The sequence below is a fragment of the Erigeron canadensis genome, chromosome 4 (assembly GCF_010389155.1).
Source record: "Erigeron canadensis isolate Cc75 chromosome 4, C_canadensis_v1, whole genome shotgun sequence".
Classification (NCBI taxonomy): Eukaryota; Viridiplantae; Streptophyta; class Magnoliopsida; order Asterales; family Asteraceae; genus Erigeron; species Erigeron canadensis.
Window position 1 is genome coordinate 29,510,635 of NC_057764.1, and position 144,179 is coordinate 29,654,813.

At 32.9% G+C, this 144,179-nt stretch overlaps 10 protein-coding genes, 2 long non-coding RNA genes and 2 pseudogenes across 17 annotated transcripts in view; 9 read left to right on the forward strand and 5 right to left on the reverse strand.

The window, feature by feature from the left end:
• The first annotated feature begins 6,057 nt into the window (after nt 1-6,057).
• On the forward strand, nt 6,058-8,042 carry LOC122597356 (putative F-box/FBD/LRR-repeat protein At5g56810). Its single transcript, XM_043769956.1, has 3 exons — nt 6,058-6,234; nt 7,086-7,202; nt 7,740-8,042. The coding sequence occupies exons 1-3, from the start codon at nt 6,058-6,060 to the stop codon at nt 8,040-8,042; spliced, it is 597 nt and encodes a 198-aa protein (XP_043625891.1).
• Nucleotides 8,043-13,127: 5,085 nt separating this feature from the next.
• LOC122597357 (protein ALP1-like) lies at nt 13,128-14,698 on the reverse strand. Its single transcript, XM_043769958.1, has 4 exons — nt 14,209-14,698; nt 13,875-14,060; nt 13,725-13,799; nt 13,128-13,660 (listed from the first exon to the last, which is right to left on the reverse strand). The coding sequence occupies exons 1-4, from the start codon at nt 14,696-14,698 to the stop codon at nt 13,128-13,130; spliced, it is 1,284 nt and encodes a 427-aa protein (XP_043625893.1).
• A 15,000-nt stretch (nt 14,699-29,698) lies between these two features.
• LOC122597358 (putative B3 domain-containing protein At3g24850) lies at nt 29,699-30,247 on the reverse strand. The gene has a single exon (XM_043769959.1). The coding sequence runs from the start codon at nt 30,245-30,247 to the stop codon at nt 29,699-29,701; it is 549 nt and encodes a 182-aa protein (XP_043625894.1).
• A 10,911-nt stretch (nt 30,248-41,158) lies between these two features.
• On the forward strand, nt 41,159-42,959 carry LOC122598320 (F-box/FBD/LRR-repeat protein At1g13570-like). Its single transcript, XM_043770914.1, has 4 exons — nt 41,159-41,464; nt 42,089-42,202; nt 42,290-42,445; nt 42,520-42,959. The coding sequence occupies exons 1-3, from the start codon at nt 41,228-41,230 to the stop codon at nt 42,377-42,379; spliced, it is 441 nt and encodes a 146-aa protein (XP_043626849.1). The 5' UTR covers nt 41,159-41,227; the 3' UTR covers nt 42,380-42,445; nt 42,520-42,959.
• A 10,361-nt stretch (nt 42,960-53,320) lies between these two features.
• Nucleotides 53,321-56,473, forward strand: LOC122597359 (annotated as a pseudogene).
• Nucleotides 56,474-63,130: 6,657 nt separating this feature from the next.
• Nucleotides 63,131-66,378, forward strand: LOC122596574 (annotated as a pseudogene).
• A 2,686-nt stretch (nt 66,379-69,064) lies between these two features.
• LOC122597816 lies at nt 69,065-71,188 on the forward strand. 5 transcript variants are annotated; one of them, XR_006323467.1, is made up of 4 exons: nt 69,065-69,493; nt 69,589-69,679; nt 69,770-70,318; nt 70,938-71,188. It is a non-coding gene; the product is annotated as an uncharacterized LOC122597816 (long non-coding RNA). The 5 variants fall into 5 exon arrangements; XR_006323465.1 differs by having other exon boundaries at nt 69,773-70,318; XR_006323466.1 differs by having other exon boundaries at nt 69,580-70,318.
• A 1,507-nt stretch (nt 71,189-72,695) lies between these two features.
• On the forward strand, nt 72,696-78,297 carry LOC122598318 (putative phospholipid-transporting ATPase 9). Its single transcript, XM_043770911.1, has 10 exons — nt 72,696-73,106; nt 73,619-74,952; nt 75,042-75,152; nt 75,354-75,630; nt 75,936-76,024; nt 76,205-76,517; nt 76,636-76,761; nt 76,863-76,961; nt 77,055-77,246; nt 77,446-78,297. The coding sequence occupies exons 1-10, from the start codon at nt 72,729-72,731 to the stop codon at nt 78,079-78,081; spliced, it is 3,555 nt and encodes a 1,184-aa protein (XP_043626846.1). The 5' UTR covers nt 72,696-72,728; the 3' UTR covers nt 78,082-78,297.
• A 713-nt stretch (nt 78,298-79,010) lies between these two features.
• On the forward strand, nt 79,011-80,115 carry LOC122594904. The gene is made up of 3 exons (XR_006323145.1): nt 79,011-79,129; nt 79,543-79,604; nt 79,981-80,115. It is a non-coding gene; the product is annotated as an uncharacterized LOC122594904 (long non-coding RNA).
• A 9,086-nt stretch (nt 80,116-89,201) lies between these two features.
• Nucleotides 89,202-93,922, forward strand: LOC122595550 (tRNA(adenine(34)) deaminase, chloroplastic). The gene is made up of 4 exons (XM_043767929.1): nt 89,202-92,483; nt 92,567-92,654; nt 92,787-92,914; nt 93,474-93,922. The coding sequence occupies exons 1-4, from the start codon at nt 89,230-89,232 to the stop codon at nt 93,751-93,753; spliced, it is 3,750 nt and encodes a 1,249-aa protein (XP_043623864.1). The 5' UTR covers nt 89,202-89,229; the 3' UTR covers nt 93,754-93,922.
• A 549-nt stretch (nt 93,923-94,471) lies between these two features.
• LOC122597909 lies at nt 94,472-97,078 on the reverse strand. 2 transcript variants are annotated; one of them, XM_043770498.1, is made up of 4 exons: nt 96,899-97,078; nt 96,703-96,811; nt 94,834-94,962; nt 94,472-94,677 (listed from the first exon to the last, which is right to left on the reverse strand). In XM_043770498.1, the coding sequence occupies exons 1-4, from the start codon at nt 97,015-97,017 to the stop codon at nt 94,633-94,635; spliced, it is 402 nt and encodes a 133-aa protein (XP_043626433.1). In that variant the 5' UTR covers nt 97,018-97,078; the 3' UTR covers nt 94,472-94,632. The 2 variants fall into 2 exon arrangements, with proteins under 2 accessions (XP_043626433.1, XP_043626432.1); XM_043770497.1 differs by having other exon boundaries at nt 94,472-94,684; nt 96,899-97,075.
• Nucleotides 97,079-108,315: 11,237 nt separating this feature from the next.
• LOC122596085 (phosphate transporter PHO1 homolog 1) lies at nt 108,316-113,989 on the forward strand. Its single transcript, XM_043768602.1, has 13 exons — nt 108,316-108,611; nt 108,745-109,048; nt 109,190-109,547; nt 109,829-109,877; nt 109,976-110,047; nt 110,350-110,479; nt 111,590-111,710; nt 111,810-112,059; nt 112,175-112,324; nt 112,530-112,682; nt 112,791-113,069; nt 113,225-113,361; nt 113,594-113,989. The coding sequence occupies exons 1-13, from the start codon at nt 108,387-108,389 to the stop codon at nt 113,682-113,684; spliced, it is 2,319 nt and encodes a 772-aa protein (XP_043624537.1). The 5' UTR covers nt 108,316-108,386; the 3' UTR covers nt 113,685-113,989.
• Nucleotides 113,990-114,929: 940 nt separating this feature from the next.
• On the reverse strand, nt 114,930-118,838 carry LOC122596084 (ABC transporter G family member 21-like). Its single transcript, XM_043768601.1, has 5 exons — nt 118,484-118,838; nt 117,007-117,805; nt 116,384-116,581; nt 115,969-116,147; nt 114,930-115,780 (listed from the first exon to the last, which is right to left on the reverse strand). Exons 1-5 carry the CDS (start codon nt 118,724-118,726, stop codon nt 115,130-115,132), a joined length of 2,070 nt encoding a protein of 689 aa, XP_043624536.1. The 5' UTR covers nt 118,727-118,838; the 3' UTR covers nt 114,930-115,129.
• Nucleotides 118,839-143,429: 24,591 nt separating this feature from the next.
• Nucleotides 143,430-144,179, reverse strand: part of LOC122597360 (RNA-binding protein squid-like) — a 1,040-nt gene continuing 290 nt past the window's right edge. The window contains exons 2-3 of the mRNA XM_043769960.1: nt 143,970-144,110; nt 143,430-143,642 (exon numbers count right to left, since the gene is read on the reverse strand). Of these exons, the coding sequence (XP_043625895.1) occupies nt 143,430-143,642; nt 143,970-144,110 (354 nt within the window). The remainder of the gene's footprint in view (nt 143,643-143,969; nt 144,111-144,179) is intronic.

Consider the following 144,179-nt stretch of genomic DNA (forward strand, 5'->3'; position numbering starts at 1 on the left):
ATTTTAAATTGCTATATATTTATATCTTGTTATGTATAATTTTATTCATCAATTCTAATCCTAATTATCAATCATATTCCTAATCACTAAATTTTATTTGTACTAGGTAATCAACCCAGATTTAACCCGGACATTTTAAATAACATTTTAAATAATATTTTAAACGAAAATAAAATGTAAAGAAAAATATATGCAATTTTTGTTATTTAATACATTATAAGTTTATAACTTAGTTTGGAGATATTAAACTGACTAATTAATATTTATATAAATACTTATTGCATTAATAAAACATAATAAGACATTCCAATCAAAAATAGAAATTTAAATATTTATATATAAATACTTATTGGAGTAAGACATTTCTAATCAAAGATAGAAATTTAAAATAAGTATTTAATGGGTTATTTATCTTTAAAAATGTTCAATACCAAACATGACATCATAAATAAAATAAAACCTTTTGAAAAGAAATATAGACATGTCACATTATACTTTTTCTAAAAATAACTTTAGAAGACAATTCTCTTTTATTATATATAGAGATATAGAGATATAAATATGTGAATACTAAGATGTTTATATACATTATACTATATTTTTATAATTAATTTAATAATAATTATCGTTTTTCCAAATGAGATTATTTATTATATTATGTGTATATTTTGAACAATAATAATTATATTATATTTAAAAATTTAACAAATATATATCATAAAATTTATTTTTATGATTTATAAATATTTATATTTCATAAGTAATGCTTTAATATATTTGAAATCTATCATATTTTCATAAATTATAATTTTATTGTTTGCATTAGTTATAAGTTAAGTTGACAAGTTTTTTATATTATCATAAATTATGATAATAATTTAACTATCAAGTTTTTGTATTTATGTTCTCGGTCAACATTGTACAACGTGCGGATTTAATCTACTATAAAATATTCAAAGTTTCAAACAATCACATGTATTTAAGAAGATTGAATTGAGATTTTAGATTGAAATAGTTAAAAAATTTGACATTAAAATTAAGAATGTAAATATAATATTTTTTTTCCATTATAATAGAAAGTTCAAATGCCACAAACTAAATTAGAATATTTAAATTATTATTTTACAAGTTAAATGCTTTATATGCAAATGGTATATACGTGAACAAACTCGTTCACATATGAACGAATTAAGTTATACGTAATTTTACTTGATTTTAATAATTTTTTTTTGTATATGAATCTTTATTATGTTTTCATATATGACTAAAGTTATTCACCTTTAATTTAAAGTGAAATATTTATTTAAAAATTAAAATTTGTGTGAAAATCATAAAAATTGGTTAAATATATTGCAATTTGAAACTTGACACAATATATTTAGAGTTGTCTAACACCATCGTCTCTCTGTGCCCTAACAACGATGACGCTGTCATGGCGGAGTCATGGCAGTAAGGGCAGCGCCCATACTATATCAAACCACCATGTTATCTCTTGAATTGTCGCCCATCAAATCCACACCATTCCAATATGCATCCTGCTTCCAATCCACTTATAAATGCCCCGAGGTAGGCTACCGAGAAAGGCAAAGCCCCCTAAACGACAGAACTGTGCGATTAAGGGTTTCACCCATACTGGGTCACAATTTCCAGCTATAATACTGGTGGTCGTGGTGGTGGTGAGTAGCTATAAACACATTATGTAAGTTTTAAATCACAGTACTTTTAACCAATTGTATGATTTTCACACAAATTTTAATTATCAAATGATTACAACCCTTAATTTAGTAGATAACTTTGACGTTCTCACTAAATAAAAATGTTCTCACAATCTTCCTCGTAATCTACCAATAAACTAGAGTTAATCAAATTACCTTTATGTTTTATTAATTAGAAGTGGCCGGAAAAAAGCATGCAAAAGAAGTTAATGTTTGGTCAGCTTCTTAATGTTGGGCATATATAGTGCTGGAGAGCTTCTAGTTTGTTGGTGCAAAAACCATGCATCCAGACTTAACCAACAAAAAAATAATATTAATGTGTCTCAAAACCCAATTAAAACATACAGATTTGGAACCACTAGAACACATGTATAAGTGTCAATTATTACTGATGATCATAAAAGTACTCCTTAATCATAAAGTCGATCAGTAGTCCTACAAAAAACACCCTAGCTAATTATTTGTAGTTATTTATATTGTCAACTAAAACAATATGAAAATCTAACGATTCAACAACGAAACGAAGATGAACCAGAATCTAAACTTCACTAGCACTAGCAGCAGTTTTCATCATCGTCATTTTCATCGTAGCCTTTCTCGACAAAGGTAACATCATCAACATGATCAGGACATACCTTGAATCAATGTACCTACCTTCAAAAGCTTGTGATGTTGTTTCACAAAGTTGCGCCAATTGCTTATCAACACATAGTTTTTGGTGCAAGCCATATTCCAAATCTTCAACTCCAACACCTTGTCGTACATTCGTAAATTTGGGCCCAACATTCCAACTTTAACACTCGATTTTGTTTTATCCTTTTCTTTAAGTGTCCTAATCTCATCCGCTGTCAAAAAATCATTCGCATTCGTCTCTAACTGATTAGCTGGCATGTTTAGCCTATTCTGGCCAGGACTTAAATCACTTGCAGTTAAGGTTTTTTGTATCACCAATTTTAAATCCGAACCATTCATCTTATTCTTGATGAACTCTTTTAACCCCTCGGTTACTTCATTTACCACCACCGGCCTGCGGTCCACCTTATTCGTCAGCGGCCCTACCTTCTTCTTCTTTTTCTTGTTCTTGGTCTCGATATCGATATCATCTTCTTCGAAATCACGCTGATCACGTTTCAACGAACTTTTATTCGACTTCTTTAATGACAACAAGTTTGTTACTAATTCTTTACGTTCTTCTTCTTTTTGCTGTGATTCCATCTGATAACGAGCAAATAATGCCAACTTTTCGTTTGCGAGATCTTGAATCAATCTCATGTAATAATCGTCTTCGCTTTCGCCATCAAGACGAGGTGGTTTAGTTCTTTCCGTCATGACTAAAAGTTTACGAATAATAATGCAGAAGAAATTCAATGGGTTTTAGAGGTCGTATTGGATGTTTAAGTTGATCAGGGTTTATACGCATAAATATAGTTTAGGGTTAGTTTATAATAGGTCGGTTAAAAGATATATTTATGGTATACTTGTTTGTGTGTATATATAATTATAATTATGTAGGATATACATGGAATATATATATGATATGATATGATAGTTTAGGGTTAATAATAGGTCGGCTAAAAGATTATGGAAATATGATTTTTCATAGAATAAACGAGTTAATTTTGTACGGGGTGTTGCCGTGAAGATTACAATATCTAAAAATTTGCAATTATGGTCATACATACATAAATAAATGTATTTTTGATTTTTTATTCTTTGAATGGTGTGTTTATTGGTTAGTAGCTGGAACTTTAATTAGCATGACATCCAAACAGAAATTTGTTAGAGGTAGAAACCCAAAAGCACCCCTGGAGACTGAGGATACAATAATAACGACCCACACGGGTCTAAAAAATTAAATACCCCAAACAATGAGAAATTGAGATTCGATCCCAAGTTTACGACCCAACCTCTAAATGTATATTACAAAAGCTTATTGTTAAGCTAAAAAAAATTAAAACATGAGGTATACAAGTAATGCAAAATACTACTATTTAAAAGCAAATTTTCATTGTGATTTTCGATCCGCCTCTATAAAATACCTATTACTTGTAAATTTACTTTATGAAGTTATTATTATTTTTATTTAACTTTATCAAGTTTTGTACATATTTATATAGTGTTTTTTGTAACTTAATTAGAAAGATAAAGTTAAAAAGACATATTTAAATATATATATATATATATTAGAGGCAACATGTTATACAAGCCTTAAACCGTGTTTTGATGCACACCAAGTCTTTGTCACAAGTTCCGAGTGCAGTTGTGCTCGTTCTTGTATTTTAAATTAAAAAAGAAAAACTATAAGATATTACATTTGATTTAAATAAGTAAACTCAAAATATATCAGAGTCAAACTCATGACATAACTGTAGTGGTTTGGGGTTCTATTGGTTACCTTTAGGTCAACTTTGAGATATAAGGTAGTCTTTTTATTAGGCTTGACTTGGCTATACGCAGATTCAAGTCTGAAAGGGCAGAGTTTGCCCCTGCTAATCGTTGTACCCGATTAAGATAACGTATGTTAGCCCTCGCTATTGAATCGTGACTCGAATCTTCATGGGAAATTCACCATTAAAAAAAAACATAACAGTTGATTTTTCATTATAAAAATAGAAAAAATGAAAAAGAAAAGAAAGAGAAGGCTTCCGGTTAGCGTCCCCTTGAAAACCCAAACAAAAAGAACACTAGCAGCAGCTTCAAAGAAATCGACTCAATATCTTTAATTAGTTAATTAGAGAGACCTACGGGCGAATCAGTCATGACAAAAAGATGTAAAACTGACCAACTTAACTACCGTCCTTCGGCTTGCTCGCGTCTGATTTACTGTATTTCAATTTTCAACACTGCCCTAAACCTTTAGAGGTAAATTATATTCATTTTACTTTTTTATTTACTAATACACCTTATTCAGATTTTACTGATATGTCATCATGAATAGTGTTATAAACCTCATTTCAACTTTAGTTTTTGATTGTTTGGTTTGTTAGCTTATTGGCTTATTTACATTAGGCTTATTTTTGGACTTGTAAGTCATGATAAGATCATAAATTTCAAAATAAGCGACATTAATGGGGCTTAATTATCAACGATAAACTTAATACCAGTAAGCCAGAAAATAAGCTAACTTAAACATTCCCTGAAATATAATTAAAAGAGTAGTTTCAACATGTCATAAGGGATTTAGCATTCCATTACTTAATTAGAGCATATATATCGTCATACGTGAGCTTATGTTTGAAGCTTAATTGTTTTGGCTTTAAAGTTATAAGTTTATTTTTTCATTAAAAAAGTAGCCACGGGCTTTTAAGTTAAACAAATAGGCTTTATCCCCTGTCTCTTTTATATATAATGGATCAGTAGATTCTTGCTTGATTGATAGGGGTCAACTACCAAAATTATTTGTCACTGTAGATTATGGATGAAAAATTTACGTACAACGGTAGGCTCATTCTACTCGCCGTTACTAGCTCCACCTTTGCTTACCCAGATGTCTTATTAGCTTTTAGTACTTTATAATGTTAATCATTTAGCTTCAAAAATAAGTCCGCCTGAACACCCGGTTAGTAGAAATTTCCAATGGGTGCTATAAATGGCTTCCCTATCTCTAAATATAGATGTAGAGGAGTCCTCAATAGTTAGAGAAATTTTTAAAGGAAGCCGACTTCGTTCTATACACAAAGGAATAATTGTCTTAAACTACTTTTTCATTTCTATCTATTGGTTTACTGCAAAAAGGTGAATTAGTACAACATAAAGTTAATTATGAGTATGGCTGTTAGAGTACCCGTCGGAGATCCAATTTTTGTAGAGGATGAAGATGTTAGAAATGTTCTCATTTTTTTGGAGATAACCTTGGTTATTCCTTATGAAGTGACTAATTAGTCAAAGCGGATTTTCTTATCTATTGTGAAACAAGCAATAAGCAAATAAAAAGTTCACTTTCTTTGTTGTTCCCTAAATGTGAGAAAATTGCTTAACTTGTTTGATTTTTGTTGGTTTATGTTTTCTTTTTTTCGTCATTAATTTGGTTTATGCTTTAGATTGTGTACTAGGCTGCTCAGCTCATATGTTTGAACTTTGTTCACTGAAGGTCTTTTGTCCTAGGTGTTGGTTTAAAACTTTAAGTCCATGTCAATTAAGAGGCTGTAGGCGTGAGTCTTTGCATTTCAAAAATAAGAAGCATATATGTTAAGCAAAATTCCTTATTTCTCATCTTTATTAGAGATATATATGTGTGACTCATACTATGCAAATAAGTATCTATTTATTTATTATAGTTTTTTTGTTCTACATTGCAGCCTAGCTTGTAGAAGTATTAAACCCGCAAGGAATACATTATAAGATGAAAATTCAACGCCTAACTTCCGATATAATTAACACCCTTCCAAAAAACATAGTTGAGAATATTTTAACACTTATGCCAATCCAAGATGCATTGAAAACAAGCATTTTGTCTAAGAAATGGAGGCATCGTTGGAAAAGCATGCCCAAACTTGCATTTGATGACAACCATGTTGAGGTACCATGTTTTGGCAAGTCAGAGATTTACCAACTTGTCAATGTGATCTTACATGTTTTGTTATTACACAAGGGACCTTTAGTTGAATTTGAATTTTCTGTCAGAGGGCTTTCTATCACTTCCGAGTTTGACCCGATAATACTTTATCTTTCAAGGATCAATAATGTGAAAAGATTGATCTTAGTGTTTGTACTCGAGTACAACTTGAAAATTGTCATTTTGACCCCCCACTAACGTTTAATGGACTTGGTAAGCTGCGGAGAGTGTTCTTTTGGAATGTTGAGATTAAAGCTAAAATGCTTCTACATTTCCTCACCAATTGCCCATTACTTGAGGAAGTCATTCTGGTAAAGTCAATATTAGGGTGTTCATCAATCCATTGAGACCAACCAAACCACCCAAACCGAGGTAGCGGAGTGGTTTGATTGGTCTGAAAATTCTGAAATCAATCTGGTGGTTTGAAAAGTCAAAACCAAATTGAGTGGCTTGTTTAACGGTTTGCCTCTATAATTGAACCGTAAACCAAACCAACCCAAGGTTATAATAAATACATTTTCTGAAATATTATATATCTTTTCCAATACCTTGTACCAAGTATATAAGGGCTCAAATTTGAACTTCTCGTGTCAAATACACTCATTAATGATATTATCTATTTTTGATATTTGTTAATACTGGTTTACGATCACTAATAAAGTAAATTTCAAAACCATCAAACCAATACAAACCCAACCAGTTTTGGACAGTTTGGTTGGTCTAATACACTCATTAAAGATGGTTTGGACTGAACTGTTTCAAATCCGAGATTTTCAGTGTGGTCCAATAAGTGATTTAAAGGTATTGTAATGCAGAATGGGTTTTTTCAAGAGAACTTTGAATCTGAAGGAGGAAATGAGTTTACATTTGTTGAGCTTTTACCATGTGTGCCTTTGGTTAGAACCTTGGATCTCTCGAGGTTTTATATGATGGTAACATTTACTTTAGTTAAACATTATATCTCATTTAAGATTATCACGTTTGTTAATTTCAAGGTATAAGGTGTTTGGTTTATGTGTATGGGAATAATGGTATGGCTTTTTATTCCCGATGAAAATGTTTGTATGACGGGGTGGGATTTTATAACTAGAATCAATTTATCGACTTAGCCATGTTTGTACCCCATAAAGTGTGAAAGGTTTAGAAATTCATCTTATTCCCATCTTTAAACCAAAACGTGACCTAAGATGTCTGATATGAAGTATTGCCTAGTCTAATACGAGTATAAATTTTGGATGTAGTACTTTGCTGCAGGTGGTGTGCCACAAATGCTCCAAAATCCATTAATTCACCTCCATTCTCTTTCTTTGTGTGTGTGCTTCGTAAGTCAAGATGAGCTTTCCTCTATCCTTTGTTTGATCAGGAGCTCTCCAAATTTAGCGATAATTTGTCTTAAGGTAAATGATGTTTTGTTGTTGTACGAGTTTTTGTTTCAACTTATAGACAATTATGACATATTTTCCACATAGATGTATGGCAGAAAGTTACGTGTTCAACAATCTTCCATAGACTTTCATAATCTGTCAAGTTTTGACTTGGATCATCTCAAGGAACTACGGATACTAAAGTTCTGTAACTTACTTCCTGAGATGGAATTTTTGGAGCTCATTATGGCCAAGTCACGTGTGTTAGAGAAAGCAAGATTAGCGCTTAGTGCCAAACTCTCTGCCGATGATGAACTGACGATGTTAAGAGACTTGGTACGGGTGCCATTTCCACGTGCATCGCCAACAGCAAAGCTTATCATCGAACGCCCTAAATCTTTGTCGTGACAGGTGTTCTTTTGGTGATGCCCATGGTTAATTTTGGGTAAGATTAGTGATTGGCAAAGCACAACGTTGTTATGGGCAGTTTTGGGCATGGTTACATACTTACATCTGTATTTTTGTTTTCTTTTTTTGGTGTGATTATGAATTGCTACTTTCTGAATTTTAACTAGTTCAAAACTACTTTTGCCCAGTGTTTCCCAAAAGGCCAAAACCATTATATGTGAGAAGACTAGTATCAGAGGATAACACAATGCCTGCAATTATTATAATTCAATATACGTTGGATGCACGTTTTGCAACCAAAATCTACTCAAAAAAAGATGAAGAATGTGATTATCGAAAGGTGACTACAATTTCAATTCAGCTTCATGAAAAGATTATATATACCTCCTTCGAGTGGGCAATGACTCTGCAACCAAACAATATTCATTAATGCACGTTTGCAGGCTTTAATAGGTTGTTCTTTGGGTTTTTCCTCTTTGTAATCCTTGTATCCAGAAAACAAACGACATGAATCACATTACACAATTCATCAAGCCGTTATGGAAGAAAGAAGCGACAACATGTAGAGGATAACCATCTCTTAGCTCTTCGATCTAGACAACATATATGGACATGAGCACAATTCCATAGACTCTCTATATATGTCACGAATAAAAGTTCAAATAACATTCGCCACGAGGGAAATAATTGCTTTAAACAACCTCACAACGTCTGTATCGCATCAAATGAGAAGTACAAATTATCAACGAATTAAGTTCAAGTAACATTACATAATTAAGCTCACAGATGATCAGATCAGATCAGGTAATAGTTGTGCTAGGAAAATCTAGTTTAGTTCGGCTCCTTGGTTTTGCGGGTGACTATTAAAAATATTAATCTCACATAATGAGTTTTGATCACATATCCAAACATCACTAGCAGTTAGAAAGAACCAATTTTTTTGGATATAACGATGACAGATGAAACGATGAACCGTTTTTGAGAATGATCTTGTGCAGTTTCCATCAATAAGCTCGATATCATCGGGGACCCGGAATAGCTGTTTGAAACTCTTGTCTCGAATATTGTACCTTTTAATATTGTCTGTTCATCTAGTATCTTCCATCTCCCTGTTTTCGACGAATATATCTGAATGATGTACAATCTCTCTCCCTCCTCACTAAACCCTTCCCAACCCACGGTATCTCCTGCACGAAGCATACATACAAGTTTGTAATGAACGCACTCCGTTGGATGATGGGCTAGCGAGGCCCATTAAACGGATCGATTGACATAAAATGATCCTGTGGATCACCAATAACAGGTGGGATGGCTACAGCTTGCTTTGTGGTGGGATTAAAAACGTAGTAGGTACCACTACATTCACCGTATTTATCGCAACAGCAAAGTAATTCACCGATCGATGAGTAGTTCTGTTGATTGACGGCTGCAGTCTGCGACGGAGGCAGCATGATCAGCCTACAGCAGCAGGCATGGGGAGCATGATGAAGTTTTGAGTGGCTTGAATTTGTCGTTTTTCATTGTTTCGATGAGTTTGATTGATCGAACAAAAAGATTGATCGTAATTACGTACGTAACGTATGTAGTACGTGTATCGGTGTATGTGTGGATATATAGGATTTGGGTTTATTATTATACTAGTTAATTAGCCCGGCTTCAACCCGGACATTTTTAATAAAATTTTAAAAGCAATAAAAATCTAAAAAAATGGATATAATTTTTGTTATCCTCTATTATACTAAAGCACAGTTGCTCTAATAACTAATCGACCAATCCCAACTCTCGATTTCTTAATGTTGACTTTTGTTTTCAATTTTGACTTTACTTTATAATTTTTTGTTTTCCATTACAAATTTACACTTTTTACCCAATAACTTTAATATAATATATAAATAATAATAGTTAATATATATCTGATAAAATATTAATTATTATTTAACCAATAAAATAATAACTAATATATATCAAATAATATGTTCTATCATATATATATATATATATTAATTAAAAATATATTTTAATAGTAATTGTACTATTTTAATTTCAATCTAAATATCTATATCTATATCTATATATATATATATACACTAAAATACAGTTGAACTAATGACTTATTGACCAATGTTATCGCTCAATTTCATCAAAGTGACTCTCTCTGGTGTCATCATTTAGTTTTTTACATAATTTTAAATAATTAATAAATAACAAAAATAATTATTTTTACAATGTTATTAAAATTGGTTTCTATCTACAAAGTCCGATTTTCACACACGAACAATTGTACATTGCGGTATCTTGAGTTAAGTCGATAGGGGGCTTTAAGGTGTTAATATGCGACAAAGACAAGAAGATAAAAAACACTACAACAAATTTCGTCTATAAGAAGTCTTTCAAATGATGAAAGAGGGTATATGCTTCAAATGTTCTTTTATTACATTAGTTTTCTTTTATTAGCTTAGCATTCTTGACATTTGAATTGAACATTTAGTATTTACTTATATCTTCAACTTTGAACTTATAAGTTTTTATGAGTTACATGTATTAATATCTAATTTTAATAATGTCATAAGTCTCGTGTACAGTGTTGGACACGGGTCTAAAATCTAGTTGATATATTATAACTCAGCTTGAAGATATTAAATTGATTAACACAATAATTATATATATATTAGTACCTATTGCATTAATAAAACATAAAAAGACATTTATGATATTATGTAAAAAAGTATTTATTTTGTTTTCTAATAAAGGAATAAATTTGTAAACATCATAAATAAAATAAAACATTTTGAAAATATTTAATGGGCTATTTATCTTTAAAATTGTATTAATTAGATATGACATCATAAATAAAATAAAAACATTTTGAAAAAATTTGTATACATGCCACATCATAATTGTTTCTAAAAATAGTTTAAAAAACAATCCTTCTTTATAACATTTTGAAAATATTTAATGGGCTATTTATCTTTAAAATTTTATTAATTAGATATAACATCATAAATAAAATAAAAACATTTTGAAAAAATTTGTATACATACCCCATCATAATTTTTTATATATATAGTTTAAAAAACAATCCTTCTTTATTATATATAAAGATAAGGTTTAAAACTGGGCTCGCATTGTAGCCCAATTGTGGTCCATTAGTGTTTTGGGACTTATTTCATAACTCATTAATTTTTTTAGGCAAAATAAAATAGAATGAAAGAAAAAAAATATATACATAAACTTTTTTAATTTTTATAACGACAATATATCCTATTCTTAAGTGTTAGACGTACCTGAAATACCGGCGGTGCAATAATTAAACAAGTGCAAAGATCATGCCACCAAAAGCCCAAGCGATACCGGCCTTGAATACCAACAGTATCACATTTGGTAGGAGACTTGACTACTCCTATAACGGTCAAAACAGTTACATACAAAAACAAAAAGGTAGCAATAAACTTGGCGAAAGATAGGTACGTTATGTATGTATTATGTATGTATGTATGGTTATATAGAGAGATTTGTACTAGTCTATATGTAAGCCTGGGTAAAAAAAGAAAAAAAACAAAGCCAGCCATCATTTTACTCTTTTCTTTTGTGGCATAAAGCCCAATACTCTCAAAAGCCCAACGACTATTCTCTTACAAAATAGGGTATCTTCATTTCTGGACGTAACAAGAGAGACCACAGCTGTTCAACCTCTTTTGTACCTACAGGTTGATATCATTTCAACCGTTATCTATTTTATTAATAAAAAGCTGTTAAAAAAAAAAAAAAAAAAGAGACCACAGCTTTAACACTTCTTCCATTTATTTTTTTATCTTATTTTTCACATTATCATCTATCAATAATCATATCTAGAAAATCCATATTATCTATCATCCATCTAAACCATCATCTCTATCTTAAATTTTAAACCATCAATTTTTTTTTTTTTATCTTAAGAGGTTTTCTTTCAATTAGCTTTAAATATATGTTTTTTCTTTTTCTTTTTCAAATGTAGGTATCTGCTCAATTCCATGCATCAAGAATTCAACATCACTCAATATGATTAAGGGTTGTCTTTTACTTGATCAAGATGTTTTTTTTTTTTTTTTTAATTCTCACTGCACCATGATCTTATTGGGGCTTTTTCGGTTATCATTATCGTATTATTAGTTTGTTGTTGTATTCAAGGAGTAATAACAATCATCTTAATATCTTATTATTATTTTCAACTTCCTCTATGACGGGCTTATATGGTCATGTTACAAACCAAACATAAATCTCGTTTATAATATATTGAGTTGTATAGTGCAGGGGTTCTAACTTAGGGCCCGTTCTTTTTTCTAAAAAATAAGTAAAAAATAATAAATGTTGAATATATTAAGTGATTGAATATATATATAATGTCTGTATTTAATATATGAAGTAAAAAATAAGTAATTAACATTTATTTTTGTTTATTAAGTAAAAAAACATAAAATCTGATTGAATATATTAATTTCTTAATTATTAAGTAAAAAAAAAACTTAATAAAGAACAAGACGTGTTCAACTACCTTTTTAATTCAATATTAAAAAAAATAAAATAATAAGAAAGGATAATGATAAATCAATCTAATTTGTGTGCCTAAACATATGATGATATTTGGAAAAATCAAGGACAAGATTAGAAAAGAGAATTAGTGAAATCCACATGTTAAATTCTTAAAATTTTAGATTAATTTTTAGAAATATAAATTAAGTTTATTAATCATTTTCAATAAGAAAAGATCATTAAAAAAAATAATAAATTTGGAGGTCGGTGAATTCATTTAACCGACTCTATGTCACCTTGTTTTCTCCACTTAGACTAGTAGGAGCAAGGGGTTCTCAAGAACCCCATAGCTTGCACTTTTTGTGCCACATAGGATGACACCCAAAAGGAGGGGTTCTTGATTTTTTTTTTTTTAGTTTGACTTTCACTCTTTTACCATTTTTTTTTGTTTTACTACTTTGATAAAAAAAAAATAACTTAAAACATAAATAAAGTTCTTAATTAATACAAACATAATAACTTAAGTTCTTAAAAATCACATATTACAACATTATTTAAAAAAAAAAGAGAAACAAGCTACTCATCGTCCGAACTAACATACTCGTTGAGATCCGGGAGGTCCTCGTTATCGGGATCAAAGTCATGTGCTTGGGTCGACCAAAGATGATCAACCAAGTCCGCCGTAAGCATATTGTGTGTTTCTCGACTTTTAATAACATGACGGTTTTGAATTCGTTGTTCCAATGGAGTCATTTGCTCCCAATAGCCCGGTACTAGAGAAGGTTCATCCGGATTGTAGTCTTGACATATGGTCTTGTCCTCGTCCTCCAATATCATGTTATGCAAGATGATACAAGAATAAATCACGTCTTGCATGAGTTCCTTGTCCCAATACTGAGCCGGATGATTAAGGATCTTCCATCTTTTTTTCAACACACCAAAAGCCCTTTCTATACCTTTACGTGTCGACTCTTGCTTTTTCTTAAAAAGCTTTCTCTTCTCGTCAATTGGATCGGTAAAAGTCTTGACGAATGTAGCATACTCGGGGTATATCCCGTCCCCTAGGTAGTACCCTCTCTTATAGAAGTTACCATTTGCAAAAAATGAAGCTACAAATAAAACTTATTAGTAAATAACTATATAAATTAAACTTATTATTAAATAAACATATACCTGAGGGCACCAAACCGGATACAAGATCTTCAAGCACAGGAGATGACTCGAATACGTTGATGTCATTATAAGACCCTTATGGCCCAAAGAAAGCATTCCAAATCCATAGATCATACGATGCAACCGCTTGAAGAATCAACGAAGGTCTACCTATGTCACCCCGTGTGTGAGTGCCTCTCCATGCTGTGGGACACATCTCCCATGGCCAATGCATACAGTCAATACTACCAATCATACCGGGAAAACCATGAACTCTTTCATGCACATCATATATACGCTGAAGATCAGTCCATGTTGGTCTACGTAGGTATGTATGGCCATACAATTGAATTACGCCTACATATATAAAACGTAAACTAATAAATATAACATATGTATAAAACGTAAACTAATAATTTATAACATATATATAAAACGTAAACTAAAAATATATAACATATATATAAAGCGTAAACTAATAATATATAACATATATAAAATGTACCACTACAAAAATGGCCAAGCGCCTCCCGTGAGGTCCTCTCCGCCATTTGCAAATACTCGTCAAGCAAATCACTCGTCACGCCGTACGCTAGTTGTCGAATTGCGACTGTACACTTTTGAAGTGCGGTAAAACCAAACTTTCCCGCGGCGTTCACCCTTTGTTGAAAATATCTATATTCTCGTTCCATGTCGCCAACAATCTTTAAAAACAAACCTTTATGCATTCTAAACCGCCGTCTAAATTGTCTCGTGGTGTAAGTTGGTTGATCCGCGAAGTAGTCTCGCATCAAGTTTTCTTGTGCCTCTGCGCGACGACGTACAAGAACCACCCTTCTAGTAAAACGCGGCCTCTCTTCTTCTTCCTCTTCCTCCTCCTCTTGCGCGACCCTCATGGCCAAAGTAACGGCGCCAACAACGGCACTTTCAATAGCATCATCGTAATCCTCGGAACCGAACGAATCAAAAGAGGTCGACGATGATGAAGACGACATTTTAGTGTTGGAGATGATAATATTGTTGTGTGAATTTTAGTATATATGTTGTATGTTGTGTGTGAATTTTATAAATTATAAAGGAGATATAGTGTGTGTATATATATAGAGAAATTAGGGAAAAAAAAAGAAAAAAGAAGAAAACCTGGTCAAAGTAACGTTCGAAAATAGAGCCGTTGGCTCCCTTCCACATACAAAATTGGAGCGTTTCTTCGCGAACGGGGTGGGGTTTTTTTTGGCCAGGAATGCCGCCCGGAGCGGTGTACACGGCGTCTTCGCAGCGTTCCACGGTATTCTCGAGCATTTTGGGGGAACGCACGCCTTGCTCCTACCAGTCTTGCCCTCTTTCCTTCAATTCTTGCCCTCTTTCCTTCAATAAAACCCATTCACCTATTTTACAGTGTCATTTCACCTACTTTCATATTCCTTTACTAAGATACTGTTACGAGAAAAAAGATGTAAACGTCCAAAATCAGACCAAATACTATCACATTCCTTTACTTACTACTCTCCATTTCCTTGCTTGCTTCCTTCTGATTCATTCTCTTTCACAAACCCTAGAGGTAAATCATCTTTCCATTTTTTTCAATATTATCTGTTGTTTTTCAGATGTTATCGATTATATCATAAAATAACTGTTATCAACTTCATTTCAATTGTCCTTATTTGCAAACTTACTCTGCTTATTTACATTTGGCTTTTTTTTATGGACTGTAAATAAGCCACAAAAATAGGGCTTACTTATCAACAATAAGCCAAATTCATATTCGATTTAGCGTTCCGCTACTTAATTAAAAATTATCATCAACATTTGATTTCATAATGGATTTAGCGTTGCGTTACTTAATTAGTGAGGTTAGTTTTGATGCTTATATATGATTTAATAATGTTAAGGGAGGGTAGGCTTTTTTGATATGATGTTTGATTGCTTCCAATCTCTCTTTTTTCTTTTTTTCTTAATATTAAAATGAGGTTAATTAAAGGACTAAAACTGAGACTTGAAGTTGGAGTCTAAGATCCGAATTTTACTACTAAAATGACATCTTTGATTCCTTGAAAAAGTGATGGTTTAATGATTGTGATGATTTATTAACAAAATCAATTGTGTTAATGTCTTTCTCGTTTGATTTCAAATTTCGTGAAAGAATGTTGAAAGAATTGTGCAAATAATTATTTTCGAATATGTTCATCATTACAAGTTTTACATGTGTTTATGAAAGTTTATTAAGGTGACATCTGTTAGTGATAGACTCATAGTTTTAAACAAGGGATAAATATCCTGGTAACAAACTTTGGACGAATGTCTATAGTAGGAAATAACTAAAGTTATGTGTATTGTATGTAAACAACTTTAAAAAATGTTTATTGTATGTAAGAAAACAGACGTGGCAACCATATAGAGGTGCCACTTGCCTGATTTTAATTGGTTGAATACATACGGGTTATTGTATGTAAACAACTCGAAAATAATGTTTATTGTATGTAAAGTATGTATTTTGTAGATTCATTCAATCCGGAATTTGGGAGAGGATAATCCCGACACTGGCGGTACTGCGGTGGCGGTGGACGGTGGCGGCGGCGGCTGGCGGTACTGCCCGGTGGTGGCTGGCGGTACTGCCCGGTGGTGGCTGGCGGGGGTGATGATCCCGACACTACGTGATACCCGGATTGTTATACTAAAGGGACTGAATTGTTAGTAGCCGGAGGTGTTTTGGTGGATGGATTTGTTAAATTTTGTTAAACAAAATCGGAAGAAAAAGTGTAAGAAAATGATGGAATGGATGGGTGGAGGAAGGAAAATGATGGAATAGATGGGTGGATCGGTTTTTAAATGAAGGTGCTCCGGTTTAACTTATTGCAGCGACCCTCGCTGCAATAAGTCGAGTAACAGTCGGTCAAACATTTAAAGCGGCTTAGTGGAATGCTGACGTGGCATGGGTTTTTGCAGCGAGGGTCGCTGCAAAATCTGCCTGGTCAAAATACTAAAAATGTTGGTCGAAATATTGGGCGCGTTTTTTTAACTTTCAACTTTTTGTACACCTATTAATGTATAAGATACAATACATCTATATACATCTCAACCACTTATTTTTCTCTCTCCTTCATAAATCATTTTATTTATCTAATGCATTTAAAATCTTTTATCTTCAAACCCGTACATCGATAAATTATAAAAATTATATGGGTGTTCTTAAAATTTCATGCCTTTTCATTAGAGATGTCATTCGATATACTTTCGACGAATTTTTAAATCCAAGAGCGGGGCCTGTATGGCTAAGGCATTTGACTATCACACTTTATGACATATCACCTCTTATGACCTATCACCCTTACCATCTTACCGCCACAACGCGTGAAAATTTCTCTCGTTTATAGTAAAGTGAGTTCCTTAGATCCACTTATTCTAGAAAGGAGCATATATAACCCAATGTTGAATATGCTCAACATTTACTTTAATCTATTGAAACAAATGTGTTAACATACTTAATCTAAACTTTGTTTGTTATTATCTTAGTATGTAATAATAGCTAAAGCTTATTTAGATTATTAATATGTTATCGGTTATAATATCTCCAAATATATAATGGAAAATGCTAAAAAGTAAAAACATACATGAAAATATGGTATTTTACCGCGCGTCTCAAAAGCTCATTTTTCAAATTTCATAGTGACAGAACAACTATTTCAAGCACGTTAATTATGTAATTAGGACCTTCCTATTTTCACTAGCTCGGTTTACTAGTTTATATACCAGCTGACAATTAAGCTTCATATCATAGGGGAAAGATAATTTGAGACCACCTCTTATTTTAGGACCAACTATGACCATTGATTTTTGTACACCATCATGATCTACTACGATATACAAGACTTTTTTGTAAAAACACTAAGACTTTCCGGCGATGGATCCATAGAAAAATCATGTGTAAGTTACTTACACATGTGTAACTTACACATGTGTAAGTGTGTAAGTTAACTTACACATGATTTTTCTGTGGGCCCGTCGCTTGAAAGTCTTAGTGTTTTTACAAAAAAGTCTTGTATATCATAGTAGATCATGATGGTGGTGTGTAACTTACGAAAATCAATGGTCCTTTTTTGGACTTTTTTTAGTTGGTCTCAAATTATCTTTCTCCTCATATCATATATCTATATCTATATCTATATCTATATCTATATATAATATAAAAGTTGAGTCTTGCAATCAATTTTAAATCTATATCGTCTCTCTTCTTAATCACTCTTTTTAATGATTCTTTTGTGACACTAACTGTATATGATGGACTATCATGAAAGTGGAAGTAAAAAATTAATTAAGTTTGGCTTAATTTGTTAATAAGGAGTGGAAGTGGAAAAGTTCTTTATTGATGAAATGGTCACTCAATAATAATGATACAAATTCATAGTGATACAAATGGTGCTTCCACGCAACAATGAATATACGGTGATATTATACTGATTGACACTTATATTTCCACATATTTCATTTTTTCTTTCTTTTTATATAATTATATATACTAAATATTCCTTCTTTGCAGTAATCCCTTACATTTTATTATTATTTATATTAATCAAAAACTTACTACTTTACTCCATAAATTCGATTTAGTTTGATTTTTTGTGCAAGAAACTGAAAATTCGTTGTAAATACAAAAGGAACATTACAAATGGTTTTAGAAAGGATGTTTACACAAGACATGGTATGTAATTAAACAAAATTTATACATTTGTTATCTTTGAGTATATAAAAGTATAAACGATTGACTTCAAATATGAAGGTCCAAGTCTCCCCTTTTTTTAGGGAGGATGTTTACATAAGACATGATAATATGGTATGTAATTAAAGAAAATTTATACCTTTGTAATTTTTGAGTATATAAAAGTATAAATGATTGACTTCAAATATGAAGGTCCAAGTCCTTTTTTAGATGAGACAACAAAATCAATATTTGGGAGATCAAGTCACTTATGGGTAGAAGGAGAAGACAATATTATTTCGGTTGGCGATCTTTTAGAGGATATAATGCTGTTAGATATGCCTTGAAGGTAAGTTTTTTAAAGATAATTTTCACCGAGCAAACTTATCCTAAGTTAAAGTAGTATTTTCAAAGACAAACTTTACTCATTTAATCTAAACAACAAAACATATACACGAGCCATTGGAGATATGTAAACATTATCTACAATCATCTAAGAAGATACACATGACCAATTTTTGTCTTCCCTTTTACCATTTTTTATAAGTTTTTAGTAAGCAAACTAAACATCTGTTCGATATAATTTAACTTTTCAAGAAAACCAATCAATTCAATCATGAAAACAATTTCTCTTCATCTCCGCTGTCCAACGGACGGGTTTTAAGTCCTCGTATATTAAAAACATCAACTTTATTTTAACCCATCATGTCTAAACATGTTATCCGGTTAATTTATTGTTTCCTTAATTATTTATGTAATCACCTTCGTTATCCTTTTAGATTTCTAGTTCTATTCCACTCACAATAACAATTTCCATTAAGTTTATTTTTCTTTTAAGAATACATTAGCAAAGTGGTGGAATTTTATATGTAAATTACCATATTTTCATGCATTACCAAAGTCCCAAAAAAGATATTTATTAGTTTATTTACTACGAACCTAAAATATACATGGCAAGTATGTATAGATCACTTTCCTTATTGAATTACCGAGTTCTATTCCAAACAGGTTATGCATATTGTTCGAATTCATATATAAACTCTCTCCTCTATATATAATGTACGTACGACAATAACCGCGCATATCAATTAAGTTCTAGACTTCAATTCGTATTATATATCTTTTTTTTTGGGTGAAGATTGCTTAGAAATCGATTCTGCTTTGTATAAATATGAAATCAATGGGCGTACTTCCTAGTAACGTCGACAATGTTCATGCCAGTTTTAATATTCTTCCAAAAGATCATTCTTATATCGACTTTCTTGCCCCAGGCAGGAAATCAGCATTCACCCCTTACAGTGCTAAACAAGCAAGGTAACCCCGGCAGACAAACCTATTGTTTTATTCGTTTTATTTTAATACTTGTTTTATTTTATCTAAAAATTATTTTATTACTATGAATATATATAAAGAAAAGTGAATATGGGGTTGTTATGCACCCAACTTGAGTGAAAAACTCTCCTCACATACCAATATTTTAATATTTTGACCCCATGATTTTTATGGTTTAAAAAAAGGCATATGAGGGATTTTCACCCAACTTAAATGCCTAACAGCCTCATATTCTCTTCCCGAATATAGATATCGGTGTATTGTTATGTTATTTATGTACCTATTTAAAAATTTCGAACCAAACTTATTAGAGGTTTTTCTAAAATTATTAAATACTGTACGTAACAAACTTACGAGTAATTTTTATTATGTAGAGTATTATAACGTAGTTGATTATTTATGCCTGCTACTTGCCACCGAAGAAACTTTTCTACGTTTTCTAATTCTCTTGTTTCGCCTCCCGCGAACTTTACTTAATTATATATCAATATGATCGTTCAATGTTTATAATTAAATTTATGGTCGCAGGACGTCGACAGTGCCAAAAGATTCACCAAAAAAAACTAAGTTGCGTTGTTGTCCTATTGCCGATGAAGAAGATGACGATGACTACGAAGCTTATATGCTAAGGATGGAAAGAGAAGCAGATCATCAGAAAGAGTCGTTAGCTAATAAGCAAGTTATCGAGCCAGAAAGCAGTATGGAGATGATGCCAGCTAGTTCATCCAAACGTATATATTGGTCTAATGACGAGGACAATAAGGACTACGATCAGTTGGTTGCCAAGCAAGTTATTGACACAAAAACAAAGATGAAAACATCCACTACTTTCAAAGGTGCACATTATTCATCATCCAACGAGCTAGCCAAGCAAGTTATCAAACCAAAAACAAAAATGAGTAAAACGTCATCCAAGCGAAGATCACATTCACCAACCGACGATGATATCGAACCAAGACCAAAGAAAGTTAAATTGATATCCAATGGTTCACATTACCCTACTATGGATGATAAAGTTGGCAAGCCAAAACCCAAAACAAAGAACAAAGCAACATCATCCAAACGTTCACGTTCGCCGGTTAATGATGATGATGAGGACTATGAGTTAGCCAAGAAAACGGTTGGATCAAAAACGAAAAAGAACTCAGCATCATCATCATCATCCAAACGTTCACATTCGTCCACTACTGAGGACGAATGTGACGGTGAGAATGACAAAGAGATGGTGAAGTTGAAAAGGAAGAAACAAAAGGATATTGTAAAGGAGCTGGAAAGCAAACCACCAATAACCAATGAAGTAACCAAACGGTTAAAAGAATTCATCACAAGTGATGCGATAAATGGTACGGACTTAACATTGGTGATCCAAAAACTCTTGTTTACAAGTGACTTAAGACGAGGCCAAAACCGGTTAGCCATGCCTATTAACCAGTTGAAGACACTTGAATTCTTAACACCTGACGAAAAAGAGAAACTGGATAATAGATCAAGTTTGGATGTTCAACTAGTCGGACCAAAACTAGAAATTTACAAGGAACCGATGAATTTGGTTAAATGGAATATGCAAACAACCCAAAGTTATGTTTTTAAGACGCATTGGAGCGAATTTGTGGCGGATCATGTGGAGGATTTGGTAGAAAACTCCATCATTCAAGTGTGGTCGTTTCGTAAACACAACAAGCTTTGCTTTGCTCTTGCAAAAGTAGGGAGAGCCATGATCTTTGACAATCAGGACGACTCTCCATCTTCATCTTGATTGCAGTATTATCTTTTGATATATATATATATACAGTACTAGTTCAATTCATTTAATTCTTTATATTATTTCTAAAGGAAGCAAGAGATCATGCATGATCTAAAGATCGCTTAACTGTATTTGATTATTGGATATATTGTCCCTTGACTTGTCTACTGAAAACCATTAGTTTCAATTGCTTATTTTGAGCTTTAAATTTCGTTTGTCAATTGTCGTTACTTTTATCCCATCTTTAAGATGTGATCGAAGCCACATTAAGTATTGCATTTGTTTGTGTTTTTTTTACATATATATTTATATAGAACTTTTTAAATTTTTTATAAAGGTACACTAAACACATAAAGTATAATGTGGAAAACTGAATGGATATGCTTGCATGCATTGTACGTACAAGTTTGGGATAAATTTTCACTTATACAAATACTATTAAACTTATAAATTTACTACTATCAAAATGGAAATACACGTCCAATTCACTCAAAAGTTATTTATAACAAAATAAATACTTTGTATAGGTTTTGTATAGGTTTTCAAATAACAAAAAGTAACATTAAAATACACAAATCATAAAAAAAAATAATAATAATAAAAACTACCAAACCGGTCAATTCTAACCTAGAAAAACTACCAAACCAGTCAATTCTAATCGGTCAATACCTAAAAAAACTACCTAACCGGTCAATTCTAACCTATGGACGGTTCAAGTAAGATATATATATAATATATATATATATATATATATATATATGAGGTACCTAAGTGACTAAATTTGTATCTGTTTGATTGTTTTTTAACCATTAAATGATTGAATTTATAAAGTGATTGAATTTATAAATAATGTATGTTTGAATTAAATGTATAAATTTGTTTTTTGTTTATTTAAAAAAAAAATTTTATTTAATATTTTTGATAAAGTCATGACTTTATTACTAAGACCCTAACAAATACTACCTTAGAATTTAATTGTCCCATTGAGATTAGCCATGAGCTTAAACCAAACACCTTGATTGATCGACTTTTACTCAAAATATTTAAACCAAAACTTAATTACTTATAAACGTAACCTTTTTTGTTTTTAAGGTCTAAACTCTAAAGTAATTACTCATTTATTTCATCAATTATATTTATGAACTAGATATAATGATATATAAGCTGCGTTAGATGGGCTGTTATTAAGCCCCAGTGAATTGGACCCGGAAGAATAAAAATAGTCCTTAGTTGGGTCATCGAGTGAAAAAAGGCCCAAACTGTGCGGTCCAGTTTTAAGGGAAGGCAGAAAGATTCAGGTTTGTTTGTTTCGTAGAAATTAGCAGCTGTGCTTTGCCTTTGCATTTATGGGCAGAGGCGGTACCTGGAAAAAATCCCAAAGGGGGCAAAATTAAAAATTCCGTGAAAAGTAAATGTAAAAAGGGACAAAATGTTAAAAACCTATAGAAAAATTTTAAAAATTCATTAAAAATTTAAAAATAAATGACAAAATTCAAATTTTGAGGAGGGGCATTTACCCCCTTTGCCCCCCCTCTAGTACCGCCCCTGACTTGTGGGATGACCCGATAAGAGTAACCAAGAATGCTTGAGGACTAACCTTGCACTCACTAATTTTCAGCTGTACATATGATTTTCATTTCCAAATTTTGATTCTCTTTTCTTGAGTGAAAAATAATTGAGTTGAATTTGATCATTTTGTCTTCTAACAACATCATGCATGCCACTCTGTTTTTCAAATAGAAGTAGAGTCAAATCTAACATAATGTTTTTTGGTTGACTTCTACTGATTAGAATTGACCTGAAAATTGACTTGATGACAACCAAAATGAGATGATAATATGGTACATTGTGAAATATGGATTGCTGCTCACCAAACTTGTGAGGTAGCCCAGCCCAGATAAAAAAAAATTAAATTCCACAAGGAGCAAACAAAGAAGATTCTCTGTTTCTTACTTGTAGAGTTTACAATAAAGTAAAATTTAATAAAGTTAAAATGTAGACATCATTCAATAGAGTAAAATTCCTACTTTTCTGGGATCATTCCTTTGATTAATCGACCTTTGATGATCAAAACATCATATATGCTTATACATAAATCATAGGTGGGGATTAAGATATAGGTATTGTATTGGCATCATACAGCTCACACGGGGTGAGTGGATGAGTATCCAATTCTGATACAGGGGCCTATGGGTTCCCCATTTATTTTTTTTATTTTTTTTTAATAAATCATAACACTTATTATTCTGTATCACATACATATTGAGTACCAACATCCAACGCATTTATAATCTCCTAAAAAACAAAAAACAATATCATCTTTGCTTTGAAATTATGAAGGGTAGTGACGACAAGAGGATCATAAATTGGTTCTCATCAATAATCAAATCTATGTGCGGGTGCTTTACTTTCTCATCGGTAAAGGGAAAGGGTGCAAAGGGAGTGGACGCTGCTGTCATGTCTTCCGGGCCACCATGATTGCAGCTGCCAAGCACTTCTCCATGGCTCATAAATATTGATTGGAAAAGCACTTCTCAAGGTTAACACTATAGGTAAAGTTGGAAATAAGGTTTTCCACTATTGGGATTGGACTTCTAATGTTCAACACAGTCCAATATGGTGAACTTAATGATAATTCATATGAGTAAGCAGGTTATGCTTTGTAGTATTGAAGCTTGTCAAGGTATTTTGTGTATGCTAGTAATAGTGGAATTGAGAGAAGAAAACTGTGGAAGGAATTAGATAGGCATAAACAGTTTGTGGGAGTGTGGCCTTGGGTGATTTTAATGTCACCCTAAACACAAATGAACACTCTGCAGGAGGTTCTAATGCTACTTTGGATATGTGTGAATTTAGAGACACTGTAAATTTGTTAGAAATTGAAGATATTGGAAGTAGTGGTTTCTATTATACTTGGACTAAATCTCTTAAGAGTAAGGAATGTAATATTTTAAAGAAATTGGATAGAATAATGATTAATGAGGAATTCTTAAGGAAGTTTCCTGAAGCTCATGGGCTGTTCTTACCTTAGTTGCTGATCATAGTCCTGCAGTTGTGATTTTTAAGGAAGATTTTATTAGAATAGGTAGATCTTTTAGATTTTCTAATTTCATTACTGAAAAGGATGGTTTTCTGGATTTGGTTAAGAAGGAGTGGGAGAACAAATGTATGGGGTACCACATGTATAGGTTAGTGCAGAATCTAAAGAAGTTAAAGAAACCTCTCAACAATATGAGTTGGGGTAATGGTAACTTGTTTGAGAAAGCAAGTAGTTTGAAAGAAAGGCTGAGGAGGGATCAAGAAGCTTGTGATAAAGATCCATATAATGTAGAACTTAGAAAAGAGGCAGCTAATTCTTTGAATGAGTATATTGTGGCTGCTAAGGATGAAATGAACTTGCTGCAACAAAAAGTAAAAATGCAATGGCTTAAAGAAGGTGACAGAAATACTGCCTTTTTTCATAGTATGTGGAAGGCTAAAAGGAATAAAAGTAAAGTGGAGGTTATTTGTGACGATAGGGGAAATAGATATGAAGGTAAAGAGGTGGCTGCCCAATTTGTGGCACATTTTGAAAGTTTTCTTGGAAAAACTGATAAAGTGGAACCATTAATAGAGGATATCTTCAAAAATACTCTTACTAATGAGGAAGAGGAAGCTGCAGAAATGGTCAGAGGTGTTTCTGATGATGAAATTAAGGAAACAATGTTTGATATTGACAGTAATAAGGCTTCTGGGCCTGATGGTTACACTTCTGGATTTTTTAAGAAATCATGGGATGTGGTTGGTAAGGATGTTTGTGCAACTGTTAAGGAATTTTTTACTAATGGTAGGCTGTTGGGTGAAATGAATGCTACCTTAATAGCTTTAATCCCTAAGATTGCTATACCTCACAAGGTGTCAAACTTTAGACCTATTGCATGTTGTAATGTGGTTTATAAGTGTATTTGCAAGCTAATTACAAAGAGAATTCAGACTAGGCTTGGGAAAATTGTGCATATCAACCAAAGTGCTTTTGTGCCTGGTAGACATATTCAAGACAACATATTAATAGCTCAAGAATTGTTAAGGGGATATAATAGGAAGAATGGGCCAAAGAGGTATGCAATGCAAATAGATATTCAAAAGGCATATGACACTGTGAATTGGAGTTTTTTGGAGAGTATTTTAAAGAAGTTTGGCTTTCATGAAAGGATGGTACATTGGATCATGACATGTGTTACCTCAACTAAATTTTCTATATGTATCAATGGAGAAATACATGGATACTTTAAAGGGGGCAGAGGACTGAGACAAGGGGATCCAATATCTCCTTATGTGTTTACATTGGTGATGGAAGTTTTCAACCTTATCATGTGTAAGAATATTGCAGCCTCTAAGGAGTATAAATATCATTTTGGATGCAAGGAGTTGAAGCTTTCTCATATGTGTTTTGCTGATAACCTCTTGGTATTATGTAAAGGTAATGTTGGCTCAATCAGTGTAGTAAAACAACCTTTGGATTATTTTTCTAAAATCTCTGGTTTGATGCCTAATCTTCAGAAAAGCAATATTTTTTTTGGAAGCATGGCTGAAAGGGATAAACTGGAATTGTTGAAAGTTTTACCATTTAAATGTGGGAAACTTCCTGTTAGATATTTGGGGGTGCCATTGTTAGCAAAGAAACTGGGGACTGCAGATTGCAAGGTGTTAATTGATAGAGTTAAAAATAGGATTGAGAGTTGGAGAAATAAAATGTTGTCATATGCTGGGAGAATACAATTAGTATCCTCTGTTTTGGCCTCAATGCAAGTTTACTGGACCTCTGTATACATGCTGCCTTGTTCTGTTATTAAGGATCTTGAGAATTTGTTTAAAAGTTTCTTATGGAATGCTGGAGAATCTGTTAAAGGTAAGGCTAGAGTGGCTTGGAAAAGTGTGTGCAAACCTAAACAACAAGGAGGACTGGGTTTGAAAGACATGAAGCAGTGGAATGAAGTGCTTCTTGTGAGACAATTCTGGAAAATCTTGGAAGACAAAGATTCACTTTGGGCCAAATGGGTGAATATAGTCAAATTAAAAGGCAAAAATATTTGGAATGTAGCAGTGGATAAACAAGATAGTTGGGGATGGAAAACTATGCTGAAATTAAGAGATAAGATCAAAGGGCATGTTAGATATGAAATTGGAAATGGAAGAAAGATATCTGTTTGGTATGATCAGTGTTGTGAGGTTGGTCCTTTATGTGAACATATATCTAGAAGAGCCATTTATGAAGCAAAGGTTAAGTGATGATATGAGGATTGCTAAAATGATTAATAAAGAAGGGTGGCAGTGGCCAAATGGTTGGAAAGAGTTAATGTCCCAATTATCCAAGAAAGCAGAAATGATAGTGTTAAATGGGTTACTAGCAAGAACAGTTTAGTGGTGTTTAGCACTAATCAAGCTTGGAAGGACTTGAGAACAAACTGGGCTGAAGTGAATTGGAAACATGTGATCTGGTTCAGTCATATGGTACCTAGGCATGCTTTTGTTTTTGTGGTTAGCAATGCAGAAGAAGCTAATGACTCAAGATAGAATGTTGAAATGGCAACATCATGTTGATTTCCAGTGTTCTCTGTGCAAGGAAGAAGAGGATAGCCATGATCACTTGTTCTTTCAATGTGATTATGCCATGAAAGTCTGGAATTGGATTACTAAAATGGCTCCTATGTTAAGAGGCAGTATGAAAATGGTGGATATAGTTGGTCAGATTGCAGATATGAAAGTGCAGAATAACATTGCAGTTGTTGTTAATAAGCTTTTGTTGGCTGCAGCTGTGTACTTCATATGGCAGGAAAGAAATTTAAGGATTTTCAAGAAAAAGGAAAGAAGTGAGGATGTTCTGTGTGGCCTGATACAGGAGAATGTAAGACACAAAATGATGTCTCTTAGAGTTAAGAAGTCAAAGAATGTGGATATTGTGGCTGGAAGATGGAATTTGAATTGGAAGAATAATTTTTTGATTGCCATTGCTGAATAAGGAGAGGATGGACTGCTGATGTACTGACTGCTCACTATTGGTGTGTGCGAATGAGAATAGAGAGTGGTGAAAGATGACGCTTCTTGGTCTCATTCTAGCATCAATATGGGGAGCTGCAGTAAGTTTGTGTTTGTATTGATTTGATTGTGTTGAGAAATTAGTTTCTAGTAGTATTCTTTTTGAATATTTCAGATGTATAAGGCAGAGCCTTGGTATCTCATATTTGTATTTGTAAATTTGTGCATATTAATGAAATTCACCTTTAAAGTTAAAAAAATATTGATTAATGTAGCTATTTAAATCATCTCCGTGCACTACTAGGTATTTAGAAGCATCTCACAACCTTATGAAACAGCTCTAGTCATCTGGGGTGATAAAACTAACCCTATGAAACAGCTCTAGTCATCTGGGGTGATAAAACTAACCCTATGAAACAGCTCTAGCCTCTACCACCCAGCTTTGAAATGGCAATAACATTTCCGTTTACACATTGGTCTTTGTTGCTTGTGTAATTATTGCAGTCGTATTTATGACACAAATGAGTGTTGTTTGGAGCTGGCTTCCCTTGTGCCATATGCTTATTCTTTTAAGGTCAATGTAATAAAAAAAGACAATATCATTAGCTATTTCGGGCCAATGGCGTATCCCAACTAGCCTATTGGGCCCAACCGCCCAAGTATGGTTTGTAATATAGTTTTTACGGAGTATTAGTTACGGAGTATTACTTATTAGTGTATCGTTATGACTTATGACCCATTCATGATCTACCCATTTTGCCAACCCTACCAGCTACGGTCTTAATTTTGCCAAGTGTTCAAATTAAGTGTTAGTTATGTGCAGAGGCAGTGCTGGTGATGACCCATCATAGCATCAAAATGGAAATGGATTGCACAAATTGAACTCCATAGATGATTCCGTTTCATGTGGATAATATCTAATAAACGAAAGTTACGTCTGTGAAGGCCAAGTTGCTGCTGTTGAGCATGCCACTGGAGGTCTTCTTGTTGCTGAAGCCATTAATGTGTACAGAATTGTATGCAGATTCTTTTGTCTTATGTAATTTGTGGGGTTGGAAGAATAAACAGTGACAATTTTGCACCAGGTTCTGTTTCGTGACATCTATATTAAGTACGTTGTTGGATCCAATTTTACCGCTAATAATTTCAGGAGTTTGGAAATCCTCAGATAAAAGTTCCGTTGCTACTTGTTACATAATCTTTTCACGACTCAAGATTCATGACTTGTTTGCACATAATATTCAATGCACACAAGTAACTTTATATGTGAAGGATCAAGTGATAGATTTGTTATATTAAAATTTATTGTACATGTATTATCTGCAGAGTTAGCATATGGGAAGCTGTCAAATATGTGTACAAGAAAACATATGTTGATTTGTTCTCATTCAGTTATTCTAAAAACCAATATGGCGAAGAAGGGCTTATAATTCAAAATACATTTTCAGAGAATTTCAGCCCTTATACCCATCTGACCCGGTTTCGTATCAGCTGCATATTGTAACTAAAGCCTTATTCTTTGTATTGGTCGGGTGAGTTTGGGGCAGGGTCAAACCAGGTTTGGGTCGAAAGGGTTGGGTCCCTACAGGTTGGTCTTGCCGGCTCTACAATTTTTGTTTATTTTGGGGAAACTAATTTTACTTGAACAAATGCTACAACTGCTCATATTACAAAAAAGATGATGCTGGAATGTAAAAGATCAAAAATATCATTGACATCAAACCATGAGAAACGTACTAGCTAGTAACAATTCAGATATGAAACTAATCATGACCCTCAAAATACTCTTTCTGATCATCGACTTACAAAAAAGAAAAAACAAACACACCCTATTTTGTCAACCATTTTACTATTAAGATCAAACAGAATCTACGAGATTTTACTACCCAGAATCTAAACTTGTCATCAAGCAGCAATGCCGTCGTTTTTTACCATCATGAATAACAAAACATACGTAATAACGAAACACAAATGATGGAAAACAACAACACTTAATCAACACATTTAACTACAAAAATCTAAAGAATCAACAAACTTCCAGATTGCTAATCTTTGTACCATAATCCTCATCAAAGTAATCCTCAAGACTCATATGAAGGAACTTGTTTATTTTCGTCAACGAATTAACTAGAAAAATCTAAAGAATTAACAAATTTTGACTAGCGGAAAATCTGAACCTGCGATCAATATGAAACGACTCTGTTTTCACCATCAATAGGACCCCATACTTGTAACAGCAAAACACAACTTACCCTCCATACGAAACGAACACACTAGAATCTCTGCTCCTTCCTTGAAAATGCTTTCATTTTCTTTCACAAAGTTGCACCAGTTTGTTGTCAGCACATAATTCGGGGTTTTGGGGGTATCCCAAATGGTTTTCAAATCAATAGTTTTCTCATACAACTCCAACTTTGGGCCCAATACCGGAACCGTGAAACCCATGTTTGGACAATCTTGATTCACTTTAGGCTTATTAACAATCTGTTTTTCAACCGCCGTCAAAAAATCGTGATTCTTTACCATCTTAAAAGGCATGTATAACCTTTTCAAGTCATTAGCAGTCAAGTATCCCTGTATCACCAACTTTAATTTCGAACCGTTCAACTCATCACTTATGAACTTCTCTAAATTCAGAAACACTTTGAATAATTCCAACTTTCCGTTTGCAAGTTTCTCAATCTTCTTCATATAATAAGCTTCTCCTTTCTTTTTGTCTTCAAAATGTGGATGATTACGATTCGGTTTCTTGGGAATCATGATTAATGAGCGGAAAGAAAAATATAAATCGGGTTTGTAAAGTATTTTCAATGTGTGTGTGTGTGTTGTAGAGAGAATTGTCTTAAAAATGAAGAAATGATTGGTTAATCAGCACACAAATGAACTCTCAGATTATATTGATCATCATAGTAACAGAACGGTTATAAAGTTTCATATTTATAGATTTAGTCCCTGACCTTTTGACTCTTTACTACTTATTCTCTAAAAACAGTGTGTGCGTATCGGCTTGTATATAAAAGGTGGAGAATTTTTATTAAGTGTTTTAAATTAGGGGTAAAAAAACTTTTTAACGGGATGATCATTTCAATTTTTGTAAAACGAGATTGGTAAGATGTAATGGTAAAAGGAATTTTAGCTTTCGTTAATTATATACAGTATGTTTTATCATTTATATATTTTTTTTAGCCAAAGTATGTCACTCCAGTTTTGTCCCTAAAGACATTGCATTTATGGTGTGCGATAATTTGCTATAAACATAAAGTATAGTAAAAACAAAAATAATGTGTGATAATAATAAAAATAACAATAAAGTAAAAAACGGATAACAAAATTCTTTAAAAAAAAACAACGATCATAACCATGCCGTGTAAAAGAAAATATCAGCCGTCAAATAAACCAAATTATTTACATAAATGGAGCAAAAACCAACATATTTGCAATTACAATTTGAAGTTGTATAATCAACTTAATACTTTGTTTATAGAAGTTGGACTTTCTAATATTTTGTTACAATATTTAGTTGAAGAATGAATAATCGAATTGATTTTAAAAAAATCCTATACTATAACTCATTTAATAATATGAAATGATATTTGTATTACTTCTTTTGTACCACAAATGTGCATTATCGACTTGTACAGTAAGTTTTATAATCATATAATGTGTACATACATTAATTAAAAACGATGGTACCAATACACCTTTATTGTTTAATTTATTATGATTATAGTAAAATTCAATTTAAGAAATCAAAAGAAGACAAAGAATATGTACTTTCAAAGTCTACACCCGCCAAAAGGGTTCACTGACTTCAGTTTTCCAAACCCAATGTATTCTTCTCCAACCCCATATACACCAAACACACACATACATACTCCTTTGCCTCCTTATGTTTGACACAAAAGCTTGAAGTTGAGGCTATAGTTAAGGGTTTGGGGCTGGAACTTGACGTTGGGGCTAGGATCTGGGGCTTTTTTTTCAACGCTCTTCCTACGAGCTTTTATTTTAAAGACCTTTTGGGGCTTTTAGGAGTTTTTCGGGGCTGGGGCTTTTAATTTCTTATGTATTGCCAAACAGGGCTATAATTTTCAAATTAGCTTATTTTTAAAAGCTAAGGGCTTTTAAGCCCTTAAAAGCCCCTAAAAAACCCTTGCCAAACAGTCCCATGGAGGCTTATACATACGAAGCTTTTTGAAGCCATATGGCCCGCCTTACCATCTATTTTCATGTTTTCCATCTTCTTCTTTTCAAAACAAAAGCTTAAACAAACCATTTTCGGGTCAAACCTTAAAACCCGAGCCCGACCCGATAGAACGCGAGTCCGAACCGACCCGCCCAGAAGGTTAACGGGTCGGGTCACGGTTCCATTTTCCATGCATTCCCGGGTCACGGGTCACGCTGGTTCGGTCCGGGTTGAACCACGTTTCAACCCGTGCACATCCCTATATAATGTGTACATTGTGGTATATTAATTAAAAACGGTGTTACGAATATCATTTCCCTTTAAAAATAGAGGGTCCAGTGGGCCGAAAACTTGTTTTAAAAATAAATAAATTAATAATAATAATAATATACACGAGCATTGATCTTAACTTAAAAGAAATAAAAAAGTATTAAGTAGGATAGAATGAAAAAGGTAAAAATGGAATGAGAATCACTTCCTTTGTTTGGTTACATAAAAGAATGAAAATGGAGAGATAGAATGAGAAATGATTTTCATTCTCATCATTCCTCCCAAAATGGTGAGAATGAAATCAAGTTACCATTTTTTTTCCTTATGAATTTTAAAAATTAATTTTAATTTTTTATATCATGATATTATAATTAATTTTTTCATATTAATTTTTTTATTTTTTATATTTTACTTATGTTTATTTTCTGTTGTTACCAAACAACGTTATAATATTCTAGTTTCAAATATTTATTTATTTTTCTTACCATTTCCTTTTTTATTACATTTTTATTTTTTATAATTCCTTTCTATCAAACGCCTTCTAAAATAGTATTGAGAGGAGGAATCGAACCTCGGAATCATGGGTTGAGGGCAACATCAAAATGAACTATCATCAAAACAAATAAACAATATAGCTTGAACTAAAAGCTGGCGTACAACCAGCAACCTTCTACATGGGTCCGTGGCTCTGTGCAACTCCAACCAAAGGATACACTTCAGTTTTCTTTTTAAATATCAGATGGTTTTCATTTTTATCAAAATTATTTCAGATATCTAAATTTACATAGTCTTATGAGAATGAGAATTTGACGTAATTTTGTCGATTAAATTTGGATATATTTACTTTCAAAATTACTTTCTATAATGGTCCATAGTTATGAATAATATCTAAATTTAAACTACCTTAAAGTATTTACTCCCTTTAATTTTTTTTTTTTTAAAAAGTTGATCTACCCAAATTATCCCCTTTTTTTTTTATCCATTAGCATGAATATCATCACTTAATATACTTATAATACCCTTAAATCTCAATAACTCATTTTATTTTCTCTATTCAAATCTCAACCACTCATTTATTTTCACTCATCACCTAATATATTTATAATACCCTTAAAGTCGTCAATGAGAATGATTTTAATAGATGTCTAAGCAAGTTAACTATTGGTGACCCCACTACTCAACCTGAGGGGGAGTGTTAGAAAATAAAATATCACATCAAATACCGTTAATCTAGGAGTGCAAATCTCTTGTATCTTTCTCTCCAAGATGACAACTTTCTCTTCAAGATGACAACAACCATTTATTATTTTATTTTTTTATATTTAGATCATTGTAATTGCCTATAAATTATGGCTTCTTTTTCACTGTAAAAAATAACTTTCATTCAATCAATAAAACCTCTAGAAATTAAAAAGAATCAATCAATTAATAATAATAATAATAATAATAAAGAAAACTGTCGATGTCAAATTGTTCAGATACATCGTCTCAAGGAGGAGGAAGAGATTGAGATTATAGATACTTGAGACAAATTACTCGTGATCGTTTGTTTTTTCTTCTTTCTTCCTTCTTCTTCTTTGTTATGATACATTGATACTATAGTAGTGTATACTTGTTTTATATGTTTTACTTTAATAATTGTTTTACAATACCCAACCCCTATATAGATTTACTAGCTTAGTAACCCGCGTATTATGCGGGCAAATCAAGAAAATTTTATTTTGCTATGTTGAAAAATGTTTGTTATATGTCATGTAGTGCAATAATAAAAGATATATATGACTTAATAGAAACATATAACTCATTTGCATATTTATTAATATATACTCGTAATTCATTTAAAATAATATAATGATAATTCATTAAAAAAAAAAAAAAATTAAAGAAAAGCTTCAAAAAGTTATACAACTTTGTTTATTATACTAAAATGTCATATTTTTACAAACGCATAACAACATAGATTGAAATTAAAATGTATAAACTTTTTATATTCTTAATGAGAAAAGAATTTTCGTCAATATATCACTCTAAATACTCACATAATAAATATTATACATCTTATAAATTTTAACATTGAAATACTTTAAAAATGAAATTGCTTGGCTATTTCTTAAAGTTTTAACGTATTTTAATTATATTGAATTAGTAAATATGAATTTTTATATTTTGAACAACTAACAAGAAAGTTATTTATGATGTAAAACGTACTATAATTAACATTTGTGAATAATGCATATACTAATTATTATATCTAATTTCTTGTATATTAGTGAAAAAATAAATAATCAAAAAATAAACTAATAAATGATGTCATAAATCATTTAAGGGAAAAAGAAAAAAGTTATAAGAAATTTTCTAAAAATACCAAATAAGCAAAATCTTCTTTTAGATATATATAAATCATAATCGATTATAATTAATAGTTTACTACTGCTGCTCTTCTTTTAGTTAGTAAGGTTAACTTTGACTTAGTTCATTTCAATATTTCATGATTTAGGTATTAGGTGGAGGAGAAGAGATTAGATATCATGTATAAATGCACTTTAAAAATAAACTAAATGAAGTGTTTAAAAATAAACTAAAAATACACTTTAATTACATGGTCGTCAAATCCATCTTATATGTTCCAAATCTTTAAACCACAACTTAATTACTTATAAACGTAACTATTTTTTGTTTTTAAGGTCTAAAGTAATTAATTAGTTATTTCATCAATTATGATTTATTCATTAGATATATATAGACTTGTCCAAAAAACCCGGTTCCAAAAAAACCGGTCTGGATAAACCGGAAACCGGTTCCGGTTCCTGAAGAACCGATCGGTTTGGAACTAGTTCTACTTTTGTATCCAAAAATCGGTTCCTTACTGGTTCCAAATCGGTTCGGTTCCGGTTCTTGGACAAAAAAACTGAGAAAAAACTGGTCAAACGTTGACCAAGAACCGGTTCTTCGTCACGTTGACCAAAACCGGTTCCGATTCCGGTATCTACACACGTCTAGATATAAAGATATAATTATATAAGCTGCGCTAGATGGGCTGTTATTTAGCCCAGTGATCTAAAGATGCAAGTATAGGTTAATCGGTTAGGTTAGTTTTAGTAATAACCGTAACTGGTTTTTTTTATAAAAAATTAATCGATTTCGGTTAACCTATATCGGTTAATAACCGATTACGACATGTAAAAACCTTAACCGCCTTAATCGATTTCGTTTTTTATTAACCGAAATAGGTTAACCTATTACCGGTTTTAATTAACTGAAGGACCAAGAATCACATTTCAACAAAAAAAAGAACACGATTTACAACATACAAGAATAGGCTGAACAGAAACAGAAACTAGAAACCCGAATATTTCATAAGCATAACAAGAAGAGCAATATTACAAACCAGAAACATAAAGTCAGTCACATGTTTTTTTTAAAACCAAAAGAAACATAAACACAATAGCAGAGATTGTTCATAAACCAACAGAAACATAAACATTAGGGATTTTAAGATCGATATAGGGATTTTAAGATCTATTGAATGAAGAAAAGGGTTAGGATCAATAGGGATTTTAAGATAGATTATGAATGAAGAAAAGGGTTAGGATCGATTTGGGATCGATTGAATAAAGAAAAGGAACGATTAAAGATCGATTAGGGTTAGGTTTGTATTCGAATTAGGAATGGTCGGCTCTCTGTGTGCGTGTCTGTGTGAGAAGATAGAATTATATTAAGTAAAATTATATATATATATAATATAACCGGTTAACCAGTTTTAGTTTATCTTTTTTAACCGGTTATTAATCGATTTGTGTTTGGAAAGTCCTAATCGATCACTAACTGGCGGTTATTAATAACCATTAATCGATTAGTACCTTATCGGTTCTTAACCGGTTTCGATTATCGGTTAATTTTCGATTCGGTTAGGTTAATCGGTTTTTTTGTTCACCTCCACGGTGATCTAAAGAATGAAAATAGTCCTTAATTGGGCCATCGAGTGAAATTAGGCCCAATATCAGCATATAGAATTTTTGAAAGTAATTCAATCATGTTTTGATGGCGAAATGCTTGTTTTAATACCCGTTTCTTTTTGTAAATAAAATTTCATATATTGACTTACAAACTTTGCCTCATAACATATCTAAAACCATAACCAAATCATTAATCATTACAATTCATATTCTTTTACTCCTTTATAATGGATTTTGGGTTTTTTTATGGTATGTCTTAAGAAATTAAGCATATTTTTTTCCCCCAAAGAGTCCTTTCAGCATATTTATGGTTTCTAAAATGTCACTCCACACACTACAACACTAAATTACAATATCCACCCTTATAACAAATTGACACTCATAAAACAAAATTTCGCCGCAATGCACGGGTATTATGCTCGTATATTATATATAAATGAACTTCAAACGTAACTAAAAAATACTTTGAATAAATCAAAAGCATTAAACTAATTTTCAATTTTGCATTCCTCACATACATTTGTAATTAAATAGTACTATATCTATGCATATTAACAGGGGCGGAGGGAATGGGGTGACCAGGCATGAGCCCAATAAATGCAATTTTGTATAGCACAAAACCAAATATTCAGCTTAATACTTATATGGGTCCCTGTTAACTCCGTTGATTTATATGTCATACTGAATTTTACCAACAACTTAAATCTTATCTCTATTACTCTATGGAAAAGTAAAGTAATATTTGGGTGAAAGATGAGTAAATGTCGGCATCATCGTAGGTAAGAAAACTCAAATTCATATTTCCAAGTAAGTCCTCAAAACTTTTAAGTAAGTAATTTATCTTATACAATCAGTGGCGAAGCTAGAAATTTTTGAGTGGGGTCGGGATCTAAATTTTTTTTTTCCTAACGCTATTTTTCAGGTAATATGTTCGTGTCAGTGCATACATACAATACATGTATTGGATATTGACATCACTTGTGCTCATTTATTACACATAACTACTTTACTCCATATGATCTTGTTGGGATTTGACATTGTGATTATTGACAACGGTTCCTTGTGAACCATTACTACGAACTCAACAACCTCGTGTTGACTTGTTTAGTACACTTTTCAGGTAACCAGGTACCCCCAAGACAAGATGCGTGATTGATAGACTAATTTGGACTCAGGCTTGGACTTTTGTGGATCAAGGATTCATTTGCCCTTCTTTTGCATTATGCTTAGGAACGTTTGCCATCATTTGAATTATTTGTAAACGTTTGATGGCTACCTGCTCCTTATGCATTTTGTGTTTGTATTTGACTTGTTGAATTCACCGAATTCATTTATTTTCATTTAGTTGCCTACGATAATTTCATCATGTGCTATTTGATTTCTCTAATATTCCGGCCCCCAGTTCGGGGTATTACACATATCACTCTAGAGAGTCAAACTTATGACCTGCGGTAAAGTTAGAAATGACTCCAACCAGTTAATTTAGCCTGCAAAATGTGCTAACAAAACATTGTATATGCTTAGAGATGTCTATATATGTTAGATGCATGAACCACTTATACAATTGTTCCATCATATGAACAGCTTTTAGTTTAGACCTATAACATGTAGTTCAGAGCTAAATATTTGAAAGATGAACATCTTTTATTATATTAGAGCACAGTTGCTCTAATAACTTATTGACTAATCACAACTTTCGATTTTTTAATCTTGACTTTTATTTTCAATTTTGACTTTAATTTACACTTTTTTGTTTTTCATAACAAATTTACACTTTTTACCCAGTAATTTTAATATAATAAACAAATAATAATAGCTAATATATAATTGGTAGAATAATAGCTAATATTTATCCAATAAAATAATCACTAATATATATCAAATAATATGTTCTATCATATAATTAATTATTTAAAAATAAATTAAATTTAATGTAAATATATTAAGATTTTAATAGTAATTGTACTATTTAATTTTAATTTTAATTTTAATATATGCCACGAGTAAAAGACAGTTGAACTAATGACTTATTAACCAATCATATCGTCAATTTCATCATATTGACTCTTGATAATGTCATCATTTATTTTTTTACATAATTTTATTTAATTAATAAAAAACAAATAACTTAAATAATTATTTTTACAATGTTATTAAAATTGGTTTCTATCAATAAAGCCCGGTTTTCACACACGAACAATTGTACATTGCAGTAGCTCGAGTTAAGTCGAGAATGAGCTTTAAGGTGTTAATAAGTGACAAAAATGAGAAGACAAAAAAACACTACAACAAATTTCGTATATAAAGAAGTCTATCAAATGATGAAGGAGGGTATATGCTTTCAATATTCTTTTATTATATTAGTTTTTCTTTTTATTACCTTAACATTCTTGACATTTGAATTGAACACTTAGTATCTACTTATATCTTCAACTTTAAACTTATAAGTTTTTATGAGTTATATTACTAATAATGTCATAAGTCTCGTAGACAGCATTGAACACGGGTTTAAATTATGTATATAAGTATATGTTACATTTGTATAAGCGGTCAAATGTATTTACAAACTAATATTTATTATCCAACTAATTCTTCTTCTTTTTTTGAAGTATTATACAAATGGTAATTATAGGTACCTGTCTTTCCATATAATAAGAGGTTTTATACCAATTAGCTTTAAATATATGTTTTTTTCATGTTTTTTCTCAAATTTAAGTATTTGTTTAATTCCATGTTTTAAGAATTCAACATCACTAATGTGATTAAGGGAGAGGCAGAGACAAGGGGGCCTTAGCCGGTTAAGGGGTGCCGAGCCTCCCCAATAGTACAAATGCAACGAATTTTCTATAATCTGACCGAAAATTATTCGAAGTTTATATAGTGTAGCCCCTCTAATGAGGTAAAAAACTCATATCCTGAATCCACCACTAGATTAAGGGTTGTCTTTTACTTGATCAAGATGTATTTTTGTGTTTATATTTTTTTATTCTCAAAGCACCATGACCTTATTAACAATCATCTTATTATTGTTTTCGGTCTCCTCTTTAGTTCAATCCTTCAAGACTTGCGTATATGGTCATGTTACAAACCAAACAAACATAAATGTCGTTTACAATTTAACGGGTTCTAACCTAATTTCAAAGACAAAGAAAGAAAGAAAAAAAGAAAGAAAGTACTCATTAATTGTCGTTTTCGGTCGGTTTTAAGCATTAATATTATGTAAAGAAACTTTATCTCTACCTAAGTATATAATTCATTTTCTATGGTATTTGAATATTGAAAAAAAAATAAGAGAGTTTTGGAGGTCTGTGAATTCATTAACCGACTCTATATCACCTTCTTTTCTTGATTTACCCTCAATAACCCATTCACCTATTTTCCATTGTCATTTCACCTATGCATCACATTCCTTAACTAAATACTGTTATGAGAAAACGTCCAAAATCAGACCAACTAATACTTACTACTCTTCATTTCCTTGCTTCCTTCCTTCTGATTCATTCTAAACCCTAAAGGTAAACCATCTTTCCATTTTTTTACAATATTATCTGTTGTTATTCAGATGTTACTAATTATATCATAAATAACTGTTATTAACCTCATTTCAATTTTACTTTTTTTTTTTTTTTTTTTTTTTTTGGGTTATTTGCATGCTTAATCGCTTATTTACATTTGTTTTTTTTTTTAATGGACTGTAAATAAGCCACAAAAATAGGGCTTGCTTATCAACAATAAGCCAAATTCATAATGGATATAGCGTTGCGTTACTTAATTAAAAGGTATATATCGTGATTAGTGAGGTTAATTTTGATGCTTATATATGATTTAATAATGTTAAGGTGGGGTAGGCTTTTTTGATATGATGTTCGATTGCTTCCAATCTCCTTTTATTTTTTCTATTACTAAAATGACATCTTTGATTCCTTGAAAAAGTGATGGTTTGCTTATGTGATTTAATGATTGTGATGATTTATCAACAAAATCAATTGTGTTGATGTGTTTCTCGTTTGATTTCAAAATTGTGTGTTTATGTCATTACAAAAATGTGCGAATAATTATTTTGGTTTATTTTCATCATTACAAGTTTGTAAGTGGTTTTGTGACTAATGCTTAAGATTACATAGAAACTATACACGTGCTTATGAAAGTTTATTAAGGTGACATCCGTTAGTGATAGTTTTAAACAAATATATGGATCAATGGCTTGTTGCTTTGATTACTATGAAAATTATTTGTTAACTTATGGACTAATGGATTAAACACTTACATACAAAGGAAGGGGGGTACTAGACTAGCTTCATTTTTGCTTACCTAGACATCTTATTAGCTTATACTTTATAAATTTACCCAAACACGACTCCTTAAATACAAATGTCCAATATCTGGCTTTCCGAATGCTCTATACTTAGAGAATTTTTTGGAGGAATCTGACTTCCTTTTGTGCAAGGTTGTAAATATTGCTTTTCGGTATCTTCTTGGTCTACCACCGATAAGCGATATCGGAGATATATCAGGGATATACCGGATTCAGAGATATATCGGGAATATATCATTTGGTAGACCACCAATAAGCGATATGCCGATATATTGGGGATATATCGGCCGAGATAACCGTGATTTACAACCATGCTTTTGTGAATAATTGTCTGAAAGGTGTATTAGTAAAACATAAACTAACTTATTTGCAAGCTTTTTTAGAGTACTCGTTGGAGATCCAATTTTCATAGAGGGTGTATTAGTAAAACATGGTTTTAGACTTTTAAGCCAATCTCAAATAGGTGGTTGTAGGTGTGAGTCTCTGCATTATAGAAATAAGACGTATATATGTTAAGCAAAATCCCTAATTCTAATCATTATCGAGTTTTATGTACACGACTGGTATTAGCACATTAAGTTATGCCAACAACTATCTATGGATAATTTTTTTTTTCCTGTTCTACATTGCAGCCTAGCTTGTGGAAGTATTAAATCATAAGGAATATCTTGAAGATGAAAACTCAATGCCTAACTTCAGATAGAATCAACGCCCTTCCTCTAAATATAGTTGATAATATTCTATTTCTTATGCCAATCAAAGATGCAGTGAGAACAAGCATTTTGTCCAAACAATGGAGGCATCGTTGGAAAAGCATGCTTGGACTTGGATTTGATGACAACCATGTTGAACTACCAGTGGATCATGATGACAGAAAGTTGGAGATATATACGCTTGTCAATGACATCATGCATGTTTTGTTATCACACAATGGTCCTTTAGTTTAGTTTGAGTTTACTGCCGGTCAGCTTGATATCGTTTCCGAGTTTGAACCGATAATACTTTATCTTTCAAGAATGAATACCGTGAAACATTTGGTCTTAGGATTTGCATACGGTTACAAGCTGCCTCATTCATTCTTTTCACTGAATGAATTAGAAGTACTTGAACTCAATGATCGTGTGTTTGACCCCCCACTAAGGTTTAATGGTTTTCCTAAGCTGCGGAGATTGTCCTTGCATGGAGGTCAGATTAAAGCTAAGAAGCTTCTACATTTACTCACCTATTGCCCATTACTAGAAGAAGTCGCCTTGGTAAGTCAATATTAATGGTGTTAATTAATCCATTGAGACCGACCAGACCACCCACACCGTGGTATGTGGAGTGGTTTAATCGGTCTCAAAAGTCTAAAATCAATCTGGTTGTTTGAAAAAATCAAAACCAAGTTCAGTGGATTGGTTAACATATTGCCTTTATAGTTAGACCATGTAAACGAGACCGAATGGAGATTATAATAAATACATATTCTGAAATGTATATATCTTTTCCAATACCTTACACCGAGTATTATTATTATGATTATTATTTTTACTTGTAACTTTTTATTGTGTTGAATTGAACTCCTCATTATGATATATCTTTTTATTGTAACTTTTCAAATACACTCATTAATGATATCTATTTTTGATATTTTTTAACACTATTTTGAGATCACTAATAAAGTAGATTTCAAGACCACCAAAACTCTTTTTGGATGGTTTGGTTGGTCTGGTTTATCTAAGCAAAAACGATGGTAAGATTGTTTGGACTGCACCGTTTTTAATAGCGAAATGATCAGTTTGGTTCAAAACCGATCAAACCAAACTGTTTACACCCCTAGTCAACCTTTCATGATCCTTCGGTTAAAGATTTTATATTGTAAATGTATTATTTTGCAGACAGAACTATATGCAGAAGAGAACTTTGAAGGAGCAAATGAGTGTACTTTTGCTGAGCTTTTACGGTGTGTACCGTTGGTTAGAACATTGGAAATCTCAAAGGATTATACGAAGGTGACATTTAACTGCTCTAGATAAAGATTCTCTCAGTTAAGATTATTATGTTTGCTAATTTTAATTTTGTATTTGTTTTTTATAAAGAACTTGGTTGTGGCTCCTACGCCTCATAGGCTTTCAACTCCACTAGTCCGCCTCAAAAACTTGGATTTAGATATGTGCTTGATGGAGTAAGATGAGATTCGTTGCGCACTTTGTTTGATCAGGAGCTCCCCTAATTTAGAGAGAATTACTTTTATGGTAAATGAAGCTTTTACATTTGATAATTATATCCTTGTAGTTTTGTTGACTTTTTTGAATTGTTTTCTTATTAGATGTATGCTAATGACGAGCCACGTGGTCAAGCTACTCCAATGAACTTTTTTGATCAAAAAAACCACTCAGATTTGTACCTAGATCATCTTGAGAAATTAGAGATACATATGTTTAGTTTCTTAGCTATAGAGGTGAAATTCATCAAACTGATGATGGCTAAAGCACCAGTGTTAAAGAATGCGTTATTGGTTAACAAACAGTTTCCACCGATGGTTTTTGCGGATGAACAATTGGAAATGCTTAGACAGCCCTTCCCACGTGCATCACCTTCAGCAAAATTATTTAACGGCCAAAACCTTGGCTGATAACAATGTTTTGTGTTGATTATGAACGGCTAGTCTACTTGCTGCTTTGTACCCAGTGTATGGAATATTAATTGCTTAATTTTGTAACCAAAACTGGTCCTCGTACCCATCTATTTTACTGCTACTTTCTGCTTTGTTGCTGGGCTTGCTTTGTAACCATCTATTTTACTGCTATATCACTGTATATCTTCTATGCTTTTTCTATGATATCTATCTATTATATATTTCTACTTTTATTATTCTTCGAGGCCCAGTTCAGATGCACAACTTTTGTTTGTTGATGTTTTATGCATTTTTTTTCCCGCATCATTTGGTTGTTTGGTGATTCTATCCGGTTTAGATTGTGTACAAGGCCGATGAGCATATGTTTGAAGCACCAAATCACCAATGGTTACACAATGGCAAATATAACATTTTTGAGTTTTTCAAGTTTTGTAATCTCAAGAATCAACTGATTCCACCTTTCGGGTCGGATAGTTATATCTGATCTTTAGAATCTCAAGGGACACTTATTTCTAAATTCCTCACAATTGCCACTTTCAAATGTTACCATATACAAGTCTATAAGTTAAACTGATTAAGAAAACTACCTCTAGGCAAAAGTAAATATGGGTAGACGACAAACTATTAAGGAAACTATTTAATTTGATTAATTGTATTCTTTGTTCATCAAGTTATTAGATTTAGTATTGTTTTCTTGTTCATTTATTATAATTGGTTATACAAGGCTTTTTGTAATATTAAGAACAATTCATATATTTACAACGAGCCAATTGTTTTTTAAACAAAAAAAAATCAGAATGTAATCATCCAAATGTCTTTCTCGCAGCAAACTTTGCCTTCATTGATTTCGTTTGAGCTTCATTGGCAGAGAGCCAGCGACCATGTGCTTTTTCGTCTCTTCTTATTACATAATATTCCCCTAAAACCCTTTAGTATCATCCCAAACAAAAACTCACCCAGCAATAGCAATTTTCTTTTTGATAAACCAAAGCACCAAAATAAGAAAATGAATTTTTAGCAGCAAAACATGATCACCAAAGTTCACTTTATTTAATTTAAAAGTAAAGTAAAGTAGTTTCCAATACCGTTTTTTATGGGTTTTGGGTACCAATATCATTTTTGACGGTGTATGGGGTAAGTTAAGATGTAGACAGTCTATCCCTACTAAAGTTAAAGAGGCTGTTTCCAGTATCTACCAAAGTAGAAAAGGTTCTCCATTCTTGCTGGGCATGAGGATCGAAAATTCGAACCTATGACCTTTGTTTTCAGAGGCAAGGGCTCCAACCTAATTGATTTATAATCAACCTAGTTGGATTATCTAATTTGTTTTAAGAAAAGTAATCAACATCGTTTTTGATAGTATTCTTTTCATTTTTAAATTCCCAGCTGTCACAATCCTATGGTTTTTTTTTTCTTTACTTTTTTAGCCCATTCTTACTTTTACTACCTCATAAGGTATTTTTCAACCAAAACAATTTGATTCAATGTTCATATCGTGGTGGCCGTTTTCAATTAATGGTGGTTAAAAATTTCACAAAACTTCGCCAGCTTGCTGCCTTTAAATAATGCACAACAACCTCAATATACTGCTTTTTCATAAGCTCCAACAATAATCAGATCCAACGAGCAATTTCATCTATAAGCCCAAACCGTAGTGGCTGGTTTTAATTCGTAATGGTCAAACATCCTACAAATATATATTTTTCTTCATTTAGCTTGCATCCTTTTAATAACAACTTCACTTTACTATAGATTTCAATTTCCATCAATCATAAGCTCCTTCGAGCAATCCAATCCAAAACAAATCATACCTAATGCTACAATGAGCAACCGATTTCAACCCACGTTGCTCAGCACTCAATCTTACCCCATATTACTCCAACGAGCACAAACTTTTGACCATGCTCTCCAATGAGCAGCCCTCTCTATCCATGTTGATCCAACGAGTACCCGTTATCACAGTTCATGCACACTCCATCAAATTTTTAGTCCTTCAATCGGGTTTTTTGTTACCTCAAAAAAAAAAAAACTGGTAGCTAAAGATCAACATTTCAATCTCAAGTCCAAGATGTGGTCATCCATCTTGCATGGCGTATTAAGGAAGTTCACTAAAAGCTTAAGTCCAAAATTTTGAGTTAAAGTCCAAAATGGGCTTTCTTGACGGGCCACCATATAAACTCCTCTCGTCTCGATTACTTTTGCCTTCCGAACCGAATTAAGTCAAAGAATTTCTCATTAAATATATGTAGGTTCACTGACATAATATTTTCTATCCAAGAAAATACAAGTCCATAGTGTATCTTGTATGATCCAAAATATTATTGTAGTTATTATATTCTCTGACAAAATGCAACTTTCGATGCTTTATGTGTCCCATGAACCAATTCCATTATTCTAAAACAATACACACAAAATTTTAACTTTAGATGAACTATATATATTGTCACGGTATACTCAAAAACCATCTTTTAACCCGGACATCACCATATTTCCATTTTCTGTATTGGATTGGTTAAAACATCCATTTTCTGTATTGGATTGGTTAAAACATCCACTTCATTTGATTACTACAAAATATTTTAACCAAAGTAAATTAATATCACAAATAGAACGTAATATTACCACTGCTACTTTCGTCAGAAGTCATATTCCATTTTGAATTGTGTTTTTTCTTATTTTTGTGGACATTGATTTTTTTTTTGGTTTTTTTTTCCGATTAACAATTAACCGACCTCTCAATTAAAACAAGAGAAAGGAGACCAAGAAATAAAGAAGACCAGAATTTGCCAGCAGATATCGACTGTTTTTGGGATCCATTTGTTCCTCTCGAATTTCTGCCCTCTGCCGGTCTGCCCATTCAGTTAGAGGAGAGCAGGCTGTTAGACATCAATCGTGACAAATTTAAGAATTTACCAAAAAGCAGCCACTTTTGGAATGACTTTAAGGCACAAGAATTGACCAAAAAAAGTCAAACATAGAAGCTAGCCAACGCACATCTTCATTTCTCCTTAAGACTTCGAGGCACAGGAAAATTATTTAAAAAAACCAATACTGGAACACAAGTTTCGCTTAAATAGCAGATGTTTGATTGTCAATGTACTTTCTAACAAGAAACACGAGAAGTTGATTAATACTGCATAGCGGGCAGACGGCTATCACGGCTCTGGGGAGGCCCGGGGGAACGTCAACAACAGATTAAGAAATCAAAATTTTACATCTATAGACTTGATGAAGCATAATTCATTCCCATTTACCACAATACTTTCTAACGACACGCTCCGAAGCTGCATCTGTCTAATCATGTTGCAGTCCACTTCAATATTGTCAGGCTCTCTGCCAGCCTCCTCCTTGTCTGTAGCCTACAAGTTCAAAGAGTTACATATTCACTTACTGCGAGCAGTATCATGCATAACTACTCACTTACTGTAATATATAGGGTCTCCATATTGTGCAGCCAAAAAGCTTCCCAAAAGCACTTGATGACATGGAATCACTACCAAAATCCAATTCCCTTAATGTAAGAGTATTGAGGAAGGGAAAGGTGGTGGAGACCGGATTTTGAGAAAAAATAATAATTTTTACGGTGCGTAGAAATCACCCGTGAATAGATGATCTTTAAATTTATAAGCGCGTACAAATATCAAGTTTTCCACACTTTTTAGTGTAAACATTTTTCTTCACACTTTTAAATATGAAACTTGTAACTTTTTCGTACTTTTTAATATAGGTTATTTATACATATTTTCAAATGCGAGCAACTTAACAAAATTTTACTCATATTTAAAAAATTGCAAACAAACAAAAATTTTGTTGTAGTGATTTTCCAAACCTTTAATGGATAATAAGAATACCTTCTGAAGTTGCACTGTCCCATTAATTGTGATGCAAAAATATATAAAAATATATAGTGGGTACAAATGTTAAGCTCAATAGCTTTGGAAAACCATGAAAATAAGGAGCATAACCCAATGTTGAATATTCTCAACATTTATACTACTTATATTATAAAGTAATAGGATTGTTTAACATTTTAAGTTTTTAACATCTCATTAAAACCAGATTACATGAACAATCTACACTATTGGTTATCGCGACCACCGCCACCACCGCCACTCAACACCACCGCCACTCGTCACCACCATCGCAGTAATAGCCATTACATCACCACTATCGCCGCCGCAATGCGTGGGTCTCGTTTACTTTAATATATTGAGACAAATGTGTTAACCTACTTAATCTAAACTTTCTTTGTTATTATCTTAGCAGGTAATAATCGCTAAAGCTTATTTAGATTATTAATATATAATCGGTTATATTAATACCTCCAAATATGTAATGGAAAATGTTAATAACATGCATGAAAATATTGTACAGGTATTTTACAAATTTCATAGTGTCAGAACAACTATTTGAATAATTTCCCATTCTATGCTTGTTTTCCATTTTATAGATAAAAGTATGCTTGTTTTAAATCTGACTTCCAAAACTATGCTTTTAACCAAAAGTAATTTAACAATCACCTCTATTCGCTTTCTTTTCTTTTTATTTGTCTTCAGTAATTTTTTTTTTTTTTAAATCCGAAACAAGCAAACTTATTATACCCCTTAACTACCTTTATTTTTTTTTACAGCTATTTAATATATTTATAATATCTTTTATTTCAATAGTAGGAGTTAAATAAAAAGACTTTAAAATTTGAAATAAACTAAATATTTTTATTCTAGAAAAAAAGAAGCATTAAATAGAAATACAGTAGTCCTTGAGCTTTAGTTCAATGGTTGAAAAGTCATCCCCTTTGCATGAGGTCTTATGTTCAAGTTTTGGGAGGACATAAGAATTAAGTCATTTTATGAGGGTTTGCCTTGGGTATACTCAGATTCAAGTATGAGGGGAAGGGTTTATCCTATTAATCGTCGTACCTTTGGGCGGATTAGTAAGTGTTTTCCCCCATCGGGTATTTGAAATAGACATTTTTACTTCGAATGAGTTCTCTAGTGCGGACCCGATTAAGACAACGTATGTTAGACCTCCTGCTGATGAATCGCGACATGATGGTTTCCAACGAAATTTACCTTTACGATAGTCTAGAATTTGAGAAAAAGGGGGAAGGAAGAATTATCTATAGTTCTTTAAACTAAAATTCTAATAGGTAGTCTTAATAACTGAAACAAGCATAGAATGGGAAATCATTTGATTGTTAAATATTATTTTAGTTTTACTTTTCGTTAAAAGCATAGTTTTTAAAGTCAGATATAAAACATGCATACTTTTGTCTATAAAATGAAAAACAAACATAGAATGGGAAATTTCTCCAACTATTTCAAACACGTTAATTATGTAATTAGGACCTTCCTATTTTTTACTAGTTCGGTTTAATTACTAGTCTATATATCAGCTGACAAGCTCATCGAATAATTTCTTGAAATGGTGTTATTAGTAAATGGTTTTGTCAAACAAGTTTTTGCCAAAAAAAATTGTGGAAGTGGATAATCCGACACTCCCATCGCCGAACTCGAAAATCTCACACGAGACTGGTATTGGCACTACTGGCCTCGGTTAGATTAGCGAGACCGGTAGTGGGAGTACCGGTCTCGTGGTGCATCCGACAAGAGTGGCAGGCGACATGATAAGATATATGTCCATCGACTTTCCAACACAGATATAATCACTCATAAGAAACTTATCCAACCACGTGAACTCTTCATATATTCCAAAAATATATATAGATACTGATAGACATCTTCTTTGATATACCGTCATCAACTTTACTTTTCAAAACCTGCAACAACATACATGGCCATAGCCACCGTTTTCTCCCATTCATAAAAGTACATCAAATACACCATCTTGGTGAAACCGGCCACCCAAATGTCGGGTTCATCTTTCTCTGTCAGAAACCGGCAGTATCACTTCCGGGTACACACTTGACATCGAATGGCATGTACACATAGATTTTTTTAGGAAGAAGAAGAGAAGATGGTGTGAACTCCTGCGTTCTAAATATATGTATATACACTTGATCTCGTGGTGAATGATGATGATGTGTATATATATATATATATACAATTCGCTTAAAATTAAAGCTTTTGTTGTGACCTTCAAGACCACCCTGTTGCTCCTACTGTGCTCTCTGTGTACAAACCGCAAACCGGTATTGGCACTACCGGTCTCGATATTTGATTTCGATTCGAAGGGGATTAGCGAGTCCGGTAGTGCCACTACCGGATTACCTTGTTTTACAAATTTCTTGGACCAAAAACTTATTTGACAAAAGCCCCTCCCAATATGCTCATTTCAAGAAATTTTTCCAAGCTCCATATATTTATTAAAAACATCAACTATATTTTAACCCATGATGTCTAAACATGCATGTTATCCGGTTAATATGTTGTTTTCTTTATGTAATATTCTAATCACCTTAGTTATCCTATTAGATTTCTAGTTCTATTCCACTTACAATTGACGATTTCATCCATTGAGTTTAATTTTATTTAAAGAATGCATTAGCAAGTGGTGGAATTTTTATATGTAAATTACCATATTTAATTTCATGCATTACCAAAATCCCAAAAAAGATACTCCGTAATCCGTATTACGGTAATTAGTTTATTAATTATGAACCCATAATATACATGGCAAGTATGTATAGATCACTTTCCTTAATTAATGACCGAGTTATGCATATTGTTCGACTTAATACACCACCTTCTCCTCTATATATATATAATGCACGTACGACAATAATTACCGTGCATATCAATTAAGTTCTAGACTTGAATTCGTATAATATATCTTCTTCTTTTTTCTTGGTTCGAAGATTAATTGCTTAGAAATCGATTCTGATATATTGTACGTAAAAAATATGAAATCAATGGGCGTACTTCCGAGTAACGTCGACAATGTTCATGCCAGTTATAATATTCTTCCAAAAGATCATTCTTATATCGACTTTCTTGCTCCAGGCAGGAAATCAGCCTTCTCCCCTTACACTAGTGCTAAACAAGCTGCAGGGTAATTAGTTTCGTTTATCTTGTTAATCTTTTTTTTTTTCCACTGATCATCAGAATACATATGCATATAGCTAGCTAGGATTATAAGCATGTTAGTCAACAATCAAGAATATATATACAGTTAAGGCAATTCAATTAAGACAATACGTTGCATATTAGTGTTGTGTATAATTATACTATACTGTTATTATTATTATGAATATATATGCATGCATGGGTGTATGTTATGTTATTTATTTATGTACGTATTTTAAATTTTCGAACCAAAACTTATTCGAGGTTTTTCTAAAAATATAAAATAACAACTCACGAGTATTTTTTATTATGTAGTATTTTTATTATGTAAAATATGTTAGGGATAAGTATCCTGGAATGTAATAAACTTTGGACGAATATCTATAATAGGAAATAACTAAAGTTGTGTGTATTGTATGTAAACAACTTTAAAAAATGTTTATTGTATGTAAAAAAACATACGTGGCAACCATATAGAGGTGCCATTTGTCTTATTTTAATTGGTTGAATACATTTTCTTACGTACTATAAACATTGTTTTGGAGTTGTTTACATACAATACACATAACTTTAGTTATTTCCTACTATAGACATTCGTTCAAAGTTTGTTACATTCTAAAATACTTATCCCAATATGCATGTTATAACATAGTTGATTAATTATGATCGTTGAGTGCTAATTAAATTTATGGTCGCAGGACGACGGTGCCAAAAGATTCACCAAAAAAAACTAAGTCGCGTCGTTGTTGTCCTATTGCCGATGAAGAAGATGATGATGACTACGAAGCTTATATGCTAAGGATGGAAAGAGAAGCAGATCATCAGAAAGAGTCGTTAGCTAATTATAAGCAAGTTATCGGGCCAGATCAAAGCAGTATGGAGATGATGCCAGCTAGTTCATCCAAACGTATATATTGGTCCAGAGACGAGGACAATAAGGACGACTACGATCAGTTGGTAGCCAAAGAGATGAAGAAGTTGAAAAGGAAGAAACAAGAGGAGATTCGAAAGGACCTGGATAGCAAACCACCAATAACCAATGAAGTAACCAAACGGTTAAAAGAATTCATCACAAGTGATGCTGCCATAAATGGTACGCACTTAACATTGGTGATCCAAAAACTCTTGTTTTCAAGTGACTTAAGCCGAGGCCATAACCGGTTAACCATGCCTATTAACCAGTTGAAGACACTTGAATTCTTAACACCTGACGAAAAAGAGAAACTGGATAATAAATCAGGTTTTGAGGTGCAACTAGTCGGGCCAGAACTAGAAATTTACAAGAAACCGATGAATTTGGTTAAATGGAATATGCAAACAACCCAAAATTATGTTTTAAAGACGCATTGGAGCGAATTTGTGGCAGATCATGTGGAGGATTTGGTAGAAAACTCCATCATTCAAATGTGGTCGTTTCGTAAACACAACAAGCTTTGCTTTGCTCTTGCAATTGTGGGGAGAGCCGTTATTTGACAATCAGGACGACTCTCCATTATCTTCATCTTGATTATTATCTTTTGATATATACTAGCTAGTTCAATTCATGAGCAATTCTTTATATTATTTCTAAAGCAAAGCAAGAGATCATGCTCTAAATATCTATCTCTTAACTGTATTATTGGATTATTGGATATATTGTCCCTTGACTTCTCTGAAAACCATTAGTTTCAATTGCTTATTTTGAGCTTTAAACATCGTTTGTCAATTGTCATTAGTTTTATCCTCTTTATAAGATGTGATCAAAGCCATATTTAGTATTGCATTTGTTTGTGTTATCATACATATTTATATAGAACTTTTTTACAGTAATTTTCATTAAGGTACGCTAAACACATAAAGTATAATAAGGTGGAAATTAAGGAAAATTGAAGAGTGGGGATTTCCTCAAGTTACCCTAACATATTAGGGTAATCTTGACCATTAGATGAAAATCAAGGGTGAAGATTCGAAGATGATTTTTAAAATCTTAGCCCTTGATTTCATTCAAAGGTCAAGATTTTCTTAGCTTGATTCAAAAATTAACTTAAGAAAATCCCTCTCAAAATTGAATGGTTCTTTCGTACAGAGTGCTTCATTATTTGATATACTTGCATGCATTGTATGTACAAGTTTGGGGTTATATAAATTTTCACTTATAAAAATACTACTATTAAACTAATTATAAACTTATTACTATCAAAACTCGGATATACAATTACAATTCGCTCAAAAGTTATTTATAATAAAATAAATGCTTTGTATAGGTTTTCAAACAACAAAAGCTGACATTAAAATATACAAATCATACTAATAATTATAACTTCCTTTTTGAAAAAAAAAAGAAATAGGCATACCTAAAAAAACTACAAAACCGGCCAATTCAACCTATGACGGTTCGAGTAAGATATACATAGAGGTACACTAAGTGATTGAATTTGTATCCGTCGATAGTATATGTTTTTTTAACCATTAAGTTATTGAATTTTAAAATGACTGGATAAATAATGTATGTTTGATTAAGTTATTTTTGTTTATTAAATAAAAAAAAAACTAACATTTGTGATGACTTAATGAATGACTTTGTTATTAAAAACCCTAACAAATACTACCTTAGAATTTAATCGTCCCATTGAGATTAGCCTTGAGCTTAAACCAAACACCTTGATTGATCGACTTTTACCCAAAATCTTTAAACCACAACTTAATTACTTATAAACGTAGCCTTATTTTGTTTATAAGGTCTAAAGTAATTAGTCATTTATTTCATTATTTAAGATTATGATTTATGAAGTAAGATATAATAGTTGCGCTAGATTGGCTGTTATTAAGCCCCAGTGAACTGGACCCGGAAGAATGAAAACAGTCCTTAGTTGGGCCATCGAGTGAATATAAGCCCAATATCAGCATATACAGTAGAAATTTTGAAAGTAATTCAACCATGTTTTGATGGCGAATGCTTTGTTTTAATACCCGTTTCATTTTGTAAATAAAATTTCAGATTAAGTTACAAACTTTGTCTCATAACATATAAAAGAAAAAAGAATTGTTCAGTGCTGCCTTCTACGGATTTTGAGCCCCAATACCTCGACGGTGTATAGGAGAGATAAGATGTAAACAAACCTTACATCTAACTACGTAGAGAGACTGCTTCCATTTTTACCTAAATGATAGAAAAAGTCCTCTAACCTTTAATGAACTTCTAACATAACTAAAAAACACTAACATAACTAAAAAACACTTTGAATATATCACAAAAGTTAAACTAATTTTCAATTTTGCATTCCTCATATACAATTGTAATTAAATAGTAATATAGCTATGCATATTAAATTTGTATTACCTTTTGACAGAAGAATTCTTGACTGAAGATGAGAAGCAAATTCTAGAACAAGAGGAGGATATTGAGGGGAGATTGGCGGGGCCAACGCTGCAAATGTACAATGAACCGATGAAGTTGAAGATGTGGACCATAAATCAGGCTTACAATTATGTCTTTGATCACCAATTGGAATCACTTTGTGGCTGACAATAAGGAGGTTTTAAGAGAAGGCAGAAAGATTCAAGTTTGGTCGTTTCGTAGAAATCAGCAGTTGTGCTTTGTTGTCTTTGCAGTTGCGGGCGACCCCGATAAGAGTAACCAAGACTGCTTAATTGAGAACTAACCTTGCACTCACTAATTTTCAGTTGTAAATATGATTTTCATTTCCAAATTTTGATTCACTTTTCTTGGGAAAAAAATATTGAGTAGAATTTGATCATTTTGCCTTCTAACAACATCATGCATGCCACTCTGTTTTTTTAAATAGAAATAGAGTCAAATCTAAATTCAAAATTTGGCTCTCATCTATACTCCTTTATACTCGTAATAATTATATCAACCCCTCTATTTTTGGAAAGTGTTAGAAGATGGTTATATTCAAAAATACTAAATTACTCTAAATAAATACCCTATATAGAAAGAGTTATTAGAGATTACCAAATTTGTTCTTAATGAATTAATTTATACTTTAAAACCTTATCTTACTAATTTACACTCTAAGTCATTATCTTTTAAAATATTTCCACTATCACCAACTTACACGATTACACCACTCGACACCAAGTTGTCGATGTCATCACCACCCGTCGTCGTCACTGCCGCTGCATTGTGCGGGTACCATGCTAATTATACTTAATAGTAGTCCCAATTTGGGACCGTGCTCGTTTTATTATTTGATGTCAAAAGTTGGCTCTCATTGTTAATTAGGCTTAGGTCAATTGACATAGAGCCAATGATTGGAAACCTTTCTCTCTTGGAGACCCGGCTTTTACCAATAATTTGTTTCCGTGCCTAATTGCGGGCAGATTCCCCGGATCTAGAGTGACTTGGGGCACTTAGGGCTCTGTAGTTAAGAGGTGACCTTTTGCCAATGGGTCATTTCGCGGATGATTCTAATTGTTGGCCGTTCAAAAATAAAAAGTTGGCTTTGATTACACATTTGGGCAACTCTTGTTTTTCTCTTTAAATGAATGTAATTCAACCTTATATCACAATAAGATGCTAATATATGGTTATATTTTTTTTGAAATATATAAAATGTATGGGAAAAAAATGCAAACCATCTCTTTTTAAGACATATCAGTTAATTTATAATGACCATGATTTTGTTGTATGATATCAGGCTGTGATATAAGCTTTACTTTGGTATTTTAAAAAAAAGTTACCCGCCATAAGTGTCATTCGGGGCCATTTAGTGTTCCATCTGGGACAAAAAGTTGGTAGGTTGTCGAAATTGGGACACTTCAGAAAGTTGATTGTTGATTTTGGATAGATAACTTTTTCATGTTTGTTATATGTTGAACTTCCAGAGAGTCTAGTGTATATTATCACGTTGATTGTTTCCTGATTAGTGTGCCGTGTTATCAAAACTCTGGTTTTGGAGAGATAAAGTGTTTTATACATAAATAACATTGAATTAAAAGTTGAATACAAACAATAAACTGTTTGGAATCTAATACCCAAGTAACAAAACGTCCCAAGTTGAATACATGTTGGTGCATTTAGCCCTAGTTAAATGGATCATGGTTACGCTGCTTAATTAGGTTGTCTGGTATTTCTTACTATTATGTTTTCGTTACTGTTAGTTATATATTTGCACCAATTGCAGTGCAACTATATAAGTATTAGTGGTTTTGCATTCCTAGATTACAGCCTCGTGGTGTACAATGAAAACTCGACGACAAAGTTATAAAAGGACGAAATCTCAATGCCAAAGTTTGGATAGAATAAGCAGTCTAGCTTCCTCAAAGCATAATTGAAAATATTCTGACTTTGATGCCAATCAGAGATGCATTGAAAACAAGCATTTTGTCAAAGAAATGGAGGTATTGTTGGAGAGGAGTGCCTAAGCTTGAATTTGATGACAACCTTCCATTTGACTGTGGAGAGTTGGAGAGACACAAGTTTGTCAATGCCATCTTCCATGTTTGTTGCTACACAAGGGTCCATTGTTGGAGTTCCGTCTTATTGTTGGTGAAGCTGACATGAAAACGGAGTTTGTTCAGATTATACTTTATCTTTCAAGCAGCAATAATGTGAAGAGATTTATGTTTCTTAGTGAAGGCATCTACACGCTCCCCACTTCGTTCTTTTCATGGCAAGGATTAGAGCCTTTAAATCTCCGAAGTTGTGTTCTTGAACCTCCGTTAAAATTTAATGGACTTAGAAAGTTGAAGAGAGTATGGTTCTTCGATGTTACGGTTTCTGCTTATACTCTTGAATGCATTATCTTCGGTTGCCATCTACTCGAGGAACTCATTTTGGTAAGGTTTATATAATCATTTATAAAGCTCTTTCAGTTAATGAAGTTATTGTTAAAGTATTTTTATGTAGACTGATTACGATGAAGATCATTATGAAGAAGATCTTATAGGAGACAACAATTTACATTTGCCAAGCTTATACCTTGTGTGCCTTTAATTAAGGTTTTTGAACTCTCAAAGAAATATATGAAGGTATGTTTTAAATTTATGATTATGTCTCTTGTAAGAAGATTGTGTTGCTAATCTGGGTATTGGTATTTGATTGAAGTACTTGTCAGCTGGTGGTATGCCACAAAAGTTTCCGACTTCACTAGTCCATCTCAGAAACTTAATTTGGATGTGTTTTATGGAAGAAGATGAAATTTCCTATGCTATTTGTATCATTAGGAGCTCCCCGAATTTAGAGGAAATTAAGGTAACAATCCTATTACTTATGTTAATGGCTTCATTAACTTATTGACGTTCTTTTTGCATGTTGTAGATTTATGTTAATGAGAAGTTGCCTGTTCAACAAACTTCCATCAATTTTCTGAATCCCGAAGACTACTCTGATATGAAATTGGATCATCTTGAAAATTTGGAAATGTATATGTTCAGTAACTTGGCTCTTGAGATGGAATTTGTAAAACTCATCATGGCTAAATCACCTGTGCTAAAAAAGGCACGTATTGTGCTGAATGACAATGTTTCTGATGATGAACAAATGGGGATACTTAGAGATTTGATACTACTTCAATTCAGTTCCCTCGAGCATCACCTTCAGCTAAGTTAACAATTGAACGTGATGATGAAAGTTCTAAGTGAAAGCTTGTTTTGCTTAAGATAGAGATCTGACAAAGCAGTGTCTATATGGACTATTTTCTATTTTATGCTGATTACTTGATTGTGAACTGATTAGTTGATAATTCTCTCCACTTTATCTTTTTTGGTAACACATTCTTCCAACTCATATACCCTTTCTTGTGTAAAACTTGTGTCAAATCTATCTTCAAATCCTTAAGGCCAAGGGGGAAGGGATTATGGTCACCCTTGGTAACAACCGGTACAAAAAAAGAAAAAACAGGTCTGAGAGATTTTTGTTTGTGTTTTTAAGCGTCATCAAGCATATTATAGAATCAAGAAATACAAAACGTCAAAGTGCATACGGTTAAATCCTTCCAATCGACTTTGCTTCTTTTTTTTAGGAAAATGATAAATCCTCATGACCAAATAGCCTAATAATCCTCCTAATACATTAAGAAGGTGACATGTGGTATCCACTAATTCTCTTTCCTAATTTTGCCCTCTGATTTTTCCAGATGTCATCATCTCATAGTTAAAAGGATTATTAGGCTATTTGGTTAGGAGGATTAACTATTTCCCTTTTTTTATATTCCAATTAGATTAGAGTTTATACCATGTCTTATTACAAGGTGTCAATTGTTGTTTCTTTTATATATGCCCTATGTAATCTCATATTCTTTTAGTTTAGTGAAATCCATTAACTTGTTGAATTTGAATCTCTGGAATCTGTAGTTTGACTTCCAAAGTCAAAGTCAGATTTCTGATTTCAAAGCAGAGTTTATGGTCATGCTTTTATAGTCTCACTCACTTTTGGTCGTTAGAAGACAAAATATCAAAGAGTGATATATAATTTACTTAATTGGATCTTGGATACCTAAAACATTATACATCCAGCTATGCAATGTCAATAAAATCCAGCAGACACTATTTGGTAGACGGGCGTCATGATCAAAACGGGTCAAAGTCATAAACTTTACTCAATGACACCTTGCATAACTCAGTTAGTACCTCTTCTTTCTTCCTTTCATCTTCTTTAGAACCTTGATCCTATGTCTGATTGTCAGAGAAGATGATGATGATGATGCTCCTTGATTTGTAATCTTCACTTCTGACTGAAAATTTGTGGTGGAAAGCAAAATTTACTTATGATTTTGGGCTTTGAATCTCCTGTTTTTTTGTCGTCACAATGCTAATGTAGCAATGAGTTTTCTGGTTTCTTTCCATGACGTTATCATGTCTTCCCAAGTTCCCATGAATGAGTCCCGGGGGATGAAGCTACTAACATGGGCCTGTTCGAGAACTTCTTCACGGGACCCTGTTTTATTACTGAATAAGTAGATAGCAAGAAAATAATTTTATATGTTAACTGGAAAAATGAGTGAAATTTTTATAAGAAAAAAAAGGAAAGGGGTATGCGTATAAACTTCTTGAAGTCCATTCAAATTAACCAAACAAATTGCTACACATAAAATAAGCAATTTTTCGGAGATATATTTATTAACTTATTACTCCAATTCTCCAAATACAATGGAGAACAAGTTGTTTAGCATCCAAACCTTCTGCCTTGATAAATTGAGAAACAGAAGATAAGTCTTGTAAAAAAGCATCAACAATAACTACAAACATAATGACACTACAAATAAGTTCTCCATTCTTATAGGTAAAAGAAAAACAAGAATGTATGCGCTAGAATCTACACGTAATGGAACGGAAAGCAAATCTCATCTCTGAAATAATCATGCTTCAGATACCCAAAATTAAGTGAAACAGTAGTAAATAAGCTTCAAAGTTTTTCATAAAGAGGTTAAATGTATACCATTTGCCATTATCCAGCCCGTAAAAGCAGTCAAAGTGTCAAATAATAAACATCATAAAGAATTATTAGCAGTCGTCATATCCAGGAACCAAGATGCACCACCAGTTTAAAAAGGCAAATGAAGTGTCATAGAGATTAAAAAAGGTGATGACGGTCAAATTTCAAGAATTTTATAGGGGTTTTTTTTTCATAAATAATTGGGAGGTTATTATTAGATACTCAGGAAGGTGAAATGCCGTATTACTTAATACAAGTGTGCCTATATATTGGGATCAAAATTTTGTATTATTATAGGTTTTGATGATGATATAAAAAGTTATTTTCTTTCCTCCCTATACACAAGTGTGTGTGAAATTGCCTAATTATCGGTATTTTTTTGAATCAACGAATTTTAGAAGAATTGTTTATGGGTATTCTTAGCATCAACAGGATCAATTATTTATCCCTTTCTCCTCGCTGCGGTAGTTGTAACAGAGCCAAAATCCCTGATCAAGATCGATGTCTCCTAATGATGACATTATCTATGATTCACAAGCCGTATATGATGAATACGGGGACGATGAATGGTACTTTTGGTTAAATGGTGGTGTTGGTGAAGTTCGAATGAAAAGTCATAATTCATCTACTTCGTATGGTGATGTTGGTGAAGTTCGGCTCAAAAGTAACTCATTTGTTTCGTGTTTTGATGGATTGGAATTCCAGAAAGTCAATCATCGGGTTCTATTAATTTGGGAAGATATTATCTATTACTTTAAGGTTGGTGATATGAATTACCAATTTAGAATGGACGATTGTAGTTTTTTTTTTTTTTAACATTAAAATTGAGCTTTCATTGATATGAATCTAGCAAGGAGCTAGAGAAAAAACATACAATGGGCAGGGAAGAACAAAAGATAAAAACTATATTAAAAGCGTTCTATTGGGTCCATGAGATTGTTTGGAGGATCTGTTGGTGAGTCAAAGAAAACTGGTCGAATTTAATTCCTTGGCAATTATATTCAAATGCAATTTTGAATATTAATCTTACAAATCTATCATTGATTCCCAATTTTCATACCTATCAAGCCTTACGTTTTTTTTTTCCAACTTTAATGCTTCATCGTCATTAAATCGGTTATTACATGGAGACATTGGACATAGTTTTTTTGGAAATTGGGATATGTATTATTACGAATAAATATCGCATTGATGTTCTTTTCGATCCGGGTGGTTGTGGTTTAGATTCGTGTTCTAAGCTTGTTGAAAACTTGATGACGAGTTCTTTTCCAAGAGGTGGAGAATGATGACGGTCAAATTTCGAGAATTTGATGAATTTTTTTTTTTCATAAATAATTGGGAGGTTATTAGATAATTAGGAAGGTGAAAGGCCGTATTATTTAATACAAATGTGCCTATATATTGGGATCAAAATTTTGTATTATTATTATTATAGTTTTTGATGATGATATAAAGAGTTTTTTTCTTTCCTCCCTATACACAAGTGTGTGTTAGTGTGTATGAAATTGTCTAATTATCGGTATTCTTTTTAATCAACGATTATTACTAGAATTGTTTCTGGGTATATTATTAGAATCAACAGGATTAATTATTTATCCTTTTCTCCTTGTTGCATCAGAAGGGGTCTGCCAAGTACTTTATAGACAAAACAAGTACTTTATAGACAAAACACCGAAATCAAAATTAGCAAAGATACTAACGTTATATGAGTTATAATCTTTAACTAAGCTAGTTAAATGTTATTTTCATATAATACTTTGAGATATCCAATGTTTTATTGGAGGCACACATCATCATAATAGCTCAACAAATGTAAAATCATTTCCGCTTTCAAAGTTCCGTTGATGTTTGGTCTTCATTACAAAACATTTACAATGATATCTTTAACTCAAAGATAATAAATCCTTATATTGACTAGGGGTGTAAATAGTTTAGTTTGATCTGAACCGAAATTTGGACGAAATTGATTATTTTTGTTAAAAAAATTTTTTAATCCAAACCATCTTTTTTGCTTGAATAAACCAAACTAGCTAAATCATCTAAAATGAGTTTGTTTTGCGTTAGTTCGGAAATCTACTTTATTAATGATCTTAACCTAGTATTAACAATGGAAAAGTCCATAAAAAGGTAATGTTTTTACACAAATTTCTTAATAAAGGGAATCTATTTGGATTTCGTTTATTAAAAGGATTACATTTCTAAAAGTTTTTCAATAAAGATAATATCGTTAGTCACCTGTTAAGTACTATGTCAACAAGCCACGTTATTAAAAAAACCTAGGTGGACATCTAATGTGGCATTACACGAGGGTATATTGGTTTTTTAGCCTATGTCTTCTTCCCAAAAATATATCACCATTTATTTTATATGTATCTGTATATACAACATTAATGTATATCTATAGAGAAATGATATTCGTATCACCGAAATTGATTCATTTACCACATTGTATATTCAGTTAATACATGATTGTGGTAAATTAATCAATTTAAGTTGTACTAATATCACTTTCCATATCTATATCTTATCTATGTATAACATTGAAAGATAGAAACAGGTGATGATGAAATCTATTACCGTGGGTTCTCAATTACTATATTTACTAACCGAACACCATCCATCCATTTCTTATATACCCACAAATATATAGATATACCCAAAATTTGTATTCATATACACAAATTCACAAGAATTTTAATTTTCATTCAAGTATCTCCATCTCATCATCATAATCATCACTAGACTTATGCTCTATTCTCAATTTTTTTTTTATGAGAAAAGAAAAGGAAGGGATAAAAAAGAGATGAGAAGAAAGGAAAACTTAAATAAGTATTTTATTCTTGAGTTGATAAGAAAGGAAAAGAAAGTAATAACAACTTTACAATTATACCATTTCATATTATTAGTAAAATATGATGGATGGGGGCTTTATAGTAATAACACATAAGTTGTAGTTATTTTCTTTCCATTCCAGCCCATTTTGGAAGGAAAGTATTTAAAACTAAAACCCCTTAAATTCCCTTTCTTTTCTATCCATTTCTCTTTACTAAAAAACTCAAGAATGCAAAAAACTATCCTTTCTCTTCCCTTTCCTTTCCTTTCCATACCTAAATAAACTCAAGAATGCAGCATTAGCGCGAGATCCAGTGATAGTAGCAACACTCGACATGGCAGCAACAATGACGGTGGTCAGAAGAGGCCGGATCTGGGTTGGGTGAGATCGATCTTGACTGACGGCCGTGAAAGGGAGAAGTGGTGAAATTGATCCATACCTTAACTTTCTCCAGTCAACTTACTCGAACTCCATTTAGGCTTTATTAGATTTGCTAGAAGTCCACAGTCTTCCACCTCCCCGGCGGTTTCTTCAATGGTCGTGTCTAGCATTGCCGTCGCCGACTCCATTACCATCATTGGTCGGTCTGTCTTTCTGTCTCTCTATGCATAAATGTGTATATATTATAGATTATTCACAATGGATTAGATTTGGGGGTGAATTTGTGGATCCGGGTCCGATTGTTTCGGGTCATCTAAGAAGATGGGAGTGAGTTACCTTTCCAAAGCAACATTATTCAATCGGATAATAACACAACTTTCATCTTCTTTATTTTTCTGCAAACGCACCATCTATTTCCTCCCCCATTTTTACCGCCGGAGCTCAAACAAAACTCTTGAGTGGCTATGTATGATGATACCTCAGTGTAAACATAAAAAAAAAGAGTTTTAAGACCGGTGTCAATAGTCAGGAAAATGAAAAAGAAAGAAGACGGTCGGTGGTTACGTTGCCGAATTTTTAAAAAAAAGGAAGACCGGTGTCTATGACATCGGCTTAGGCACGCCACATAAGATAAAACCGGAGTTGGAGACACCGGATCTGTCAAGAAAAAGCAAGACCGGTTTTTGTATTTTTATAAGTTTTTAAGCTTCATTTCGTACTTACACCACATGGCCGGAAAAAGGGGCATGTTTAGTTCAAGAAAATGTTTTCAAGTTTTCCATTTCTAGTTTTTTAGAAAATGAAAAAGTTTTTCATTTTTAAAAAAACCCTTGAAAATTTTGAAAACGCGTTCAAAATAAAAAATGGAGTTTTCATTTTTCCATTTTAAAAAACTAGAAAACATGTTCAAATTCACTTGTTTTCTAATTTTAGGTTTATAAAAGGTTTGGAAAATAGAAAAGTGAAAACAAAAATTGAAAAAAACAGTTTTCTAATTTTAGTGCAAAAGTTGGAAAGGGAAATTTTCATTTTATAGGAAAACTTTTTTAGAAAAATACAATTTGAACGGGTTTCTTGTTTTCCATGTTTTCTTGGAAAATGAAAATGGAACGCAGGGGAGTTTTTTTGAACTAAACGCACCCTTAATATCCGAACAATTTTTTCAAACTTAGGTGGACATCATAAATATAATATAAGGTTTTTTTCAATCATTCATTCAAATTCTAAAAAAATTATACTTTCATCATCCTGATATCATCTTTCTCTCCAAATTTTATCGAAAACACCCCTATCAATAAGGGTCTAAACAAGTCAAGCTCGATCACGCCTCGTTTTGCTCGGTATGAGTAATGTCCTAGCTTGGCTCAGGATTAATTTTTTAGGTTTGAGCTTGACTCCTATATAAAATAAATTTACTTTCAATCATTCTTAACTTGTATACCCCTTTTCTACAACAAATTCATTATGATTAAACATACTCGTATATCTTTTAGTAATACACTAATATACTAGTACTAGTTATAAATAAATAAGAAAAATAAAAATACCAATAGAGGAATAGAAGTAGAAGATTGTCATTACCTAACTCCTTTAAAACAGCTCAACTTGAGCTTTTAACGAGTCAAACTCGAGTAAATTTGACTAATTTACACCCCATCAACAATACTGTCATTCTCCCAAACTTCATCGTCATATCATTTCCGATTATGGATGGATTGTTGGTCTAAATAATCTAAAATTCGCCATTAAAAAATAATATAATAATTTAAAATTAAAATTCTTTCGATCTTCCCAACTTTTTAGAGATTCTTCCTAGCCACTTGGGCTCTCGCTGCTGCATCCTTTTTGCATTTGCTTCAAAGATTTATAGGTACTTTCTACACCTCCATATCTATATCTATTATTACTGATACTGTAATAATGAAAGTTAATTATTAATTTACTGTTACATGGTAAGTATAATGTAGATCCCCCTTTGTTTATTTACCCCCTTCATTTTCACCAATTACCACTTCTTAGTGCGTTGATTATAATCGCGAGAGGGTATTAAGTGGTTGGTATTTTATTATTATTATTATTTTTTAATCTATTTTAGTTAATTTAGTTATTGATATGCCCACATTAGTAGTTTCTACCGATACAAAAGTTTAAGAATTAGTCGTTCTATTTGTTAAGGCTTCGTTCTTTAATAATTTTTAGGGGTAAGTATCTTGTAATGTAACAAACTTTGAATGAATGTCTATGGTAGGAAATAACTAAAGTTGTGTGTATTGTATGTAAACAACTCGAAAATAATGTTTATTGTATGTAAGAAAATGTATTCAACCAATTAAAATCAGACAAGTGGCACCTCTATATGGTTGCCACGTATGTTTTCTTACATACAATAAACATTTTTTAAAGTTGTTTACATACAATACACAAAACTTTAGTTATTTCCTACTATAGACATTCGTCCAAAGTTTGTTACATTCCAGGATAATTATCCCTAATTTTTATTGTTGGTGTGCTTCTATATGGATTTTTGGTTTTTGCATCTTCTAGCATCATGTTGACTTTTTATTATAGAGATAGATCGTAGATGTTTGATAATGTATGTGTCTTTAGTCAAAATGCTACTTGTATGTATTCAGCTTAGAATTCTTCTATTATATGTTTCCAACGTTCACATTCTTTGAAGTTAACAAATAGTAACCTTTTACCCAAAAAATTTTCACATATTTTTTTGTATTCATGTGGTGGTGGTACATTTGCTTACATGACATCCATGTAAGTTTTCACATCAGGAAAAAATCAGATACATGCAATAGCAATATTCGAAAGTTGGATGCATAGGATAGCCAAATGTAAAGTTGGATACATACTATAAAATTCAGGTTATATCAATCACTTAAGCAATGAGGCTTTGCAAAGGATTTATGGGTTTTGTGATTTGAACATGTTAGACTTCAAGACAATTACTGTTGCACTGTTGGAAAGTTAAAATACATTGTTATCTAGTTCAAAAATCTTACAGTCGATCTTAATCAGGTCTTGTTGTCACCAAGTTCTGCTTCATTTTCCAGAGTGTGGTAACATGGAAGCTAAAGATTTAATGTCCGATAGAATCAGCAACCTTCCTCCTAGTATAATTCAAACAATGCTCACTCTTATGCCAATGCGGGATGCATTTAGGACAAGTATATTGTCTAAGAAGTGGAAGGATCACTGTGTAAACATGCCGAAACTCAAGTTTGATGATCAAGTGTTTCAGAGAGTTGCTTCTAAAAACTTAACCATTAAGTATAAACTCTTATACATTGTCTACCCAATCTTATTACTACACCAAGGTCCGATTCTCGACTTCTCCCTTTCTCTCGCCCGACTAAGTAGTTGTTGTGAGATTGACCAGATCATACGTCACCTATCAAATAAACCAACTGTGAAGAACTTTAATCTTTGCATTAAGGCAGGGGATGAGCATAAGCTACTGCCATCATTCTTCACTCTGCAGCAATTGAAGTACTTAAAACTCGAAAATTGTGTATTTCAACCTCCTTCAACCTTTGAGGGATTTAGTAAGCTGACCAGCTTATCCTTTTACAATGTCAGCATAACCTCGAAAGTTCTTCTATGTTTTATCCTCAACTGCCCACTTCTGAAGAGATTTACTTTGGTATAATGCAGCTAGAATTACTATCATAGAAAGGGTTGATTGTGTAAACAGGTAACCTACTTTGGTTAAATTTTTATTTCGGGAGACCAACCTTGTATGACCTGGCTAAGCCTTAAAACATGTTTAAAGGTAGTTTTGAATTTGAGAATCCCTTTTTCCTGTATCAATCAAAAAGTTTAACTTGGTCAGAGGTAGTAATGCATCATCCCCCAAAAAAAATTCTAAGTTGTAACACATTTTGACCATGAAATAAGATGTTTGGTTACCTGAAGTGTGAAATGTATCAAAGTTGGTTATCTTAAATCTTAATATGCAACCAATTACCTTTTAGAGCATGCCCCTGTGGAAATTTTATTTAGATATATTTTATCTGGTGCAGATTGGAGATGAAAATCATTTTGTGGGATGTTGGAATTCTGACTTTGTTGCGTTTTTTGAATGTTTGCCTTCTGTTGAGCATCTCCACATGAGTTCTCATCCCATTAAGGTGATAGAAATTAGTCAAATATTTTATTTTTATCTCACACAACTAAATAATACATGTCCAGCTATTCTTGCTAATATTTGTATTGGATTTTGGATAAAGTGTTTTGCTGCAGGTGTTATGCCACAGAAACTCTCAACCTCGCTAGTGCACCTTCATTATCTTCATATATCTGGATTGTGCTTTGCAAGAGAGATTGAGTTACGATCTGCTTTTATGTTGACTACATGCTCCCCGGTTATAGAAAGAATTAAAATGGAGGTAATATAGTATATAACTACATATACCATAACTGCATATGATTAACATGTAACATCTTGTAATTTAATGAAGTGTTTTTTGCATTTATTAGATGAGTTATAACCCAACGGAAGCTGTGTCACAAGCTGCTAAGAAATTTCTTGACCTGCAAGACTACTCATCTGTCACCTTTGAGCATCTCCATGAAATAGAGATAACAAACTGCACCAACATGAAGCCATTCCTGGATTTTATGAAGCTTATCTTGGCCAAGTCACCGATCCTCAGGTCAGTATTTATACATACTGACAGAAGGGTTGATATTAAAGAGGAAAATCAGATGCTAAAAGAATTGATACAATATCAACGTATCTACCAAAGCACAAATCGTATTTGCTTCTCCGTAGCTTTTGGTTTAACATATGATTGTGTTTGGACCGCTTTGACTCTGTTTTTGAAGTCCTTTTGGGTTGTTTATGAATTTAGAGATGATTTGTGATGACTGGATTGTAAAATGTTTGAAGTTTAATATGGTTTTAATCTTACTTTTGTGAACAGGCATGTTGTTTTGAAGCATGAAGGATTGTGTGTTGGGCTGATTGTGTTTTACCACAAATCCACAATTTGACTCTAATGGTCCAGTCTTGTTAAATTTTAGCTGTAAAAGCAATATTTCTATGTGTGATTGGTCTGTAATTTGGCGTCTCATGGAAGAAGCGTATACAGTATTTGTTAGTACCAATTAACCTAAGACCATTCGTAAGGGTTAAGTGAAAGAAAGGTGAAATGAGATGACATAGCAGGTGAAGGAGGATGAAACCTTTAAACCCATTCAGTTAAACACATCAGCGAAGCTTGAATTGGTGATACATATCAGTATATCACCGGCTTTTTGTTTCTGATTGTTTTGTACTCTTTGTACTTTCACTCATTATATTATATATTAATATGTTGTTGTAGTGGTTGGTGTACGTGTTTGACAGAAACAATAGGTTTTACTCGTATATATATTAGATATATTGTGTATTTATTTAAATTATTGAAGTGGGGTTTAAATGGTAGGTGAGGGGTTAAGATGAAAGGAAAAGGTGAAGGAGGTAAGAAGGTAATGCTAACGTGCCAATAAAAAGTGTAGGTAAAAAGGATAAACGGTTACAAATGGTCTAAAGGCCTAAAGGTAGCTTTTAAGAGCTTCTAATCAGTAAAGTGAAGAGAGTTTATTTGCTGAATGTTTGATGAAAAGTACTACCAAGTGTGACATGATCGAGGAGTACTTGGCAGTACTACTTAAGAATACTTCCAAAATATTTCCTTATTTCCTCCGCGGCTAAACCTTGTTACTATGAAGAGCTAGGACTTGAGTGATTAATGCTATATGAACTATACACATAAACATTTACTATCATAGTAGCATGGTACTCACGCGTTTCACGCGTTGCATCGGATATCATTAACAGGGTGCAAATAAAACAAATTAAAAAGGGATATTAAGAAAGAGTTGTGTCTGTGAATGACTACAAATAAAAAGGAGTTTTTTTTTTTTTTGGAGGATAGTTTAGACATTCCTCTCATGTAACTTTTAATATGAGGGTTATTCTTTTTATTATGTAGTATAGATATGCACACATGGAGGCTAGAGCTTGAGCTTTGTAGAAATTTTTTTGGAAGACTAGATTCGATGGGTGTCAATTGGCTCGTTAGTCTCTTTGCCTTGGAGACAATACCATTGGCAATTTGGCATGATTTCTTCACTTAATTAGCCTCTTCTTTTTTCTGGGTTCGGTTAGGCAACTAACGAAAAGTTGGGGTCCAAAGGTGATATGTACACACTACAAAACAAATGACAATTTGTGACTGTAACCTTTCCATATCAGTCATGAAAAGTTAGTTTCCTTCAATTTTTTTAAATCACTCCGTAAACAAAAAATCCTTTAATCTATAGAGTAAAAGACTAGTTTAATAAAGGGCTAATTAATTGGGAAGTATCTCAACTTGTCACAAAATTCTGTTTTAAGACTATACTTTTAAAATATCTATTATGAGGAACTAAACTGGGAGAAACTTCTATTTAGAGTCCACGATCAGGTAACCAGTAAATTTTATTTTTGAAATTCATTTTCTATTTATTTTTGGTTAAATGTATATTCCAAGTCATTTTATGTTATTGTATTATTTTCCATTTACTTTTAATTGGCTTTCAATCACAAATAGTTTGAAGGCAATAATCATGAGCTTGTATCTTCATCTGCATTTCGTAAGTTAAAAAACCAACTATAATCATTCAACTGAAAATCAACAATATTAAAAGAAACCAACTATAACCACCACAACAGCCACCTATTAGTTCTTCTCCATAAGCAGCTTCACAATCTTGTCTTCTCCAGAAATGGCGGTGCATATCCGGTCACTACCCGCACCACCAAGATCTGCTACCTATCATGTTACCCACCAACGACCACCATCTGCCAACCACCATATAAAACAATTTTTACTTATCAATAGATCTACCATGTCAAATAAAACTTGTGAAGGAGAAAGATGAAAGAAAAAAGGATCAAACAAATTGATCAAGTCCACCTATGATTTGATGGCTGGATGGCTGGATATTGGCCGGAAAAGAAGCCGCTGGGGTATGTGGGTATATGAATTTTATGAGAACTTAACACTTCGGTGACATGGGTTTGACTCAAAATTAGATCTTGTGAAATTGGGGGGACGCGGTGGTGACTTTCAGGTGGTTCGGCGACGATGGTGCGGTGGATGGATGCCCTTTGTTGTTTAGATGACGATGGAAATTATTTTTGTAGAGTTTTGCGGTGTATCTCGTTTTTCCGACGATGTGGGGCGGCGACCCGGCGGTGGGTGGCCGGAATCAGAAAAGGGGAGAGAGGTAGATGAATGGCTGGAAAGTGTGTTTTTTTATGCAAGTATATTATCTATGCTCATTATCTATATGTTATAAATTGTATTATACCTATTTATAATTATATAAATTAAATAAATAGAGGTCAAAGGGTAACACTTGTACACATAGGTGCCAAGTAAGGAATAACCTGTTACACATCATACCATAGCCGGTAAAGACCCTAAATAGAAGTTTCTCTCGGTTTGGTTTCCCACAATAGACATTTTAAAAGTTTGTTTCTAAAACAGGATTTTATGATAAGCTGAGGTACTTTCCAATGAATTAACCCTTTAATAAAATATACTCGTTTTATCTCCAGATCCCCATACAAACAAATCGTCATCAAAATGTGAATATAATCCCCAAATTCGTCATCGGAAAAACTCCATCACTGGAAAAAATCGTCAACGGATCTTCTCTCGATCTCATCTCTTCTTCTCAAATCTCAATCGTTATCTCTCGTAATCACCGGAATTTCAGTCCCCGGTGAAATTCGCGGCTCCATTAACGAATATACAGGTATATTACCTACCATGCAACTTGAGAGAATTAGATTTCTGGTTCTGAAGTAAATTGTAGATGAAATGGAGGATAGTTGCCCTAGGAAAAGGATGGTTTTTTGTCAATGCCATGACAAGATTTACATTATGAAGTGTTGCCTTGTGAACTTTTAAAGTCGTTCGGTTGGAAATGTACTCTGGTAGTTTTACAGTTCTCTAGAGTGATGACTATCATATTAAAACATCCTTATACACGTGATGACTAGTAAGTTGAATTTGGTGTGATGAATAAAACCCTTTTCATTTTTATATCCATGTTTTTGTACTAAATGACCTCTCTCATCATGAGAGTTTTTGTAGACAAAAAAGAATGGTGTTCGACCATCACGGGGGAAAGTGTATTATCTAACCCGTACATGTGTAAATGGAGATATCGTGAATGAGGGTTGTGGTAAGTATCTTAAAATTTTGAACTGTTAAAGTTGCAATATACTATGATTTTTTATTTTTTATTTTAGTATATCTTCTTAACTACGAGTAGTAGACAATGTCTAGGGTAAATTGAAAAGTCTAGGGAATGGGTCTACGGTCTACTAGTTCTACTGAAGGAGGGGATCTTAATTGGAAAAATGATGACTTGGCAAAGGTCAAAGGACCAGAGAAAGGAAGTCGTGTTCGATGCTTGGGAAAAGTTGTAATAGCAAAAGATAAAGGATCTTGTTTGTCACAAGATCCTCAAGTACCAGTATTGAAGGCTCGTATTAATGAGCTTGAAGACAAAATGAAAGAAATGGATGAATCGAAAGAAAGACAAGATGCTGAAATGAAAGAATTAAAAGATAGACAGGAAGTTATGATGCAGTTTATGGCTCTTATTAGAGACCAATTACCTAATTCAAATCTTGCTAACATTTTTGAAGGTCTAAACACATAGGTATATAATATATCAGTTCTGAAAGTAGTATCATATTTGAATGCATTTGATACTACTTTTTAACTCCAAATAATTTCCGGTTGCTAATGATTCATCTAGCGTGTATAATCATTCGTTTACAGAAAACCCAACATCTTCTCGTGCAAGTCATAACAGGTTAGTGTTATTTGTGTTCTATATATTTAATGTACCACATTTATTATGCATATTATAGAAAATTTATTCTTTGAATTGTATTATATGCAACAGTTCTTGAAGACGCAGTTTTCACCTATCTTAATAGTCAAGAAACTCGAATTCTTTATTCATTGTTCACAAACTACTTCTATACTAGAATATTAGATGTACAATTGAATAGATATGACTTAAATTTGTATTGTCTCTAATTGAAATTAGCAATTGAAACTACATTAGGGGCTGTTCATATTTCGGCATTGGTTGGGAAGTCTAGGAATGTTAGCAATATTGCTTCTATACTAGAATTTGATATGTACATCTGTATATTTCGGCATTGGTTGGGAAGTCTAGAAATGTTAGCAGGCTGTGTTTAGAGAAAGCACATCATTCAAAATGATGTATGAGTCTTAGTCTTTTTATGGCGAGTTCATAGATATAAGAACGAATTAGATTGCTATTATAAGCACATCATGTTTTCGAAACCAAGAGTGTACTGATATAGTTATGCCTTGGTTATTGTTGAGGCTGTTGCTAACGCAAGGCATTCATTTTGTAAATACGCTTCTAAACTAACTTGGCCCCTTTTTGGTTTGCACAGGTGTAAATGGCAATTCTGAATTAAAAATCAAGTTTCGAAAGCCAAAAGTAGAAGATGAGCAGAATTGAATACTTCAAGACTTCACCATCAAGCATGTATGTAGTTATCGAGTTATCTTGAATTAGTCATCCTGGAGCCTATTTGAGTTATATTGTGTTTCTTATTGAAGTTACTACTTTGGATTGATATTGTATTGTTTTCCCTTTGAATTAAAGTACAGTTAAAATTTTTATTATTTGTATTTTATGGTATTTGAGTAGTTTTTATTTTAAATAGATTCTATATTAAAGCAAATCCAATTGAACATAAAACATGTGACTTTTAGTGACTGTTATGTTAGTCATTAACAGATTTTCTTGCTTGCTCAGGTTCCCACTTACAATGACTGAAATATCAGTCATTAAAGGTTGCATACCTTTTGTCCACGATAACTAAAAAAGTTACCGTGAACAAATGAGGTGTGACAAAATAACTATGAAAATTCACACTAAAAAGTATGAACTTTTATTTATACACACTTTTTAGTGTGGAGAAATTTCTACACACTTTTAATTCAATATATTTCTACACACTAAAAAGCGTGACAAAATTTTTAATTTGTTCACACTCACCTAAAAGTATGAACAAATGCAATATTGTTTGTAAAAATCTGTAAAACATTTGGAATTGAATACTTATCTCTTTGAAAAACATGGACATGAAACACAAAATCGAAACTTCAATTAATTCTCCAATAGATTAAATATAAATTAAAATACATGACTATTTTAAAAACAAATTATATATGCATCTAGTTTATATATTAAATAAATAATGTTGGTCTCAATTTAGAAGTAAAGTTGGATCAATTCTCAACCTATAAAGTTGGATCAAACATTTTTATCCTTAATAGCAAGAACTTATCTATTGTTTGACTTATGATCGACATTAATGACTTTTTGTTTGTATAAATAAAATGATTATAAACTTTAAGCATTTTCATAATCTTAGTTTGGCCTTGGGGATTGGTAGTCATTTGTCTTCACCATCATAATATGTAGTTATGTACACGTGAATAAAGTGTTTTATTTTATTAAAAGAATAATGATAAATCAACCTAAATGGTGTGTTCAAAAATATGCCTAATAGATAGATAATGACATGTGAAAAAATCATGAGACAAGATTAGGAAGAAAATTAGTGCAATCCACGTGTCAGATCAAAGTTTTAGATTAAATTTTACTCTTATGAGTTAGGTTGATTAATCATTTTCATTTTAATTTTGTAGGAAATCATAAATACATTTGAAAAATAGCTTAAGGAATTTTTTAATGTACGGCTTTTATTTTCCTTGTTATAATATTAAACCGTTGAATGAGTGACGTGTGTAAATAGAACCTTCCAAAAAGAACAAACATGCGCGTATTTAATGACAAATTTCAAAGTCAAACAAAGTCTTCAGTCAAACCTTCTGGTCTGTATGAAAAGTCAACAAACTTACAATTTTGCCTAATGTTCTCATTATCTTCTTCTTCTTATTCTATTAATAACACCCATACATATATAGCCTTCATATTTAGCTTCCTATTTGTACATAGTTGATTATTTCTCAATAAATATCGTATACATTCTCATTTTCTTGAATAATTCTTTCTGGGTTTTACTTAAATTACATATTTAATATCTGGGTTTAAAACTCCATCAAATAAAGCACAAATCTTTAGTTTTTTTTTTATTTTAGTGTTTCTTGATCTGGGCATTCATTAAAATAATATATTTGTTCAGTGTAATAATAATTTTTTAAAAGAAAAAATGGGAAAAGAAAGGAGAAAAAAGATGCACCTTAGCAAAATGTATTCAATAAGAAGAAATGGATTTGAAGAAGATCATTCACAAATTGGTGGGCCAGGGTTTTCAAGAGTAGTTTATAGCAATGAAAATAGTGAAATAGTGCAAAATTATGCTGATAATTATGTTAGGTTAACTAAGTATACATTAGTTACATTTTTACCAAAATCATTGTTTGAGCAGTTTAGAAGAGTGGCTAATTTTTATTTTTTAGTTACTGGGATATTGGCTTTTACACCATTATCTCCTTATTCTCCTGTTAGTGCTATTCTACCTCTTATTATTGTCATTGGTGCTACTATGGTCAAAGAAGGGATTGAAGATTGGCAAAGACAACAACAAGTATGTTTTTTAGTCTAAAGTTTTTGTTTGGAATTTATATTTTAAGTTTGATTTTTAGATACTTGATAATAAATTTCATGATGCATGGTTTAGCGGTTGGTAGTATTTGAATATCTAGTTGGTGTCTTTGGCTTATCGGTATTTGGTCTGACTCATCAGCCAAAAGGTCGTTGTGCTGTTGTTCGATGATGGACAAATCTTAAAAATATCTGCCCCCCCAAAAATTTTTAACCATAGGATGAATTGTTGAAGATTTTGCCTTTTACAACACCTTGATAACTTTTTGTGTAGGTTAGAGACGGAGTATTTGATACAGGTGTTAAAAAGTTAGTTTAGTATAACTTTGTTAATTACAAATGTTCGTTGGATTTGATATACATAGTATATAGGTTATATATGAAGTTTGATTCCTGTTTTCTTGAAATTTCTAAAAAGATAGTGGTAAACATGAAAAGTTTCAACTTTTGTATTTAGAAAATTAGTTAATTTCTAAATTTTAACCCTTTCTTCAGGATCATGAGGTCAATAACCGAAAGGTGAATGTACATAGAGGTGGAGGAGTTTTCGAAACTAGTGAGTGGAAAAATCTAAGAGTGGGTAACATAGTGAGGGTAGAAAAGGATGAATTCTTCCCTGCAGATCTTCTCTTGCTTTCATCTAGCTATGATGATGCAATATGTTATGTTGAAACGATGAACTTAGACGGTGAAACAAATTTGAAGTTAAAACAATCATTAGATGTAACTTCTTCAATTAACGAAGATTCAAAATTCAAGAACTTTAAAGCTACAATTAGATGTGAAGATCCAAACGCTAGTTTGTATACGTTTGTTGGAACAATGCAGTTTCAAGAACAACGGTATGCGCTTTCTCCTCAACAGCTTCTTTTAAGAGACTCCAAGCTTCGAAACACTGATCACATCTATGGTACTGTTATTTTTACGGGTCATGACACAAAAGTCATTCAGAACTCAACCGACCCGCCTTCAAAAAGAAGTAGAATCGAAAGAAGAATGGATCATATCATCTATTTCTTGTTCTTTGTGTTGTTTCTAATGGCATTGTTTGGATCAGTATATTTTGGGATTGTGACAAGAGATGATTTAGATGGGAATAGAATGAAGAGATGGTATCTAAGACCCAACCAATCCGATATATTCTTTGATCCTGAACGAGCTCCAATGGCGGCTATATATCACTTCTTAACAGCGGTAATGCTTTATAGCTACTTGATTCCCATTTCTCTGTATGTATCAATAGAAGTCGTGAAAGTGTTGCAGACGATTTTTATAAACAATGATGTTGATATGTATGACGAGGAATCAGACAAGCCAGCACATGCCCGTACCTCAAATTTGAATGAAGAACTTGGTCAAGTTAATACCATTCTGTCAGACAAAACTGGAACTTTGACTTGTAACTCAATGGAGTTTATTAAGTGCTCAGTGGCGGGGACTGCATATGGGCGCCGTGTTACAGAAGTTGAGAGAGCCATGGCCAAACGGAAGAATGGTCAGGATCATTTAGATGAAAATGGTCATGAAGCATATTCTCATTTATCTGTTAAAGGATATAACTTTGAAGATGAAAGGATCTCAAATGGGCATTGGGTTAGGGAGCCACATTCAGATGTGATTCAAAAGTTTTTTCGGTTATTGGCGATCTGTCATACTGCCATACCTGATGTTGACGAGGAGACTGGGAAGGTGACATATGAAGCTGAATCACCCGATGAGGCAGCTTTTGTTATTGCAGCCAAAGAACTTGGTTTTGAATTTTATAAGAGAACACAAAATAGTGTCTCTTTTGTGGAGTTTGATCCTAAATCTAAGAAGAATGTTGAAAGGTATGATCTCTTTTTCATTTGTTTTCTTGAGTGACACTAAGTACTAAATCTAGAAAGCACTTATATCTTTTTGTTATTTATTTTTTCAGGTCATATGAACTTCTGAATATTCTAGAGTTCAATAGTACACGAAAGAGAATGTCTGTTATAGTGAGGGACGATGAAGGGAAGCTACTTTTACTTTGTAAAGGTGCCGACAGGTTAGCAAACTTAACGTTTTATTGAACACTGATTTAATCATATTAAGTGTCTAGATGTGCTTTTATGTTTCAAGATGTTATAATATAATAATCACTTGAGTGTTGTCAAGTTCTTCAATTATCAGAACCAAAATCCGTTTATCAAAAACAGAGCGATGTTAAGTTTTGTACCCTTTTTTTTGTTGTTATTGGTTATTTCAGTGTTATGTTTGAACGTCTTTCCAAACGAGGGCGCCAATTTGAAGAGAACACGAGAGACCATGTGCATGACTATGCTGATGCAGGGTTAAGGACTTTGATACTTGCGTATCGTGAATTAAATGACCAAGAATATGGAGAATTCAATGATAAATTTACAGAAGCCAAGAACTCAGTAAGTGCAGAACGAGATGATATGATAAGCGAAGTGACAGATGAAATCGAGAAAGATTTGATACTTCTTGGTGCAACTGCTGTTGAGGATAAACTTCAGAAAGGGGTGAGTTTTTCATGTGCTTTGGTAACGGGTCAAAACAGGTGTCTTTAAAAGTAGCTAATGTGTTAAATATGATTAGAAAACTATGCTTTTACAACAGTGCTCTAAAGTATAAAAAGATTTTGTAGGTTCTTAACAGTACACTTTGGGCTACTTTTGATCTGTTTCCTTTCGAGTTAGTTTTTTTCTTTAGTTTGGCCCGTTTGAGATAATAAATAACCCCGAATCAATCTAATCAATATAAATGATTCAAAACTGCTTCCTCTTCCTATGCTTGTACTCATAGCATTGTTACTGTTCTTTTGCAGGTCCCGGAGACAATTGACAAACTTGCTCAAGCCGGAATCAAGATATGGGTTCTAACTGGTGATAAAATGGAAACAGCCATAAATATAGGGTAAAACTTTATTACCCTTGATCATATCTCATTTGCTGACTTTATAAACTCTAACTTCATTATTTCCAAATATAAATTGATGCTGATATATGTTTTGTTCATCTACCAAATGCTTGTACTTCAAGAAATAAACGATAACTTGTTTTGATATTTAAAAGTCAATCTTGAACTTTTTTGCAGTTTTGCATGCAGTCTGCTTAGACAAGGAATGAAACAAATTGTAATAACGTTGGAATCACCAGAAATCATAGCAGCAGAAAAAGCTGGAGACAAAAGTGCCACTGCTATGGTTTCTAAACAAAGTGTCCAGAAGCAAATATCAGCAGGGAAGGCTCAAGTTGATGCTTCCATGTCTGATGCATATGCTTTGATCATTGACGGGAAATCTCTTGTGTACGCTTTGAATGAGGACACAAAAAAGGCCTTTTTAGAACTTGCAGTTGGTTGTGCTTCAGTTATTTGTTGTCGTTCATCACCAAAACAGAAGGCACTGGTTAGTCTTTTGAACAATTCAATCTTTCTAGACTGTTTTAAGTCTTGAGAACATAAAAATGATTTGTAACAAGCTAAATGAAGAAAACAAACTAAATGAAAACATAAATGGATCGCAGGTCACGAGACTTGTTAAAGAGGGAACTGGAAAGACTACACTAGCGATAGGTGATGGAGCAAACGATGTGGGAATGCTTCAAGAAGCTGACATCGGTATTGGAATCAGTGGTGTTGAGGGAATGCAGGTACTTAACCACTTCAAATGATTTTATGATACCTTTTTGAAGAAAATAGAATATAAAAATATGCTAGTATAATTTCTAATAAATTTCTTTTGTGGAAATAGGCGGTTATGTCTAGTGATATAGCAATTGCTCAGTTTCGGTTTTTGGAACGCTTACTATTAGTCCACGGACATTGGTCTTACCGGAGAATTTCTTCAATGGTAAGAGCTTATTCTTTAAAGACAGTTTAAACTTTAAAGTTTCCTCCCAAATTAACTGCATAGTTGATTGACATTCGTACACTGTTTTTGCAGATATCATACTTTTTCTATAAAAACATAGTATTTGGAACCACAGTTTTCTTATACGAAGCTTATGCATCATTCTCCGGACAACCTGCCTATAACGATTGGTTTTTGTCTCTTTACAACGTTTTCTTCACATCACTTCCCGTCATTGCATTAGGAGTCTTTGACCAAGATGTATCTGCTAGATTTTGTCTCAAGGTATTGAAAACTTACACACAAGTCATTTTTGTACAGGTGGCTTTTTGACCAATTCACTTATAAATGGTTCAATCCATGTACCCATTTTGACCCATTAGTCAACCACTCATTTTGCCACCTCTAAGTTGATATTTCCAAGCATGCAAATCAATTACGATTGTCCGTATTTCAAGTTCTAATTTTCTTTTTCCTGTGGCAGTTTCCTTTGCTATACCAAGAAGGTGTACAAAACACGCTCTTTAGATGGCGCAGAATATTCAGCTGGATGCTGAACGGGCTATTCAGTGGCATAATAATCTTTTTCTTATGCATCAAAGCCATAAACCCCGAGTCTTATGACAAGAATGGAAAGACTGCCGGGTTGGAAATCGTGGGGGCCACATTGTACACATGTGTCGTATGGGTTGTTAACTGCCAAATGGCACTAGCCGTTAGTTATTTCACCTTAATACAACATATCTTCATCTGGGGAGGTATACTGGTATGGTACCTCTTCCTCATAGTATATGGTGCACTCCCACCTTCCATTTCGACGACAGCATATAAAGTCTTTGTAGAAACACTCGCGCCTGCACCCACTTACTGGCTCGTGACCCTTTTTGTGGTGACTGCTTCTTTGACTCCTTATTTTTGTTTCAAGGCAATACAAATGAGGTTCTTTCCCGGATACCATGGGATGGTTCAATGGCTAAGACATGACGGTCAGACCAATGATCCCGAGTATTGTAGCATGGTGAGACAACGGTCTATAAGGGCAACGACCGTGGGGCTCACGGCTCGTTCAGTAGCAAGGGATAATAACTTGTATAATTTGGACCGGCATCTTGAGAGATGAATTGGGGTATATATCATAGTGGTTTTAGACTATTTGTTTGTACAAAATTTGTTTGTAGATTATTTTGTTCATTATTTGTTGTTGCATAAAATGGGTCTTAGGGGAATTTTGTTGTAAATTATGGAATGTTTTGTACAGAAAAAGGAGAACAAATATAGAGATATATGAGACTTTTGAGTCCAGAAACATTATATACAAAAAATGATTTTTGTTTGACGAGAGTTTTGAGACTTGTGAAAGAAAGAAAGAAATATTTTGATGGAGAGAAAGGTGGTATACAGACTGCCTGCTGAATGATTTAGCTCGATTTTTTAGCTGAAACTATTCAGAATCATTTGGCATTCTCCAATCTCCATACAGCTCAGAGGCCATTTAATTTTCCAAACAAACATACCAACAATGACCCTTTTAGCATCTAGCATAATTATGATGGGGTGTTAGCCCATTTGGAAAACAAGTAATGACAAAAGATTTCATATACCAACGTAAACTCTGAAAGGATTATCAAAGCTTAAAGTCATTGAGATTTTTGTGGTATTGTAACACCCCAAAGTTTTTAAGGTAAAGAAATTAACCCCTTTTTATAGTTTTGACATTAAATTAATTTCCTAGTATTTCATTTTTCAATATGGGAATAATTTAGTTGGAACTTTAGCGGATAGTGGGTATTTTCACACCAAAATTGGAGATGGGTCGTGGCATCTTCTTAGATTGCCAGCCACACCATTCCCTCCATACTCACCATTCCACTATCATTTCTTCAAGCTCTCCAACCTTCTTCTTCTTGTTTCTATCAAATCAAATTGTAATTCCTTCTAATTCAAGGATAATAATAATAATAATAATAATAATAATAATAATAATAATAATAATAATAATAATAATAATAATAATAATAATAATAATAATAATAATAATAATCATCTTTAATCATTAAAAATTGAAAAATAAGGGTTTGTGAGGTGTGGTGGTGGCTGAATTTTAGTAAGAAGAAAAGGGGAAGAAATTGTGATTTGGAAACCCTAATCTTTTATCTTCCATTTTAGAGGTATTGATTTCTTTAACCTAGTTTTTATCTTTTCTATTGAAATTAGGGTTCTTGGAGTACCAAAAATTGGGGATTTTGCTAGAAAGTGATTTATGTATAGTTTTTCCCCAAATTCTTATTCATTCTAGTTTGTTATTGAGTTGCTTAATGTAATTAACTAAGAATATATGTGTTGAGATGAAAATATTGATCTTAAGAAAGTGATGATTTTTACTAGTTAAATTATTGGAAGATAAAAGTGATTATGTTGATGTTGGATTGAATTCAATAAACAATTTTGTGAAAGAAAAGCAACTCAATGACAAAGTAAGATGATTATAGGTTAAGAATGCTAGTGAAATGTTAGAATGACTAAGTTGAATTAGTCAAGATTGTGAATATTAGCTTATATGCATATTATGATGTGATGATAGGTTGAAAACTTGTATTTGTGCATTGACATATTATCGAGTGTTTGTTCGAAGTTGCGGAGAAGGTGAGTATATTTGCATACCTTTATGTTTATGTTGGGTCAATTGACCACCATGTTGAAGTTTGATTGTCCATGTGTGGAAAGACCACCATGTTGAAGTTTGATTGTCCATGTGTGGAAAGACAACCATGTTGAAGTTATTTGTCCATGTGTGGAAAGACCACCATGTTGAAGTTGTTAGTCCATGTGTGGTAATTGATTGGCTTGTATGGATCCATATATGTGTTGTTAGTGTGCAAGGTGAATATGTAAATGTGACATGACGATGCCATAGGTTACATGTGAAAGTCCTTGTACTTTGCCCTCCTTCGTATCCATAGATGTATGCAAGTATATTCACTAAGCGTTCGCTTATGTTTTAGTTGTTTCCTTTTTATAGGCGGTTCCGGAAGAAGGAACTAAGGATTTGTTGATTTGAAGTTGAAGTTGCTTTTGGAAGACTTGGAGGTATTGCCATTCATGGAAGAATGGTATTTTGTGTAGACACTTAGATATCCCACCTCATTATGGCTCTTGACACTTTTTAATGTTTTGCTAATCTTGTTTTTGATAAATTTTTGGAATTATGGTCATGTTGGGTCTTATGGTTTCAAGAGTAAGTATGGTCGTTTTGTTTAAATTGTCAACTTGGGTAGACGACCCATTTGGTTGTGTTTATGGATGTTGTTTCAAATAAATATCATAACTATGCTTGTAAATTGGTCAAATCCTTGTTTGAGCTCAAAAATGTTGTAATATGAGGTTTGGTTTTGAGTTGGAAAAGGTCGCAAATTGAGTTAATAGTCAAATTTGATGTTTGGTGTATGCAGTAAGAGTACAGACGCAGACACGGCTGTCCGTGCTCAGCGTCTGCAGTATTTCCTTTTTGCTGTTCAGTTTCTGAGAGCACGGACGCAAAGCACGGTCGACCGTGCTTGCGGCCGCAGTTTCTCTGTCCTCGAGCAAAATTTTTCCGAGCTTCATCCGATGTTTTCAAGGTCTGAAACTTATAGAAAATGTTTATTATAACATATTAAGGTGTTCTAATTTGTTAGATTTTGAATTTGAACATTTTGAGTTTTTCACCTTATTTTGTCTAAAATTTTTCTAAGTATGGATTTGAAAAATAAAAAATAAAAATGGTCGAGTTGAGTTGAGTTCTTTCAGGTATATAGGAATAAAACGAAAAATAAAGCTTAAAGTCATATACCGGGTAGGATGTCATCGCGGTAGCTAGTTCACAGGGAAACCCCCGGATAGATCGTCAAACGGCACGACATCTACGATAGTAAATGCCATTTGGGATAAAACATGCGCCCCTTTGGATTCGAACCCTTGTTGCCCAAAAAACAAGCATTGAAAGTCTGAAATGCCAATGGACTATCAACTCATTGGCTTCTATCGTTCTATTTTCACCCAATCAAGTTATGTAAATAAAGTTACATTAAAAAAAAAAAAAAGTCATAATTGAACGGGTTATGATGACTATACTTTTGAAGTAATCGAAAATCTATTAGCCCTCAATTAAGATAATGTGATTAATTTATTTTTAAAAAAAATATATTATACTTACAACAAAATTTTACTAATAATATTTTCGAACACTGTGGAATCAATAAAAACCAATAGAGTTATTTTGGTTTTTTCTTTCGTTTATTTTCTTCCACATGTATGTAAATATTTTATTTTTCTCAACAATCAACTCTACTAGAGAAATATCCACACAATACAGGATCGATGACGGAGAAATTGATTCTAACTGTTCTTATAAAAAATTAATTATGGCATGAATTAGCTATTATGAATTTAAGATTTGTGTATAAAATATATCTTGGGCCCAACTTTTAGATAGTCTAAAGCATGTGGGCTTATGAACATGAGGAGAATATTTGTGACAACGCATTAGAACGTATTTTGATGACTTTGAATAACCCAACATAAATGCACGTGCAAGTTATTTTTTTTTTATAGCTGTGTTATATAGAACTAAAAGGAAGCCTTTCATCCTAGGTAGACTAGATCCGGCACAAGTTTTACTTCTATCTAATATCGTGTTTTCGGACAAATTAATAGAAAGTTTTTTCTCTAATAAAGTATTCAGTGAGAGAGTTTTATAGTGAACCCTATTAAAACAGCATAGTTTAGACCTTTTGTTATGATATTTGGTCCGTACCTATAAAAGTTTAAAAAATGGATAGACTTTGAACTTTTGTTCGTTTATTTAAACCTTTTGATCTATACTATATTATAAAGCAGATTCTTTCCAGATTTTCAACATTGAGTTAAAATTTTCAATATTGATTTTAAGTACATCCCCAAAATACCCCTCTCATCTATTCTATATTTATTTAAAATAACCATAATACCCTTTCTCTCTTCTCAAATCTCAACCAATCATCTTTTTTCTCTCTCCTCCATAAATCATTTATTCTTTCAATTCATTCAAAATCTTTTATCTCAAAAATCATACGTCGATAAATTATAAAATTGTATGGGTGTTCTTAAAATTCCATGCTCTTTCATTAGAGATGTCATTCGATATACTTTTGACGAATTTTAAAATCCGAGGGCGGAGGCGGTAGGCATTTGACTATCACACTCTCTGACCTAGCTATCACCCCACCATCTCACCGCCGCAACGCGCGGATACTTACTCTCGTAGTATTCAAACGATGCCTTCTAGCTAGCTACTGAGTATTGTTATTATTTATATATGTTTAGAACTTTGTAAACGTTATCTTACTTTTTGGTGCATGTTTATATTATATTATATTTTCTATTATTTATAAATATAAATGGGTTTAAAACACAAAAGAAGTGCACCCCCTTATAAGGAGGGTAACAACTCCTTCTCCAACCGATATGAGATGACTATGGGTTAGGAGAAGGTAAAACTCAACAGTCCCAACATTAATAAATCGTGATTGGTTTAAGCCCGCCCGACCGCCCGGTAGTTCTTATTGTGTGTTTTTAGGGGTAATTAATCAGGTCCATTTTATCATTTTAGTGGTGATCGGTGTACGTAAAATATATAAATTTGTAATTCAAATTGAATACCTAGCTCTCATGCCATGATTTTAGTCTAAAGAATCTACCTACATGATTTTGGACCAACAACAGGTCAACCCTAAGTCCCTAACCACCAAAGCTACTTGCCAAGTCTGGTCCCTTTAGACCATTCTAATCGAGACTCGAGAGCCTTACAACTTCTTGCTTACTTAATTGAAAGTTATACCCATCTGAATGGGAAGTTTACAAATACCTCACGTATGTATCATGAGAAGAAATGCATAATGGCTGTAGGTTTGACTTGACTTTTTTTTTTATTCAACATTGTTTCAGAACAAGAAAAAAGAGTTTGTTGTATTTAATATAAATGCACAATGGTTATAAGTGTTTATTGATAATTATACATTATTTTTTAGTAAGCATATAATTTCATACTTTGAGTTATCTATTTTTTAAAAGTACATCTCATTCACAGTATCAACAATTCACCATACTCTTACTCCGCAATTACTTTATCTTTTTATTAGTATCATGTTGTATGTATTTTTGTATCTAACGCACAATTTAACATCACAAATTAAAAGTATGAAAAATGTCAGGAAACAAAACAAGACTTTTATGGAGGAAAGTGCAGTGAAGCTGGTCTATATTGGATTTATGTCCAAAGAAATTGGTCAATAATGTCAGGTTCTATAACAACATTTTAGTAACTTAACATATGAACCAAAGATTATAGGTAAAGTATGATCATTCATGTTTTTACTTCCGAATACTTGTAACAGCTTGTAGGTAATATCTCATTATCTAGAGTACGTACAAGTATTCACCATTATACGGTGAGATTTTCTTAATGTCGTATGTTGACTGAATGTTCGGAAAAAAAAAAAAAAAAAAAAAAACCAAGTAAATGAATGGGGTTTGCCGGTTTTGTTGATGACAACGACTGTAAGTATAAATTATTTGGGTGTATTAAAATTTGTATTTTGTTATGTAAAAATTAAGGGGTGAGCTTTTACGCATAAACTATTAGATTTTATATGCATGTATAGTAATCTTTAGGATTGTTGTAAGCATTTTCTATTTTAATTTTGATACATTCCCAAAATTTTCACTGAACATCTCTAAAATTATTTACTAAGTTTAACTACGAGGTCGTTTTCTGAGAACTGAAAGATGATGCATTAATGTAATCATCATAATCATATATAATTCTTTATATATATATATATATATACACATTATTTTCTCTATATATCAACCATTGAGCATGAATTTAGAACACGTTAAAATATATATTTTGTTACAATAGACATAACCTTTTTTTTTAAAGGTGCATGTGAATTTTCTACCAACATGTAGTTCCTACCGGAAAAACCATTATTATAGAAAACATCGCTAAAATTAACTATAATTTGACACGTCAAACACTTTTCTTAATGTCAAATTGTATGAGCATTTATATAATATTAAAAATAAGCGCCCCTTACATCCTCCTTTTTGTCAACAAAGAAACACTATCTTAGCAATATCTAAATATATCCATTTGTGGAACAACCCTTCCATACGACTATATATCTATATATATATAGTCTTATGTAAAATATCATTTGTATACAACTGAATAACTTACAACTACTTGCACTTCACCTCAAATATGAGAATTATCTCTAAATCAAGCATGTTAAGTTGTATTGTATCATTGGTAACTCATATAAGATGGGCATTGAATTTCTTGATTCATATTTTGTTTTTTCAACAAAGGGTACATTTTCAAATAGACGGAAATCAACCCGAACTACATGTGTTTCCTAAATATAGGAAATCATCGGTAGAGACTGCAGACGATTGCGCGGTATGCTTGTCCAAGATAGAAGAAGATGATGAGATAAGTGTGCTAAGATGTGATCATCTTTTTCACAAAGGTTGCTTAGACCGTTGTGTCGAATATAGACACACTACTTGTCCTTTGTGTCGCGATTTTCTAGCCGGGCCACGGATGGTTTGTGAGCTTGGTCGAGAATTACTGTGTTTTAACATTTTTGACTCGAATAGTAGTTCTAGAGGTGATGATTTTGACCGATTGTGGATTCGATAATAAAGCATGTACGTACGTGTGTATATATACGCACATCATGATTTTAATTTAATTAAGAGATCCTTTTTTGGATTATTGTTAATTCTCTAATACTTGTGTCACAATGTCACTAGATTCATGTGTATGTGTTCGTTTTGTTACATTGCATGCATGAACATATATAATCACACTATAGAATAATACTAGCTACTAGTACTAAAGTACGTAATAACTTTCCAATAAATTTTCAAACCCTGTTAGTCAAAAAGACAAAAACTAAAGTATTACCGTAATTAAACTAATGAAAGATAATCAAGAAAGGAAAATACAAATACACCATTGATTTCACTAGTAATTTTGAAAATATATATATTAATTTCTGTAATACTCACATATATGAGAAGAAGAATAACAAAGAAGCCAAGAAGGTCCATCTCAATAGCCAAGATGACGGTTGATCAATGGCCATAGTGAGTTGTCTGATTAATTTGTAGCGATTGGTATAAACTGAAACCCGGTTTTGGATTTCTTTTGACTATATATGGTTATGATGCATTAAGTAACACTAAACTTGTTACCTAACAGAACCGTTAATATATATTGTTAAGATTTTAAATGAGACATATCCACCCTTTTAGTGATATTGAATAATGGATTTGGAATCTATGTTTTAAAAAATCATGATGTTACAAAAAACAAATTATATATATATATTTTACCTCAAAAAGTATTAAAGATAAAAGAAAAACGTGTTCCAAAACCTCATCTACTTGTTGAAGTTACCTATTGCAACCGTCAAAATTGAAAGATGTTTTTTTTGCTAGCTCATTAAAAAAGATTTCTGCAGTCTATTAGCTATATATGAATCTTTGAATGGGACTAGACTTTGTACTATAGAGAAAGAAGTGTTTGAAAATCAGAAAATGCTACAAATGAAGATAGATATATACATAGTTGTTACTATCGTACGATAAACGATACGTCTCTTACGAGTCGTATCAAAACTCAAAGAAAAAGTAACGTCTCGGTTAGTGTCTCAAAGCTGATTTTGATTTGGTTCAATGCGATACGATACGTATCGGTTTGATACGATACAATTCAAATAAAAACATAATATTAATCTTTTCATAAAAACTCTTTAATTAAGTGAATTTTAGATGTATACACTATCATTTCGTTGCTATGAAAGATCGCAAAGGAAACAGGAAATTCATGGGCTCAAATCCTACCTATGATGATATAACAAAAACTCAAGTTAAAGGTTCAATATTGAATTAGAGAATTTTCTCTAATCTGTGGTTATTTGTTAGATATGAAAAACGAAAATAATCGGGGTGACTATCCCAATTTGCCGTCTAAGAAGTAAAAAGAGAGACAAGTATTTTCCTATTAATTTTGCCAATATTTTTTAATTAAATCATACCTGTCCTTTTTATAATTATACTACCACTATTTATATACAATTCTTTAATATTGTACAGTAATTTTAACTATGAAGTGGCCAGTACAATGACATTGTACATGGGGTTAAAATAATGAGAGATAATTCTCCCAAGTAATCCTAACATCATGACTATTATGTTAGAGTAATCTTAATGTTTAGATTAAAATCAAAGGTTAAAATTCAAATATGATCTTTTAATTTTTGCTTTTAATTTTTATTTAAGGTTTAAGATTTTCCCAATTTAACTCAAGTTGGAGAATTAAATACTTGAGAGAATCCCTTCAAAAAAATAATACTTAATTATAATATAGTCAAGGTAACAACGAATATCGTTGATGGCTTTAATTGGAATTTAGTTTAGAAAAATCAGTAACAGTGTAAACATGCATATGTTAATTAGCTATGAACTGGCCGGTATAATGACATTGTACTTGAGGTTAAAATAATACTTATAATATGATGATGGCTATGGAATTTATTTTAGAAAAATCAGTAACAGTGCGCCGTTGTAGACTTTGCGCTAATTGGTCACCACAATTTCTTTATTTTAAGTTTTTAACATGATTACAGAAGTGTGCGCGCATGCATGCGCAGTGTATAATACGTGCACACAAACTTTCTTTCATTTTTACTTTGGCATCGAAGTTAATTAACAGATTATATATTACGTAACTAGGTCTAAAAATTAAAATGACATTTCAGAACACAATTACGTGCACAATATTCTGATACAAGAAAAATCACAATTCAAAACACAATTACGTACACAAGTTTCTGATACAAGAATTCAAGTTTCTTATAACTTATCGATTTTTTTTTTTTAAAAGCCATTTATTTTAATCGATCAATCTTAAAATATATTAGGGTCCCTCTTTTAGTAAGTGTTAAGTTTATTAAATGAATAAATGCATAGATAATTTTTGTATGTAACTAATAATAAATAGAAAATGATGGTTATCTTCATTTATTAAGTCTAAAAAAATGAAATCTGACTTAATTTAATAAGTTCTTAATTATATATTAAAAACAAAAATTTTATACTCATCGGATCATTCTTATCAACTAAAACGGTATCTGCATGATCCATCCGTATAATGGCGGCGGTGGTGGTGACGTGCAACGGTACAGGTGGTCGACGACCGCGGTGTCGGAGGTGGCGACGACGATTGGCGGTAGCGGTGACGACTAACGACGAGCTGAGTAGTGTAGGTTATTAATATAAATCGGTTTTGATGAAATATTAAAACTTAACATTTTAAACAAAAATGCTATTTGCTTATATAATATATATATACACAATATATGGGGAAGGGAATATGAGGTTGTTAGACACCTAAGTTGGGTGAAAAATCCCTCACATACCTTTTTTTAAACCATAAAAATCATGGGGGACAAACATTTATTAAAATATTAGTATGTGAAGGGTTTTTCCACTCAAATTTGGTGTATAAAAGCCCATACTCACTTTTTTTTTTCTCTCTCTCTCTATATATATATATATTAAATATAGATAAAAAAATCTTATTTTCAACCAATTTAATCAAATACTCATATTTTTTTCATTATTTTAATGATTAATTCTTTCTTAGTATATCTCTCCAAAATATATAAAACCTATTACTTTCAATCAATTAATATTAATCATTTTTTCATCAAAACAAATTTTTCATTCAATTTCTTTAATTAAAAATCTCTATAACATCTAAAATAATATGCATTCAACTTCTCAAGTTTAAAATTTATTTATAAACATACACTGAAACTTAAAAAAAAAAAAGGTGACAGGAAAATAATCAACTCACTTAGATGACTTGGTCATCATGCTGCTGTTAAAGACTTGTGTCTTGAGAAATTTAGATTCAATTTTTATAAAATCCAAGTTTGATAATAAAAGTTAACCATCCATAAAAAAAAAACTTAACATGAATATTTTATAGGTAGTAAAATAGTACATGGGATTAAGATGTTCCTATCGATCTATTTCATTTTCATAAATGACAAAAGCAAATGTAAAAGTTAAATATAATTTACATAAGGAAACAAATGGATAATGGGTAGTATATAGGTTAGGGCTAGAATTAGAGGCTGGAGCTGGAGATTAAGTTGTAAAACTGAAGCCTTCAAATCTCCAACTGTATAAAACTGTTTGGCAAAAAAACTTCGAAATGTAGTTAAAAAATGTATAATTACATTAATAGGCATATAATTTATTTCTATATTAAAACCATAGAAAATTACCCAACTATATACTCTACCAAAAAACACCGAGAAATTTACTTATTGTTATTTCAGATAAAGAAAAACTCGTGATTTTTTTCTTTAATAGCATAATTAATCTACTCTTAAATTATACTTTATATAAATATTAATTTATTTCATATCAAAATCTAAACTTTGATGTTAATCCAAACGGCTAACCTTAAACACACATTGAAGAATATAATATTAAGTGAAATGTGTATTTGAAAACTAAATTTTTTGTGAAAATTAGATACTGACCAAAACTCACTGTGATCTGAATCTAACACAATGTGTTTTTGTATTTTCTAAAAAGACATTGTGTTAAGTTTTAAATCATACTATGCTTTTTGATAGAGCGTGAAAATAAGAAAATTGTCAAACACACTGTGATATGAACTTAACACAATGTGTATCTAAAAACACATAAAAAACACATTTTGTTATATTCAAATCGCTGTGTGTTTTGGCATATTTTCTAATTTTTACGAAAATTTTTTTGTTTTCAAACGATCCCAACCAAATTTAAAAACTAAAATTATGACTTTAATTCATTAAAAAGACACAAAATTAAAAGAGTACCTTCACACCAAACATTACCATAGTAAAAAAAGTCAAAAATAGTTAAACAGTGGTTCAAAACATTACAAGGAATATGGGATGCACTTTCTTTAGCTCCGTCAGGTTGAGTTGCATCTCAAATCTGATCCACTATTATTACCATGTTCATTTCCAGTCCCAGATGACATAAATTTCAAACATATTTTTCAACAGGTAAATATATGTATATATATTGTATCTCTATATCTTTATATCCGGTTAAACAAGGGTTCTGATAAAAAAAAAAATCCCTTCAGTTGATATATAAAAACTGCAAAAAAAAGATGCATACTTGTTTGAATTCACCTTCATATTTTAATGATCATAATCATAGTTACTTATTTCAAACAACCCCTTTAATTATATCATCATCATCAATTAGTACTAGTAATTGTTGTTGTTGTTCTTGCTGTTGTTGTGTTACAAATAGTAATTATAATAATAATAATAGTTTACTTAGAATTAATCCAAGTAGTTTTTTATATAATGGGTTAAGACAATCTACTTTGATACATTTTTCCCCTAGTAAAAGATTAAGTAATTATGGTGGTAGAAATAGTAATAGTAGTGTTACTAGAAGGACACATTCTTGTAATAATGATTCGGGTCGGAATTATTATCTTGAAAAGCTTTATACTTTTAATGAAATGAGGAAGTTGAGGAAAGGTGGGTATGTGTGTTCGGGTTTTGGTGGTAAGAGGGAAGGAGGGTTTCTTAGTGATGGGATTGATGATGTTGAGATTTTGCTTGATTTGTTAAGTGAGGAAGTGGTGTCGGAGAATGTTGGTGTAAGAGAGAGGAAAAGGGTTGAGAAAAAGGGTGCTCGGGATGTTACGAGTGATAGGAAAAGTGAGTTTTCGGGATTGGATAAGAAGGGTTTGAAGTGTGATGAGAAAGTTGTAGGGATTAGGTTTAGGGAAGGAGAGGGTAAAGGGAGGTTTGTAAGAAAGGTGAATCGGGGAGGAAGGGAGGAGGGGGTTCGGGCAAGAGAGGAAGAATATGAGCGGAGTTTTGTAGGAAAGGTGAACCGGGAAGGAAGGAAGGAGGAGATTTGGTTGAGAGAGGAAGAAGATGATAACGGGAGGTTTGTGAAAAAAGTTAATCGTGAAGGAAGGAAAGAAGGGTCAAGTTGCTCGTCTTATTACTCGGTTGCGTCTACGGGCGAGTATGAAAGTGATAATGAAGATGTTGAAATCAAACATGATAATTATTTTGTTGAAGGAGAGTCTTCGAGTGGGTATCAGGATGATCGGAAAATGGATAGATATATGAAAAGTTATGAGGAGGACGTTAGAGAAAATGTAAATAGACGATGGGAATCTAGTAAAGATGAAAACGAGATCTTGAAGAAAAATAACTTGAAAAGTTATTATGGTAATGAAGAATGGCGAAAAAAATCTGAAAAAAAGCTTAATGTGGAGTCTAGTCAACAGCAATCACAAGTTTCTGTGAATATTGAGCAGAATAGTCAACAGCATAATGAAAAAACTGATAGAATCACTAATCAATCTCAGTCAATGAAGTATAAGACTCTCAAGGAAATGTCAGATACAGATAATAAGGTTACTGAATTGACCCCCAGCACCCGAAGACGATACAGTGATACTGGAGATAAGTTGGTTAATGATAAAAGGCGAAGTGATTTGCGCGTTTCTCGCCAAGATGAGTACACAAGGCAGTCAAATGTAAATTTAGAAGCACGAATTCGTGAAGTTGACACGAAAAAGGCTTCTACCTCCTCATCACATGAATTTAGAATGAAGATTCGAGAGGATAGTTCAGCAGAAACTAGTACTCATGTTGAAGATCGAAGAGAAGAAGAACACCAAAACCAGTTCACTACATTAAGAGATTCTAGAATGGAAACACAACAAATTTCAGAAATTTCTGATACTCGTATTACTAATATTGAATCTAACATCAGAAGGGAAAAACAAAAATTGCATTTAGAGGCTTCAAGTTCAGCTGAGAAAGTTACAATGGACCAGAAGGTTGATACTAGGAGAAAAAACATTGAAAATAAGTATTCGACATCCAGTGTGGAATTGGTAGAGGCACCCACGAAATCGTTGGAAACTGGAAGGAAAACAATTAAGGCATCGAGTTTCAATGTTGATATGCCGAAAGAGGCTACTAGTTCGTACAAAGCTTTGAAATTGAATCCTGAACCTAGTACACAAGAACCTGGTGCTCATGTTCCTGGAAAGAGCATTGAAGATGAGTATTCGACATCTGGGGTGGAATTGGAGGAGGCCCCCACCAAATCGATGAAAACTCGAAGGAGAACAATCAAGGCTTCGAGTTTTAATGTTGGGATGCCGAAAGAGGCAACTAATTCCTACAAAGCGTTGAGATTGAACCCTGAGCCTAGTTCACAAGAACCTAGTGCTCGTCTTACTGGTAAGAGTGGCTCATTTCCAATAGCCACAACTTCTACAGCCGGTGAATACCAGGAGCGTCCAGAGAGTTCCAGAGTTCGGCAGTCTGAAATATCCCATGAAAGTTGTATTTCTTCAGCTGATGAACAACAGAAATCTTCAAGCCATTTTGTGGGTGAATTTGTTGAAAAGGCAAGACACGAACTTTCCATTTCCGAAGTTCAACAGGAGAAGAAAACCCATGAAGTTGATTTAGCGAGTCAAGAAGGTGAGCAATATGAATCTAAGAGTTCAGGTGAAGATGGTTCAGGAAATTCTGACCAAAAGGATGGAGGTAGTGGACCATCTGTTGAGATGTGGCATGAAACTGGTGCATCCATTCAGCAGCCTGTGGGGACAGATGCACCTGATTCAGCTGGACATGCTGAATCTGTTAAAGGGAGTGGTAGGTCCTTATGGAATATTATTGGAGATGTGGTTAGATTACGGTGGGCATCACCACGTTCTGAATCACATACACCGAAATCAGGTGCTGGAAAGGGCTCACCGGGTCAGTCTACTAGTAGCGAAAGATGGTTTTCTGGTCACGAACCAGATGACTCAAATGATGAGAACGTGAAAATTGGAAGTAAGAAAGGTCGAAAAGAATATTCAAACCCTTCAAGTTCCAAGAGGAAGGTAGAGCCTCTGGTACCATCATCATCGTCAAATACAAACCAGGGGTCTTCATCCAAAGTCATGTCTCCATCACTAATTGAAGAATCATCATTTCCATCTGCAATTCGCATGAGAAGGTCACCTGTTGTAAAGATAACTTCTACCACCGAAACTGATGCATCCACAAGTGGCAAAGCGGAAGAAATAATTCATAAACCGTTGATCCAAGTGCCACAAATAGATGCATCTGGCAGTGGCAAAATGGTGGCAGTGGATCAACAGGGTCCTGTTCGAAGAAAACTGGGAAGAACAGATCAAGTCTCTAAAGATAGATTTGATGAATGGGAAGAGGCTTATACTGTTGAAGCAATGCAACGTAAAAACGATGAACTTTTTATGAGAGAAGCGCTTTTGGAAGCTAAAAAGGCTGCAGATTTCTGGGAAGTACCTGTTGGGGCTGTTCTTGTGCAAGATGGTAAAGTAATTGCTCGTGGATATAATTTGTAAGTTTCTTATGGATTCTTCAATTTGTCCTACTTTTTCTCAGTTTTTAGTGTTAGCAATATGTTATTCTTTGTGGATTTAGGGTAGAAGAGTCACGCGACTCCACTGCCCATGCTGAGATGATTTGTATACGTGAGGCATCAAACAACCTACGCTCATGGAGACTTTCGGTACAATCTACCATTTACTAAATCAATACCATATATGGCAACACAGAATACTGAATTACTTTTTTTGACTTTTAAGTGATATCTTACTTATGGACTATTTTTGTATTGTTGTCTGGTTTCTTTCAATCTCAGGGTACTACACTTTATGTAACACTTGAACCATGTCCTATGTGTGCTGGAGCTATTCTTCAAGCGCGGATTGACACGGTTGTTTGGGGAGCACCCAATAAACTACTTGGAGCTGATGGCAGCTGGATCAGGTAACGAAAATCTTTGACTATATATTTCAAAAGCAAGAACCACCATGAAAAAGTATCCGATTTAAATAGAGAACTTGGTATCTGATAGGCCTAAAATGATCACAATTAGAACTTGCAGAATGGGCGGGTTAGATAATTGGCCAAAACGGAACAGTTGACCTGACACCTGTCCTAATTTTTCATTACTTCGTTAGTGAATTTAATTACAAATTATGTTAATTAAAATCTCATTTTTAAAGTAAAATAGGCAGGACGTTTTATGCCTTCATATTAAACTCTCTACAATTTTAGACATACTTGACCCATATTTAAAGTAAAATAGGCAGGACGTTTTATGCCTTCATATTTTACATGTTTCTTTTTTTTTGCTAGCACAGTAGCACTTTTTACGCATTTGACCCTTTAAAGATAGTGATTAACGGTTAATCATTAACCCAAATTTGCCCATTTATAATCAAATGGACCAGGATTGTCACTTCTAGTTAAATTTAATTTTATGGTAGAACTATAAGGTGTTCAACTTTTGAGATTTTGAATGTTCACTTGATATATTGTGCAGGCTGTTTCCTGATGGTGATGGAGGAAATGGATTAGATAAACCGCCTGCCCCTGTTCACCCATTCCATCCAAACATGGTGGTGAGAAGGGGAGTTTTATCGACAGAATGTGCAGATGTGATGCAGCAATTTTTTCAGTTACGGAGAAAGAAGAAAGAGAGGAAAACAGAAGCTGAACCACCAAGTCCAGCACCTGCCTCATGTCTTCCCATCACACACCATCGCCATTCAAAGTTCTTGAGTAAAATGCATGATGCCTTCAGCATTATGTTCTGTTTATAGATCAAATCTTTGTTCCTCATAGATACTCTTTTTGCTCTATTTTAGTAATGGTGTGGTTTAGTTTATATGTTTTTTTGTGTAGTTTATGGATAGTTCAGTAACCGGAATACAGTATCAATTCATTGGTTTTGTGACAATTTGACCTGAATATAACCTCTTACTTGAATAAGTGGTAGTCTATTAGATTAGCTATAACTAGTAACAAATCAGGCAGGTTGGTTTAACTATCATGTCAATGGGTAATATTTTGGTACATATCGAGCTTGGCAGGTGGAAACTTGGCTCTGAACTCCCTTTGGGTGACCTCTGACAGATTGATCTGTCAGAGTTTTATTTTATATATATCCATGTAAATGAGCATATGCCCTGAAACCCAAGATCCGGCCCGCCCAACCCGGTCCATCAAATAGGGTAACGATCCGGGTCATGGGTTTGATTTTGGTGCACTACCGGGTTTTGGGTTGGGCAGGTTTTGAGTTTTAACACGTGATAAACAAATGTCCCTTGAACCCGAGAACCGAAACGAACCCCGCCAGACCCGAACCAACATGCCCGATAGGGTAATGGGTTCAATTTGGTTGCATTGCTGGGTTTCGGTTATGGGTCGGGTCAGGTTTTGACCCGTGCTCATGCATATATCTCCATTTTAAGCTCACACATACACATGTCAGACTTGTCGCTACTAGCCACTGTCACAGAAACAACCACACACTAAAAATGTTGTACATTTTTTTTTTCTTTCAAAATGATCTAGAAATTCCTTATACATGTATCTAAACTGTTAAAATCAAGACAAAATTACTAGTTAGAGTGGATTGGCTCATCAAACTTGATCTGTATCGGGACTCATATCGACTTCATCCTGAAATTTGTATTCCACTACAAGATTGAGATTGTCAACAAGTTGATGATATGTCGAACAACCTGCACACTACATACAAATGTTCATTTGTAAGGATAAAAAACTTTCATTAAACTTGTGAGTCACAATAAACAAAAAAGCATGTTTATCCAGATACTAAAACCTGTTAAAAAAGCATCTAATAGAAACGTGCCACGAATGTACAAGAAAAAACATACCTGCACATAAACCGTCCCCTTTTCATAAGCTAATCTGTTTATGAGCCTTTGTGATCTTACACCACAAGCATCACATGTAAAGTTTGCCAACAAGCTTCTTCTCGGATGTTTGAGATTAATTGTTGCTCCCTGCAGGTTTGCATTGGTCAAAGAAAGAGCAGCTTTAGTCAAGCATGTATGGCACACTTCATTACACATAGCAGTCGAAAAGGGTAGTCTTTCATCTTTTATATGTCTTGTTTAGATGTTACTATGGGACTCTCTTAGTTTCAAGTTTATATAACCTCTCGCTATTGTGCTTTTTTCCCTAATGATATACTTGAAAGATGAAGCCACCCTCATAAATATGAACTTGCATAATACATGATTTACATTTTAATCAATTATAAACATACTAATCTACAATAAATACACATCTTAAATTTTGTTAGCAACTATAAGTGTGCTAATCTGCAACAATATAAAAGGTGTGAAATGAAAGAATAATTCCAAGCAAAGCACATAATTTCAGTATTAGCAACTAATAGTTGAAGTGAATAATTGTATCTTTTATCCTTGGAAGGCAGTTACCATGCTTATCTTTTCAAATAAAAACAAAAGCATCTCTATGCACCCCACAATTCGTACAGCCCAGCTTCAAAGCTTAGCAAGCAAAAAGGAATAGTGCTAAAAGTTTAAGACAGAAAAGCTCATCTTGGTTCTCTAGTTAATCTGTCATGACAAGTAACTATTTTTAGTAACAACACTTTTATCGAATCATACATAATCCGTTTTATCTGTATGACCCTGACAAGCGAAAACCGGCAGCACTAGTTTGTCTACAAACATATGACCGCTTTTGGCATCACAAGACAGTGCAAAGTCAAGTTAAAACTTAAGACCTCTACCCTTAAGCTTGCTTCCCTGATCTATGAGCTTGTATTTTGTTCTTAGTTTTTAAGGTAACTTTGCATCTTCTTTGGCAGGTATAATATAAATATATAATCCCACAATGAAACCTGATTCACGGAATTCATTGAAGTACTATAAATTTGTATCTAATTCCATAGAATAACCGTTCTCATATAATTCAAATTCTATGCCTTTAACACAGAAATCATCAACCGACTACACAATTACTAGTATTCTTATTGACTGATTCTTCAATCCAGATATTATCAACGTAATCATTCCATTATCATGAAAATATTCCTCAATAACACAGCATGAGAAGTGAAAGTGAATAATATTCTACAACTTTACTCCTCCTTTTGGTTGATCGTATCTAAATCTGCAGAAAAAGTAAATAATACTAACCTAAACTAGAATATTATACAAACTTATAATACTAAACTAAACTATAACATTATACAAACTTACTTACACTTTTCTCCACCCTTTTCTTTTGTCAACATCAAACATAAAAAACTAATCCATTTTTACCATTTTGTAACCCAGACACCCACAAAAGAAGTAAAATCATGTCTAGTTTTATATGAACTAACATAACTTAGCTTAGATCGAGAACGATCAAACACAACTAAGATTCTCTACTAATATATGTTTTGAAGGCTAAGCACTATCATCTGAGGTTACAGAGGATCCTCACATCACTGTCACGGTGTTACAAGCTATATAATGACTCGTCGTATCCAGGTCAACAAGATTTTACAATCCTAATGAAAAGATTGATGTTTTATTAGACATTAAAAAGTGAAAAAGGTGACAAAGTGCATAATTAATGTATTCTAAAGTAGAAGAAAACAACAATCAAACATACACAAAACCAAACCCAGCTTCCAAATTCAATAACTTTCGCAAAGTTCAAAACTTTAATAAAATATAATCATACCAACAAAATTAAAAAGATATATATACAAGTATACATACAGAATTTGAAGATTCAATAGACCCAAAAGAAGTTTCTTCAACAAACCCTTTAGAATCATCTTCAACCAAACAAGAAATCACCTTTCTTTTTGAATAAGCAATACCCAATCTGCAAAATCAAATAATAATCAGCAAATCAAACCCAAAAAAATTATTTAAAAAATACATATAAAAGATATGATTTTTATAAACATGCCTTGGAAATTTAGGGGGTTGAAAGAAATTAGGGTGAGAAAGAATTGAGGTGGGTTTATGGGGTTTTAGAGATGTATGTAAGTAAGGTAAAGAAAAGAGGGAAGATTGTATGGTCGCCATGGCAGTTTGAGGGTTGGCAAAGTGGGAACCTTTACCCGAATCAATCTAAATTGGGTCAATTTGCGCAATTTTATTTTACTTTTTATTTTTTGGGCGCCAATGTGGCGCCCCTCAAGTTGTCATGATTGATAACACCTTGACCATTGAATTGAAATCAATGCTTAAGATTGAAAGATAGACTTTGAATCTTAATCCTTAATTTTAATCTAAGGGTTAAGATTTAGCTAACATAACTAATAATATTGACTAACTTAAAGAATCTCTCCCTATGTATTGGCCTATTCTATTGGTTTACATGCTCATTTTAGTATCGTAGTTTAACAGTATACCATTGAATATACTTTTAATATTGTACAGTATAATATTGTGTCTAATAATGTATGGTTAAAAGAAAATAATGTACATATCACTATTTTTTTATATGTGGTATATGCCCATGCATTTTTATTATGATTTTTGTAGATGGTTAAAATTTACAAATTATTTTTTTTATATTGATTTATTTGTGTTTTTATAATTAAAGTTAAAAATATATAAGTTGGAATAAATTAAATGAGTTAATTGTAGTGTGCATAAAAATAATACATTTCGTATCAAAGCCTAGCTACTCATTGAACTTTATGGTAAAAATACAATTAGTTTATGTATGGATAACTAGCAACATTTTTTACATAAAGAAGGTAACGGGTCAACCTAAACTAACTTGAAGTGGATCCAACTGATCGACTTGTGACCTGACTAGGCTAACCCAATCAACCTAAACTTGTTTTGAGTTGACTCGATCATTTTGATCTATGTTTTGACTTAAGAATTGAGTACGTGTAACAATGATTGCTATAGTTGTTTACTTTCTTGGGTTTAAATGGGATGTGTATGGTTCGGTTTGATCGTTTTTTTGTTAAAAATCTCAACCAAATCAATGTAAATGGTGTTGCATACTGATGGTCTAAGTTTTTGATTTTAACCCGACCAATCCATCCAATTACCTTAATTTAAACGGTTTATCCGTTTTAGATCAAACCGTGCACATCCCTAAGTTTAAACTCTATAACTCAATATATTTTTCGGTTTTATATATATATTCATTCAACTTTCAAAATTTGTTCAGATATGATATTTTTGACTCGCTCACATATATTTGTATCCAATTATATATTATGCATGTGGATCTATACTTTTCTTTTTTTAACAACAGTGGTGATTGGACTCAGCGGCATGCTTCTTCATCGTCCGGTAGAGATTGACCACGTCACCAGCACAGTCAATCCGAGGGCATGACTGGCGGTGGAAATTTCATTACCGTTATGGAGGAAACCAGCTAAATGCTAGAGAAAACCCCCATGCCTCACCACATTGACAAGGACTTCCTAATATATCTTTCAAAGGTGACACTTGGCTGAAAGACATAAAGGGCACTAAATGTCCAGTTGGGCTAAATCCCAAGGACGTTGATCTATACTTTTCAATGATCGTAGCTAGCTCAATATGTAATACACATATACCTAATAGGCTAATATCTAAGAACATTTTAGAGGACTAATAAAGATCGAAGAATATGCTTTGTATGAATCATTAAATTCTCTTTAAACTGTGGGTTTAAATCCCACATCTTCTTGCATTAATTCTTCGCGTAGACACCGCATAAATTCTCTATAAGTATGATAATAATTATGCTTCTATATGCTTCGATCTAAGTAAGCTTCGTGGAATTATATGTAAGATATCCATATTCTTGAGTTGAAGTGCTTGTGCATGCATGTCTAAGCAAGACTATGCTATAGTATGTTATGTGTCAAAACAAATGAATTTTTTATTTTAATTAGAATATATCATACATATGTTTATAAATAGGGAAAAATGAATATAATTTTAGGTGTAAAACTTTTCACATACTAATTCAATAGTATTTTTGTTTAATGTATTAGTACCTGGCCCCCCATTAATTTTATGTATTAAAAAATATTAATATGTGAATGTTTCATACTTAAGCTTAGTTACCTAACACCCTTATATAACTATCCCCTTGTAAGTAAGCTTTTTGAAAGTACCTACTATGTTAAAGTGCTTGTGCATGTCTATTGAGTATTGATATTGATTCATACTTTCATATATATATATATATATATATATTAGCTTTCCCCCTTGGGGAATTTGGAAGTCATGTATGTTATGGCATGCGTGTGGTCTAGCTAGACTTTAGAGGTCATATATACTCAAGGCATTACCACTTGGAGAATTTGGTGAAATACTAATAGATTAATTATTAGATATATGGTAATATATATCGGTCAAAATTGAGATCACCAGACATCAAAACAACTAGCTTGGTGACAATAATTTGCAATTTATATCATGGCAACTCCGTTCTTCTAATTAATCTCCTCCCCATATATTGGAGGAATGTGATTCTCACATAATTTTGGTTCCAATATTATATGGTCTAGTGGGTAGCAATGTAGCATGTTGAACTGAAGAATAATCATCGAAACAAATTAAATGACACATATTATCATAGAGAATCAACTTATCACACAGCTCATCAAGAGACACAACGTATTGATTCATACATGTCGATATCATTTGAAGAGTCTAAACCTCATAAAACATGTAATCAATCGCTCTTTCAAGGAATAATAGATGCAAATCCGGCATATGCCTGTTATAATTCCATAGTGGAATGGTTCATCACCTAATTTAAGAGCATTTTGGAGTACTAATAAAAAGGATATGCCCCTAATGGATCACTAAATTCTTAGAGGGAGCATAAAGAATGAATTCCTAACTAATCCAATTAGCAAAGAGAAAGCATGGATTTTGCTTCGACTAGGATATATGACATGTCTGATTGTCTGAAGATAATATTGTTTTTTCTCATAGCATAACATCATTCTTAAGAACCATATCCAAATACTAAAAACTCTTTTCAAGCTCCATATATATGAAAGCCAGTGTAATATTTGCAATATATATTTCACATCATCGAGGCATTTAAGCTTGCTGATAGAAAATTTTCCTATATATGCTAGAGGCATTTAAAGGATAGAGCACATTTCAGATCCAACTATATATTATGGTCTGAATTGAAACTTCTAGCCCTAGCTCCTCGGCTCGAGCTCCCCAACAAAAGAGAACTTTGCCATAATTCTACGTCTTTTAGCCATAAACCACCAAACGTGCTTCTTAATTGGTATTGTATATTGTACAACACTCTAAAGCGTATTGGGTGATAGATGGTGTACAGATAATCACCTATTTAAAAAGATATATGTCCAAGTTGGCTATTTTTTTAGAAATGACAACCTATCCTACTTTTATTCCTAAAGTACACGAATGTCTGGATACAACCAAAGGCTTCTGAAGAACCACCAAGAATCCATTCCCACAAATGCAAGGAGTAACTCAAACCCAGGTGGAATCCAGCTCCCAAAGATAAATTAAATACCTTACTTATAGGCCATCTACTCCATTAGTTAGCCCAATATATCTAATAATAGAGTACTATTCATTTACAAACTATAGTCCTAAATGATATAATTAACATGGCCAATGGGGTTATGACTCATTGATAAAGTTTTTGACTTTAGAAAGATCCATCCGAGTCCTACTTTCCATATTTGTGGGGTAGATTAATAAGTGGTTTTTGAGAGTTCTAATTCTCATCTTAGAAATGTGAAAAAGAAGAAAATGGTAGAGAAATTCGGCATGGTGCTCACTAAACCTCCGTAATATCTAACATGCATGTCGAGTCTTATGTCGGTCATATAGAACACCGACACATAGAAAAAGCGTCGAGCTAGATTGGGCAATTCCATCGTACTATGAGCGGACAATTCCGAAGAAATGCGAAAGTTAGTAGTAGGAGTAGAATATAATATCGTTTTAAAATATAACATGGAAAAATATATCGTGTATATATATGCTTATTGATTCTTAAATTTAAGAAACACAAGATCTATAGGTAAAAATCAATAAACTTGTCACGTAAAAATTACAGAAGCCTTTCACTGTCCCATGCATTTGCTAGTTGATCTGTGACTCATTGAGAGAATTATAAACAATTAGGTAGATATTCGAGATGAATTAGCTGCAATAAATTAACTCCTAAATTATTCGTATGGACTTAATTTGAGAATCTATTTATTACTTTTAGCCTACAATGGTACGTGGTAGACTATCGTTTTAACTGGGATTGCACGAAGTGCATCATAAAAGAAAAGACTCCACACTCCACAGGCATGGTTGAATCCATAACTTGTGGAAAAACCCCTAAATGCATCTCAAGCCATGTTGACTTCAATTACTAATAACTACTAGCATTGTACCCGCACAATACGGCAGCGGTGACGGCGACGGTGGTTTAGTGGTGTAGTGCGTGGAGGGCCATTTTGGGAACCATATATATACTAAAAGGGACTTTTTAGATAAAAAGAAAAATGCTTAATTTTTAAGAGTTACGATAAATAAAAATCCAAAATGCTTTATAATGGAGTATAGATACTATAGACAGATAAATCCGTTGTATCAAAAGAAAAAAAAAAAAAAAAAAGACGATTGAAAGGGTTTTGGATAAATGTGCGTCTTTTGAGGGCATAATATTGATCCATCATGAAAAGACACTATGTTCATGTAAATCGTGCATCCATGTGCTAGCGCGATAATAATTTCTATTGGAAGATAAACATCCAACATTTTATACGAACAAGTTCACTTTGAATCGGATACATCGACATTAAAAGGTAAAGTTCTGACTTGACTAAGGAGTACACATGCACGAGCCTTTTCTTCTTCTGTTCTGTAGAATATGTACCAAGAGACAGTCATATATATTGATATCAGAAATCCATTGCCAAAAGATATATAGAAAAAAAAAAAATTTTTTGCTTAATGTCTCATGCATTAAGATAAAGTGCATTCCTACTCAGACCCATGATTTTAAATCCTCTGGGGCTCACCCTACTAAATTTGTAGCAGCAAAAAAGATTTGGTAGGGAACCTTAATTTCTTTCATATAGATATGAGGAAACACAGAGATTTGGACTCTCTAGCTAACATATGATTTTAGATAGGAGAACGATAAATCTACAACAATTATTTGTCATCCACAATAATGTATGTTTTACGTAGTTGTAAACTGTGCAGGAAAACATGTACATTTGTTATAGATGGCTAATAGTTGTTGTAGATTTATCACTTCCATTTTTAGATATCATCATTTAGGTATATTAGATGAGACACAAATTTAAAATTTGATTCTTTTTAGCAACCAAATTTTCTACAATGTTCCTGAACTTTAACTGTCGATCGATACTGAATCAATGTCAAGGTTATTTCGAGATACACATATGAATTCATCTTTAATCTTATAATTTATAAAACATAGAAGAAAGATACCCTTGTGAACAAGGTCAGACTTATTTCTTGCATATAAAACAATCATCCGGATCAATTACATGTTTATCGGATCAATTACATGTTTATTAAAAATGATGTGGCAAGTTATGTGGGTACAATGACAGCAAAAATACTATATATACATTTTGTTAGTAAAAATTTATTTTTAGATATAGCATTTCTAACATGATATATCATACGTGGTAATGGCGGATCTTGACCCATTTAATGGGGGACCGAAAATCATGAGACCTAAAAAAAACCTAAAAAAAATACTCAGGTGATGTCAAAACTTACAATCTCTAAAAATAACACTAAGAAATATAAGTTTTCAGACACATAGCGGATAAAATTACACTATTGAACGAAACAAACGGATTGCAAAAATTTGTTAAAGAGGAATGGGCTGTTAGGTACCTAAACTTAGATATAAAACCCCTCACATTTTAATATTTTAATTCATAATAAATATGAACTATGAAGGCCCAATCATATATCCATTATATAATAAAAATTGTGAAATTCGTATGTAAGGGTTATATATCCAAGTTTAGTTTAGGCATATATTAATCACATTCAATTTTGTTGTTGGTTGAAGTAGCGAAGTTTATTCTCGTTTAAAAGAGAGGTCGCAAGTTTGATTTTTCATCCCCAAATTAACTTTAATGTCGATGGTTGTTGTTGGAGATGACAGTAAAATTCAATTAGATAAGGCAACAAGGGTGACGTGACTGAAATCAAACCGTTTAACTCTAGATTTATGCAATGCGCAACAGTTGATGATTATATCTTAAACATTTTAATATTGATGTGAAATTAAAATTTTAAAATAAAATAAAATTAGTAGATTATTATATGTCCGTGAACTGAATTTTAATTTTACCCGCACGTAATGATAAATAATTTCTAAAATATTTTGAACTTCAAAATTATATAAAGACAAGCAGCAAAGGATGGCGTCGGCCGCCCATCGATATTGTAACTTAACCTCATTTCCAAACTAATTAATTAAAACGAAAGATGCATGATCATGTAGAATATTTTGTCCTTATTTTTTATGTGTTATATATGTATACTAGTGGTTAAATCCCGTGCGATATACGGACAACCCTAAATAATTTTTCTGAAACCTTATTTTAAGATTGTATCAATGAATAAATATAACTGAGTTGGACATAATAAAAATATTCTTATGAGTTGATTAATTTAAAGAAGAAGAATGCTAGATATACCTTGGAATTTATTAATGATACACGAGGGTTTAAAACGCGTCATTGCACGCCGGAGAGAAATTATAAAATTGATTGCCCATAGTAGGCGCATATAAGAAGGATTATGTTGGTTACCTGGATGTGATAGGTATTATGAATTTCCCCCACTTTGATATATAAACCAACGTGGATGCGCTATAACCTTAAATAATTTCTTTAACACTAGTTCAAGCATGCATGTAACAAAGTAAATGTACTCCTATTACAACTAATGACCATTTAAAAAAAAGTAATGACTTAAAATGCATAGAAAAGTCTTATTTAGCATTAAGATAAACCAAATATACCTCATAATTTTCATCACAAATATGATAGGCTGTTCTTTGTATAAGATTTGAAATTTGTTGATCATTCAATTTAACTCCAATAGCACCAGTGGCATCTACAATCCTAACTTGCACATTAAACCTACCAAAAAAAAAAAAAAAACAGAGATACAATTTTACCACACAACTTAATTATTATAGAGTTTTAATATGAAATATAAATATATACCTAGGATTGATGAGAACTCCTTCCTTGTTACATGAACAACAAATCCACATTTTGTTGTCCCTTAAAGCATCAATAATGTCGACTGCATCCATGTAGAGATCGGTCAACTAAACTTCTTGAGAACAGTTCACACATTCCATTGAATACCATAACTGGTCGGTTGGAATAAAACTGATTGTTGCAACAACAACCACTTTATCAAACTGTCAAAATGAAAATGTTTATACATTAGAATGTTAAAAAGCTAGTTATAAATTCGAAAAAATGTTATGTTAAAAAGTAATCTAATCAAAAAAGAAAAATTCACAAACAATGAATACTTACATGTTCGTCCATCAGGATCATCTCAATACTACCTATGTTATTAACATCTCCATATAGAGGTTGCTTCCATAGCCGCAGATTCTAACCGTTATCGTACATGGCTTATTATTTGGACGCAAATTTCTAATTGAAACATGGTTTAGTGAAGCCATGCTAAAATTGATCTGTTATGTGTTTACGTTTTGAAATGCCTTAAAACTGAATGGAAGTGGCCTTATATAGACATAGACATGCAAGGAAGTAACCGCCACAAGCAATACACGAACGGTTACATATTCAAATTTTCGAAAATTTGAACTTCTTGAAAGCATAACTAATCCGTTTTCGAAAATTTGAACTTCTTATAAAAGTAACTAATCCGTGGACCTTCCAAGGAGCAATATTGTAATAATTTTTGGGCTTTCTTGCATTTTTAAGCATGCCACATAAGCAATAACTAACAAATTTTAAAGTGAGATTTATATAATGTAGGGATGTTGGATTTGATTACCTTCGACTTTTGTCTCTCTAACTAAAATAACTATAATACCTTTTTTCTCTCATCAAATCTCAACCAATCATTTTTTTTTTCTTTCTTCCATAACTCATTTTATTCTTCTAATTTATTCAAAAATTTTTATCTCAAAAACCGTACATCGATAAATTGTAAAATTTATATGGGTGTTCTTAAAATTTCAAGCTCTTTCATTAGAGTGGTTATTCGATATACTTTCGACGAATTTTTAAATCCGAACGCGAAGTCCGTACGGTTATATGCGGAGCTCGTAAATTAGATCACCCCATCACTGCCACCGCCGCCATTACGTCACCACCCCGCCATCACCTCCATCACCGCCGCAATGTGCGGGTATCATTATCGTATTTATGAATAACCAATTATTTGTAAGTTAAAACACTCTTTATGATGCACGTACATCTTAAAAGAATGCCAACAGCTTATTCGGTTTTAAAAACTTGGATATAACCCTTACATACGAATTTCACAATTTTTATTATATAATGGATATATGATTGGGCTTTCATATTAGTGGCGGCTCAATCAAATCGGAGGCCTAAATCAAGTACTTATTATTGGGGCCCTTTTCAAGTAACAAAACTATTGATATGCTAAATAGAGTTTATTTCAAACACTAATTTAAAATAATAAATCAATCCTAATCGATAAAATTGTTATTTTATTTAATCTCTCTTTCTTTCTAATTAAATACGTTATGACAAACTAGCTCGTATTGTAACTTAACCTCATTTACATATATAACACATAAAAAATCAGCAACAATCGCCGTCTTCGGAGTATGTACCACAAGATTCTTTAATAGCGATGGTGGCCGGTGAATATTACTTTGGTTAACATGTGACTAGTGGATTAGAAATTCCAATCTCTCAATACACATGTAATTGATTCGGATGATTGTTGCATATACAATTTGTAAAACTGACGAATTCTATCCTGATGCAATGACGCGACATAATTAACTTGTACGTATGTACTGTTATTGTAGATAGATCCATTTTATTAAATTACATTTCGGATACGCATCTCCGTTTACTAATTCTTTCACGTGAAATTTTCAATTGCTTAAATTACATTTTGATACGCATCCTTGTTTAACATTTCGCAGGGTGAGACGGATCATGTTATTTTGGGTTCAGAGGCACATTGATTTTTACGATTATACACTCTGTGATTTTTGTCATCTACCATTATCGACATAAAGGGGGTGTTGGGTTAAGTTCAAATACGACTTGGTGAAAGACAAGGGTTAAGTAACTCGATTTTCATTAAATGTGGCAATGACAAGGGTTAAGGGGCACAAGCTCTTGCTGGGGTGTAAGAGGCCGTCCCTTCAACCCGAAAGAGTTATATAAGCTGGTTAATTTAAATAAATATTAAAATTGATTAAAATTAATAACATAAGATATTGATATGTGGATCATGATAAAACTGATACATAAATATTTATGAAATACAACATATATGATGTTTGAAGATTTTCATGATTAACCAAGATTTTTAGTTAAAAAAAAATTGTTTAATTTTTTTTCTTTAATATTTGTCTGTTTTATAATTGAACCATAACCGTTTTTTTCCAATTATTATTTTACTAAACATAGGTAACTTCATGTGCAATATCAATTGTTGTCAAACTAAAGAAACGAAAAGTTTTTTGACAAGTTTGTGACAGACTAGATAGCTCCGAGGTACCGTTATCATTTTATTTTATATTATCCAAATATTATTACCAATACAAATCAGAGAACGGGGTGTGGTACAAGTTCTTTAAAGTTGATAGAAACCATTTTATACAATTTATTTCATGCAATTATAGTGGGACTTTATATTAAAAAAAAATTGAAACTTAATCTCTTATAAAGCAATCAGTGTAGTCGAATTGGGAGCAAGTTTTATTTGCCATGATCACGGCTCAACCAATAAAGGTTTGGTACTAATGGATACCTTTTTACATCATGCTACGCCATTATCAATATCATGTTTGTCCTTCATCATATAATTAATGTAACAATGCTTTTTAATTTAAAACAAGGTTGTCATTGTAAATACAACATCGATCAATCTCTAATTGGAAGTGTTTATCAATCATTGATCAACACTACATAGATAATGCGCAATTAACAAAACAATAATGCTATCCAATTCTGTCAAAAGCGAATGAGAGTGGTGATATTAGTAGTTTAGTACCACAAAAAATTGATGCATTTACCACAAAATACAAACTATATAACATAAAGTATAAGTGTTTAATGCATAAATGTGGTTTATGTCCTGAACTCCTGGTAGTGGTTAATTATAAGGTATATCCTATTTTGTTGCCTTTTATTTATTCTCTTAATTGAGCTAGCATAACTAAATTGTAGATTTAGAATTTAAAAGTTTGAATTGATCGCAAATGATAGGTAGAATATAACGTACTCTTATATCAATTGTAACAATTTGAAGAATAGATTAAGGTCTGATCATATACTTTAAGATGTTTCAGCTGGCTAGTAATTTGAAAAATGAAATAAGAGGGTTTCTTTTAGTTATTCTTGTCATCATTACAAATCTGAGTACATATTCTCCTGGTCTAGATTTGATTCACATATCTCTTAACATTGTGCCATATTCTAGCCATATGTAGAGAATAGAGATGACAGAATTATAGCTGGAGTAACTTTGTAAGGGAAAACAGATTATAATTGACAGAATTTACGCCGGTGATTTACAAAGAAATGAGAGAAAACGGTTAGCAAATACAAGTATGAAGAAGCCACCCGCGACTCCAAGATAAATACAAAGAAAACACGAGCTTAGAGCACATACATAATAAAGTTTCTTCAACAACAAATCGAATATAGGAATACAAACACGCCTATTACTTGTTATTCGAGAACATGGATAATTGGATATTACAGAGGATTTAGCTCAGAGTGCTATTGAAGAATATATCCAAATTGTTTAGTCAAATTAATACAAGGGGCATCAAAGATACTAGTTAAATATGTACTCCACATATTCCTTCCTGTTAAATTTGAACTTTCCTTAAGGGCATCTTGGCCAAGCATCGCCACATCATACTTAAAATTTGCCAATATTTTTTTCCGGTGAACGTCCACCATATATATAGGCATAGGCCCGAGTTCCAAGTGGAAGGCAGCATAGGATAATAGAAAGAAAAAAAAGAACATAGGATATTTTAGAATGTGCTGCACCTAAGAATCGGTACGAGCCACATCATTCAAGGTTGAACCTTTTTCATTACACCATAAATAATGTGCTCATGGGCTTCCAATAGACACTCTCATCTCATCTCAGCTTTTAAGTGCTTAAACTACAATACTCTCCTACTTGGAGGGTTAGTTCTTTGAGTTGAGTTTAACAAACAAAAGATGGTGAAATTCACTAAGCAATTTGAGGGTCAATTAGTTCCCGAATGGAAAGAAGCCTTTGTTGATTATTGGCAACTTAAGAAAGAAATCAAGAAAATTCATTGTGACTCGACTTCTTTTACATCAAAACCAAAACAAAAAAGCTCTCTAACAAATTTCCTCTTCTCACCTCTACAGAAACTTTCTTTATTTGGAAATGAACGGTGCAATCGTGAAGTCATTCACGTATACATATTCCCTCTGACTTTTTTTATTTGCTAAAATTTGAAACCTATACGTTGACCCCATGACCTCTGGGTAAACATGGTCTAAATATATACATGGCTTTCCTAATGTGGTTTGGTTTATCTGATGTCAGGTTCACAGTAAGCTTGCATCGACATCTAGCAGGGCACTTCTCTACGAAACAGAAGTATTAGAGCAGTTTGATCAGACTGAAGCTGCTAGTAAATTCTTTGCTCTTTTGGATCACCAGCTTAACAAAGTGAATGAATTCTACAGAAAGAAAGAAAAAGAATTCCTCGATAGAGGGGAATGCCTTGAGAAACAATTACATATCTTGGTTGATCTCAAAACCGCACTAAAATATCAGCACAAAAATAAAGCTAATTCATCCCACCATGACTCCAAGGATGTGGAATTATCTGGCACTATTTCATGTGGTATGAATGAAATGCAAAAAAGGGTCATTTTGTATACTTGAGATGAAAACAAACAAATAGAAAATACATTTTAATTTTATTAGTCCGTTTCAGTGTTACGTTAAGATGATTAGTAACTTTTGCTTTTTTCCGGGGGTACAGATGAAGAATCCAGCAGAGGCATGACAGAACAAGATTTACAGGAAGTGGAAGACATAACAGAAGATCTGGACAACAATTATGAGTCACCAAGATTGAAGGAGGAAGAACCGAATCTCTCTGGGGTTACTAGTAATAACTGCCATGGAAAAAAACTGAAAATTCGCATTCCTCTAACCAACCCAACACGCACGTTCTCCTATTTACTATGGGAAGATCTGATCAATCAATCATCCCAAAAGCAGAGTTCTCATGGAAAAAAGCTTCACATTAACAAAACAAAACTCCATCATGCTGAAAAAATGATTCGGCGAGCTCTTATTGAGCTCTACAAGGGATTGGGCTATCTAAAAACTTACAGGTATCGTTCAAGTTTTGCCACAATTATCATTCTTTCGTGTTCTTAAATAGCCATCTATGATTTGGTTGATGGTACTTGTCCATCTTGTCATTAGTTATAGGTTCAAAATCTTCCTTTGTCGCTTTCATACTATAATATAAGATGTGTTAATTCTGATTCGTTCTCTAACGAACTTTAAACAAAATAAGTAACTCCACATTATAGAAGAAACATAATCTTGTTATTAGTAAGTAATCTATATAAAGACATGGAATACTCTTTTGACCATGAGCTATTTACAGGAATCTAAACATGCTCGCCTTCTCAAAGATTTTAAAGAAATTCGACAAAGTAAGTACATATTTTTCGCATCTTTATTCAGTTTTTATATTAAATTCTGCTTTTAACTATGTTAAATTAGTCACATTGTATTGCATTGATATTTGCAGGTTACAAACAAACAAGTTCTTCCCATCTACCTTAAAGTTGTTGAGAGCTCCTACTTCAACAGTTCGGACAAGGTAACATTGTACACAAATTATGTCCACTTTTTATAGTAAACTTAATAGTGTCTCATGACATGGCCACATATGTCTGTCTAAGCATACCAAAGATGATTGAAATCTAGTACAAGATATATCCCATTTGTTGGACTAAGTTGGGGCAGAATGAAGTGGCTTCTGAACTTGATGTTCAATCTTTAATACAGATATATATTGTAGAAAGTTGAAGTTCTGTTAATTTTATTAACATAGATTTTTTTGTTTTTTTAATATTCTTTAATTCATCTCAAAGTTATATATGTTATGCATTTGGTGTGCAGATCATAAAGTTGGCAGACGAAGTTGAGGAGATTTTCGTGAAACACTTCACAGAAGATAACCGAAGGAAGGCAATGAAATACCTGAAACCCACGCAACGCAAAGAGTCTCATGCTGTCACCTTTTTCATAGGTCTGATACTTTATTATCATTGGTCCCTTTATGTATTTGAAACAAAATAATAATGATGAATAGATAGACTAGGGAAATAATTGGCCACTAACAAATACAAGAATTGTTTGATAACATAGAAAAATATGAGAACTCCCTTTCCAAATCATCTTCCATTAATAGGCATTTATATGGAATATACCTTGGCACATTTGTAACTGGAACTTCACATTTTGATTAGAAAATGGCTATTACATAAAAATTAAAAAGAAAACATATATGTTTCAGTGTTAAGTTTGACTTTGTAACCTTCTGGTTTCTGGGTTCAGATAATGGTTGTCATAAATGTGTAATTACATACTTAAGAAACTATACATTATGGTTGGATAACTGGGACAATAGATAATGGTTGATGTTGAAGAACTCACTAGTGACAATCACCTTATACGTTTGTATGTCGAACTTACCAACATCCAAATTCATATCTTGTCCCATTTCTTCTACATCAATATTGTTTAATTCTGTTTGTGAGATTAATGTTTTCTGAACTATTTATGCCTAATGTGTCGCTCGAACGTTGTCACACATTATGATCATCTTTGTTTTCATTAAAAAAAGTATAGTTTCGATTGATCAATCCCCTAAATGGATGTTTCACTGTAAATAATCTAAGAGGAGTTCGGTAGTCAAAAAGATATAAATCTACTTTTGTAGCTAAAAGTTACGATACAGAAAATATACCTTTATATCCCTGTGTATATATGTATATGACAAAACCACTTTAGCAGATGATTGACTATCCTTGACCCTACAAAGATAAAGACAGCATATCTCCACTTTGCCTTTGATGGCCACTCAACATTATGTGGAAAACCAACATAGCGTGGATAGTAAATAATTTCGAAGTGTGATCTTTATCAGCACCATATGTTAGTGTCTGTGACTCTGTATAAGCACGGAAACGTTTGTTTGTCTGATGATATTGGCATGATATTATGATGTGATAGGAGGTTATCTTAATAATTAGTGCTATGCACCTAGTCTGCAATTTGGAGTTTTAAGATTTAAAGATGATTGAACATTTTGAACTGTATCAGGATTATGTTTTGATGTTTGTTGATGATTTTATAGGGCTATTCACGGGATGTGTCATTGCGCTTTTTGTTGGATATGCCATCGTGGCTCATATCACCGGAACATATAGACCACAAACTAATACAATCTACATGGAAACTGTGTACCCTCTTCTTAGGTATGTCACGATACATTAGTATACCAAAAAGAAGACAAAACAGAACAGAATATTAATATATAGATTTAACAATCATAGTGACATTTTCTTTTTTTACAGTATGTTCAGCCTGTTGTTTTTGCACTTCTTCCTATATGGATGCAACATCTTCATGTGGAAGAAAACGCGTATAAACTACAGCTTTATCTTTGAGCTATCAGCAACACGAGAACTTAAGTACAGAGACGTTTTCTTGATCTGTACTATGTCGATGACAGTTGTAATTGGGGTCTTGTTTGTCCATCTATCCCTGATGTCTAAAGGGTACTCCTATTCTCAAGTTGAATCTATTCCTGGCCTTCTCTTATTGGTAATATATTTAGTTACATATATATTCCCCCTAAATTTTTTTCGACTATTTTGAACTTTTTGTGTGGCATAGATTAAAAGATTCTGAAAAACGTGTTATGCTTCCCTTTTTACAGGTCTTTTTGCTATTGCTTGTGTGCCCCATCAACATCCTTTACAAGTCAAGCCGTTACCGTCTACTAAGTGTACTAAGAAATATCGTGTTATCACCTCTTTATAAGGTTGTCATGCTTGACTTCTTCATGGCTGATCAACTTTGTAGTCAGGTCCACCATTCTCTTCAAACTATTATTTTTTGTGAATTTGAAAATGGTGAAAGGAGAACATGTATTGAAGGGAGAAAAGTTTAACCACAACCCAACTTTAAATTCATTTTAGGTCCCGAAAATTTTGATTTATCATATATTTTTTGAACATGTTTTATATATCATAAAATGTTTGACATAAATCCTTTCTTTTTTGGTGATATAGGTGCCAATGCTAAGGAACCTCGAATATGTAGGATGTTACTACTTAACCGGGAGCTACAAAACTCAAGACTATGGATATTGTGTTAGCACAAAAAATTACAGAGATCTTGCCTACGCTGTTTCCTTTTTACCTTATTACTGGAGAGCTATGCAGGTTTGGCACCAACTTGTTTTTACCCCTAAAGATCCTATTTACCTACTTCAATAGCAAATATCCATAGTGACAATGAAGTTACTAAAAAAACTATTAATTGGTGTGTAGTGTGCAAGGAGGTGGCTTGATGAAGGTGATACAGGGCATTTGATAAATTTGGGGAAGTACGTATCTGCAATGTTAGCTGCAGGCGCAAAACTGGCATACGAAAAAGAGAGGAGCCTGGGATGGCTGTGTATGGTAGTGATAATGTCAAGTATTGCAACTGTGTATCAATTGTATTGGGACTTTGTAAAGGATTGGGGTTTGCTACAGATGAACTCCAAGAACCCTTGGTTAAGAAATGAATTGGTTCTTCGTCGGCAGTTTATTTACTTCTTCTCAATGGTATATATGCTTTACGCTTGCTATACACAATCAACATAAATGCCAAAACAAAAAAAAAAAAGAAAGAAAGATATTAACCGAGATTTAGAACTTTTCTCGGCCAACCCATGTCACAAATCTTTTTAATTTAACCTTGCCTGCAATATATTTTGCAGGGGTTGAATCTTATTCTGAGACTAGCTTGGTTACAAACCGTCCTACATTACAAATTCGGTAGCATTGATTACAGATTGACAGGGTTATTTTTAGCAGCCCTTGAAGTCATTAGAAGAGGCCAGTGGAATTTCTACAGGTAAACAGAACACATCTCTCTAGGAGTTAGTTTTCAACTCGAATGAAGATAGATTTTTTTTTTTTTCTGTTCTAATAAGACATTTTTTGAAGCTACTACATATTATTCTTGTTCTAATATAAAAATTCACATCTGTTTAGAATTCAATGGAGAATAAGTTTGTTCTTGTATTTTAGCCACTTTGCTTCATGATAGCTTACATGTGCATATCACTTTTTAAATGTTCGTACAGGTTGGAGAATGAGCATCTAAATAATTCAGGCAAGTTTAGAGCAGTGAAGACAGTACCACTTCCATTCCATGAAGTGGACGAGCAAGATTGATGATCATATATATTCATATGCAAATTCTCAACAATAGTTGATGGTAGAATTGGATTCGTCGACCAAGCCACTCATGGTTCACGATGGAACCTCTTAGATTGACAAGTTGATGCAAATAGAATTTTTCAATTTGTTCTTCAACTTTCCCATGGTCAGTTTGTGCAAATAATTCACATTTGTACAAAATTAATTCCTGCACCTAATGGAGCTCTAGTGCCGTTTTTTGCACCTATTTTCAATGTTAGATTCTTTTTGCTTCTAACAAACATTGTATTACCATGTGGTAGAAGAGAATCCTACTATCATTGAGCATATCAGTATTAACCATTTTAATTTATAATGTGTGTGCTTCCTTTTGATCATGAAGTATTTCCGCCCCATTTTTTTAAGCGATTGCTAGCTCTTAAAAGTATTTGAAATCAATTACACAATTAGTAGAACCAAAATTGCAAGTATCTACACATAAGAGAGTTATTTCACTTGTATTAGTACTTAATTTGCCCCCATTTCAGCTTAGCAGATATGAAGGGAACTAGCTACGTACCTTACAAATGGGCCTAGTTTCGGCCCATTACAAATGGGCATGTACAAGATAAATTTCTAGAAGCCCAAACCCTGCTCCAACTATGTGTACTTAACAGCATTCATGATTTGTCCATAAGTAAATTTGGCCCAACTTGGATTTCTACAATCAATGGGAAAAAAGATTGAAACTTTCCTCAACCTTCTCTAGATGGAATTCTATGCTACCAAGAAACTTAACATTCATTCATGTAGAAATCGCCATGATGTATTGCCCACCCAAGTGACTAAAGTTTATGGGCTAAAGATGACATTGTGTATCTTGCATTTCTAAATTATAGAAACATATTAACTACGATTAAATTGGAACTTGTATGAATAAGGATATGGGCCAAATAGACCACACATAGGGCATTCTTTATTCTTCATTTTCTCTAATAGGGTCACATCATCCTATTTTCTCGGGTATGCTTGTTTGATAATCTCATACTGCAATAATTCGATCAAATGATATGAAGGATTAATCGTGTTCTTTGATTCTTCAACGCCCAAGAGCAATATATGTATAGAGATTATTTTTGTTATGGTAGAATTCGTGCTGGGTAATTTCTGAAAAAATAGATCAATTGTTGAGAGATGAATTTTAAATTCAATCAATCAAGTTGTAACTTTATCCTAAAAGAAGATACAGAACAGGTCACAAGTAACAAGGTGCACAATAGATGTAAGAACGATAATTTAAATGAACTGAATATAAAGCGGTACAAAGGTGCTGTTAAAATTGCAGCAATATACAATTACAAGTAAAGTCAATTATTCCTAACAACTATAGGCATCATGTTCATCTGCTATTATAAATCTTTTTTCTCTTAATTACTTTTCGGGCTTATTTGTCACTTAAACTAGTGGAATTAAAGGCCGGATTAGTGAGATTTGCTCATTCTCAATGCAACATAAGCCAGAAGCCGATAGCCCACCAACATTACACCAAGAGCCACCACATCCCACCACAAGTGACCCATATCAAGATACTTGATCCCCGGAAAATCCAATACCCTACATTGAACACCTATCCCACACTCGTAGACCTCATTTTCGCTGTATTGTACTTCAACTAAAAGCTTATAACAATAATGGCTAAACGATATGTACTTCAACCAACTGATGAATGGTGGAATTTGTTGAATATAGTAACCACCAGCTAGTAAAAACACTAGCATGATCACCGACGATAAGGTTGTAGCTTGTTTCAGGTCCATAAGTATGGCTCCAAGGGCTAGTCCGAGTCCTTGTGAGACCAGCACGTTAAAAAGAATGATTAGAACTGTTAGCACGAATGTGATGAGTGAAGGCTTGAGACCACCCATCCAATATGAAATGGTTACAAAGATTGTCGGCAGCACTAATTCCATCGGCAAGTCCCCTGCCATTCTAGCAAAGTAATAAGAGGAAAGACGGTACATTGCTGAAGACCGTTCTCTTATTAGCATTGGGCGCTCTTGAGGGAATGTGAATATGGCGTTGGAAAGTGGATAAAATCCCCAAAATATCGAAAAAAAGAACAAAAGTCCCACCTGCATTTCATAATAAAATCAATAAGCATTTTTGAGACCAATAAAAGAACAGAAGACATCATAGTAAGCCCTTAGGGTTGTATTCAGCAAATCTTGTATGAATAGTTGATCAAAAATTAGTGAAATTAACTAGAGTATAAGAAATCTTGAGAGGTTTAAACAACGACAAAGGACGACAATCGTGGTACCTGATCTTGCAAGTGAGATGTATCAGAATGCCACCATAGAAGACCCGATAAGATTGAGACAGACATCACTTGGAAGATTCGTAAACCTGAGTACGATTCGTGCCTCCTTTCCCTAAGACCTCTTTTGAACAACACTTTAAATTGTGTCCACCAACTTGTGGTCCAACTTTTTTCACAACCTGTGATTGCACGCACACCACTTAACATCTATATATAACTTTGCACTAATATTATTTCCCTCTACATGGAAAATTTATTAAGATCACATATATATATAAGTCTAATGAAACCAAACAAATAGATATTTTTGTAGCTTTAATTTTCAATGTTTAACCACTTACATGACCTAAATCATGTGACATATGTGACATGAAATTAAATGACTTGTGAAAAGATGATATTGATTTGAACTTACATCTAGAAGATTGTGATCCTTTAATGGCACGACTCGGGTCATGGATATCTCTATGGATATCGTCTTTAATTCGAAGGTGAAGAGTTTTCTTGTACGATGATATTAGAAACTGTTTGATTGAGTTAGGATCTTCATGGCAATCCTGTCTACCTTGATAATACTGTTGAGGATCATTTGGGCTTGTACAAGGAGCCACACCTGTATACCAAGATTTATAATTTATAAACATTTTATAGATTATGCAAGATGAAAAATTAATAAGTACATAAAAAGAAAAATATTTCGAAAAAAACATATAGATGAATCAATGAAGAAAAACTATACTTAAAAATCGGTTGATGACACAAAACAGATTAAAAGAAAAAATAGTTGAACTGTATGTATCATCCATTGATACTGTAGGCATATCATATACTGTACATTATTATTATTATTATTTCATAAATGAATAGTTATATCTCAAAAGAGTAAAGTTTTACAGGAATAAGAAAAGCAGCCACCATGAAGAATTTTAATCATGAAAGTTACTGTATATAATAATTGGGCGGACATAAATTTAGTTCATTAAAATTTATTTTTAGCTAAACAAAAGAATGTGAGAACAGATCAAAATAGTTACGTACCATTGGCAAGATCAAGCAGAAAATCTGCAGGGTTCATCAAACTAAACCCGGGCACAAACCCAATGGAAGCAAGATACTCCATAACCCGGCCCGAATGACCACTATAAATCGGGCAACCATCAGATAACACGACAACCTTATCAAACATCCAATATAATCTACTTGATGGTTGATGGATCGTGGTGACCACACTTCTCCCTCCTTGAGCTAACGCTTTCAGTGTGACCATTAAACGTAGGGCCGTGGTGGAGTCTAGCCCTGAAGTGGGTTCATCCAAAAGCAAAAGACTCGGGTTTACAAGCATTTCTTGCCCAATACTAACCCGTTTTCTTTCCCCTCCCGAAACTCCACGAATTAGTGGCCCACCCACAATGCTGTTACGGCAAGTAGTTAGCCCGAGCTCAATTATAATGAGCTCGGCTTGCTCTGCCTTTTCTTCATGGGTCAAATTCTTGGGCAACCTTAACATTGCAGCATATGTTAAAGTTTCTAAAACTGTTAAGTGTGGGTATAAAACGTCGTCCTGTGTCACGAAACCGATTTTTCTTTTGACTGAGCTTGAAAAGGGCTGACCGCTATATGTTATGCAGCCTGATATCTTTCCTGGTAGTCTACCACCAAGGGCAGTTAGTAAAGTGGTTTTTCCGCTGCCTGATGGGCCGAGCATGGCTAATAACTCCCCTGGCCGGACTACTCCGCTCACTCCGCTTAGAAGAGTCCGAGTTCTCTTTGACTCGGAAGACGTAAAACAGTGATCTTCTCCAGATTGCGAGTTTATAGTGTAAGCCAGATCTTCAAACTGCAAATTTTCAAGGCAGAAACTTATTATTTTCTGTTTTTAAAAAGACTTTTTGAAGTCTTTTACTTTCAACTTTAATGATTTTAATTTGTGTTTCGACAAATTTATAAATGAGTTGAGTGTTAAATATATTCTCAATATAATTTTCATTAAATTTTATACCACGCAACCAAAAATATTTTGCAATGATGTCACACTGTATAATATATCAATACAATATATATTCCATATATTTACTTGTAATAGAAACGTTAGTAATTAAAGCTAGCACAAAATTAGATTATCTGAACCATTAATATTTAACACTTGTCGTTAAAAAAAGAAAGAATTAGATTATTTGAATCTCTGTTGAACAATAAGGTAATACTCGTAAAGAGTCATGTTCGTAAGAACGTTAAGTTTGGTGGAAACCTAATTACGAACGCTATAACACCTGGTCCCTAGAATTATGTCAGCTCATTTTTGCGATAGATGCAAAAATGCAACTATATATATTGAAAACTACAATACGGGATCGTGGAACGCTAAGTGGTCTTTAAGGGCACCTCTAATTTATCAGTTGTAAAGATACTAGCTAGATAATATTATTCGAGCCTACTTTGATACAAGTTCTTCTTGATTAATTAATGGTTTTGTAAAGCTACAATATATGAAATGTAAAATTAGCCATGTAGGTACCTTGAGTGTGATAGGTCGTAAAGATTCGCGCAAGAAAGGCAGCTGAGATGGCGTCGATCGATTTTGATTTCCATCTCTCGCTTCTAAGGCAAGATCGGTGAGAGTAGTACTCGAGCCTGGTGGCTCGGCATGAACTGTGGAGTTCTCCATTCTTGTATTAACATGAGGTCTAGTTACGGTTGAAGCTGGACTACCGATGACACTACTACTAGAAATACTGGGCTCAAACTCAATAATTGGCATGTTTACCGAAGAAACAAACAAAACAAAAAAGATAAGACAAATGTAAATAGAAATAGAAATGGAAATAATGTGTAGAATTTGGATTATTAGAGCATGGATATGAGAAAGGAAAATTAATAGGTTCACATGCAGAAAGTAGAAGAAATGGGGATGCATTTAAAGGAAAAGAAAAGAATGGGACTTGTAGAAAAAGTAATGTTAGTGAGTCATCACATAGAAACAGTAGCGAACTAGTGATTAAGGCTATCTAGTAAAAGGTGATGTATATATGTGTATTATTTTTTTGTTACTTTCACTGTGTGAATTAGATTAATTTAATGCTTCTTCCATTGTGTCCATTTTTAAGTTTTCAAAGTCAATTTTTTTTAACTTTGACTTTAAATATCTTTGTTTGTGTTATATAATACTCGATAAAAGTTATACCAATGTAAACATATGTAAAACTCAATTAATTCATATAATTTTCATCAAATATATATTATACAACACAAACAAAGATAATCATGGTCAAAGTTGTAAAAAATTGACTTTAAAAATTTAAAAGTAGACACATCTAATGGGACAGAGGAATATTATACTAACTGAAATAGTTAACTAAAAGGGGAAATGTTAGGTAAAACATGTAGTACCTATCTTAGGTAAAGCATGGTGGATTATGTAAAATTTAGGAGGAGGTTATGTAAAATTCAGGGGGGCTATGTATGTTTATCAAATTTAAAGGTTTAATTTGTAACATTTTTGAAAGTGACAATACATAAGCTTAAATAAAGTCTACAGTACGAATCATTTTCCCTAACTAAATATAAGTAAATAAAATAATGATTTGACCTTGCAATGATAAATACTCATAGATTAGATACTTCTTAAGTTAAATATTAACATAAATAATGAGTCATATGAGTATTTTTGTGAGTAAAAAAATATATATGACAACTTTACTGATCTGATTTTTTATTTTAATTTTTCTTTTCTTTCATAAATTAAAAGCTTAACACATAACGACCTATCAATTTATGTTTAATTTGAGAGAATCCTAATCTAGTATTCTCATGGACGGTCTTAAACATATATATTACAAACTTGCCAACTTTGTTTTACTCAAAGTCTTAGAACGATTCAGATTTTGAGGGTGTAGATCGATTTTGATTGAAAAGGTGCAAAAACATTTATTAAGTGATATGTGTTCTTTTTTATTAAAAATTTTAAGATTAGTTGTTACCCGTTTTCACTACTATCAATTTTTTATTGCTCACTTTAACCAAATCCTTGTATTGAGACCCCTTAAAATCTATATCAACATGATGCTTTAACTTTAATCTAATAGCATATCCTTATCATTCACAATCGTTAATATCTTTACATTGACAATTTGCATTCTTGGAAAATGCACATGTATATATATTGCATGCGAATTTACTTACTAATTTTCTAATCATTGATTTATTTCAAAAAACATATATATATGGAAGCATTATAGTGGGATAAGAAAGACATTAAAATAGGATACTCCGTAATTCATAATTATGAATGCTATATGCTAGGTGTCTAGCTGAAACACAAACTTTTCAACTTAATCACTCCTTTGATCTTCCCCCATTCCCCTTCCACGCAACCATGAAGAGAAAAGAGAAACAAAATGTATTGGCATCTACTTTATTATATTGAGTGGGAAAAAAGAGCACTGCGGTGGGGAAGCAAAAGCAAAATTAAATATATAAAACATATTATGTGTCAAATCCATATTCAATGGTGTATGGACAATACCCTTCCATTTATCGTGTTCTCGTTATAAAATACCAAGCATAACATTTTTCCAAATTAAATTATCAGCCGCAGGGGCGGAACTTGAACATCACTACAAGAGGGGTTAATTTTTTTCTAAATATAATACACATCTATATCTTAAACTTTTGAGAGAGATAGATACACATAAATTTTATTTTTCACCATATAATATTAAATATTTGTTAATTATATCTCAAAATTCTGTAGGGACCAGAACCCCTTTTGGTCCTACTGATCTTCCGTCACTGATCAGCTGTAATATGTATAGTATATATTGTATGTATGTTTGGTTTGTGACAAAAAAAATGTATTATGCGAGTATCTTCTGTCATATTTTTTTGTATAATTCATTGTATACAAAAAATGTTATCCAGGGTTCAACGAGTTATCCACAGCAATATCTCGATTCCAGAGGGGAATGGGTTTGTTTTTCAGTAGATTTGGTTTCACAATTCGGAAAGAGGTGGCGGCGCAGCTTGTTGCCCGCCTACCAGCTATTATGATGTAATTTGACAAAATTGTGAAATGAAAAAAACTCGTATTTTAAAAATAAATTAAAAAAAAAAATTGTATACATATATATGTAGATAGTTTGATAATAATAGTCTCTTTTTGCTATTACCCATTGTCCAACACTAGATATTATAATTAATTACAAATTACGAGTTGTGTTCAAACCTCATTATGAATATTTGTAAACATGCAAAAGATTTGTATCGATTTCTAAAACATATAGGAGTAATACAAATATACAATATGGACCTAGGTATATATTGGGCTTATCCAACAATATGGGTTGTGATGCACACACTTGACACTTGTACAGTTGTACTGTTAATGTAGATTTTACATAATTACATTTGACGGAAAAAGGTGCAACTGTGCAAGTGTGACTTTTTTTTAATGAACCTAGGTGGTTACATGCAATTCGGTTAATTTTCATGATAAACTTACTTAGTTTCTCTTCGATTTTAGGTTAAGTATTTATTCAAGTCATATTAAAATACGTATACATATATCAAATAAGGTTCGGTTCGGTGAACGACGAGTATTGGAATTTAAAAACTGTCACCGAATCATTCTATACGTCTAACTCATTTTTTGTTTTTCTCTTCTTTTTTTTTTTAAAAAAAAAAAAAACAATTTTAGGTCAAGTAATTCGATCTATATTTTCAATCTTACAGTTTTTCCTTTTAACTGCCCTAAGAATAGCTAGGGATCATAGAGATGCCGTAACGTGACACAATAATACTAGTCAAATTATATATCTTTTGACTTGGATGGATTGAGGAATGTGGGGCTGTTGTAGTTTCACCATCATTTTCCAAGTTGTCTTTAAATATTTTTGTGTCTACATGTCTTTTTCGTCAAATATTGGGTTTAACACATCAACACCTACTGTTTTCATGCATTAATTGTTACATCCTTTTTCCTTTCTCCTTCAAGCATATATTCGTATCGGAACTAATCAAAATCAACCCATTAAAAAATATAGAGAATCTATTGTTTCACAAATAACTATTCGATTTCAAGTTTTCAAAATCATATATATAGGAGTAAATGTACGTAAAGGGATATGTGTCTTGCTTATATTTGAGAAAAGTCAAGTCTATATGGTTTGAAGGTATAGAACTACAACTTTAAGTTGAATGAAGTAGGAAATAAATCTACTATTATTGAATAAGTAATGAAGAAAGGAAATGAGTTGTACTTTGATTGAATGTGAAATTCAGGTACATAGAACATGAGATTAAATACTGAAAATAAAATAACTAACTAGCAAGAAATCTGCCACTATCCCACTAGCTAATTAGACTTATTCTTAAAAACTGAAACCATAAAACTAGGAAAGAAATGCAACGTGTACTATGACCCATTCCCAAAATAATCGTTGGTTTCATTAGCCACTTTCCATTGAGTTTGAAGTATTTTCATCATCCCCCCTTGCTTCAAACTCCTTGACTCCAAGCTTATGCCTAAAATGAACCAGTTTCTCACGACCCAAAGGCTTTGTTAACACATCAGCCAGCTGTAAATCAGAACTGCAGTATTCCAATTGAATCAATGATTGTGCCACCATATCTCGAACAAAATGATGTTTAAGTTCAATGTGTTTCGATCGGCTATGCATGATAGGATTCTTTGCCAAGTTAATAGATGACATGTTATCACAATACACCACTGTAGGAGAGTTTTGAACCAAACCAAGATCACTTAAAATCCTTCTTAACCATATAGCTTGACACGCAGCTGCTGCAATGCAATATATTCAGCTTCCGAGCTCAAGAGCGCCACTGTGCTTTGTTTCTTAGAACTCCAAGTCACTGCCCCACTCCCAATTGAAAAAACATTGGCAGATACGCTCTTTCTATCATCTAGCGAACTAGCCCAATCACTATCGGTATAACCCACTAACTCAATGTTCGTACCGCGAGTGTACCATATTCCAAAACCTGTTGTACCAGCCACATACCTCAGAATCCGTTTAGCAGCTCCAAAATGCAACTTTGATGGTTGTTGCATGAACCGAGAAATCAAGCTCACCGAATAGGCCAGGTCGGGTCTAGTGTGGGTTAAGTAAATCAAACCACCGACTAGACTCCTAAACTGAACCTCATTTGTTTTATCAGCCATATCATCTCTTAGCAACTTCTCATTTGCATTCATGGGGGTGTTGTCAGCCTTGCAATTTTGCATACCAAACTTGATCAAAAGATTATTTGCATACTTTTCTTGAGACAGAAAAACACCTTTCTTAGTTTGTTTTACTTCTAATCCCAAGAACAACTTTAAGAGTCCCATATCAAACATCTCAAACTCCCTTTCCATTCCTTCTTTAAACTCTTTCAACAGAACACTTGATGAACTTGTATAGACAATATCATCAACATATACACAGACATAAATCAGCTCACTTTGCACCTTCTTTACATACAAAGTTGGCTCATTTACGCTCCTTACATACCCATTTTGTGTAAAATAACCATCAATCCGAGAGTACCAGGCCCTAGGCGCCTGCTTTAACCCATATAAGGCCTTCTTTAACCGATACACCTTATCTTCATTTCCCGCTTTCTCGAACCCCCTCAGGCTGCTCGACATATATTTCTTCAGTCAAATCTCCATTTAAGAAGGCTAACTTAACATCCAGTTGATGTAAAGCCCAACCTCTTTGAGCCGCAACAGCAATAATTACCCGAATAGTTTCAAATCGAGCAACGGGGGCAAATGTCTCTTGATAGTCGATCCCTTGTAGTTGAGAGTACCCTTTAACCACTAATCTTGCCATCTACTCCCAACTTTGTTTTGTATAGCCACTTTAATCCCACAACATGTTTGCCGGGAGGTAAAGTGACCAATTCCCACGTACCATGTTTTTCTATCGACTCTAACTCATTTTTCATAGCAACTTGCCACTCTTGTTTGGAATTAGCTTCAACATATGACGTAGGATCAGAAGCAGCTAAAGCAAAGAATTGGTCTTCTTCATCAGATGATAAGCCTTCACCACTTACATAGTCTTGAAATCTTATAGGTGCATTCGAAGCTCTTTTTGACAAGGCTACTTGAGATGAGGCAGTAGGTAATTGAGTATCATTTAAAGGTTGAGTAGTGGCTAAGGAGGTAGTATGAGGTGGAATGATGTCATTGGTCGAAAAAAGAGGAGTGTTATTTGGTGTCACGTGAGTATGGGATGGAGTAAGTAAATCATGAGTGTGGTCATTTCTAGATGAGGTTGCTTGTGGTGAATCAAAGTTTGGTGCATTAACTAATGTATCATGTAAAGGCCCATGTGAGTTGTCTCCATCAAAATCTAAAGTACCTTCACCCATGTAATTTTCTTCATGTAAGGATAAGGGAAAAAAATCATTTAACCCATCACTTGAACTTTTACTTGACATATCACCGTCGCCCCATTTCCATTCTTTTTCTTCCAGGAACACAACATTTCTCTTTATAGAGAGTTTTTTACTTGTGGGGTTGAACAGTCTATAGCCTTTGCTTTCATCAGAATACCCAATGAAAATGCACTTTTCCGACCTATCATCAAGTTTTTTTCTTAAATGAGCAGGTACATGACCAAAAGCTATGCAACCAAAGACCCTTAAATGATGAACAGCAGGTTTTCGATTAAACCAAGCCTCATAAGGGGTTTTATTTAGTAAGGCTTTTGTAGGGGAACGATTAATTAAGTAAATTGAAGTAGCAATCCCCTCAGCCCAAAAACTATGTGGTAAGTGTTTTTCCTTGAGCATGCTACGAGTCATCCCCATAACAGTTCGGTTTTTTTGTTCCACCACTCCTTTATGTTCTGGAGTGTATGGAATAGTGAGCTCTCGTTTGATGCCGTGAGTCTCACAAAATGAATTAAACTCACGAGAGCAAAATTCACCTCCACGATCGGTTCGTAAAACTTTGATGGGATGATTTATTTCTTTTTCAACCAAGGATTTAAACACTTTAAATTTTTCAAAGGCTTGTGATTTTGTTTTCAGAAAATATACCCAACACATTCTTGTAACATCGTCTATTAAGAGAAAGTAGTAACGACTACCACCCAAGCTCTCGACTTGCATTTCCCCACACAAATCTGCATGGATCAATTCGAGAGGTTTTGAAGCTCTCCACGAATGTGAAGAGTAAGGAAGTTTATGGAGCTTCCCTAGTATACACCCCTCACATGATGTAACAAGGTTTATACTAGGAAGTCCATGAACCATGCAATTGTCAGAGAGTGATTTTAAGCCATTGAAATGCAAATGACCATACCTGGAGTGCCAGATGCGAGATTCTAGATCACATTCATGTAGCTTTTGATCATGTAGCAAGGCTTGATGATAGGAAGCTTTTGAAGCATCAAATATAAACATATTGTTGCTTGTAACCTTGATAGTCATAAGATCAGCCCCGGTCACATTATTTTTGATCACGCATTTTTCCTCGTCAAAGAGAAGTGCATATCCCATTTTCATTAATTGGCCAACGCTCAAGAGATTGTATTTCAACGCGGGAGCATAGTACACATCCTCGAGTAGTTTGCACCTTCCACCGCTCAGGTTAATCCGCACGGTACCCTTGCCTTCAACCTGCAGTTTCTTTTTGTCTCCAAGGTTAACTTGTAGTCGAAAGGATTCATCGAGTTTTGTGAAGCTTTCCTTAACTCCAGTCATGTGATGCGAGCAGCCAGAGTCAAGAAACCACAAACAATGGACTTAGGGGTCCTGAGTGTCATGAAACAACATGAATAGATGTTCTTCTTCAGGTTCTTGAGGAGGGTTATCATGATCAGCAACTTGGACTTGTGAATCTTCAGTGTTATACCAACAATCTTTTTTTATGTGACCAAACTTTTTGCATACATGGCATTGAGGTACATTGCTTTGATCAGAAGAAACTCTCCCACGTCCCCGTCCTCTTAGAGCACCTCGTCCTTTTCCTCGAGAGGACATAGGTTGAAAAACTCGATTTGAATTTTGAAAAACCTGCAGCGCTTGTTCGTCGGACTTTTCTCCTTTTTCTTTTGAGCAACTTTTGAGACGAGCCTCTTGAGATTGCAATGAGCCCATGAGCTTAATCGGGGTGAGTTTGGTCAGGTCCAGGGAGACCTCCATAGAGGAGACAATGTAATCAAACCGAGGGGTGAGACTACGAAGCACCTTCTCTATAATGGACTGGTCAGAAACTGTTTCTCCATACGAGCGTTTCTGACTCACGATTGTCATTACTCTAGAAAAATAATCACCGATCATCTCATCGTTTTTCATCGACAAGTTTTCGAAATCTCTTCTCAAGCCTTGCAGTTTTAATTGCGTTGACTTGCTCATCTCCTTCGAACTCCATCTTTAGGATCTCTCATGTTTCTTTAGCACTTGTAGCAGCAGCGATTCGGGAGAATAATTGATCGTAAACAGCTTGCTGTATAATAGCCATTGCATGAGCATCTTTTTTGACAGCCGTTTTGAGTCGGCTTTGATCAGTTTCAGTTGTGTCCACACCTGATTCAACAAGGTCCCAAAGGTCACGAGACCTAAGAATCGTCTTCATTCTAATGCTCCAATACTCATATCCGTCCCCTTTGAAAATGGGAATCGGAGTTGGTTGCATCGGCAATGCAGCGGTAGGTTCAGCCATGATGGGTTTTCGTGATTAATTTCGGACTGGGGTGGGTTTATGAGAGCTGAGCTCTGATACCACTGAAGGTATAGAACTACAACTTTAAGTTGAATGAAGTAGGAAATAAATCTACTATTATTGAATAAGTAATGAAGAAAGGAAATGGGTTGTACTTTGATTGAATGTGAAATTGAAGTACATAGAACATGAGATTAAATACTGAAAATAAAATAACTAACTAGCAAGAAATCTGCCACTATCTCACTAGCTAATTAGACTTATTCTTAAAAACTAAAACCATAAAACTAGGAAAGAAATGTAACGTGTACTATGACCCATTCCCAAAATAACCGTTGGTTCCATTAGCCACTTTCCATTGAGTTTAAAGTATTTTCATCATGGTTATGATGTATCTAGCATATATAGCATAATCAATATATCCCATAGATGTTTAATAGATTTTTACCCTGGCAATCTCAAAAATGATTTCTCGATCAGTGAGGTTCGAACCTGGATCTTTTTTGAGACCCTATATATGTTACCTGTATGAAACTTTTTCTACGAAATTTAGTATGTGCTTTGACTACGAGTTTTATCCGAATGCAACACGGTGTCCATTTGCTTAGAACATACATGATATTGATGAAACCACTACTGTTTTGTGGGATGGTTACTAATTCACGAAATTTATAGTCTATCTTTTATATAAACCAGACAACTCGCTATCTATAAAGTAAAGATATATAGACGTGGTTTCAAGATAAATTTTTGAGACCTGATGTGACGTTGACATTTTGGACGTCTAGTAGTTGAACATAATCCATTAATCCAAACATCTAATAGTTAATCGCTAGGGAACTTCATTGAAGTATATATGTATATTGGTCCCAATCCAATGCACATATATATAATTTTTGAGATACCAAGCCATACATGATTCTACTATCAAGCAAATCTAAATATGTACATGTGAGTATGTAACCAATGGGGATAAATCCCCGATGCTCCCGTCATCATATAACGATACATGTGCTCATAACTAAATGAAAGCTACAGGTTATATGTTTCAAATTTACCAAAAGTACGTGGAAAAACTATATGTGTAAGTATAGTAAGTCATTGAGGATGAATTATATGCGGTGTGCGCTAAAAACCAAGACGATACATGAAATCAAAAAGTTATTACATTACTTATTCCTTTTTAAATATGTATGTACATGCATTTATCTATAGCAGTCTATTTAATGAGAAAAAGTCATACCATCCATTTGAATTGAGACATAACCTTTTGTTATATTACAAAAAATTTGAATGACAAAATTAGGTTTAATAACGTTATTTCATATACTTACTTAACATCAATTCTATAGAAAACTCAATTATTTTCTAAAAAAACCAATGTCGCCGATCTGGAATATATTGATGGTTGGTTATTTTATTAAATGATTGAGGAATATCATCATATATATTTATAATATATTTGATAAAGATCAAGCATCCCTCTTTCTTTTCAATCGTCCTTTAAGAATATTACATTACATACAACTATAAATTAATGTATACCTATAGTACATATCATGTGTGATTCTAAATTGAAAAAAGTATGAGGTTATGTATTCAAGTTGGGTAAAGAAAATCTCTCATATATCAATATTTTAATATTTTAAAAATAAATGTTTGATAAAAATAGGAGAAAGATTTTTTACTTAATTTAAATGTCTAACAATTTAAATGTCTAACAGCCTCATATTCTTTTTCCCCTTCTAAATATTAATTACAGTTTAATGATTAACGAAATCTATAACAAAATGCATGGTATGACATCGATGATCATAATTAAGGGTACGTTTACGTATTTATCATCTTTCTTTGTTGTGGGGTTGAGAACCAATATTCCACCATTATTATAATAGATAGAAAAACAAAGCGACGATGATCGATGACCTTGATTTTCCTAAAAAGAAAAAGCACAATAAATGCGCGCAATAGTTTTTTTTTTTTTTTTTTTGGATACCTTTTATGTTGGCCGACTGATGAACCGCCAAGTGTCGCTCTTTTCTTTTTTTCTTTCTAAATTTTGTTAGCTTTTTACGTCAGGAAGCCTTGCTTACACCAGTAGTCAACTTTTTTCTTTTTGTTCTTTTTTTATTTCTTTTTTACATGTAAAATATGTGTTTCTTCAACGTGTTTTCTCGTGATTCGATTGGCCAAAGATAAAAAAAAAAGTATTTTACTTTGCTCTCGTCAATGATTTAAGTTCGCTATGACACATGTCGCGCTTGAGTCTATCATGTTTCCATAAGGATAAAAGGATTTCTTCTTAAATTTTTTATTGCCATGAATCACGTTTTAAAGTATTAAACTGGCCGTTTGTTGGTTTCATGGTTTGCATTCTACTACTACTGCTATTACTATTACTTTACTATCATTATATATTAAAGTAATTGTGAAATGCGACAGTATAATAACGGTGATAATGGTAGTGATGATGGGTGATGGTGGCGTGGCGCGGTGGCGGGGATAGGTGGCGATCACAGACGGATTTACCTTGGTGACAGTGTGGGCACATTCTAATTTTAGTATAATGTAAAAAAGTTTTTCTTATCCTAAAAGTGAGCTTGAAAATTTTCCTTTAAAAAATAAATGAAACCATATAGATATTAACAGAGTTATGGAAATATTATTTTTTATTTTTTAACTGCTACGGAAATAAAAGGTTATTACTCCGTATTTGAGTCGCCCACAATGAACAATCAGTTTTTGGGTCGTTGGGTGTTGCAGGGGGTAAGGGTGGGGAAAATGACCACACGTTTTCAAAATTTACCTTAACTTTTAGTTTTGTTTACTTTTAAATCCTTATACTTGAGTGATTATATTGATCCTTTTATTTTGTATTTATAGTCTTATAGACAACATCCTTGATTAGCCCCCTTGCAATAAGCTTTTTTGCTCCGTCCCTGGTGATGATGTAATGGCTTGGCGGTGATGAGTGGCGGTGGTAGTTGCGTTGACGGGGGCATGTAGGTTATTGATGTATATGTTTTTGATGTATGGTGTATCACGCATTACAATATTTATATTGTTGAAACTTAGAATCAATATTGAAATTTAAGTTTCATTTTGAAACTTAAAAGAAGATTTGTGCGCTTTATATAATAGTATAAATATGAATATATATATATATATATATATAGGAAAAAGAGAATATAAGATTGTCCGGCATCTAAGCTTATGAGTGAAACCCCTGATATACTAATATTTTATTAATTTTTGTTTAATGAATAAATGCATGAGCCTCCATGATTTTTATGGATTAAAAAAATAATATGTGATTGTTCCACACCTAAGCTTGGATACCTGACAGCCTTATATTCCCATCCCTATATATATATATATATATATATTTGTATCTGTATATTAAAAAACAAAACTGTGATTACCTCATCATTTTATTGAAATATCATACATGGTAACTTTAAATTTTTTTTAAAAAATTACATGAAGTACAAGGTCATAGGATTGTCATAAAAGAACAAAATTAACAGTTAAATGTACGAAAAATAATAGCTTTTTAAATCTAATAATCCTTTGATAATTTGACTGTTTTACTTGGAAAAATCGATAGATAAAATTGAAAAGGAGAATTCTTAAATTGATTTGTTAAAAAAGAGAATCCTTTTGATAATTTAATATTTTACTAAATATTAAATATTTGACACGCATTCGATATATGTCGAAATCTATAAAGCCTCACTATCATGTTTGTGTTAATGAAAGAAGTGGACGAGTGATATGTTTGGCAATAAGTTTTTAAGATCTTTTAGGAGCTTTAAGCTTTCAGAAAAAAGCTCAAATTTAATAAAAAGTATTGTTTGGTTAGAAGAGCCACAAGCTTCTAGAGGGAAGAAAAAACTACTTCGTGAAACACTGCTATTGTTAACGTTTAGCAAATACTGCAAGCTTTTGGGTAATAGAATTACTTTCATATCCTCTAATATTTATTACCGAGTATAAAAGTGTTAGGCATAAAAGTAGTCACCGACTACGGAAATGTGAAGAGAAAGATATTGTGACACAAAATCATGTCACCGTCTTCACTATATATACTTAAGGTAATAACTTTCTTTTATTTTAGATATTATACAGAGTATAAAATGTTATATAGAGTGTAATGTATTGTGAAATATTTATATGTTATAATTCTATAAAATAATAAGAATATAATATTACTAATTACTATTGCCTACAAATATATATATATATATATATATATATATAGGTTTTAGGTAAAATAAAACAAATATTAAAGTAAAACAAATAAAACAATAGGTTTCTTTTCATTGAAATCACCATGCATCATAAAAATTACCGTGCATCAATTGCTTCGTGAATCTTTGTGCATCAATTTAACAATAATCTAAGGGTTAAGATCTTGTCATATTTGTTTTACTTTAATACTTGTTTTACAATATCCAACCCCTATATATATATATATAGTACTAATTACTATTATATATTTTTGAGTAAATTACATTTTTCGTCCCTAAACTTGGCGCGTTTTTCACTTTTCATCCCTAAAGTGAAAAAATTACAGTTTTGACCCTAAACTTGGCAGGTTTTTGCAATCGACATCCCTCGCCAAACGGTGTTAAGTTTCCGCCGTTAAGTTCGACACGTGCGAAACACGTGAGGGACTGAAAGTGCAAAAAATGACAAGTTCAAGAACGAAAACTGAAAATTACTTTTTTGTTGTCATCATCTTCATCTTATCCGGCTGACTTTCGTCGGAAAATTCGCCGGAAAACTTAAAATGTCAATATCTCACTCGTTTCTTCGAATTAGACCACGAAACCACCACCGAACTTATCAAAATTAATTTCCACATGAGTCCTAACCAAAAAATCTCAAATTCAACACTTACCGGAAAACTCAAAATCTTGCCGGAAAACAAAGCGTATCTTGGTAAATTGCAAAAACTTGAAAACAAAAAGAGAACTAGACCAGTGTACAGCTGTAAAAGCATTTTGTATCTTACAATCTTCATACTTATTTGTTAAAACTTTAAAAGACGATTTCATGATTGTTTTTCACACACAAATCGTTCAAGTTATTTAAAAAATTTGACCTTCATTTTCTTTGATCATGACCACTCCATCCCATATCTAATACACTCATATGATGGTGCTTATGTTTGCTTATTCAGTTATTTGTAAGTGCTTACCACAATCAAGATAAGCCACAGCCATGGTCGTTAAAAATGCGTGCTTTTTTAGTGTAAAAATAAGCTAAAACACCTAATAACCCCTTTTCAGCTTTCAAAAAATGCAATAAGCATAAGCACCAACTTTCATGCATTAGGCAGATATATTTCAACCCGAAGCTTAGCCTTGTAAATTTCATTCAAACTTGATACAAACTTTGCCTCAAACGTACAAGTTTCATCATATAATTGGACAATGTGGATTCAACAAAGTCCATCACGATATTCACACCATATTATCTAAATACTTCTACCTATATATCTTATAGCAGAACTTAAAAATAATAAGTCTTATAGTACACATTTTAAATAATTTCTATGCATACATACAATTCATGATATAGCAAACATATATACAAAAACTTACAATCATAATATCTTTTCTCAAGCCTCTTATACCAACAGCCCGAGCATGAACAAATTTACACAACTCAACGAAATTTTTCAAGATAAAGTAGTTCGTTTTTGGTTAGAAAAATATAGTTTGTTTTCCGGCGAGATTTTGAGTTTTCTGGCAAGTGTTGAATCTGAAATTTTTTGGTTAAGATTCGTGCGGAAATTATTTCTGAGAAGTTTGGTAGTGGTTTCATGGTCTAATTCGAAGAAACGAGTGTGATATCGACATTTTAAGTTTTCCGACGAATTTTCCGACGAAAGTCAGCCGGAGAAGATGAAGATGAAGATGAAGATGATGACAACAGAAAAGTAATTTTCATTTTTCGTCCCTGAACTTGTCATTTTTTGCACTTTTAGTCCCTCACGTGTTTTGCACTTGTCGAACTTAACGGCTGAAACTTAACACCGTTTGGCGAGGGACGTCGATTGCAAAAATCTGCCAAGTTTAGGGTCAAATTGTAATTTTTTCACTTTAGGGATGAAAAGTGAAAAACGTGCCAACTTGAGGGACGATAAGTGTAATTTACTCTATATTTTTACCAATGTCTATTTTTGTCGTTTTTTAACTTTGTTAAAGGCTTTAGGTACTCATTCAAACATTAAAAATATATGTGAAAAGCTTTAGCTATCAATTTTTAGTTACAGTTACTAGCTATCAGCTACCAGCCACCAGCTTCCAGCTATCAGCTACCAGCTAGTTTTGCCAAACATACCCAAAATTGGCACAATGACAGATCTTGACCCATTTAATAGAAGGGGTCAAAAATCACATGATCATAATATAATAATCAAAGGGGACCAAAGTCACGAGAAAACAAAAATAATAATACAAAAAAAATAACTTTTAAACAAATTACGGATATACTAATGATTTCAAAAACAGAGGGGGTCCGGGCCCCCTCGGACCCCTAAAAATATCCGCTCTTGGTTGGAAGGGGTCTAAGTAAATGAAAAGGTTGTCATATATTTATACTCATTTATAAAAATTATTGCACCCCTCATTTCTAGAAATAATTACACAAATAGTTACACACAGAATTACTAAATTACCCTTAATAAACACCCACTATGAAAAAAAAGTTTTTATAAAATACCAAATTTGCTCTTAATGAATTAATTTACACTTTAAACCTTTATTTTAATAATTAACACTTTAAGTCTTTATCTTTTATAATTATCCATTATCACAAGACACCGCCACCACCATCAATTGTACCATCACCAACACCACTAGACCGCCTTCCCCACCACCGCCGCCGCATTACGCGGGTATCATGCTCATAGCCTGTTATTGGTACGTATTGATAAACGGATAAGCGGGTAAGCGGGTTGTAAACAAGTTCGGAGATCAACCAAAACCCAACCCATACAGTATATATTAGAGGTGATTAGTTATGACCCAATTTTATGTACCCCTACCCAAACTCACTTAGAGGGTACCCAATGGTGACCACTCATCCCCCAAAGACTAGTTCCTGTCAGCGTCACATCAGCAAAAAATACTCCAAGGACTAATCCCCTCAAAATACACCTAATGGACTCATCCTTCAAAGACTAGTCTTGGACCCACCAATTAATTATAACTACCCCATTTATCCAAACTTTACAATTTTAACCTTCTAAACTATTAATAAAATACATTTTTAGTCCATTAACACAAATTATTAACAAAACACACAAGTTCATTACAAATAAAAATACAAATACATTTAGAACATAAAAATAAAAAAACAAATTACAATAAAATAAAGCACACAACCTAAAAACAAAACAAAAAAAAAACACACACACAACGACATTTTTATTTTTTTAAACTAAACCTACACTAATTGGGACCGAATAGGAAGTCTTTGTACTCCGCCATGAGTTTCTTCTTGGCTTCATTGATGTAATTCTTCTTCTCATCATCACAATCTGTCTTGTCCATGAACGATAGAGCAAAAAAATGGTACGCTTCCTTTCTTCCTCAAGAATGGCAGCCAAAGATAGTTGTTGTTCATCCAACACCACCTCTTTTTTACACCCAAGTCGGTCGAGTCGAGCAGCTAGGTCGGAAGCTGAAGAACGAGCAGACCCTGCATCGGAAGAAGCAGATGTTTGTGAAGTCTTTGACTTAGTAGGGGGCGCATATACGTATTAGGACCGAAGAGGTCATTATCACCAAAGTCCACCAGCTCGAATTGGGTCTCCTCCTCCTCGTCGTCATTATCAACAACATTAAGAACGTTTTTCCTTTTATGCAGGCTTCGCCCTAGAACATCATGACCGGATGGAGCGAAAAACTTTGGCTTATCTTTCACAAGCAACCAACACTCGTACATGGTAAACTGAGTTTTGGTTTGAGTAAAGTACTATGAACGCGCTTCCTCCATTACTTGGGCATCGTTCTCACCACTGCACCAATGACCATCATAGCCTTTCCAGATTGCATTGAACTTTGACACATTTGTTCTGATCTTTCTCCACTTGCCACTAATCTGATTGTGATCTCTTGGGTTGTTGGGCAATCTTGCATTGTACTTCTTTAAGATTTTCCCCCAAAAAGAATCAACATATTGGTCTTTGCCGACTATTGGATCTTCTGTAGCATCGATCCAACACTCAGTGAGAACTTTCATCTCAAGCTCACTCCAATTTGACGAGTTTGCAGCAGGTTCTCTTGGTTGTTTGCTTTTCTTGGTGCGTTTGGACATGGTTTTGACCCGACCCTTCCTTGGTTGTATTTCAGGAATGGATTTGGGGGGGGGGGGGGGGACATATTCGGGCGTGGGAGCAGATTCGGGTGTGGGGTTATATGGTGGTGTGGGAAAGGAGTGTTGATCAGGTTGTTGAAATGCTGCTGCTAACGATGACCCCCTATGGTAGAAAGTAGGGGGTTGTGCAGCGACAAGTGAAGCATAATAAGCTGCCATGAATTGAGCATAACGGGGGTCATTTGGTTGTGGGATGAACGGTATTTGTGATGGATGGTTAGTGTACGATTGATTAAAATCGTTCACGGCGTTATTCCAGAAGTCGTCAGCTTTTTGGTTGTTGAAGTTCGACATGATTTGTGCTTAAAATGGATTTGTAAGTGTTAATATATCTGAATAATGAAAGTGTGGTGTGTTCTAGTGCTTATGAAGGTGTATATATAGGTTTTTTCAAAAACTAGCCGTTAAAGGACTAAAAGTGTAAAGTTTTTGAACTACAGGTGGTCAAATAGGCCGTTAAAGAGACCTGTTTTGCCAACTTTTGAAACTTCAAAACTTTTGTCTTCTTCCTTTCACATATAGCCGTTGAATTAAAAAAAAAACAAAAAACAAAAAAACAAACACACGCACTCGTCCCTGGAGGAACAAACCAACCGGACGAGTCACCCGCACGAATCAAGGACGAATCCCACCCAACGGTGTGGACTCGTCCGAGGATGCCGAACTAGCGCGATAACGAGTCCATTGAGTGCCCTCTAAAATCCGTATTTTGTTTGTGTCGTCTCACTAACAAAGAAATTCGAAAGCAAAATAGTTGTGCAGGTGAACCAAGGGAGCCCCTAAAACACGTGCTAGACAACATATGGACAAATTCTTTTTCCATCATTTAACAAAATATATTTAACAGTATTTTAAAGAAGTTATAGGATGTATGGTAAGCAATCGAATACGATACATCTCAAATTCTCAACCGTTGGTTACATAAATCAATGAATTAGAAAATTTGAAGCAATTTTTGTTTTTGAAGTTACAGGGGTTTGCTAAATATAACCTCAAGGCTATATTTAAGGTGTATAAATTATTTGTACATTTACCATAAAATTCATGGAGTGAACTTTTAATATGGAAGGTGCAAGTTTTTTATGCACGTTAAATACAATCCTTACGGCTGCATTTAGCATTTCTCAATTATAAATAACACTCCGTACTAATTAAGATGAACTGTGCTTCCATATCTATTTCTTTTATATTCTATCAATTATTTTCTTCCAAATTCAAACATAAGATGAATAATAATAATATATAGTGCGCATATATAATAGTTATGTAAAATCAGTAAGAGATGAATCGGATACATAATAATTTGATTTGTGCATTAATTCATGTTTAAAGTCATAAATAATAGTATCTATGTATTATTGAATATTAAAATTTTTGAAAATAAATTGAAAATGTATAATTCCGTTGATGTATCAAACGTGCAGATCAAATATAAAATAAAAAGGGGATGTGGATGGAACAAATTTTATATTAGTATGATGGTTACATTTTTAAATTATGAAAAAGAGGTTTTTTTAAAATGTTCGGGAAAGAAAAGAAATTTTAAAAGAGAAACTACCATATCAATGCTAAATTTTTTATTTTATCCTCTGTTTTTTACCGTTCTCATTTTAAATATGTTATCATTAGAAAGTTACCCTAGGATATATATCCTAAGTTTATCGAGTGTCACATAGAATTTATATAAATTTTAGAGTTAATTTCAAAAATCGTCCTTGTGGTTTTACCAAAAAATCATGTTTCATCCTTTAAACTTCAAAATGACATTGGTAGTCCTTTATACGCGGATAATGGTCATGGTTCATCCTTTAGTCGACCGTATAAAGGACGAAACGTGACCATCATCCGATATATTAAAGGACGAAACGTGACCATCATCCATTAGATTAAAGGACGAAACGTGACCATTATCCGCGTATAAAGGACTACCAGTGTCATTTTGAAGTTTAAAGGATGAAACGTGATTTTTTGATAAAACCAAAAGGACGATTTGTGAAATTAACTTCAAATTTTATTTATTTTTATTCATTATTAAAACATCCACTTCCATCGATGTCCATTGCCCCATTAGTAATAAAAATTCAATTTTATAAAACACCCACCTAAATACCATCTCTGTAGCCTCCGACCCTAGCTCGTTAATTTTAACTTTTAAGCATATGTTAATTTTCTTGTAAAATGTTAAGGCAATAAACATTTAAAAAAGTTTAAGTTTAGAAAGATAATAGAAACTGCCAAAAAGCAAATATCACACACGATTATAATATATATGAAAAAGGAAAAAAAAATATCCAGTAACGTGCACGTACAAATTAAGACCAGTTGAAAACATGTGGGAAACTTCAAATGTCTTTTAGAAAACTAAGGAAAGTTACAGTTCGACTAGCACTAAAAATGTCTTCTATTTATTAGTTACTGACGTATATATGGCTATCACTTTAAGCATAATGTTCCCTTTGATCTTTAACAATGATAGCTTCATCTTCCTAACCTTTTCTTCATATTCCAAGTGTGCTCTCGCATTGGACTCATGATGTAATTTGATAATACATATGAGTATGCTATCCGTGCAATGCGGCGGTGTTGGTAGTGAAGGCGGTCTAGTAGTGTCGGTGATGGTATTATTGGTGGCGGTGGCAGTGTCAAGTGGTATAGGTTGATGTAATTGTGATAATTAAAATTTTTAAAAGATAAAGACTTAAAATGTTAATTATTAAAATAAAGGTTCATTAAAAGCAAATTTGGTATTTTATAAAAATTTTTTCCATAGTGGGTGTTTAGTAATTCCGTATGTAACTGTTGTGTAACTCAGGGCCGTCTATGAAGATTTATGGATCCAGGCCGAGCATAAAAAAAGGGCCCGTAAACTAAGCGTAAAAAATTGTATTATAGACCCTAATCTTTTATAATGACAATAAATGTACATTAATAAAATTAATTAACAAAAGTTATTGTGCAAAAAATTTTTTTTTAAAAATGCAAAATTATACTATTGAAATAACATATCGTAATGCTTAGCAGAGGATTCAAGTTATTAGCATTTTTCATAGCAAATTGGTTGATAACTTTTTTTTTTTATAAATTTAGTAGACTTTTTATATGGACTAAGTTGTATGTTTTAACTTTTAATGACTGTTAAAATTTATAATGAGTTTAGTTAATTATATATATATATATATATAAGAAAAAGAGAATATAAGGTTTTCCGGTATCTAAGCTTATGAGTGAAACTCCTGATATACTAATATTTTATTAATTTTTGTTTAATGAATAAATGCATGAGCCTCCATGATTTTTATGGATTAAAAAAATAATATGTGATTGTTCCACACTTAAGCTTGGATACCTGACAGTCTTATATTCTCATCCCTATATATATATATATATATATATTTGTATCTGTATATTAAAAAACAAAACTGTGATTACCTCATCATTTTATTAAAATATCATACATGGCAACTTAAACAATTTATATATATATATATATAAATTTTAATATATATACAATAAAAAATAAAAAATCAGTCCCCTTACAAAATCGGACCTCGGTCCGTCGCCCACTTTGCCCACCTTAAACACCGGTCTTGGTGTAACTATTTTTAAAAATGGAAAGTGTAATAATCTATACTATATTATAAAAGAAATAGCCCCTTTTATTTATGGAAGTGTTGAAAATATGTAATATTTTCACTTAGCACCCCTTAAAATATTTCACCATACACTACCCCATAACATTAATGATTAATTTACACTACCAATCCTTTATTCTTTAATATATTTTCATTAACCATTTACATCAATTATCCAAACCACTCGACGCCGTCTCCACTACCGACACTCGGCTCCCCACTACAACAGCATTGTCACGACCAGCGCCGCATTGCGCGGGTAACGTGCTAGTCTTTATAAAAGAGAATAGATGTGTATACTACAATATTTTGATCAAGCACTAGCGATGCCAAGATTAGGCACTTAGAGTGAGCAAAATTGTCATATGATTTGTCAAAAGTTAAGTGTCAATATATGGTGATTTTTGTCATTAAATCATACAAGTTATTTAAAAACTAAGACATAAAAAGAATTTAACGTTGATAAGATGGGTAAATACATTATGAATCAAACTTATATTAAGTCATATATAAAGAACAATGAGACTAAGGTTGGAATGGGCTTTGGCTCACTCTATGCATTGAGAGTGGCTTCGCCACTATGATCGAGGAAATTAAAATTAGAACTATAATAAATATATATGTTTCTTGGACCAATTAATTATAGATCAATTGATATCGTCACTACATGATCATATAGTTTATAAATGAAAAATATAAGTCATAAGTTCAAACTTTGACAAAGGCAAATAAAAAAACTATATTTTGTGATCCATGTGTGAAAATACTCATAATAGTAAGTCATCAGACATGAGTTCTATTTGATGTATACTATATATGAATATCTATATGATAAGTGGGACTTGAGAGTTCTCACTCGTTTACCTTTTTTATATATGTTCATTGGGTTTTTTAGAAAAATATATATTTTTGTTGTTACACCTAAAACCAACTCTTCTCTTATATCCTAATTAATATATATCGCATTATTTACTTCAACCTTCATGTGAATACATAATTTTTTTTTATTAGTACGGCAGATGTGAATAAATATTCAAATCTTCATGATTTAGGAATACATGTATATTATTGTTGAGTCGTTGACATTTATATATAGGCATGGATTGAAGAGCTAGAAATTTTGCAAAAAAACAATGTGATTGAAATTTAAAAGGTATTTACTACTGTAACGTTTTATGTAAATGTGAATGACTATTGCTCATAGATAATGAATATACAATGTTAATATATTCACTTTTTCATATATGCTTTTTGAAAGAATTAACGTATGCTTGTTATGCACATGTAAACAGACATTTGTCTAGTAGTTGAACTTATCAATGTCACTACAAATATACAATTATAAAAAAGTTTCACCTTTTTATGTGTATAAAATTATAAATTGACTAAAAATGTATACAAATTTATCTAAAATAAAAAGTATAAAATTTTAAAATCCACAAGTATTTACAGATTTAGTATGTCACATCTCTTTTGTCCCCATCTTTTTTTTTTACAATTAGTGTGATTAAAAGTATGACAAATTAAATATGAAAATTCACAAATATGTAAATATAAAAGTATGGATAATTATATTATTATTTGTAGTGTGCGGGATAGACCCGCCATCCCTACTACCTAAGCCTTCTGCTCTCCCGTTTTAACAAATATGTAAAAAAAAAACAAAAGTAAATAATACCCAATGCCCTGTTGCACAAAATATGTGAGAGGTTTGAAATATAGATTAGCAATTCAAGTGACCCTCTATATAATTTTTGAGATGGAAACAGGATGGTATAACTTTTGAGTGGACATCAAAACATATACACCACCCACCAGCCCTCGTGACACCATTGTCATAGACAAGAAGCAAAAGGCTTTCTTGTATTCAAAGACAAACACCTATACATATATTCAAGGCTGGCAAATTGTGTCTTAACAGGTTCGGTGAGCGTAAAATTCTCAGCTTTCAAACATGAAAATGACTCATTTAACACTTGCCTTTGATGATTTGAGTTTGACAGTTATTCATTTTATGTATCAAAAAAGTTAAATGTTAAACTTTAAAATATTAAAAACAATTATTTTTAAAAATAAAAAAAGTTGCATAGTACATTTTTTGCTTAACAGGTACTTTAACAGGTCATAAAAAGTACCCAATTAACAAGCATATAACATATGCCATGTGGGAAGCTAGGGTGGTGGCCTGGTGGGGGTCAATTTTTGAAGAAAATTTGGAAAGATGGCCATCTCCCCCGACTTTTAACCCTTAATTTGCATTGCATCTGCTTCATCAAGCGTCACAATGATTTTTAACACTAATCTTAAATTTCGCAATGAATTCTAGTTTAGATCGTCATGTCGCCGTTACCAATTAATTAAAAAAAATGTTTAATTAAAAAAAAATAACACATTTCACTCATAAAAAAACTAAAATATATTATGAGTATTATGATGAATCAACAAAAACATATGAAGTTGTTTTTTAAATTTAAACATATATATATATCCAACTTAAAATGAGAACAAATGAAAACATTTAAAAACTAAATTTTGATGCATTAAAAGTCCATAAAACTGACATAATGCATAACTAATTATCATTAATTAAATGTTTAACAACACATGGATCCGCCAAAATCGAAAAAAATCACGTTTTTTGTTGGATGCATCATTTTGATAATATGCATCCAAGATGGATGCAAAAAACAAAAAACGTGATTTTTTCGATTTTGAAGAATCAATATGTTGTTAAATACTTAAATAATGATAATTAGTTATGCACTATGTTAGTTTTATGGACTTTTAATGCATCAAAATGATGTTTTTAAGTGTTCTCACCGTTCTTATTTTAAAAGTGTTCTCACCGGAGTGTTACCCTATATATATATATGGACAATCAAATAAGAACAGTTTAAAAATAAGAACGATAAAAACACCTTAAAAACATCATTTTGATGCATTAAAAGTCTATAAAACTGACATAGTGCATAACTAATTATCATTATTTAAGTGTTTAACAACACATTGATTCATCACAATCGAAAAAATCACGTTTTTTGTTGGATGCATCATTTTGATTAATATGCATCCAAGATGGATGCACAAAATAAAAAACATGATTATATATATATATATATATGTATATATATAAAAACAAGTATTATAAAATAAAATAAATATGACAAGACCTTAAGAGTTATATCATGATAAAATTGATACACAGAGATTCACGAAACACAAGTATATATAATGATGCATGATGATTTTCATGGTGCAGGTTGATTTTTAGTGAATAAAAACTTATTATTCTATTTGTTTTATTTTACCTAAAGCATATATATATATATATATATATAGGGATGGGCATTTCGATCCCGAATTTGATCAAAAGTGGGTACCGATCCCATTTAAATCGGTACTGGACCGGGATTTCGGTACCAAATCCGCATACTATGATGCACGGGGACGCCTGATTGGTCGGGGTACCCGTCCCGGGGACGTTTAGGGGACGGGGACGGCTAGGAATCGGCATGGGGACGTATCGGAATTTGGGGACGGCGGGAGAAGGAGTCTGGGGACGTTTCGGGGGAATATGGGGACGTTTCCTAGCCCATTTAGGGTTTAGAGTTTGTATTCCCTTCAAATTAGAACCAAACCATAAAAAACTCTAACCGACCTGTGGACTTATGCGACATTGTATATTTGTATATATACAGCTAACAAATCTCAATTAATATCATACACATCCATATATTATTATCGACTATCGAAGACGAACAACATCCATATATTGTTGATAATTAATTATTTTTGGAACATGTAGTATGTTTTGAGTTTACACTTTACATCAATATCTATCTATTTTGAGTTTTCTTTAATATATTTTTTATTTTTTTATATTTTTTTATTGTCGTACCTAGGGATGAGAAAAAAAACCGTGACCCGTGACCCGACTCGGAACGGACCCAGAACCGGCCCGAACCGACCCGCCCGTAGGGCTAACGAGCCGGGTCACGGGTCAAGCTTTTTTGACATTTTCGGGTCACGGGTCGCGCGGGTCGGGTCAAGCCAAAAACCGAAAAAAAGTGAAGGAAACCCGTGACCCGCCCGAACCCGACCCGAATCGACCCGAACCGTACCTTTACGGGCCGGGTCACGGTTCCTGTTTTTATGCACTTGCGGGTAGCGGGCCGGGCCGGGTTTTCGCGGGTCGGGCCGGGTCGGGTCATTTGCACATCCCTAGTCGTACCCTTGCCGTAGCCGTATCTTTTTTTTTTTTTGACGTTTCCCGTACCCGTATCGTCCCCGTACCCCTTCGCCGTACCCGTCTCGGTGCAACCTAGTCCGCATAGTAAACAATCAGTTTCGTTTCTCATTAAACTTTAATTATACTTTGTAATTATCCAGAGAATGTAAAGTTATGAATTCACACCATATCTTCTTTACTATATAAAGATACTAGATTTTTAACCCACGAAAAACGCGGGTAAGTTTTAAAAAATAATGTTTAATAAACTAATATAAAATTAAATTTGAGAAAGAAAGTAATTAGTTTAAAAGTTTAGTATCTTAGATAAATAACGATTAATGAGACCTAATAATTACATAATTAGTAATTAGGTTAAAAATTTTCTATTCAAATTTGTAAGAACTTTCTTTCTTATACAATTAGTTTTGATTTCAAATATACAAATTGAAAACAAAAAATTACTCTAGCAGCCCATGTCTCTGTGGATATAAATTGCAACATGATATTAGTATCATATGATCAATCCTTGATCTCATGTGACAAAAAGGTCAACCCCTTTACCATAATCGACACCTGCATATCCACCACCACCATACATGGGTCCATCATAACCATAACCATAACCATATCTACCATAACCAGGATAGAGGCCTACAGAGCCACCTCTATAGCCTCCCCCATAACCATTATTATCATACGAAAAATCACCCCCAGCTCTCTTTGGCTCTGCCCACTTTATCTCCACCTAACATAATTAACAATTCATCAATTTTTCTATATCTTTAAAAGAAAATAAACTTTGGTTGATTTGAAAAAAACATAAACTAAATTGTAAGAAAATATATTTACCTATTTGCCTCCAAGTTTATGTATTTGACCATCTGAAAAAATCTTTTTCACGGCTTCTCCACTATCAAATGTAACAAAACCAAAGCCGCTTGAGCGTCATGTGACATGATCAAGCATAATCTGATGCTCAATTATACCACCATAGTTGGAAAAAATACTTTCTCATTTCATCTGCACATCAAATTTACAGCCTTATATGTATCACAACTCCATAGTTTAATACATCCATAGACATCCAGACATTAATGTGTTTGCTACCTTCTGTTAAAGTTAATGGTATACCACCAACAAAGATTTTTTTCGTTCTTGATACCCCTCTACTACCTTGTGCATCCTCTCTGGGAACCGTCCTCTTCACTTCAACCTGATTTCAAAACACATTACAAAAATGGACACACGAGCAAAGGTGGGTCAATCCAACAACCTCGCCTCT

Coding starts and splice junctions, on each gene's coding strand:
- LOC122597356 (XM_043769956.1), top strand. CDS start 6,058: ATGAAAATTCAACGCCTAACTTCCGATATAATTAACACCCTTCCAAAA. Junction 6,235..7,085: donor TTGATGACAACCATGTTGAG/GTACCATGTTTT, acceptor ATTGTAATGCAG/AATGGGTTTTTTCAAGAGAA. Junction 7,203..7,739: donor TCTCGAGGTTTTATATGATG/GTAACATTTACT, acceptor TTTTCCACATAG/ATGTATGGCAGAAAGTTACG.
- LOC122597357 (XM_043769958.1), bottom strand. CDS start 14,698: ATGTCGTCTTCATCATCGTCGACCTCTTTTGATTCGTTCGGTTCCGAG. Junction 13,800..13,874: donor TCACACACGGGGTGACATAG/GTAGACCTTCGT, acceptor TTGGGCCATAAG/GGTCTTATAATGACATCAAC. Junction 13,661..13,724: donor ATCCGGTTTGGTGCCCTCAG/GTATATGTTTAT, acceptor TTTTATTTGTAG/CTTCATTTTTTGCAAATGGT.
- LOC122597358 (XM_043769959.1), bottom strand. CDS start 30,247: ATGATTCCCAAGAAACCGAATCGTAATCATCCACATTTTGAAGACAAA.
- LOC122598320 (XM_043770914.1), top strand. CDS start 41,228: ATGAATACCGTGAAACATTTGGTCTTAGGATTTGCATACGGTTACAAG. Junction 41,465..42,088: donor TACTAGAAGAAGTCGCCTTG/GTAAGTCAATAT, acceptor ATTATTTTGCAG/ACAGAACTATATGCAGAAGA. Junction 42,203..42,289: donor TCTCAAAGGATTATACGAAG/GTGACATTTAAC, acceptor TTTTTTATAAAG/AACTTGGTTGTGGCTCCTAC.
- LOC122598318 (XM_043770911.1), top strand. CDS start 72,729: ATGGGAAAAGAAAGGAGAAAAAAGATGCACCTTAGCAAAATGTATTCA. Junction 73,107..73,618: donor ATTGGCAAAGACAACAACAA/GTATGTTTTTTA, acceptor CCCTTTCTTCAG/GATCATGAGGTCAATAACCG. Junction 74,953..75,041: donor TCTAAGAAGAATGTTGAAAG/GTATGATCTCTT, acceptor TTATTTTTTCAG/GTCATATGAACTTCTGAATA.
- LOC122595550 (XM_043767929.1), top strand. CDS start 89,230: ATGCATACTTGTTTGAATTCACCTTCATATTTTAATGATCATAATCAT. Junction 92,484..92,566: donor ATTGCTCGTGGATATAATTT/GTAAGTTTCTTA, acceptor TTGTGGATTTAG/GGTAGAAGAGTCACGCGACT. Junction 92,915..93,473: donor GCTGATGGCAGCTGGATCAG/GTAACGAAAATC, acceptor TATATTGTGCAG/GCTGTTTCCTGATGGTGATG.
- LOC122597909 (XM_043770497.1), bottom strand. CDS start 97,017: ATGGCGACCATACAATCTTCCCTCTTTTCTTTACCTTACTTACATACA. Junction 96,812..96,898: donor CAACCCCCTAAATTTCCAAG/GCATGTTTATAA, acceptor TTGATTTTGCAG/ATTGGGTATTGCTTATTCAA. Junction 94,963..96,702: donor CTATTGAATCTTCAAATTCT/GTATGTATACTT, acceptor GCAAACCTGCAG/GGAGCAACAATTAATCTCAA.
- LOC122596085 (XM_043768602.1), top strand. CDS start 108,387: ATGGTGAAATTCACTAAGCAATTTGAGGGTCAATTAGTTCCCGAATGG. Junction 108,612..108,744: donor GCAATCGTGAAGTCATTCAC/GTATACATATTC, acceptor ATCTGATGTCAG/GTTCACAGTAAGCTTGCATC. Junction 112,060..112,174: donor TTCCTGGCCTTCTCTTATTG/GTAATATATTTA, acceptor CCCTTTTTACAG/GTCTTTTTGCTATTGCTTGT.
- LOC122596084 (XM_043768601.1), bottom strand. CDS start 118,726: ATGCCAATTATTGAGTTTGAGCCCAGTATTTCTAGTAGTAGTGTCATC. Junction 117,806..118,483: donor TACGACCTATCACACTCAAG/GTACCTACATGG, acceptor GAAAATTTGCAG/TTTGAAGATCTGGCTTACAC. Junction 116,582..117,006: donor TCTGCTTGATCTTGCCAATG/GTACGTAACTAT, acceptor CTTGGTATACAG/GTGTGGCTCCTTGTACAAGC.